At 33.1% G+C, this 137,238-nt stretch overlaps 1 protein-coding gene across 4 annotated transcripts; it reads right to left on the bottom strand.

Moving 5' to 3' along the window:
• Window positions 1-26,372: 26,372 nt before the first annotated feature.
• Orc1 (origin recognition complex subunit 1) lies at window positions 26,373-114,300 on the bottom strand. Of its 4 annotated transcripts, none has more exons than XM_076469968.1 (14): window positions 113,860-114,290; window positions 99,179-99,306; window positions 90,846-91,024; window positions 82,840-83,110; window positions 81,343-81,808; window positions 68,995-69,235; window positions 66,657-66,733; window positions 65,299-65,400; window positions 48,879-49,050; window positions 41,107-41,364; window positions 39,982-40,101; window positions 31,106-31,290; window positions 30,574-30,698; window positions 26,373-29,665 (listed from the first exon to the last, which is right to left on the bottom strand). In XM_076469968.1, the coding sequence occupies exons 1-14, from the start codon at window positions 113,952-113,954 to the stop codon at window positions 29,511-29,513; spliced, it is 2,574 nt and encodes an 857-aa protein (XP_076326083.1). In that variant the 5' UTR covers window positions 113,955-114,290; the 3' UTR covers window positions 26,373-29,510. The 4 variants fall into 4 exon arrangements, with proteins under 4 accessions (XP_076326083.1, XP_076326084.1, XP_076326086.1 ...); XM_076469969.1 differs by having other exon boundaries at window positions 81,343-81,601; window positions 113,860-114,266; XM_076469971.1 differs by having other exon boundaries at window positions 81,343-81,598; window positions 113,860-114,266.
• Between the last annotated feature and the right edge of the window lie 22,938 nt (window positions 114,301-137,238).

The raw sequence follows: 137,238 nt of genomic DNA, 5'->3' as shown, positions 1-137,238 counted from the left end.
ATTCCTCAATTAAATAAATAACAGCATAACTAGCAGTTTTACTCAAAACTCTAACGGCTAAGCCGAACCTACTGGCCTCCCTCCATTACATTGTGGCACAGTCTTTGGGGATTTTTGAACTAACTAAAACAGGTTGGTTAGAAAGAAAGTTAAGTTATAAAAGTTAGCCTAAGATATAAAAAGTAGAAAATAAGATTAAATAAGTAAATATGGCTACTGCTAGCATATTACTACTACACCTAGAAGGACTTATAATAATGATGAAGCTGCGGCAACCCAACCAGCATATAATTAGGTTCACGATGTGCTATGCACCTAACAGATGCAATACTGATGTTTCAAGGTGGACTCGACTAGGATATTGAGAGTTTTATAGATGCTCTAAATGAAGCCACTGGAACATTTGGTTGGACTGTTACTTAAAAAATTGGATATTTTGATACTAAGAACCACAGGATAAGCAAAACCTTATTAGGGCATACGATGTACTGCGTGAAACCATAGAGTATCAGTTTTCAACACACAGGTTAAAAGAAGAATATGGCAAGTGAGAAGTGCAAAGTACAATTGTAACACAATTACAAAACTTAACTCAGCAGCAGGGATTATCAGTCTCAGTGTTTGGACATAAGCTGCAAGAGCTGGGAAACATATTATGTAGACTGCTGTAGAGCTTTCAAGCACCCAGATGAACTAATGATACAAGACACATTAAAATCTGATTATGAGCAAGGTTTAGTCGGTAGTGCAACTCTGTTTTGTAAATGAAGCAGGTACTCCAGAAGCAACACTGTTAGATTTAATCAAGGTGGTTACTCGAGAAGAGCTAAGAGAAAAACAGATTACCAAGCATCAACACTCTGTAGTTTATATAGTGAGTAAGGGTAGAACTGAAAAAAACAAGCTGATGAGGCAGACAAAATAGGTGTGAGAGCTTACAGTATTTAAAGTGGCAAGGTTGACCACTTAGCAAAAAACTGCTCTAAAATTGTTTTAATTGTGGTATCAAGGATCACATAGCTTGAAATTACAAATGCCTAAAGCAGGCTGAAACAGAAAGGCCTCAAAGGGTGGTAATTTTAGAAGAAAGCTCACTAAAAATGTTAATACCTTGGCAGTAAAGACAAAAAACGTAATTCCTTCCGGGGTTACAGAGTGAAATTAGAAGTAGTTTTGATAGTATGGAATAAAAGGTTGAGTGTCTGTAATATTAATGAAGTGTCATCAGTAGTTGTACTCAAAATAAGGTATAGAATGTTGGTTATAGTTTGACACAGGCACTTGATCTTCCTTGCTAAATCCACAGTTTGTGCATAAAAACTTAACATTGTTGAGTAATGCTTGGAAGGAAAGTTCTAAGAGTATTTTAACTTCCATAACAGGACATCCTGTTAAGATACTAAGTAAATATGGTGTTTAAATGGGAATAAGAGACTTAGGGCTACCATACTCATTTTACCTCTGTAAGCAGATAGATAAGGAAACAGATGGTATTATAGAACAGGATTTCGGAAGGGCTTATGACACTAAAGTATCCCTCACCTGATGTAAGTGATGCATAGAAATGGAAATCTTAAGTTTTGAAAGATTAGAACCTCCAAAATTATGTGAAAACATTGAATCAAATTGTATCTTCCCACTGACTAAAGCTGATAGTCAGACACCTAACACTAGTATTAGCAAGGCTAAGGATCAACTGTCAAAATACAAAAGTACTGATTTCCCGAAGTGTAATAATACACAACACAGTCAGGAAAGTAAGAATAGGAGGTGTTCAAATAAAAATCCAGTGAATAAGAATGTCTGGAGAAGTTCTAAGCCTAGAAGTGATAGTATGTAATTGTAATGAAAAGGTAAGAAATGATAGAGTAAGTGATAACAGAGTAAGGCAGAATAAGATGAAATATAGAACTTTAAAACAGGAAAATAATAGTTCAAACCTTCAGCTGGCTCTACACTTATAACTAACATAAGCAATAGAGCATCCCAACAGGAGTCTTTGAAATAAAGAGTACCTGTGAGACTAGTTAAATTAACTGAATAACTGCAAGAAGTCAATTCATTGTTGAAGCTAAGGTAAATTACTTCAAATGGAATGAAGAAGTGTTGGTTGAGTTGGAAGAAGCAGGAGTTTATACAGTCGTTTGTATTAGTAAATTGTGTGAGAGAGAGACAGTACCTACAAAAGTGTTGAATGTGAATGAAGAAAAAGTAATACTTCCTAATTATATAGTAGTAGGCAAGACTACTAGTAGAGAAACATTAGCTGCAGTAGAACAGCTTCATGTCAGAAGAACTAAGAGACAGGCACAATAAAGTAAGATAGATTGGGACTCCATCTTAGGAAGTGTGAGAAAAGAGTACAAACGAGGTGTGATAATGTTAGAAGAGTATAGGGATATATCTGTTGGAGAAGGTGACCCATATGGGATGTGCAAACAAAATTAAACACAGAATAGTGTTGAATGACAGTAAACCTATAGCACAGAGACCTTATAGAGTACCAGAGAAGCACAAGGATAAACTAAAGCAATGTGTAAAAGAAATGCTCAAACAAGGAGTAATAGGAGAAAGTAGTAGTAGTCTGTATACATCCACAGTTGTATTAGTTTCTAAGAAGGACAGAAAATTAAGGTTCTATGTGGATTTGTGAAAAGTGAATGGAGTAACAGTAAAAGACATTTATCTGTTACCTAATATCCAAGAGACATTAGACAGGTTAAGTAATAGTAAATACTTTTCACTTATGGATTTACAAAGTGAGTATTGGTAGGTAGAAATAGAAGATGAAGATAAGGCTAAAATTGCTTCTATATTACCTCCAGGTAAACATCAGTTTAACAGAATGTCCCTTATGTAATACTCCTTCAACATTTCAGAGACTAATGGATGTTGTGTTATTAGATTTACAAAATTCTGAATGTTTTTGCTACTTAGATGATGTTATAACGTTTGCTGCGATTTTTGAAGAACACTTAGAAAGATAAAGGCATGTATTTAATAGATTACAAAAAGCAAATTTAAAGCTTAAGCCAAGTAAATGTCAGTTCTTGAAAAAGATGTAAAATATCCAGGTCATTTGGTAATTGCAGATGGTGTAAAACCTGACCCTAAAAAGTTAGAGGTTTGTATGAATTATCCAGTGCCAAAAACAATAAAAAATATTCGTGCATTTCTAGGATTTTATAGAAGGTTTGTACCACATTTTGCAAAACTCTTAACTAAGATAACAAAGAAAGAAACAAATTTCAACAGATAAAAGAGAGGAAGCATTAGTTCCAGTATTATCACAATTAGATGAAAGCGGGAAAGAACATCCTACAGGGTATCAGAGTAGACAGTTAGGAAAAGTCGAAATAAATTACTCAGTCACAGAGCCAGGAACATTTAGACATAGTGCATGGAATTAAAACATGCTACTATTATCAGTATGGTAAGAAATTTACTATCATTACAAATCATGCACCATTAAGATGGTTAATGACATTAAAAGATCCTTCTTCTAGGTTAGCCAAATGGTCATTATTACTCCAGTTCCCCGCTGGAACAGCAATAAGTCTATGGATTTACAATGCTAAAATCAGGGTGGCCTTGCTAAAAGAAAAACACACATTAATACTCCAAGACTATGGTTTTGAAATAATACATAGACCAGGCATAAAACACTCTAGGGTAAATGCTCTAAGCAGAAGTAGAGTAGGAAGCACTGAAACCAAAGAAATCCAAGAAAAACAGCCTATTAACCAAATAAGAGAAGTTAAGTCATAAAATGAAGACGAAACAGAAGTATTTTGTGATTTAGATCATGTGATCAGTGAACAAAAAAATGAGTTAATAAATACCTACAAAATAAAGTGTTACAGGAAGAAGATACAGAATACACATTAGAATCAGATATCTTATGTAAAAGAACTGATAATGACAGATCATTACAGGTAGTTGTACTATAGTGTTTAAAAATTAAGGTTATGAAAACATATCATGATATGCCTTTTGCAGCACATTTAGCTTTTGTAAAAACATATAGCAGAATAAATAGACTAAATATGCGCAAGGATATTAAAGACTTGTGATTCATGCATAGAATGTCAAATGCAAAAGACAAGTCCACATTTTAAAAATGCTCACTTACAACGAATGTCAAGTTTAACCACATCATTTCAATTACTAGCTATGGATATTTTAGATCCATTACCTATTTCATACACAGTAAGAAAATATGTGTTAGTAGTTGCAGACTGAAACTTTGCAGAATGGACGGCAACTGCCTGTTGTAGAGACACAAGTGTAGAAGATGACATTTTGAAAGTGTTCAGCCTTTCGTCTTCAGGGCTGTGTGTGTATGTCAACAACAACAAAACCGTGGCAGGGGGTTTTAGTTTAGATAAAGAGAGAAGTCTGACGCATTCTTTCCCCCAACAGGGGTGTTCAGGAACGTTGTAGTTCCTTTTCATCCCCCTCCTGGAGCCCCCCGCCAGTACAGCGGTATGTCTCCGGATTTACAACGCTAAAATCATGGGTTCGATTCCCCACGGTGGGCTGAGGAGATAGCCTTTGTGGCTTTGCTAAAAAAAAACACACACACAAAAAACACCTGTTATATTTCTTTAGATTAAGTCACAGCTGGAGGTTTAGAACGTCGTCAGCCTGAGTGTCATTGTCTTTGGTCTGGTGGTGTGTATTCGGATGTTGCTGGCAGTGAAGGTTAGCGGCATCGATGCAGAGTTGCATGAATAAGTTTACGTGCTTTTCCTGGCTAGTTGTTGGTTAAGCGGTAAATCAGTGGCTGGCTGTGGGAAGTCTTCAGTTTATTGTCTATGTTGTGGTTGTCCGGTGGGTATCCATGGCTTGGTGGAGCAGCGCCGAGGGCATTCGGCATTAAAGTAAAATATATGATAGTAGCATCTGTTACGTAAAATGTAGTCGGCACTGAGCTTGGAGGTTATAACTATCTTGATGAATTTAGTGGCTTGATTAGTATGTTTGGAGAAAATCTGGTGGACGGCGTATATCTCGGACTTGGTTTAGCATTCTATGTCATGTTTGATTTCTGATGGGTGAATGGATATGTCGACGCCTCTCAAAACACAGAGAATAGATTGATAGAGCTCTTCGTCGGCGACTAGCTGACGTTTGATCTTGTGCCATACCCATCTATTATAAATATTATAACTTCGCAATTAATTAGACATTGTAAAATTTGTAATAAATTACAATATTTTATTAATAATGTTGATATACTGATACAAAAATTAATAGTTAATGGATTTCATAAAGATATTTTAGATTACATTATTTTGTGATAAATACAAAAATGTGTTAAATAAATACAAAGAAAGTAAAAATGAGAGAAATTATACTAAAATTATTTTAGTTAAAAAAAAAGTCATTTAAGAACTTGACCCTACTTTATGCGGGTATGCCTTGAGCCGCATATACAAGCACGACAGTCACAGTAAACTATCACTTTACTGATGTCGCGTTAATTATCGTCTCTACCATACTGGGGACAGGAATGCTAACTTCAAGAGGTATGTTTTATCTTACTTACCCCGAAATCGTAGTATCTTATTTTCCTTATTATCTATTATTTTTAGTTTAATTTTAATTTCATTTTTTTATTTTATTTTATTTATTTATTATTATCTTTTTTCTTATTCTTATTTTAACTTGGGAGAGCAGTCACCTTCCCACATATGTCTGCAGGCAGTAAAGGGTGATACAGATGTGAAACGTCGTGGGCTTGAGCACCCACATCTCGTTCTCCTAATTTCTAAATCTCTAATCTTCTTATGTGAGACTAGCGAATTGGAGGTTAAGACTGATAGATGGTGTATCCCCATCTCAGTGTGGGTCTTACTTCTTCAGTCACCTCCAAAACCTAGGATATATTTAATAATCTCACGTTGTAGCTTGTACCCTAGGATCTTTTTTTAAAATATGCAGCAATTTTGTTTCATTTTAATATGTTTTGTTTATGGCTTAAAAATTTATGCTTATAAGAAATGTACATTTTTTTTTTCATATACAGCTGAGAGTTTACAGGTTTTATGTGCATATATATGTATTATAATGTAAGAGAGTCAATGGAGTCTTACAGAATAGATCTATCAGAAGAAACAACATGACTGTAACAGACACCTGCAAGCAGCAAGTACAGGTTTTTCACCCTATCAGTTGCTGTATGAAAGAGAAGTATGAGGTCCAATGCAGATGTTGAAAGAGCTGTGGACAGGAGGAAAAGAGTCAGAAGTAAAGAACACATACCACTATGTGCTGGATTTCAGAAACTGACTGAAGAAGACCTGTCAACTCATTCAAAAGAATGTGCAGCTGAAGGCAATCAGAAGCACTTCTATTATAAGAGAGTCAAGGACTGACATTTCAAAAGTTGGACAGAAGATCTTGGTTCTGCTACTTACATACAGCAACAATATCACACTGGTGCAAAAAGGAAGACCTAGCATGTGTAGCTATTGAGGTATAAATAGACGTTGCAGATGTGGTGGTTACAGATACAGAACCAGAAGGTAGTGACTTTGTCATAAAGATAAAGACCTGTTAGACTTAAGACCACTGAATGGAGATGTGACATACAAAGGCATCGACATAACATAAGTGAAGATTTGAAAGGCAAGCAGAAAAAAGACCTACAAGAGCTACTGTCCCTGTATGCAATTGCATATAAAGACAGACCAGGTAAGACAAATCTTAAGCAACACAAGATCAAGACTGTGATCTGGAATCCATTCAAAGTGAAACCTTATCAGCTTCCCTATATGATGAGTAGACTTCATGTGAGAACTGAGAACATTCTTTGTATATAGTATAAAAACTATTGTAAATATTTTTACTAAAGAGGGGCTTATTGTTGGATAAACAAGATTGTTGAATTTATGAGATATTATTTAGTGATTTGATATTGAATGATTATTTAGTTTTCCATAACAAGAATGTTAAAAGTTAATTATTTTAAAAGCAGTAGTTATGACAGGTTTTGTCATGTGACTTGTATAATTTACAAACTGTGTATGTAGTTCAATTGTTCTACTGGGCTTTTATGATATTGTTGACATCACCTTACTTGAAGCTTCTATGTTTTTCTCATTATGTGTAACATTATTGAAACTTTGTAGAATGGACAGAAACTGCCTGTTGTGGAGACACAAGTATAGAGGACAATGTTTCAAAAGTCGTCCACCTTACATCTTCAGGTCAGTGTGTGTGTAAGGTGTTGTTGGTCTTTTATAGTGTCCTGGTGGATTATGGAGAGCGTGCTATGAGTAAGTTGGATTATCACTGTTTCTGATTGGAAGAGAGATTTCCTGTGGATTTAACCAATGGTAGCCACAAGTTACTCACCGCTAATATGGAATCTCTGTTCAGTGAAGATTTAATAGTGTTAATATAAAATCATTCTTTGATTTTTCTTATCTTCCAAGATTTGCAATGACAGTTCAAAAGAGAGGTTGATTGATTATTTTGTATTACTGAATTTTACTAAAAGGTAACCCCTTAGTTCTTATAGGACCAGTAAAACCATGCCCAGTAGATTAAAGAACAAGGTAGCAACGTGGTCAATGGAAGAAGCCTTGTCCAATGAAGATATCACTGAAATGTTAAACAAGGCAATTGAAGGAATAGCCGCAGACATCTCAAGCTCCTCAACAGACTACTCAGACAGCAAAAACACAGACTCAGCACTGAACCAAACAACTAGCCAGTCAATTGAAGATGGAGAGCCCACCCTCGTAAAATGGAGACAAAGGAGGAAAAAGACCAAGGTAAGTGATGTTTTAAATAATTCTAATAGCTCTAAGGATTACGAAACCAAAAATACAACCACTAACACAGACAAGGCTAAAACCAATAACACCCCCAACATTTCAAACACACATGGATCCTCAATACAGAATCCCTACTCTATCTATTGAAGGCATTCAGAACACAGTACGTATTTCTCAGATTGTTAACGAACTGAGATCATACTTTAAGGATATCATAAGCCTTCCCAATGGAAGAGTTCTCATTAAATGCACACAACCACACGACTTTGCCCACAAGCCCAAGGATGCCTTTGGAGTCAATGCCATTTCCAGACACCTAAAAACAACACCACACAACCAACTGTAGTCATCAAAGATGTCGATTTTGACATCAAAGATAATGAAATCACAGAAAATTTAAAAATGTAAGGCTATAACATGATAAAAACTGAATGAATAATCTCATTTAAAATAAAACAAAAACTCCACTAGTTAAGGCAACCATAAAGATGGAAGATAGAACAAAAACTACTAAAAGATGGTTGCTTCTTTTTTTTTAAAGAACACACGACCGAACCAGAGAAACCACATCTAAAACCAGTTGTACAATGTTACAAGTGCCAGAGGTTCAGACACACTAAAATCAATTGTGTGGCCAACAAAGACAGATGTGTGAGATGTAGTGGTCCTCGTGAAATCGCTCAGTGCCCCAATGAGTGCAACCAAGTCACTTGCGCAAATTGTCAGGGCCCTCATGCAGCCAGGTACAAAAGTTGTCCTAAATACACACAGGTCAGAATCAGAAACAGAACACTATTTAAAACCATGGCCCCTCAACACTCACTCAACAACTCACATCACAAAACAACAACTACTAGAAACTCCAACAGTCTTACAGACCACAAACATAGCCACGTAATCTTAAACAATGCGCACATACGCCGAAGCTACACACACATGCACAAAGACAACCCACACCTTCAACCGCACCGAATTCACTACAAATTTATCAGCTGTGCTAATTGAAATGAGTGAATTCCTTACGTTTGAATCAAGACACGAGCCCCTCAAGGCTCTCTGTAACCTGGCTAAACACCACTTCCACCTTCCCAACCTCAAACCACACCATTTATCACTTAAAATTTACGCGAGGGAAGAAGCACAACACAATGATCAAACACAATAAAATTCTACATACCAACTGACAAGGAAACCTCAAAGACAAAAAAATAGAAATATACAACGTAAACAAACATATAAACGCCAGCACAGTCATAGTTTATGAAACACTTTGCACAGAAAAACAAAACATTACAATCCCCGGATTCATGACATATGCCATGCTCAGAAAACAGCAAAGATAATTGTTCACTTCCTTTTTGCTGCCTTTGTATCGCTCAGCGTTTTCACTAGACATTTTTATACTGCTCCACCTCACTTCATTGCCTCAAATAAGCCAAATTAAAATATAGAAAAACCCACACGCACAGGTAGATAAATAATCTTCCATGGGAGGGATCGAAGAAGAACTACAACGTTCTTGAACACCCCTGTTGAGGAGAGAATTCCTCATACTTTTCTCTCTCTAAACTAAATCCCTGTCAAGGTTTTGTTGTTGTTGACACACAAACTGAGCTGAAGACGAAAGGCGCAAAGCTTTCGAAACGTCATTCCCTACACTTGTGTCTCCACAACAGGCAGTTGTCGTCCATTCTGAAAAGTTTCATATGTTAAAACTATTTCCAAACCTCACTTTGTCCTATGATACGCTATCTGGTTGACTGTGCACCTTGACAGTATAGTTTCCGTAGTAAAATGTTCCATCATAAACAGTCGGGTAAATAATGCACCACTACTTGTTTGCTTTCCTTATTTAATGTAGTGTTGAAAGACTATGATTTTCCAGCACTGTTTCAGCAGTCTGATTCCATATAAATTCATGGATGACTTAATTGGTATATCTTTGTATGAAAAAGCAGGAATGCTCATTTCTTTATCCAGATACTTGAGACTTGTGGTGGTCGAACAGTTATTTGGAAGCAATATGTGGACACGTGACTTTTGTCGTTTTTCCAGATGGAATAATGTTTGGTTCATAACGCACTCAACCCTTTGTATACTCTATTGTTTGGTTTATAACGTAGCCAAACGTGGTTTATATTCCAGTGTTTGATTTATGACTTACCCAACAGTCTTTATACAAGATAAATGTCTAGTTTATAAAGTACCCAATCTTCTGTATACTGTAGTGTGTAGTTTATAATGTACCCAATCTGCTGTATACTGTGGTGTGGGGTTTATAATGTACTTCTGTATACACTAACGTTTAGTTTGTAACGTATACAATCTTCATTGCTCTAATGTTTATTTTATACGTACCCAACCTTCTGTAAATTCTGATGTCTGGTTTATAGCTTGTTCAACTTTCTGTATACTCTAATGTTTGATTTATAACTCCCAATCCTGTATATACACTAATGTTTCTTTTATAATGTGTCACACCTCTCTATAGCATTGCAGATTATTTTCATTTTTTGTAGTATTTTCTACCCGTATATTAAGCAGCGCAATTAACACCAAGCTTCATTGTAACTTGTACAAAAATCATTTACATTACAATGGAAGAAATAGTGTTGTTGCAGATATGTAAAGAGTAACGCTCATGAATTACGAAAACAAATTGTTTTGTTTCAAGATATCTATATTCTTGAATATAGATAGTAGTCTTGTTGTTTTCGAAGAAAATTTATTTCATAGACTTCTCTGGGGATATCACATTCCATGTTATTTATTGCATAAACAGAGAACCATTGTTCGTTACACCATTACCAGATGTAAATTTCCTTAGTAAGTACTTTTCTTGTATTGCTGGATTCAAGTTGTATAAATATATTACCTCTGTGCTTCTGGATTAAATATATCTAACAATTTTGCTTCTATACTATTGAATCTAAGTTATTTAACATTTTATTTTGTATACTACTGGTTAAAAACTGTTTTACAACTTTGCCTATATATTGCTGGATTTCAGTATTTAAACAGTGTTTCTTATATTCTCGTGGATACAGATCGTCTAATAATGCTACTTTTGTATAGCTCAATCCATATTATATAACAATGTTACTTGTATACTGCTGGATTCCAGATATCTAATAATTTTTCTTGTATACTACTGGATCAATTGTGTTAATAATTCTTATTCAATCAGTTTTGTAATTATTTTTGTAACACTTTCTTGTTCTCAACCTCTCCTATATTTCTGTTCATTTTTTAAAGTAATTAATTTGCAATCGCACTCTCTGTATATGGATATAAACATACATATGAACTGAATTGCTTACTTTATGCTTTAGAAATGTACACTAACACGTTAACTGATCCCTGGTGATTAGGTGGTAACTTTGAAAGCTGTTAATAATAGAAATTTTGGTTTGATCCAAATGATAGACACAATACGGTTATTTCAACTGCAGGCTTGTTTTAATACAAAAACAAAAAAGGTTATACAATATTTACTTTGCAGTTCACACGATCTGTTTTGGTTTTTTTTCTTATTCTAACGTGTCATGCCTCAAGCTACAGTTATTATAGTCAAAACACTGGATGTCAATAATGGGTGGACAGGTGACATCTATAGATTCACAGCAGGGAGAGGGGCTTGCTATCTTCAATTTTAATGCCATTCTTTAATAGCTGTAACTGGAAAGAGCCCATCTCATCATGGTTCGATTACAGTGCACAGTATCACAGAACAACAGTAATGCCTTCAGAAAATTTTTTAAGTTAGCATAAATACCATGCATTCCATTATCTAGCCACTGCCCTTTTCATTTGGGATATTTCATTTATTCAAAGACTCAACAGGCATCAATAGAGCAAGGAGCTGCCTAAAGATCCTTAGGAGACAGTCAGTGTAGGACAGATGCTCTACAGCCTCTATTGAGACATTTCATTACTGCCAGATCTTGGATATCCTCATGAAGAACAAACATCTGACGCCATTTTTATCTATGAAATTCTACATAGGAGAATGGGTTTGTTTTGTTTGTTTGTTTTTTGGAATTTCGCACAAAGCTACTCGAGGGCTATCTGTGCTAGCCGTCCCTAATTTAGCAGTGTAAGACTAGAGGGAAGGCAGCTAGTCATCACCACCCACCGCCAACTCTTGGGCTACTCTTTTACCAACGAATAGTGGGATTGACCGTCACATTATAGGCCCCCACGGCTGGGAGGGCGGGCATGTTTAGCGCGACGCGGGCGCGAACCCGCCACCCTCGGATTACGAGTCGCACGCCTTACGCGCTTGGCCATGCCAGGCCTTAGGAGAATGGGCAAAGACTGAATTAGAAAATGCATGTATGCACCACTTGAAAGATCACAGTGGACAAAGACCTGTTATTATAGCTACAGATGGTTGCTTCATCAAAGACAGCAAGAGAATTACGTTGAGCATTTATAAATTTGTGTAACAAAGTTCTGTTTAAGAGTAGTAGAGTATCCAAACTTTCCACAAGCACCACAAAGATGAATCCGAAATCCATAAAGCAAACGTTTTTCTGGATTTCTGAGGGCAGTGAATTACATATAGATACAGCACCATCAACATAATATTTACGATTGAGTCATTGAAATTCAGAACGGTTATTCCTCTTTAATGGATATCAGAAAGAAAAACAATTGGACTGTAGGATCATTACCTGAATGTCTGATCCAGGCTATGTAAGATTAAAATAAACTAGACAAGGAAGTTCTCCAAGAGAATCTCTCTAACAAATCTAGCTGAATTTCCTATTGGTCTTTTACATACAGGTAAGGCAAATATTATAACTACTGGAAACTATTCTGCATTCAAGGATAGTAAATCTACTTTAAGACAAAGTACTATACAGTATAGCTAGGAAATTTTACGGAATCGATGGAAGAGTATATAGCTATATCTGAGGATTGTGAGCAGAGGTTATTAGCCATCATAAACGATGTATCCTACTTACATGTTGGTCTTATTTCTGTAGATACCTCACTTCATGGTGTACATTATACCTTTTCTATTTAGTAATTCATACAAAGCTTTTGCTTCTCTGTATTCTATGTGCAATGTGTTCTAGTTTGAAAATATTTTAAAATGTTAGCCAAGGTATAGAAATAAGGAAATAATCTTGTGTTACTTCATTTTTATTGAGATTTTAGAACTAAAATAACTGATATTGTTATAAGCTATATTTTTGATACTGTAATTTAGATGTTGGCTATAGAGTCCATCACATTAGCCCTACATTAATCAGGAATCATACTTGTTCGTTTGCATGTTGTTTGTCTCCTAACTCTTCTTAGGCCTTTGCATTTGGACATATCATATATAATTTAGTGAACTAAAAATAATTCAGAATATGTCAAGAAGTTATTTTTATTTTAAAATTCATAGATTTCACAGCTTCAGTGACAGCTAAATATAAATCAGTCAGTGGGGGTACTGAGAGGATTTTTCCAGCTCCCTCTTTTATTGCATAGAACATACATATAGGCTATGTACTTTCAATCATTATTGGCACTAGTTAGGGTACCTGTACCATAGACGGAAGTTATGTACATTCATTATTAATGAAAGGTTATCTCAGGACATAAAGTTGTTTCCTTTATATATAATTAAACAAACAAACAAAAACAAAAAACACGTGAAATCATAAATTTGCACGTATCTGCTCGACAAACCTTCATGTCAAATATGGTGAATATCCACATTTTTGACATGGACAATGGTTGTCCTATTGACAAGGTTTTGATGAGTGGCAATGATGGACAAGAAGGATCTGTACTATCTTAGTTAAAATATGTCTAAAGCCAATTTTTATTTCTCGAAGAAAGGAGGTGTAACAGATTTACTATTGTACATTTAGTTTAGTGCTTATGTTTGATTCAATGTGATTTTCTTTTTGCCTATGATGCGTATTGCATGAGTCCTGCTTGTTCTCGAAGATTTGTGGAAGATTCTTGAGAGTAAGAATCAACAATATTTGTTTACTAAAACGCTAACATGATAGGTATATAAAACCAAAATTCCAAGAGGCAATTATTATTATTAGTTAGCTACAGTCAGTATGATATAGGCCTCAGAGGTGGTAATTGTGAATAATGCCTATATTAATTTGAAAACTACGAAATTTAACCAGGAACGTTTGTTAATTTTGAACTTTACAAACTGTTCAGTTTCAGTGAATTACGTTGAACGTTAGACATCATTATCAGTAAAAGTTGGCAGTGTGAGGCCAACTAAGCTAGCTAGCTTAAATGAAGTGCGACAGTATCAATCCAGAATTAATTTACCTGTGGTGACCTGGATCGTCAATAAAATATTCATTTCTAGACGAGATACAAGCCACAGTATTGTTTTTAAGTTTGTAAAACTGTTGTTTATAAATCATCATTTGTAATAACAATTAGTAATAACCATTAATATAAATTGTATTGTTATTTGTAAATTAAAATATATTTGTGTTAAAATAGAAAATTATATGTATCAGTTAATACATTATTAATATTTAATTAACTTTTAAATTCAGATTCAAATTTTAATCATTTTAAATAGTAATATGTAATAAAATAAATCAGACTCGTCCGAAGGAAATTATAATACGTTTGTTTTGTTTTTTTGAATTTCGCACAAAGCTACTCGAGGGCTATGTGTGCTAGCCGTCCCTAATTTAGCGGTGTAAGACTAGAGGGAAGGCAGTTACTCATCACCACCCATCGCCAGCTCTTGGGCTACTCTTTTACCAATGAGTAGTAGGATTGACCATCACATTATAACGTCCCCACGGCTGAAAGGGCGAGCATGTTTGGTGCGACCGGGATTTGAACCTGCGACCCTTAGATTACGAATCAAACGCCTTAACCCACCTGGTCATGCCGGGCCATTTATAATATGTAACAACTGTGATGTTCATTGAATAATTAGTAAAATCTAAAAAAACTAAGACTAGAAGCTAGACTCAGTTTACCATTTTAAGTTTAACTAACACTACTTTTTGTGAAAACTGAAATCAGGGTTTTTCAAATCAGTAGGTTTTTACTTAATTGTTACTGTATATGTATGGAAGGAAGAATTTTATATGTCTGTTTATCAAAGACTTGCAATAAAATAATTGATTAGTTCATAAAAAGATATTAAAAAATAACTTCATAAAAACCATTCAACAATTTATTTTAGATTTGTTAATTCAACATACTTTTTACTTATTTTCACCTCATACTGATTACATAGTTTTGTGTACAGGAAGAAAAATAAATAATAGTATGGGTAACTGCAGTCAAATTAGAACATAAGAATATCATAAATCACTGAGATTGCCTCAGGGAGAACAAATATATCACAGCTGTATCATTTTCTCAGGCTTACACATTACATTAGGTTGGTTCAGTATCTTGATGAGAACTTGCACTTGCATCTTAAAAAAATAATGTAAAACAAGGTTAATCATATGAAACATAATATTTTAATTTATTAGCAGAATGTACAAAATGAACTGATGAATAACAATGTTATTCAAGTGTTATGAAACTGCAGTGGTAATACCTCTTGAAGTTTTGTTTTCACAGAAGGCTGCTTGTTAGATCTAGTTGTTTTAATTCTTTATTCAGATATATGCATACAATTTTTTAAAGAGAAACAATAGATACAGTTTGACATATTAATATGGTTTTAAGAGAAATGGGGATAGACTGTAACAATTTTGGCAAAATAGTGAACAACAATTAAAACTATTATTGTAGAACTTTGAGTCAGAAAAACACAAGTTCAAGAAGTCTTGATACAAAATGATTCTAATCCTGATTTCCAGTTTGTTCCTGGAGAAGAAAGGTCCATTTTTTGAAAGTGCTAAGGTTATTTGCTTTTAATCACTTTATAGAGTTCATTATTTAAATTACTGTTCCATATATTGAGAATCATCAGTTAAGAGTGCCACAGTTCTAAACCCTTATCATAAAATCCTTGTGACCCATTCCACAACCACAATTATTCTTTCACAATAGTTTATAAAATATTTAAAAAATAACTATTTCTATGAATATGACATGTATATTGAACATTGGATCAGTCTGTATAATTACAGCCTTCACCTTGTGTGTGTGTACATTGCATAAGTATATTTAAAAGGAAAAAGTAATGAATTCTAAAAACAAAATTATGTTTTGTAAAGTATTTATATTTGTAAGTAACAGTACTTCAACTGAGCTTTACATTCATACATACTATTGAAGATTTTTGTATTACATATGTTTGAAAATATTCTTGTAGTTAATAATTTGTTGTATTTAGAAATAATTTTTTAAAAATACATTAAACATGCCTCAGATTGACATTGCCATAAACACCAAAAACCTTATATTTGTTAGATATACTGTAGTTAATTAATTAATTTAAATGTTAATATTAAAACAAATTCCCAAATATTGGTTTTTTTGTGTCATGTGGTATACTGAATGGTATTTTTGGCTTACAGATATTTTTAGACCTAAATACAGATTAATTAGTAAAGGATTATTGCACTTTGTAAAGACCAATTTTATACTATTTTTATATCAGCTGTGGTTGCACTAATATGTGTGTTAAAATTGTTGTAATGTAAACTATTCAAACCTCTGTATTATTATACTTTGGAAGTTTAAATTAGTTGAATATCTGCAAGTATATTCGATTAAAATATAATACTAGATTTGTCACATTAACCTACTCATTTCAGTTTCTGTGATTCAAAAATAAAGTTGGATTAGCAAAGTTTATTTACCCCATAATATTATATTAAAACTTGTTTGACTGTATTTGTGTCATCAATGTCTTAGATTGCAAGACATACTCAAATTGAGGGGTTAGTATCAGCTGATAATTTGTCTCTAGATTGTACATTGGAACTTGTTGGTTAAAATAATTAGAAAGCTTTCATTGTGACTTAACACTGTGTTGTATAAATATTTTTGTCCTCCCTTTCATCTTGTATAAAAATACTTTCTCCTGTTCCAGCAACATAGAAACATAGAAATAAGACTGATAATGAATAGTAGAGCCATGGCAACAGTTGTAAACATCTTTGATGAATATTTTAGAATTCCACATATTATATATTCAATAAGTCTTTAAAATTAATGAATTAAACAATTTTTAGTATGATACTAATATAAATATACTATGAATGGTGTGATGAAGTAAAAAAGTTCAATTTACAAAGAAAAAGTATTAGGGGGAATCAGTTTGAAATTCTATTGAGGCTCGAACTTTAATTCAGTTTGTGATCATTACATCCATAAATTATAATTGAAAAATCATTTAAGGAAATAGGATGTGATGATGATGTTTCATTGTGAGAATATATAGGAGTGTTTGGGGGAGTTTAAATTTTAACTTCAGTTCTAATGAATTTTCCATGTGTTCCAAAATATATAAGTGATAAGAGGTCTTGTCTATATAGGGAGTTTTACAGCTGCCATATTTGTTTTTAGTGGTAGGGCAAATATGATTTTAGGTTGAGTATCATAATGACATTGGATGCTAATAGTAAATCTAATATAGCTTCCTTTCTTGTTAGTTCTGTCACCAACTGTTGTTTAAAAGTATCCTGAAGAAGTTCCAAAACCCCATCTCCCTGATTGTCAGATTCAATATTTTTCCAGTCAATACCCTGAAATTAAAATATCCAACAATAACAACATCTTTTTTTAGCTACCTATCTGATTTCATTATACAGATTCCCATTAACTTCAAAATTCTGAGCTGGTTAAACTGACTCAGCCTTATTGCTATATTCTTTAACATGCTGTATCTCAAAAATATGCAATTCACTACTTACATATAAAGCTATTTCTCCCTCTCTTTTTTTTTCAATACTCTATCTCTTTCAAATAACTTGTAGCCTGGTATTTCCAAAATATTTTCTTATAAAAATTCTTAATTCCAACTGAGTCTCAGTGATACCCATACTATCAAAATTCTCAGTTTTGAGAACTGCTTTTAACTCATCAATATTATTTCTAATACTTCTAGCATTACAATAGGAACAATTATTCATATATTTGAAAATGTATTCATGTTTTATGCCTGTTGTACATGTTTTCCAATCAACAATATTTCCTATTTTGCTAACATGGTAGCCCTCACCTCTGTCTACTTCTAGTATAAATCTACCACTACATCTAAGTTAATAGCCCTTGCTAACATGCTGGCCCCTGTCTTGTTTAAGTGTATGCCATCAATTTCAAAAAAAATAATTTTTTCCATTAAATTTATTTCACAAATCCAATCAAGCTATTTGCTTATCCTAAGCCTGGCATTCAATCTTAATGGTGTACTTTGTATCTCATCCTAACAATTTATTCTTGATAATATCCCTGACAAAATACTTTCCTTAAATATGTCCTTTTAGATGTTCAATACCTGTTGTTACACTTTTTAGATCCACGTTTCTTTAGATCATTAGCCCCAATACTTACCACAAAATGTACACTGCTACTAGCACCCTTAGCTATTTCTTTGGTTCTATTGGTTGCATTTTGTACTCCCTGCTCCTGGATAACATAAGGATGTTTTTTTACTACTGTTTACTAAAACTGTGCAAATCACTACAAGCTTTCTTTCTGTAAACATAGGTGCTAAATACTTTGTTTTGTTTTAAACCTAAATGTCAAGGTAAGAAAGTTTGTTTAGATTTTTAGTTTCACAGGAGAACTTTTTATAAGAACACTGAGAGATTTAAGTGCTTGAGGAATTTGTCAATATGTTCATGGTTACAGAGGAGTAAAAATATATATTTCTACTGTAGGGCTAGGGTGTAATGAAGCACTTTTCAGTCACATGTGCTCATGATAGCAAATGACAAATTTTAGCTATGGAGGGTTATAGTAGTAAACCCATCACAACACCATCTATCTCATCATACAACTGACTGTTAAAGACAAAGTGGTTTTATTTTAAAGCTAAGTTTAGTATTCAAGCAAGTTGTTGCTTGTTTGATTTGGCTGTCAGGCTATTATTACTGAAATACAGTTTAAGGTAGATTTGTATCATTTTTTCAAATGGAATGTTAATAAAAAGAGATTCAGTGTGAAAACTTTGTTTGATATATTGTTTGTTGTCTAATAATTAAGAAATTTCATGAACAAAAGAAATGGAATATTTGACATGTGCATTAGTCATTAGAGGTTTTATATTAGGAACTTGGAATTTAGCAAGTTTCTTGATATTGGAAAGGATTGGTCTGAGTAGAGAATTGAGCTTATGAAGGCCTGAAGGATAATGTTCATTGAAAGTTTTATCAGAAATATATTTTTTTCCTGTTTAAATTTCTTTGTTTTGTTTGTTTTGGAATTTCGCACAAAGCTACTCGAGGGCTATCTGTGCTAGCCATCCCTAATTTAGCAGTGTAAGACTAGAGGGAAGGCAGCTAGTCATCACCACCCACCGCCAACTCGTGGGCTACTCTTTTACCAACGAAAAGTGGGATTGACCGTCACTTTATAACGCACCCACGGCTGGGAGGGCGAGCATGTTTGGCGCGAGTCGGGCGCGAACCCGTGACCCTCAGATTACGAAGCGCACGCCTTAACGCGCTAAGCCATGCCAGGCCTGTTTAAATTTCTAAGTACACATTTCAATTTTCCTTCTCTTTGAATGGTTAAGTGTATTTGTATTTAAAGGCTTAAAACTTATTCATGTCTTGTATAATTTGTCTCATTTATCAATGTAATCCTTTTTGTTTATTATCCAGCACTCTTATCAGGCCAGGTAACAATGGTATCTTTATTTCTTGCTAGTTCTTTTAGAGCTAAGAATTCTTGATAATTCTTCTCTTGAAAAAAGAGAGGAAATCCTGTGATAGTTAAACTTGTAGACAGATGATAAAGTAATGTTGTTGTTCTTTTTGTATCTCAGAATGGTTAGTATGGGTAATTAACACTTTTATTGATAAGCAGAGAACAACGTTTTGATAAATAGAGTTTGTAACTGACTGTTGCTGGACACGTCATAGGGACGAGAGTATAAACGGGTACGGGATTGTAGGGAGCGATAAATCAAAAGGTTTCTAGCAAAGATTTTGCTTTTGAATTTCGTGCAAAGCTACTCGAGGGCTATCTGCGCTGGCCGTGCCTAATTTAGCAGTGTAAGACTAGAGGGAAGGCAGCTAGTCATCACCACCCACTGCTAACTCTTGGAGTACTCTTTTATCAATGAATAGTGGGATTGACCGTGACATTATAACGCCCCTGCAGCTGAAAGGGCAAGCATGTTTGGTGGGACAAGTATTGGAACCCGCAACCCTCATATTACGAGTCGAGTGCCATACGGGGCCCCAAAGAATATGAAAACAGGAGCATGTCTTGAGACAGTTCGTTTATTGCAGTGATAATTATTTTGTTCTGACCGAAGACAGATCACTACTTTCAGTGGTAAGGCAACTAATTTGTTCAGTAGGAGCAAAGGTGGATACAGATTACAATATGTGGTGGTAACTAAAATAATTTGTTCAGTAACTGCAGTGATAAGTCAAGTTGTCTGTTCAGTAAAGAAGACGCATAATTCAACTTTTATAGGCAAGAAACACGTATAACATGGTGAAACAATCAGTAACTGAAATAAAAATGTAAAAACATTGAGAGTCCATATCACGCAGAAAACACGTAAATCAATATTTAGACGAAGAATACATAAATAACACGCTAAAAAATGAGTAATCGATAGAAATAACTTACGCTATACGAACAATACAAAATCAGTAAGAAACGTGAAGCTAGATACTGAGTAAAAAGCCCAAATAAAACAGTAAATGAATGTTAAAGACAGAGAAAAAATGCTAACTCACACAGAAAAAAAAAATAACGTTTTTTCGTTTTGTATTTATCTCTTTCATCTATAGTTTTAGATTTTTTTCTCTATTTGGCCACTTAGTATCGATTTGAACATTTTCTCCGTGATTTGGCAACTTTCCAAAAGTTTCTCTGTTACTTATTCTTTTATTGTATAATTTGAGTTTTCTTTCTGTTGTTATGAATTTAAGCGTTTTCTACGTGATTTTGCATAATTTTTTCTGTCATTCATTGTTTTACTGATATTATTTACCTTTCTTATTTCTTAGTATCGAGTTAAGTAGTTAAGGCGTAATCTTAGGGTCCTGGGTTCGAATCCCACTATTCGTTAATAAAGGAGTAGCCCAAGGGTTGGTGGTAGGTGGTGATGACTAGCTGCCTTCATTCTAGTCTTACACTGCTAAATTAGGGTCGGCTAGCGCAGATAGCCCTCGAGTAGCTTTGCGCGAAATTTAAAACAAACTAAACCAATTCTACGAAGTTTGAAATCTTTCCTGAAGTTCAAGTATGTTCTCTCTCATATCGATTATTTTAAATGGTTATTTGCGCTTTCTTGACATACACAATATATACGTGATTTTACGTGTACCCTATAGACTTAGACGTTTACCTGAGTTACTTTTTCTTTTACCGCGTTATTTGCGTTTTGTTTCTTTACAAATCGATTTATATGTTTTCAATAATTTGAAATCTTCCGTATAGTGTTCGGTTTTTGTATCCGTCATTTAATGTTTTACCGTGTTATCTGAGGTTTTTTTGTTCCATTTTGAATTTTCATACATTTTATGTTTTATTTGGCCTGGCATGGCCGAGCGCGATAAGGCATGCGCTCGGAATCTGAGGGTCGCGGGTTCGCATCCGAGTCGCGCTAAACATGCTCGCTCTCCCAGCCGTGGGGGCGTTATAATGTGACGGTCAATCCCACTTTTCGTTGGTAAAAGAGTAGCCCAAGAGTTGGCGGTGGGTGGTGATGACTAGCTGCCTTCCCTTTAGTCTTACACTACTAAATTAGGGACGGCTAGCACAGATAGCCCTCGAGTAGCTTTGTGCGAATTTCAAAACAAACAAACAATGTTTTATTTCTGTTAGGTGGTAACAACCATGGTGTTAATGTAATATTTCAGGGTAACATATGGTTAGATATTGTTATCTCGTTGCTAACTTACGAAACAGGAATTTATACTGGTTATATTTAAAAAAGTGTTTTTGTTACAAATATGAAACATTTCGCATCAGACTGTAAGTTTTTCAACAGGAATAGTAGATATTTTTTAAACAACTGAATTAATAACATACGTTGGATTTAATTCTGTTCTTTCTTTTATTGGTAGAAATACCATTAATGTTCACAAAACTCTGATAGACTTCTGTTGTGCACATCTGATAAGTTTCTAAAGCACAGTCTCAATTATACTTTTCTTTTTATAAAGCTTGGTTTAATATACAGTTAACCATTCTTACTTTGTTTATCAAAGACTTTTACTTCTTGCAACTTTCTGAAACTGCATGAACCAGACGCAAATGACTTAATTTATGTAAATTAGGAATCAATGCTAGACTCAACCACAAATATACAAAACTTATTCTAACTTACCTAATAAGACTACACGAGGCCAAATAAAAATGTTTCTTACAACCTACTTTACGCTGCAAGAACAAGATATACGTTTTTTCTAGTTATTTATCACTCCCCTTATGGCTTGGCAGTATGTCTGAAGCTTATAAAGGCTAAAACCCAGGTTTCAATACCTTTTGTGGGCAAAACACGGATATCCTAGGCTTAACAAAAAACTAACTTATATTAAGGTCTTGGGTGAAGAGGATGCTACCGATCTACAAAAGGATTTGGAATTTTAGATCATTCTGTCAACTGGGCAAATAAATGGGTTTTGATAATAATAAATACAATATAATGTTTGAATTACAAGTAAAATTTGAATGTAAATAACACTGTCATAGAAAGAAAGGGATTTTGGTTTAGCAGTTATCAGCCTTTAAACCCATCCAAGCAGTGTGCTTTTGCTAGTGGTAGGGCAAATAGGATTTTAGATTGTATCTACAGAAATATTTAATACAAGTCTAACAAGGTTATAATTTAATTGCACAGGTCACTTTTGAAATATTGTGTTCATTCTTGGGCTCCTTACTTTAAAAAAGACATTGAACTGTTGGAAAGGATTCAGAGAAGGGTTACCAGAATGGTGCCTTGGAGGTCTTCCATATGAGGAAAGGCTGAAATCTCTCAAATTACTTTCTCTTGAAATAAAAAGAAGACCTAGGGGGGAATCTGATTGAGGCATTTAAGATTGTAAAAGGAACTAACAATATTGATTCATCACCTTTTATCACATTTAGCAGTGATAATAGTGAGACTAGAGGACACAAATATAAATTTTAGCAGGGTAGGATTCATATTCAGCTAAGACAATTTTGTTTCTCTAACAGAGGGGTTGGCTTTAATTTTGTGGGTTGCCTTCGGATGTTGTGGAAGCAGTAGATTTAAGAAAAAGCTTGATAAATATATGGCTGATAAGGGCTGGCTTTAAAATTTATATATTACTATTTTTAGCTTAGTTTAGAGGATGGAACAACCAAAATTGACCACTGGGACTCATAGTATTCTAAAACATTATGTTATGTTGAGTCTGTATGCAATAGGTACTTTTTTTTCTTGTATATTGTCTAAGATGGTAAGAACTAAATAGATTAATTTATATTCATGCAACTTATAACAATATTTATGAAATACCCATATGCTTAGGATATTGATATCTTTTTAAAACAAGTTTCCGTTATTCACTTACTTAATATACAAAAGATATAAGAGAAAATGTAAGAAAATATAGTCTATTAAAGGAACTTTTTTATTTCTCTAGAAGACTCATTTTTAAGGTTTCATGTAATTTACTTACCAATAAATCCCAGTCATGAGTAGTTTGTGTATTATATCATATTCCTAATATTTTAACAGAACTATGGGTCGAAGTGAGTTCAAATATAATTTATCTTTTTATTTTTATTAATTCAGAAAGCTTTGGTTTTGATTTTGAGCAGAGCTTCGAGAGATGAAAATAAGTAAAGGGAAAATAAAAAACTGCTTTAGCATTTAACAGGGAAAATGTGAACATTATGAAATTAGCCTAAATACTAGTTGGTCAAAAGTTTAAAACCATACTGAAACGAAGCGTTAATTGGTAAACACGTAATGAAATTTAGTCATTTTTGTTGAAGCATTAGCGTTGTCAACATCTCCCGTGTTACATGGAGTAAAAACATGGCAAATGCTAAAAATTTGACAGAGTTTGAATGTGGCAGAATTGTTGAGCTACAAAAGTAAGGTCTTTCTCAACGTGCCATCGCTGGCAAGATTGGACATAGTAAAACTGCTGTTGCAAATTTCTTAAAAGACCTTGAGGGATACAGAATGAGAATTTCAAGTGGTCGGCCCATGGAGCAGGAGGATTCGATGGGTTGTTCGGTGAGACACCATAATCACTATCTCATGAACGAGACTGTTTAAACAGAGCATGCTCTAATTCTTACTTGTGATTCATGATTTTATACCAGTTTTACTACTGATACCTTTTAGAAAAATCTATTCGTTTTCTGGTAACCACTTTTAGACGTTATTTCATTACTTACGTAAGAGTAAATTGTTTTCAAACTCCTGTCCTTTGGGAAGACATCCTTCTGTCGATAGTTCTAGGGTTTTATCATTTGTTTTAAAAATTAAATTTATTTCTTTTAGTGTTTTTATTAACTGGTGTTATCTCTCAAGTGTAGAAGTGAAGTTTAATTGATTTTTCTGTATAAGAGTTAGTTTGAATATTTTAAAAATACACTATTTGATTACCATGTTAGCGAGTATCTGAATTCATTGTCATTACTACTTAGGCAATATTATTTTGAAATAACATTACAAAAATCTAAGGTTCAATGTATTTTTAAAGGTAAATAGAGTTTATTATATATATATTTATTATGTTGTGTTTTTTTGTATCTAGTAATTCATTGGCTTAAAACAAATGTTATATATATATATATATATATATATATATATATATATATGTCAGTCTGGACCAGGAAGTAGCAGCGTTTAGATAATAGAGAATTGTAACGTTTTTTTCTGTCACAAGATTTAACTTCTGTATATTCATGCAGAAGCAATTTTAACAAACCCTCTTCTCCACAATTACCACTGTTGATCAGTATGCTTAATTCCAAGGGTGAATGATTCCAGCATTTTACTAGGAGCATCGGACTAGAGACAGTGCAATGGGTGTCCACAATTTTCTATTTTACTTATGAAATCCATTAACACTGCCATTAACACAACTGTTTGGGAAATTATTAGTACAAAGGGGGAGAAGGGCATGTTGACATGGATGAAGTTTTCTTTGTGTTATTCATTCTTACTGCGACACTTCAAACATTTATAATAAATGAAAGAAAGTTATTAGGTGAGTATCATTGTAAAAATTAGTGGATAAAAATCAGAGGTGTAAGGAAAGAAAAGTCCAAAACAAATGATTATTGAGAAATTTTTAAAATATTGAAGAATTTTTATACAAGTTTATAAAATCTTGTTTAATTTTGCTATTACTACAAGTCTTCCAAAAGTAATTAAAAGTTGTACTTTGTATATTACTGAATTAAAATAATACAATAAGTTTACTTTTTCTTAAACATCATGTCCTGCACATACAATCTATACAAATACAATGTCATTTATAACTCATTAACAAATAGTGAATGATCTCACCACTCTGTTAATTCAGGATGTATGTAGCATAATTTTAGGTTTCCAGAGTGAGAAAATCAATTTTTAAGTTTTGTAGCAGTTGTGTATGTAATATGAAAGACACAATTTTAGAAAAACTGATCAGTTCTATCAACACAAATGAAACCAAATATAATTATTGAAGGTTTTCAGTATGCGAGATAATACAAGGTGTACATTAACAAGAAAATTACTACAGATAGCAATTCCAGTGTATTAAAAATTATACTTAAAAGACGTTCCCATGGTGGACAAATAAAAAAAATATATATGCAAAAACGGCTCATTTGGGTTGAGAAAATATTTTACATAGAAGAGCAAAGAATGTTTCGACCTTCTTCGGTCATCGTCAGGTTCACAAAGAAAGAAAGAGGTAACTGACCGGAAGCTGACCACATGTTTGGAAGGGGTTGTGTAACTGAGTGTCGGAATGTAGAGGGCAGTGTTAGATGTTTGAATATAAAATTTTATCTTATTATATTTAATATAGATATAAAGGCATTCCTTTATATTGGTTTATTTTGGGTTTAAGTTGTTGTATAAGTAAGACTTCTTTAATAAGGCTTTAGTAAAATTTCTTTAAAAAAATGTATGCTAACCATTCTGTGAAATTTTTACATTGTCAAAGGAACCAACAAATCATCATATTCTGAGAAAACCAAGAATATAAAGATTAAAAGGTTGCACTTATAGAAGAGTTAATAGGTTTTTAAACCTTTACAATCACCAATAACGTATCAAAATAATTTAGGTATTTGAATAATCTTAGGAGCTTGCGACTAAATCATTATTTCACATGAAATATTAGATCAAGTATTTAATGATTATGTATATTTCTTACCGATTTCTTTTCAATTTTGCTTTTGGAGAATCTGAAAAGAAATCTGTAATGTGCATGTAATCATAAACTACAGGATCCTAATCTGGTAATTCTGTTGAACAATTGCATACAGAATTGAAAAGTCGGCCACACCATGTTTAGAAACAATTTGAAATGTCACCCATTTTATTGTTTGTATTCTGGCTCTGCAGATAACTGTTATAGAGAAGTTACCAAGATAACTCCTTGCATAGGTAATTGATGCTGTTGAATATTTGAAAAAAAACATGTTTCTGATGCCTAAAATTTACAGATGGGAAACAAATTCACCAATCTTAATTTGAATAATTTTAATATGGGTGTTGGCGAACAGGATTTCTTTTCATTTTAGTCTAAAATGAAACTGTAGTACATGGAAGAGTAAAGAAAAAAACAACTACTAAGAGTTCTTCACACATTTTGAAGTGTTACATTGGTTGACAAGAGAAAAGGCTTCTGGTTTGTAGGAAACAATTACTAAAAGACAAGCACGATAAAACCAAAAACAGTAAAACAGGACTGGTTGTATAAACACAGTTCAACAATCAGACATGACAGAAAATCAATGTCAATGTTTCTGTGACCAGTTTCATCAGAACTTATGAGTTACTACTGCGGAATGTGACAAGAAACAAAATTAAATCAGATAGTACAACTGTGATATTTGGGAAGAAGAAAAACACAAAATGGCTGCTTTACTCTGAGGAAGTGGAAACTAGTGTTACCACTTTTGGACATAATTACAGAATTTTGTTTTGAAACAAAACAAAATGAAATAAAACAACACATTATTTGTGGACTTACATTATGGATTTTTGGCTGTATCACCTTATTACAATCAGAGAAAATGTTTTATTAGACATCAAATGTTTCAAAAGCACTGAAAATCTTATTCTTTTGAAATCTCAAATAATTCTACAGCATGCATCTATGCAAGATATACATCTGAAACAGAACTGTAATCACCAGATGCAAAGCCAGTTTCACCTCACATCGCATAATGATCTTTTATTTTGTATTGTGAAAACTGAACTATATAGATGTATGATGAGTTCTGGAATACTGTCATTAAGTATTCTACATAAAGGTTAGTTGATAACCTCAAAAATAAGAAATAGTCATTCTGCAGAGAATTACACATAGTTGACCTGCTTCTGTGCCATTCTTTTAAGGTGAAGATTATATTCAAGTTAGTATAAACTAGAAGGGAAATATTAACTGGATGTGTATAATGTAGGCACTCTTCAATTATGATATGAACAGGGAGGAAGTGCCATAATTCATGTCTTTCTTTAGAGCAGACAAAACAAATCCTCACTTCAACAGAAGTCTGTATAGTGATAATAGAATACTGAAATAAGCCATTAAAATTTAAAGAACAAGCAAACTTCAGTGTTTGAATAAAGATTTTGTTTTATAAACGCTTTTGCTTCTTTTCATTTGCTTTCCAAGGTTTGTATAGCTTTTAGAGCCTCCAAAATGCAAAGCTACAGTTTTTTTTTATATCCCTGTATATCATATTTAGTATTTACTTTTCTTTACCACTGTAATCTTTGTAAATCAGTAACATAAGCTAAAGCTGCTAATTGATAACTCTGATGTCAAAAACATATCACATTGCAGTCCTGGTTTACAGATTTTAACCTCTGTTCTTTCACAAATGATTAATGTGTCTAGCATTGCTGCTTATTGAATGTAAATCAACTATTGAAAATCCCTGTTAAGTGGTATTATGCATTTTAAAGAAAGACTGACTGATCATTATACTTCTTGAATTCTAAATGAGCAATTAGTCTACTAATTACTGCTGAGGTATCCTGTGTGTTTTACACAGTAATTGAGTGACTTTACCTAAACTTCTGGTCAGTTCTTTATACTAAGTGTCCTAATAAAAAAAAGCATAAAATTACTAAATATATGGACTCCATTAATAGTAAACATTATGAAAATAAGTCTGTAGTTTAAGGGTTATAGTTACAATAAATTTCAAGATAAAAATATCACTGAATTAAAATTAATTTAAAGCTTCTTTGATGTCATATTTGGACGCGAAAACTTTTAGTTCTGGCAGTATATGAAAATTGTTTATTTTGTGATCAAGTTTCACTGAACACAAAATTTTGTTCCCAATTAAGCATATAAAGTCAAAGTACCCCAAGCATTCATAGCTATTATATATTTCTTTTCTGGAGTTTTAAGTATCATAAACTTTGAGGATTACAGGTTTGTATACACACAAAACAAACCTAGACCCAGGTGGAGTTGTTATACTTAAAAGCCTTGGATTCTTGATACAATAAAAGTTAATTTACATATAACTTAGACAATTAGCACTACAGCTTTTAGCAAAAATTAACTTTACACATGGGAAAATTATCACAGAAAAAGGCTTTTTCTCAGTATTTGTTATATAGTCATTAAATCATTTTCACCATGAAAATTATAGCTTTCTTCTTAGAAGCACAATCCTTTAACAAGATATGCAAGTTTTATCACCCCTCTAGGACTTGACAGTCCCTTGTTTTCTAAGAAATGTAAAACAAATAATCTTACAAGTACTTCATGAATAATGAATTTGTTTCTTATATTTTACAAAATTCAATTATTAAAAACTGATAATACCTATTCAAAGTTTTTGAGAAAGAAACAAATACAACCTTGATTTTATGCATTCATCTAGTGAATGTTGTCCATTACATGTAAAATTTGAGTAATGTTACTTCTTCATTTATGTTGGAACTAATAAAAACTAAATTTTTGGAGGAATCAATATAAAAACTAAGAAGCATCTGCAATTGAAATTTGAAAATAACATCTTATTTTTTTCACTAATTATTGAATATAATAAAAGTTACTCGCATATACAAAAATGTAATTTCAATGTTCAAAATATTTCCAGTATTACTGTTTTTTTTTATGAAGTGTATTAAATCCAACTTTAAAACACTTGTGGGTATTTAATGAAGTTTAAACCTTAAATATGCAAAACTTAACTACAGATGAAGGATAAATACATCAAGCCATATTTATTTTCCCCAAGCTAGAGATTATAACACCCAAGCAGTTAAGATAAAAAGTTGCTCTAGGCAATACTTATGATACTAATCCTTGATAGCGTAGAAGCTCATTTTGTCTGACTCAAGACTAAGTGAACAGATTGATAAAACACACAAAAAAATTTAAAGCACTCAAAATGTTTTTCTCTTTTAAAAACTTTCTCGAAATAAAATGTTTCACTTATAAAAAAATATTCTTTTCAATTTTTTAAGGCATAATTGACATCATCTACACTCATATTTAACCTAACACACTGTAAAATATCTTTCTGGCCATCCTCAACAAGTAGAAGACGGCAACTACCAAGATAAGAACATACAGCTGCAGATTCAGAAGGAGTAGGGGGCTGTATACCTAAGGCAATGGAATAAGAAAAAAGTCAATCAGCCAAAAATACAAATGATTAATGAAAATTAATAAAACTTAGCAAACAATTTTTATGGAATAGGCTACATTAAGAAACATATTTAAGGAAACAAATTGACCTTTGAACCATTGCTGGCTAAAATAGAAGTTACACATGCACTTATGTTACTATATCCAAGAATACAGAACTGACTTTTAGTTTTTACAAAGTGACATATCTTGTGTGTGTGTGTGTGTGTATGTGTGTGTTTTCTTATAGCAAAGCCACATTGGACTATCTGTGGAGTCCACGAAGGGATGTCTTGGTTGTGTTTTAGTGGACTATAGTATTTTGTAAAATAAAATCACATTTCAGTTATAATACATTATACATGTCTATACATTATTACTATTTACAAACAAGATTTTAAACTTATTTTTCTTAAAAAAATAATAAATAAAGAAGTAAAGCAAACAATTACTTCTTGTAATTACGAACTTTGCACTAAGTTGCTGCTTGTTGAGAATGTGAAATGAATTTTTTTTTTTTTTAGGTTTCATACATACATTTTAATAATCAAAGAAATAATAAATTACTATATTGATACCATAGAGACCCATTATAATTTACAAACTTTAGTAATGGACCTATGTGCACGTGCGTGCGTGTTTGTTTGGGGAGGGGGGCATTTCTAAAAATCAAAGGGTGTCACCGTGTCTGATTCAGTACATTAGTCATATCTCATCATACAAAAAAGATAGGAAATTCTAGCTTTTAAATATTGGAAATTTGATTTCCTAATTCCCACAAAACTATAGACTTTGAATAACAGTCAACAAACATGACATGACCTTTGACCCATGACCTGTCATCATAGGGTTAAACCCTTTGAATTGTGCATGTACATAAATAGTACCTTCAAGCCTACATAATGCCACATGTTGCTTAAAAATTTGAGAAAATATTGCTTCTTCTAGTCCAGAATGCTGATATTCTGCAACAACAGCTTTCAGGAAAAGCTTCTCTTGAAGAGAAGATGACCTGAAAAAGATAAATGCCAGGAAAATATTGATTTACAATATTCTCACTACACTGTGAACATGAGTAAATGTTCAGGTGAAAATGTCTAACTTTTTATCTAGTGTTATTTTAAATGTCAAAAACACTTGAACATGAAGTATCTGATTTTCTATTATAAAGTTACTGATGCTCAAGTATTAAAATTTACACACTTAAGTATTGTTTTCAAATAGAATTAGTAATGAACACAGGTAAAGCTAAAAATAGTAGCACTGTGACAGTATCAGATTAAATTTCATAAAAATGTTTTTAGAAAAGTGCTTACACACACTACTGATTAGAGTTTTATTGGTTCATTAGCAAAATAGGTTAAACTTATTTTTCATAATGATGATTCACAGTACAGGTTCAATATTATCTGAACACACCTCACTGCAGCTATCTTGGGTGATGTAAACATTTCTTGCAGAGCTTGCTCTATTTGTCCCATGCCTACTAAGTGACCTGAGCCCTTTTGTGGACTTGCTTTATTTTCAGACTCTAGTTTAGTTATCTCAGTTGCTCTACGACAAATGTCCAAAGCTCTTCTTGCATCACCTGATATTGCAGCAACCTAATTGAGGAAACAGAAAGAACATAAAAGATAAATAACCTATGATACTGAATTCTAGTTCTACACTCATGTATTACCCTTATTATCATTAGCTGTCTTGTTTTATAAATAACAAAATTTTACACAAAATCTTTTTATATTTTTTCAGGTTCATAGGCTTGTTTATAAAGTCTCAGCTAGTGCATAAAAAAGTGTACTAGTCCAATTTATTGTCCATTGTATAAGTAAAAAAAAGTGCTTCTATTTAATTTGTAAAGTAAAATATACTTCAAACAAATATTCATTGTTCCTTCACATCTGCAATACAGATATCCATACATATTATTGTGAAAATTCTTCCAGTGATGAAAGTTAGTAGCAGTTTGGTTTAATTTATGTACACTACTTGTGTATGTGTTAGTGCAAAAATTCAATCAAGTCTCAACTCAGTCCATAAAAAGTGTGACATGATGAGAAGATGGTTTCAGATTAAAAGTGTCAAACACTTACAACACAATACCAGCAGAAAAATCCAATCAAGTCCAAAAAGTATGACATGATATGAATATGATTCCAGGTTTGAAATGTCAGACAATACCACAAAGCATAAAATTCCAATCAAGTCTCAACTCAGTTCATCAAAAGTGTGACATAATGTGAAGATTGTTCCAGGTGTGAAGTGTCAGAGACTCATAAACCAAAACAAGCACAAAAGATGGAACTCAGTATGTGTACACAACCAAAAAAAAAAACACACCACTGTAAAGAATCTTGAAAAGTTAAGGTATAGGGATAAAAATACCAATCCTGTGAAATGGCATACAATATTTCAGCTAGATCATCTGGGACTAAAATATAATTTTAATGTGGAGAAAGTGTGCAAAGCTTTTACCAATGCATGCTATCAGCTACAACTGGTTAAGAGAATGCCAGAAATGTAAATCAAAAATATAAACAGGCCAATTAATGAACAGTCAATGAGAGATGGTCTTAGAAGACCTCAGAAATAAAAGGTTGCTTATGTCAACTTAACCTCCCAATAAAAATAATTTGTGGATAGGAGGCATACAAAGAAAATAAACTACTGTAGCTATCTGGTTAACAATATAACAAAGATTTGAAAAAGGAACTAGACTAAAGTACCTTATCTGAGAATACAGAAAAAAATTACAAAGATAATAAAAATAAATCCTACACACTTTAAAAATAGAATCAAATTCTGAAAGCTTTCTTAATGAGTTCATCAGATTCAGCTTAAGAGATGTCTTCAAACACAAAACTGTAACTATACTAATCATAAAAGCCTGATGAAAAATAACAAAAACTTCAAGGTTCTTTTGTCTTTATACAGGCTTTGAAAGGATGTTCCATACGTGCTTTCAAGATTGGTAAATAAATGTTCTAAAATGTTGGAAAAACCAAAGTATTAAATATGTAGATACAAGTATAAATTATGAGAGTTATACAAAGTTTTTTTTAAAATGAATTTTAAAGTTATTTTCTAAACATGAAGTTCAGTTACTACGTAAAAATCATGTGGGAAAGTGTCTTTTACACACACACATATATATATATATATATATATATATATTATTATATAGATAGTTATTATACATCATATCTAAGCAAATAATTTTTTTCAATTTTGATTTTACAACTATATATTTTTTATGTAAACATGTAATTTTGTTGTAATATTAAGAAATAAAAAAACAAATATTTGTTATAGATACATAATCCCATTTACAATTAATACAAGGTAGTTTAAGTATAGTACAGGTGTTAAATTTAGTAATTTTTAGAAGTAATAGTTTATTACATGTTCGTTTACATAACTGTTTATGAAAACTATATTTCATTGTTTAGTTATTGCAAACTGGTCATTTTGTATCATTGTACAGTGTTATCAGGACTTTCTACATTTTTTTTTTTTTAATTGAGTATTATTGCAGCATAATATCTTGCAGTGTGAGGAACATTCTGGGCTTCAGTCAGGTTATAAATATGCATCTAAAATGTTCGTTTACATAACTGTTTATGAAAACTATATTTCATTGTTTAGTTATTGCAAACTGGTCATTTTGTATCATTGTACAGTGTTATCAGGACTTTCTACATTTTTTTTTTTTTAATTGAGTATTATTGCAGCATAATATCTTGCAGTGTGAGGAACATTCTGGGCTTCAGTCAGGTTATAAATATGCATCTAAAATATTGTTTGAATTTGTTATATATGTATAAGACCTATAAGACATGACCGATTTAAAACACTGGATACAACTGTGATAACCATCAGTGTAAGAAACATTTGTATATGTTTAACTTGTTTTAATACACTATTTTAAAGGAAGTGGACTGTGTACTGTTTGTTTAGTTGAAATTTATCACCAACAAGTCACAAATGCCTATTTTAAAGAATCTGAACCATTCGTAAGTATACTCAACTTCACAAGGTTATCTACTTCAATTATGTTTACAATTTGCTTTCAAAATGATATATCACTTTAATAACATTATGTAACAAAAGTTTTACCTTTTCATGTTTTACCAGGGCAGAAAATATTATTTCCCAACTGCTTATGCCTAAAGTAAATGGAAAAGACCTATTTTTCTCTTCAAACTTTCCTTTTGTGATTTGTGTAATGAAATTTTCAAATTTACCCATTTTCCAGAACATTCCAGGTAGATTCAATGCTGAGTAGCTAGCTGATAGAGTTTTCTCAAACTTACAAGAATTTTCTAGAACTTTCCATAGTAATATATATATACACACACACACACACACAGGGACCCACCATTAACCACTTCAGTTTAGTTCTAGCTGCCTAAGTGAACACATATACCTATCTGTAAGCATTTTCTGGATGCGTTCTACTATGTATGTGGCCAATTTATCAAGACAAGAGCAAAAAAGTACTCCGTGACAGCATCCACTAAAATGTGTGAAGCCTACAAGTCATATTTCGGCATGCCTGTCGGCAATCAAGACAACCCCTGGGCACCTCATTTTACCTGTGAGCACTGCAAAAAAACTCCAGAAGGTAAAATGGACAATTTTTGCTTGCTTGAAAAGTAAGATTTTATATTATACAAATTTTAGACCTTTTAAAATTTAAATATTTTTATTTTTTTAATTTCCAATAATGTATTTAAAAAATCACAAAATATTTTGCATGAACCCCTTACACATTAGTTGTGGATGAAATAAATTTATTTTTCATAATAACAATTTTATTTTGCTCTTTTGCAGGATGGTACAGAGGGGAAAAGAGAGCCATGAAGTTCGCTATTCCAAGAATTTCATGTGAACCCACTGACTACTCGAGCAATTGCGACTTCTGCATGGTGGACCCTTCCAAACGTCGGGCTGGCAAGATTGCATCTGCTATCATGTATCCGGAACTTCCATCATCCATCCCCCCAGTGTCACACTGCCCTGAATGACTTGATCAAAGACTTGGTCTAACAAAGTTGAATGCTGAAACTATATTTGGGGGCTGATACTATGAAAGTGATTTACATTACACTTGCAAATCTTGAAAAACTACTCACTTCTAAACATTTCTGTATAACTTTAGTGTAAATACATGTAAATCTTGATTCATATGTTGCTTTATTCAGATCTTATGTAAATGAAAATGTGCAAATTTGCCCATTTTTACATAAAAAAATAGGTTAATTTCTAAATTTCATTATCCAGGTAACAAAAGCAAAGTTTGAAGGGAATAATGGCCATTTTCTGTACTTTTACAACATAAGCAAATAAGAAATAGCACATACAATCCAGGAAAAAAATTTGTGTTACATAGTGTAATATATTGTTTTAAGGAGAAACGAAGTAAGCAAATGCCCATAAAAAATGAACTAAGGAATAGTTCACACAAAATTTTACAGAAAGCAATCAGCTCAAAATTTTCAAATTGTCATGAATGGCAAAGATGGAGTATGAATGTTTTTTGGTTTTTTTCACTTATAAAGAGCTTTGCACTTCTACCAAATATCATTACACAAATAAATAACATATTAGTTTGTTTTGATACAATTTTATATACATTCATTTATCACATGTTTAGATGAATATGGAATGATACTGTCTATTAGTTTATTCTTTAATGTCTTGAAAGAAAGAAGTTATTCTTGCAACCATTGTCTGGTGTAATCATAAGGAGTCATTATATATATATATATATATATATATGTTTATGCAAATGACCATACAAGGGTACATACTGCTAAAGGTTAGTAAAGTATGAGATTAAACATCAGCTGAAAATATAAAATTAGGTTTCTAATTACATTTTAGTTTACTTTTGTTGATATGTACAAAAATCAAGTAGTTAAAAGGATAAGCTTAGTTGTACTATTGTAATGCTATGAGCATAAGAGAGAAAGTAGATGACTTTAGAACACTGGTAGGAATGATGTATTTTGATAAAATAGGAATAACTGAAACATTTAATCATAAAACCTGAATGACCAAACAATGACATAATTAAGATTTTCCTTAACAGTTTTATTATATATAACTTTACAGACTTTCATTTATCCACAAACTTAAAACAATTCTATAAATTATGCACAGATTTTACAAATCTACCTAACTGCACATTAGTAAATACCTATGGAATAAAAGATATCACACACTGTAGCATACAAAGTCTAAGAAATGCTAATTCTTTCACTGTTTTAAGCCTTCATGAAAATTTTCAGAGTGAGTGATAGTTAAATCTGTTTGTGAAAAGTGACTCAGAATATGGAAATAGGGTTGCTTTTCTTTTGACCAGGTGTTTTATTTTCCTTTTCACTTTTATTATTCATTTTTATACATTCAGTTTTCTGCTGTCTGCTTGCTCAGATTAACCTGCCAACTATATTTGTTGTTATTGTACTACTCTGTGTTTCCTATTTTCTGACCACTGGCTACTCACCTACACTATGGTTGCTTGTTCTAAAGAAGGCTATTTATGTGAAGATTAGGCCCACTACCCTTTCTTTTGAAACACTACATGCATATTGTGATTTTGCTTCAATAAAGTACAGTAACTGTCATTTGGAGATAGTTTGTTCATATTTATCTCTTCATATATTTTTACTGTACTGATTGTGAAGGTCATCTTTGTAACATTCAGTGTTGGCTTGGTGTTTGGACAATGCTTGGAAAATAGTAACCAAGGCAACACAATGGCCACTTGTCTCCAACAAACAAAAAAGTTATTTCATTATGACAGTTGTACTTGACACATGCTGGAAACAAGGATAAAACTAAAGGAAAATTTCCCAAATAAAGATGAAATACTTATGGGTGTAATTTTTAAAAATATACAAAAAACAAATGTATACAAGTCTCAAAACCTTTTTCAGAGCATCACAGAGGAAAATATTCTGTCAGATTTTTATTTATAGAGAGACCTGAAATTTTACTAGTAGCTGACTTCTGTTCTTGTATGTTTACATTATGTTGGTATGTATGAATTAAATTTACTTATTAAAGTTTTGTTTATTACCAAGATGCAAGATAACCTCAACAAGTGTTTGTGTGTGTATTTCTTATTACTTTTCAGTTTGAGTGATACAAAACAACTACCACTGTGATAGAAAGATAATCTTCAATGATCCTGGCCTAGAGAAATTCACGAGAAGACAAACTATTGACATTGTGAGGTTATCATATCACTCATTCAATTACCCAAAAAGCAGTGCTTTTTTACTTCATCATAAACTTTGTCAAGAACTGAAAAGTATCTTAGTATTTAAATGTACATATGATAAGAATATAATAATTCAAATAAACAATGCACCTCAAGAAGGACATCACAGTGTCATTGTTGCTGCTGTTTGTGGTTTCACTGCCAAAGATGCTGGATATTCAATGTTAGATATCAGCTACATGGAAATCTAAAAATTTTAATTTTTATTATATTTTTTTTTGTGATTTCTTCAAAAACTTAACCAGTGCATTTCTATTATTTTCACCATTTGTATTATACATTTTTTATTTTTCCACTTATATTTTTATTCATGTCAATAAAAGAAGAAATATAGTTTAAGTGCAATTAATATTAATGATTTATGTTGAAAATGGTAGTTAATAAGTTACAATATGAAGAAAATGCATATCTGGTCCAAGTTATGTATGTTATCTATCAAATATCTGTGTGTCTGTTTTGATAAAGTTAGTAATCATTTCATTAGTTTAATGCGGGCAGTAATATTTTCTACTCTAATTTCATATTTATTATGAGTTTAATACAAAAATTTGGTAAAACTCTGCAACTTCTTGTTTTTCATCTTTTGTCAGACTGTGCATTTTACACAAATAAATAAAAAGTATTAAACCACTAGAGAGGATTCAGCAAGTTATATTAAAATGATTATGAATATGCAAATCAACATGACTACCACAGCCATTAAAATGTTGTGATGGAACAAAATGTACAACTACTAGATCTTGATATTGTTTAAAATTTTGTGTATAGTATGATACCACAAAATAAAAATAATAACTGACAGATTTTAGGAATTAAAAAATTATCATTTGTGGGAAGAGTAGGCAACAACTATTTCCAAATCAACACATTTTCACACTGAGATCATAGAGCTGAGTTCAGATTAGAAATTTTAAAATTATCAAGAGAGGGGTATTCCTTGTACTTAATAGCTTAATTAATTCCTTAATAAAGGAATATGAATAAATCTGGGGTACCAAGACTATCTGGAAAGAGTGCAACATGTGTTCAGATTATTTCTATTTAAGGTTTTGACTGGTATTAATACAATAATTTCAATCACTTGAAATGGAGTAGAATTTCAAACACACATTTTTTGCTATCTTTTGTTAACATGAGAATTTTAAAAACTTTTCTTTCTTATAGTATGATTCTATGTAGTTTTGGCACAATCATCTGGATCCATGAAACAGATGAACTGTTTTGTTATATACTCTTCAAAAAAAGAAATGCAAAAGGCAAAATTTGAGACAAATTGTTAACAAGTTTATTGTGGGTAGTTCTGTATGACGTGTGAAACTTTGCACATTCACTGCTGAACATCCAAAGTCTGCAAAGGCGAAGTCCACGCTCACTAGTTGAAGTTTAACGTCACTCAACGTCAATAACGAGTATGCCCCCTGTGAGCATCAATAACTGCTTGGCATCTCCTGCCCATGGAAGCGATGAGATGACGAATCACATCCTGTGGAATGGCTGTCCACTCAGCCTGCAAAGCTGCTGCAAGCTGAGGTAGAGTCTGTGGTTGAGGTTGTCGCAGACATCGGTCCAACTCGTCCCAAAGATGTTTGATGGGGTTTAAATCTGGTGATCTGGAGGGCCAGGGAAGAACGTTGATGTTGTGGTGTCTCAATAAGACAGTGGTGAGTCGGGCCGTGTGAGGACGGGCGTTGTCATGTTGAAAAACGTGGTTGACGTTCACCATGATGGGTTGCACATGGGGCCTAAGAATCTCGTCGATGGTTGAGTACGGTCTGATCGGAAATCCTATGCAGCCCTGGTTTGGTTGAGGCAGTAGACGTCGCAGTGGTGGTCCTATCCTGAAGGTGATGTAACCAGATGTTGCGATCTTGTGCGGGGGTGGTCACACGAGGTCTGCCAGATCATGGACGGTCACGAGTTGATCCACGTTGTTGATGACGATTCCATAGCCTTATGATGGTGCTTGGGTGGACATTCACAGCTCTGGCAACATCTGATCGAGATTCATCTGCTTCCAAGTGATCAATGGCGTTGTTACGTTGTGCTTCTGTCAATCTTGGCGTAACTGTATTGCGTGTCTGTGGCTTAACACTGAGCTATGGAAACCGAGAACCCGTTACTTTTATAGGGATTTTGCATATGTTGCACTTGCAGAACATGCAGATCTCTCAAACAAATTTATTGGACACGAATGCGTTTTGGCAAAAAATCCATAGTTTTCCTCCGTTTTCAAAGTGCACAACTTTTATTGTCATTTTGGTCTGACAATCAGTGCCTTAACACGTGTAACATCACATACTCTGAGCTTGTAACGTTACTACATATATTTCTCTTTAAAATAAACAAAATATCCCTTTTGTGTTTCTTTTTTTGAAGAGTATAGTTACTTTTGTTTCTTTGTTGTTCTGTAGCAGACAGTTTCTACTTTGCCCATGGAAGTGTTGCTGAAACTCTGTACAATGTATAAGATAACATTAATAACAGTGTCCTGTATTGGCCGAGTAAAAGATATCTAGAGATTACAGTCTATGTATGTTGTAAAAGAATAATCAGTTGTGATGATGACAACAAATATGACTTTCAGATAAAATCAAGATTTCCTGTTTGATATGAATAGTCAATGTTTGTCAAAACAGAGTTCTACTTGGTTCAAGAAGCGAGTTGACTTATGGAAGGTCATCTTGTAACAACATAACTGTTAATTAAATTATTGATGTAGTAGAAAGGTCATTGTTTAGTTCAACACAAGTACACACACCGTATTTTTGCTTAGCAGTTTAATTAAAGATTGTTTATACTTTGTAACACATGCTAAGTATATTCTTTTTCTTAGCCTAAACATAGCTGTTTGGTTAAATTATGATTCAATTTGCAAATACGTTGCACACATTTTCCTGCAGTAATTAGTTTAACCCAAGAACACTGTAATATTACAGATTAAAAAATAACAACAATAAACTTAAAAACAGAAATAAGTTCAGATATAAATTTCAAATATACATACTTTTCTGGCAACCAACTGAACAGCATCAGGGTCAAAAGCATTCAATCCTTGTACTCTGGACATTACTATTTCCTGCAACTGTTTGTGAGTGTAGGGTTGGAAACTTATCCTTGTCAGTCCCTGCAAAATAAGAGGGAAGTTAAAATGCCTAGCAGGTATACAGGTAAACATGTTATATCATTTTCATTAAATATTTTAAGATGCACACAAGCTCATCACACAAAATTAATTTAAAAATAGTACAGCCTACATTCAATTTCATGCTTTCTTTAAAGAGCATATTATAATAATCACAAAACAGCAGTCATTACACTATCCAAACCACACTATGTTAGCTTTTATATAAACATTAGGGATGTGACGATTACGGACTTTTGTAACCGGTTAATCTTTGCCTCGTAACAGAACTGTAACCGGTTAATCGTCACAGCCCTAGGGATTTGCGCGTGACGGCCGCACCAAACGTTAACAAAAACTCTAAAGGCTTTCAACAACGAAAATTCAACCAAACAAAAAGGCAAGCAGTTCGTAAAATCGCGATAGGCAAACATACCAATGTCGAAGTCAAATAATGGAATATTTACCTGCAAATGTCGATAATCTTATTGTTTTCCCTCGTTTATTTTTCTCGATTTGTTTGTTTTGGAATTTTGCACAAAGCTACTCGAGGGCTATCTATGCTAGCCGTTCCTAATTTAGCAGTGTAAGACTAGAGGGAAGGCAACTAGTCATCACCACCCACCGCCAACTCTTGGGCTACTCTTTTACCAACAAATAGTGGGATTGACTGTCACTTTATAACGCCCCTACAGCTGGGAGGGGCGAGCATGATTGGCGCAACACGGATGCGAATCTGCGACCCTCAGATTACGAGTCGCACAACTTAATGTGCTTGGCCATGCTGGGCCCATTTTGCTCGGTAAAAAAAAATCTTCGATTAACCGGTTAGGAAATCTGTAACCGGTTAATTGTGTAATCGTCACAGCCCTAATAAACATATCTTACTTATGCATTAAAATGTTTTTCATGGTAGGTTAATTACGTTGTTATTAATATATTTCACCAATAAATTATAAATTCTAATATTTTTATATGCACAAAAAACTCAAGCTATAAATATCTTACCAATCGACTAGATATTCTATTCAACATAATTTTTTCTGGCAGGTCCATTGTGTTAGCTATAGCTATGACAATTAGTTTAGAATGGGGATAAGTAGGCCAATCAAAAATGTGATACATGACATCTTGTTTACGAGTCCACAGGAGGTCAAGTTCATCAACTAAAAGGACCACATGATTTCTTTTAAGCCCTGGCTTTGTAAACCTTTGTTCCAGAAGTTCTGCAGCATGAGAAGTTGTTGCTTTTTCATGGGTCAGTTCCTTCATGTACAAACAAAATCACTCAGTCATATAACCTTTATATGTATAACTTTAATTTCCTGCCATACTCATTATAGTTTTTAAACAAAGAACTAAATAGTAAAATTAAAAAATACTCAGAACAGTATGTTGACACAATACTTGTTCATCAAAGAAAAGTTATGTTTTACAAAGTTTTATCCATACTTATAGAAAATACTGTCAAAAATGGGCAAAATACGACCATTTTTTTGTGAACACTATGGCCAATTCTGAGGTATTAAATAATACTGATTACCTTTTGTTACTTGTACTGATAGAAAATTGTTATTAGAACACATCAGAAACATGTCTACTAAAGGCAAAAGACAAGCAAGAACCAGGATGATAACATACTTTAAGGTTATTTAACAATGTGATATTCTGAAATTATAGACTTATGTTGTTGATCATTCCCATTAGGATTAAACACCAAACTCAATCTAACTTAAACAAGGTTAGGTATCATCTCTTGAAATAAATGTTACTTCAAAAGAGTGTGAATCAGAAATACATTCAGCAGTAAAAAAGAAAAACCTCTGTCTAGGTTAAGTATTAGCACAAGTTTATGTCCTTCACCAATTTACAAGGATTTCAACTAAAAATATGCAGAAAAATATGAAGCATCTGCCAGAAAATATGTGAAAACAAATATTTTCTTTATTATACATGGAAGAATGAAACTAGCAACTATCTAACATTTCCTATTCCTCTTATCTTGGAGTCTTCCTAGATCCAAACTTTAAAACATTAAAAAGTCAAAGTGAAATAATTTTAAAGCTCTCAAATGGGTGCATCCTGGCCATACTAAAAAACCTCAGAGTTAAAATTTACTCAATAAAAGCTTATTTAATTTTAGAGATACGATTTTAGGCTGATTTCAGGGTGCTACAAACACTGAATACATCTCTTGTAGCTTCAAAATAAGTGTAATTTTATCAATTTGAACCAATCACCATTTCTCAAATTTAACTGTCTTTATATTATATAACTGCCAGTATCTCAGTGGTCACAGGTTAGTAATCTAAACATATGCTTCCAGTTTAGCAGTGATAAAATCTTAGCTTAGTTTGATGGCATGTTTCTAGAAAAAAAAAGTATTCATTGATAACTTGCATCACAATTACAGTCCTGGTTTTTTAAAGCTTGCTTTATCATCTTATACTTCATTTTAATTATGACACTACAATAGAATAGGAAATGTTTCTCATTAGACAATTTTGCATTTGACTATATCATATTCTGTGTCACCAACAATGCTGACGTGATAGGATGTATATAATAGCCTAAGAAACTGCTTGAATGGGTAAAGATCACTTGAAAACAAATGTAAATATGGGTATTTAACAGCTATAAAACTTACTGCATATATTGAACAAAACTTTGATGAACAGCTTAAAACGTTCACTTGTTTATAGCTTTGGAATGATAGTTATTTTTACTATACACCAGTAAGTGTAAACAGAGTGAAACTGCATAATGTTTTTTTTTTTAAATCAAATCAAATACAAACTTTATAAATGCTTTATCTATAAGCTTTACAAGTATATAGGAAGACAAAAGTCAAAAACTAAGTATCTAACCACATAGGCTTCAACAGAAGAATAAAACAAAAATTAAACACATTTAAAACTAATTAAAGCAATTGAGATTAAATCTAAATAAATAAATGCACAGACTGATATTTATACAACAGAAAGTTAAGGTTTAAACAATATCTTAAAGAAAAAATCAAATTAGATAGAGATTTTTGTTTGATGTTTTAGAACAATGCAACATTGGACTGTTTTATTTTAAATCACAGAAACTAGTGTTGTAAGTCTATAAACTGACCATTGTCATCAGGGGACATGAATAGGTTGATAGGGAATTAATACAGATCAAACAGAGTTGAATATAAAATCACAGTGTAAGAATAATGCTGGTCAATTACACCAGATAGGAAGATAAAATTGAACTAATGAAAAAACTACAGTATAATCTAGTTCATAACAAAAAATGTTTTTACCAAACTAATGATAAATATATATTTAATGCAACCAATCAAAAATATATTTAGTTTTACTTATTATATGTTTCTTACTTCAATATCAACCCCAATGATACCATGAAAATAAAACGTAATAAACCAAAAATTACCTTTCCAATCTTACATTCCATCACACCTCATGTGAAGTATAAAACAGAATCCCAATGTTGTAGAAGTAAAAAAAATCCATCACTGACACAATTCTATCAAAGTTGTATATTTAGCTAACTCTGCTTCATAAAACTTCAGCTACAACCCAGCTAGACAGATTGAACAGCCATCGTAAAACTATTATTATTAGAGAGCTCATAAAGGGTTGAAGCATTCTTCCAACTGTTGACCTTTCATTCAGTCAACTATACACCGAGTTATCACTCAACATCCTGAAAAATATTTTACTGTGACATCATGAAAATATCCATATACATATTTACCCACCTGAAGTGCCCATTGAGCCTTGATGTTCCTTCCTGTTTTCTAATGATCACATATGAAAGTAATCTAAAATTCTCAGAAAGGTTGAATTATACCATTCTTGAACATCAGTTCAATTTCAGCTCTGGCAATATCTCTGGTGTCTCAAGAAATCCCAAGGAAGAGTTATTTTATCAGACATGATCACAAATACTAGTGTGATACCATTTTACTCAATGGATCATCTGGTTCCACAAAAACACCTCAGAAAACTCCTTAAACAATTCACTGATTTGATATGTCTGAGTTGAGTTGAAATTGTGGAAAACCCTAAGCATAAAGTGCTCACTTGTCCTTAGACAATATAATAACTCAAATACTAGTTTGATTGTGTTATTTCTACCTGTTTTATGAAATATTCTATCAGCAAGTTGAATAACTGAATGTCTAAAGTTAAACTCAAACAGTCAGCTTTTCAAATAAATGCAGCCTACATTCTTGACACAAAATATTGTTTGATTCATTGGTTATATAACACTGGCAGTGCACTATATTAAATCCATAGTTCACCACAGAATGCAAAATGCATATTCAGTAGCATCATTACACTATTAATATACACACATGCAGTTTTGTTTTCAAGCTTAATACGGTAAACAACTTTTTTTTCAATTATTATTTATACAAGGCTTAGTTCAGATGTTTGCCCAAGTAAAACCAGCTGACAATTTCTGCAGTATAATTCATCTTGGGATTCCAAGACCTGAACCTAAACTGAACACAGTTACTTCTGTTTAGCAATCAAGATGGTTAAACTATAAAATATCTTTTACATTAAGAACCAGGATAGTATCTGACTACAATGAGAAACAAGAGGGGTAGAAGTGAAGGGTCTTTTTGCAACGCATATTTACTAATTAATAATCATGGTTAGTAAATTAGAATGATATTGATGTAAGAAGAAAAATCAATCAATTTGAGAAAACAAACAATATCTTTTGTCATAGCATTTGTTTTACTTTAGCTTCAATTGTTTTTAACAAATATATTCACCTCTCTATGAAATCTTATTTCAGTCTTTAGAAAATTTTTTTTTCTCCATATTGAAATTTGTTGACATTTAAACTGGACTATGCAAAAATCAAATTACACCCATTATTTGATTACATGAAAAGCAGTATTCTGTAATAATTGGGTTTTCACACAATTAAAATTAAAATAAATGCTGAACAGTTTAATTATGTTCACTACAAAAGAAAGATACCCAATTTCATATTTATTCATACACAGAGCAATTAGTTCGATTCTTGCTCCTTAGGAGAGTTAAAATGAATGTAATATTTGCTTTTGACAAAATTCTTTGGAATATACATGTGCACCCTGTGACGTAGTTTAGTTAAAAAGACACCTTTGTGTTATTGAGTAAAGTTGATATATATTATTTTTCATTTTTCAAAAATCAATATTTATAAACAATTCACACACAATAGAGAAACTTCACCTAATGTTGCAAAACCAGCAATATTATTCTGTATCATACCATATTCTACTGTTTGTTTCTGAATTTCATGCAAAGCTACACAAGGGCTATCTGCACTAACTGTCCCTAATTTAGTAATGAAAGACTACAGAAAAGGCAGCTAGTCATTCATCACCACCCACCATCAACTTGTGGGGTACTCTTTGATCAACAAATATTGGGATGGACTGTTACATTATAATGCCACCACAGCTGAAAGGATGATCACGTTTGGTGTGACGGAGATTCCAATTCATGACCCTCCATTTAAGGGCCGAGCACCCTAACCACCTGGCCATGCTGGGCCCAGTACTATAGTACTACTTTTTAAAACAGGGTTGAAACACAAACTTTACTGTTTAAATGAATATTTATATTGTGTCCTACCTTATCATGTGTATATGAGAATGCTCTATGAGTTAAATGGAGACTTTTAACAATTCTTGTAATCAAGCACAGAAAGAGGGAAGGGTGAACTGTCAATGTAGTTTTGTTATTTTCAAACAGATTCTTCTCTATCTAGAAAGAGTCAAGACTTGCCTTTGATATCTTATTCTCATTTAACTTGATATTTTTTAAACATATGTGCTTGACACAGGGGACAAAATAGTTTGGGGGATTTGATTAACAGGAACTACTAATTAATATTGAATATGATTAACAATTAGCAAATATTGCTTGACAACTTTTTAGCATTTATCATTTTAACACATTTTGGCAACTAAATCCAGCACTAAAAGCCTCAACTCTGTGCAGAGATATTCACTAATGAAAAAGAAATAAATGAAATTTCTTATTCTAATACTTTTATTTAGCTTGAATCCCTAAATTTTAATGGTACCATATGTAATATTTCATGAACAAAACAGTTTCTGGTATATAAAGCAAAACTTTAAAATTGCAAGAAATACCAAACATCTCATCTCTCACAAACTAATACAACAATTAAATAAGTACCTAGAAAAAGAAGCGACTTGAAGGTATTGCAAGTTACCAAAGTTGTCACAAATTGATTTGCAAATTAATCTATTTTCCTGTTTTTTTGGTGAGATCACATCATTCTGTTTGCAATGGGGTCTCCATCTTGTGACTTTTCACCAGTAATTTTCCTTATTGCTATGGTTTTTAGTGACTTACATTCAAAATTTAATTAAACTGCTATTTCTTTGTTAATGTTATATCAACTAGTGCAGCATAAAACCATAGATAAAATTTATATACTATTAAATTATGGATTATTAAGTTATTTTAAAAAGCAGTATTAAAAAAAGATCCTGAATTTATCATAGTGTGAGAAATGCGACTTCTTCTACAGGTATTCTCTCTTCTCTAATTTATTTACCATCCCTCGAAGAAGTATAAAATTTGACACAAAATTACTTATTACAAAACTGTTATCTCTCAGGTAAAACACAGTTTTCACAACCTTCAATTTTGTTTGATTACAGTGCTATCAAATAGCAGATCAGACCCATCTTGTCACATCCTCTTTTTCTGGATTTGTCAGTAGTTCTCTTTCATGTTTAATACCATATTTTTAACCAACAGAAAGGTCAAGGTTTTCATCTATCAAATGACACTCTGTTACATTGTTTTCCATATGGTAAAATGTTAACTTATCTTTCAGTACAAGTTTTGTTCTCATGGTAAATGCATCAGATAGCTTGGATGAGTTTTGTAATGGCTCTTGTTGCAGTCAGAATGCTAGAAAAATTGTGACAGTTTAGAGACATTATTTGCTTTATTGCATGTTAATATTGTTTGTTTTAGGGTGCATTATTCAATTAAATAATAGTACCATTAATTTAAAAAAGTAGGATTAAGAGTTCAGTCCACAGCAAAGAAAAGTCCAGGTAAGTATTTTATTTCTTGTTTTTCATGTATATTCTTTGCTATTATAACAGTAACTAAAATGTAAAAATAAACTCTTTTGGTTAGTTAAGGATAGATTAGGTAAAATAAGTAATAAGACAGTATAAATTTGTGATGAGACATGCATGCAAGCAGCTAGGAGTAGCTCGTGAGTAATGTAATTAAGAGCACGATGTGAGCTTTGCATTTTCCATGTGATTTAGAACTTATAAGACTCCAAACAGTACCAGTTATTAGACGTGGTTCAAAAGACAATAAAACAATGAAATTCAAGTCTAAACAGATGGGTACTGCTATGTGTTTAAAGCTACTTAAAATAAATAAATATAGTTTCATCTTACAACCTGAGGTAATTCTAGAAAGAAAAAAGGATAATTCTGATTTATTTTACTTTTTTTGGTGGTTAAGAAGTCAGTCAAATTGACCAACCTTGTACAGAATTAGCACGGAACAAATAACATAAAATATAAAGTTTTACTGAAAAAAAAAGTTAGAAATTACATCTGATATTTTTGAGATGAAGAAAATAACTAATTTTAACATGAAAATCACATTGCATTCTGACTGTTCATAAAAAGACCATGTTCAAAGACAAATCTTTAGTGAAAATAATTCATTAAAAACAGGTTTCTATATATTTGTATATACAAATAATTTTTAATGTTAACTAGAAGTCTTGCAGAATTTTGTGAAGATATACATACTGTGTTAAATATCATAGTATTAAAACTGTATATGACAAAATTGAACATGTGGTTGGTCCTTGGGGACAGAGCCCACATTGTTAGAATTCAAAACTGGCTCAACACTAAATGCGAGATGCATGTACTACATATACATAGACTAATCTGGTTGGCTTGGTTGTGGGTAAAGACAGGATGCATTCCAAACACCATAAACAGACCACTACAAAATGTGTATGCAATATGTACATAACTGTTTGTGAAAATTTTCTATCTGCCAGCTGATGGAAATTTCCAAAAAACAAATATCAGCTTTTCTATATAAAACTGAAATATTACAGCACTTTCATCAGTGTGTTGTTGGAGGTCTCTAAAACAACATATATGAGAAAGGAATGATTCACATGTTATGCTAAGCAAAGAGCAAGGTGAGGCACAACTGGAGTTGTTTTGATTCATAATTTATGATGTGAATCCAAATATTTTGTCGTCTGTAATAACTTGCAGTTTATATTAATTCATTTTGTAATTTTTATAAAATTCAATCTTTTGAATAATCAAATATAAACATGCTTATTCTTTTTCTGAAAATAAAATATATATATCTGTTAACCTTTTCATCATGTCTTAGCTCTCTTCTTCCATATATAAAAATTAGTTTTTCTACATGTTAGATTCTTGAACTTCCAGTTAATAAAAAGATCAGATAATAATATGCATGATTTCTCCAAGGAATACCACGAAGTTATGTTGATCTTATAACATTAATGAATAGTTTTAATAAAGAGCTCAATCAGTATACTAAAGTTATTTATATTTATTATCTGTAAGTTATTTTCTTTTCCAGTCCTAACCATTAAAAATTATTCATACATTTAACCTAGCTTATTTCAAATCAACACAAAAAATTGTGTATTTTCACTGAAAATATTTATAGAAGAAATTATCTTATGGAATGACATGGATTTTCTCAACCAACCTGTAAGAACTGAGAATAAAATTGATGAGGATCTGTTAATCTCAATCCATTTATTTCTATGAATTGAAATGAAGGCATTTCTCCACTGTCTCTTGCTTCAGTTAAATGTTTTATTACTTCTCGCACTGTAGCAGTCTTCCCTGTTCCTGGTACTCCAGAAATGTACATGCAACTAAATACAACAAAAAAGGCATTAGGTGACACATAAAATACACACTGAATGTAATTTTGTATTTCCAGAACAAATCACCTGCATGTATAAATGTGTACATATCATCATATGCTTCAGTGTTGACAATTTGAAAGTAGTAGTAGAAAATTGCAGTGTTTGGAAAATCTGTGTGGAGTAAGATAAGGCATGAAAAAAAATGAAAAGAAAGAAACTCAACAAGCAGAAGGAAAAAGAACCATCAGAAAGAATTTCTTCTTGCCTAATAACCACCTTTGCCTGCTTTAACTATAAGTGTACTTGCCCCATACAATAAAATGCCTAAAGAATTAAGACTTTTTTCCTTTCTTTAGTTTTTAGCACCTAGTCTTTCAAGACTAACAGATCCCTACTATTACAGTAGTATATGAAGCTCTGCAAATCAACAATTTAATCACTTGCACAAAGATTCACTGAACAATAAAAAAATAACACTATTATCATTTTTATATTCTGACCCTGTTTGCAATGTTTTGATAAAGTCAGATCCATCTATGTCTAGTAATGCTGAAACAACTTGCAAAACTACATATATATTATTAACATGTTTATATTTAAAACACAACCACCAATAGTATATATGAATGCAAATACTGTTCAATTAATAACACCACCAGCTTATTGTCTCGCCAAACATTCATTTACAGAAGCACATACACATTATATTTACGTTTATGAATAGTATTTCATTCAGGATGTACCTTGTGAACCAACATACTTTCTTTCATATTTAAACAATTAACAGGAGTTCCAATGGCAGCTAATTGTTTTATTTGTATTGCAAACTTATATCCATTTTTATGAGAATAGGTTTATTGAAAATTATCTAAATCCAGACATTTTTGCTTTAACTTACAGATATAGATAATTTAATTACTACAAATAATTCTGAGATAAATAGTTATTAAAGCTATTTGTCCAATAAATTAAAATTTGAAAATCCTTAAATTTCTAAGGCATAGGCATATTATTTAGATTTAGAAATTAAAATAATTGTTTATGACATCAATTTAAACATTTTTCATAAAAGAAGACGTTTTTCTTTTCCAATGTATGGTTTAACCTCATATAATGTTGTTGTTTGGCATTTTATGCTGCAAGGCAACTAGGCTATCTGCACCAAAGAAACCAGTAAAAAGTCTGAATAACAGTAAAAGTATTATAAAGTGTAAAGAGAAATTAAGTTAAAACAAAAACAATGGTTCAACATCAGATAAAAAGTTAAAAAGGCCAATGGTCCTTAAAATATTAAAAACATTTGTAAGAGGACAGTGTCATTGGTAATGGTGATACTGTCCAACAGCAGGGGTAAACCCATGGTAAAAACATGTCCAAAATGGTGATGTTGCTTACAGTCGTAATGATGATATGATAGTAAAATGAAGACAATTGTGACTTGAGTGTCACACAGGCCACACAATGGTCCACCAGTCCCAGATAAAATAAAATAATGAGATTATAAACTGTGACCAATGTGTAGCCTATTTATGACAACTACCTCCTTCCAATCCTTATGGAAACAAGATGGTTACAGTCTAATAGAAGTTTTTCTGGAAAGCTTGCTATCACATTGCTCGCTCCAAGTCGAGTGCCGACTGGTGTTCAGCCGAGCCTTGAACACAGGGCCGTAGTCCATGTTTGGAATAGGAACAGCAGTGATACCACCAGAACAGATAGACTTAGCTGCAGTGTCAGTGAGCTCATCCCTGCAAATACTAACATGGCCTTGTATCTGGATAAACTGGATAAAAGCAGATAATAAAGAGAAATGGGACAGTCGGTTTTGAATGCCGATGAGAACCCTACAACCTGTACTACACAGCTTTTACGTGATCCAGGGCAAGAGAAATGGCATACAATTTGGCTGTGAACACAGAAACTACAGAGGGGATCCTGTGTGCAACCATTGAACCGCAACATACTATGGCAGAGCCGACAAAGTCACCTATTTTGAACCACCCGTACATATGGGAATGGAAGGGTGGTATAAAAGATGTTTTGCTAATAGAAAATGGTACTTCCAATCAAGAGTATCTGCCCCTTTTTCAGATGACTCAAAGAAAGGTCACATATGGGGATGGTAATAACCCATGGCAGGATGGGCTGACCTGTGGACACAGCAATATTATCTAAATACAGACCCAATTCAGCCAGCTGCACCTGGATACAAAGGCCAAAAGGAACAATAGTAGATCATCCATTCTGAAAAAAACATAGCCAACTGAGGAAAGAAAACACAATCCCAGATGGGATGCTGTGGTAAGGACTGAAGTTTTGAAGCATACAGTAAAGAAAGTGGCAAACAGCAGAGGTGTATAAGAGGTTCATGACACTCAGTGCACAAACTCTGAACTAAAGAAATGTGGAAATCCCCTGCACTGAGCCAAAGCCCCAGAAGATGAATGGGGTCTGGCACCTTCAAGGCTGAGGTTCTGGCAAAGCCATAGACCAGAGACTCATAGTCCAGTTTCGATTAGGGCTTGCACCTGGTTAAAAATAACCGATTAATAATCGGTTAAGACTTTTTACTGCTTAACTGTTAATCATCATGATAATCGTAAATAATCAGCTAAGCTATTGGAAGAGCGATAATGGCAGATCGAGTCACTCGATGGTAAAAAAAAAATTTATTGCCCTGCGTTACGTACATAATTATATATTTCTTTTTCGAAGTATTTTCAGGCATTTTATGTGGCATTTTAGTTTACATTGGGAGCATTTGGTGTGCAGTATACCAATTATATCATAAAATATTATTGATAGGGAAAAACTTCGAAAACTATGCTGTTGCTACGTCGTGATTAATTATTCTATTATTTACGTCATAATTACTTCTTTCATAATTATTTCTTTTATAATATTATGGCATTATATTATTAAGTATACTCAAGAATGTTCTAAATTGATAAAAATGGTTGTCACCTTCTGAAAGCATTGTAAAAATGACTTTGAAGTGGGGTTCCAAAGGGGATTATTTTCACTAAAAGTCGTAAAAATGTGTGAATCAGATGACGTAGATATATTCTTGCGCAAGTAATTCGGCTCAGGTTTAATCGATAGCTTCTATGATATTGCGCATTGTCACCAAATTTTGAACAGACAGAACTAAATAAATAGCGTTTACCACTGAACTATATTTTTTTACCACAAAAATGGGGAAAGGTTCTAAAAAAAGGAAATTTAATGTTTGGGAACACTTCGATAAAAATACTGCTGGTGCTAAATGTAAAATATGTACTATAGAGTTGAAATGTATTGGTGGGACAACTTCTTTGTTTTACCATCTACGTGTGATGCATGGTATTGACCCTATCACTGAGGGCACTGTTCAACGACCATTGGATGCTTTCATCAAGAAACCTGACATTGATGAAGAGATTGCGAGGTTAGCTAGTCTGGATGGGCTGAGCTTTAAACAGATTGCATCTAGTCACTTTATACAAGAAAGCCTCAAGAAAAAGAAATATGATAAACCTGTACCAACCAGTGTTTCAGGCGTGAAAAAAATAGTAGTAAATTATACTTTACAGAAAAAGCAAGAATTATGCAGTTATTTTCAAGCCCAGGTTGAGTCTGGTGCTAGATATTCCTTGACTCTTGATGAATATACGTCAATTCAAAACAGACGCTACATCAATATCAATGTTCATAGTGATGAAAAGCACTGGTCTCTAGGATTAACAAAAATCTGTGAATCTTTAACAAGTGCTAGAACAATAGAAATTGTGTCCAGAAAACTTGAAGATTTTGGTCTCAGCCTCAACCATCATATTGCCGGATGTACAACAGATGGGGCTTCAGTCATGGTCAAATGTGGAAATGATATTAGCCCCTTTCACCAGCAATGTGTTGCACACACTATACACTTGGCAGCTTGTGATGTATTATATGCAAAAAGAAAGGAGGTCAAGGAACATGAGGGTGAGAAAGAAGATGAGAATTTAGAAGCTGCAAGTGACAATGAAACAGAGAGTGATAATGAAGATGGTGAAAGCTGTTTTACTTTTGAACAAATAAAGGATATTGATGATTCAGATGGTAAGATTCATGAAAATTTTCAACAAGTGATTAACAAAGTCAGAAAAATGTGCAAACTCTTTAGAAAGTCACCATTAAAAAACGAAAAATTGCAGGACTTCATTAAAGGTGAATTTGGAAAAGAACTGAAATTGTCTCTTGATTGTAAAACAAGATGAGACAGTATGTTGATAATGATAGAAAGATTTGGGAAGGTTAAAGCTTGCATACCCAAAGCTCTGAGAATTATTGGGTCAGTTAAAACTATCACTGATGATGAGTGGAAAATATTAGACAACCTTGTTGATGCTCTGAAACCTGTCCAAATCATGCTGAAAAATCTTTGCTCTGAAGCAAACAACTTGCTAAAAGCTGAAAATTCAGTTCATTTTTTATTGTCTAAACTCAAAAGCCAAGAAAATCTCGTCGCTGAACAATTGTATAAGCATCTTTTAGACAGATACACTGCCAGGTGACAAAGGGATGCTGTTTCACTTCTTTGTTACCTTCACAACCCTGGGTTAATAAGTCAATCAGGATATGACTTCGTTTATTGCACAAAAGGAAATATAAAAAAAACTGGAGAGCATACATTTGAAAGATTGCATAACATGCAGGAGAAAAAGGCAGAGGATAAAGACCAGTCAGTTGAGCCTGAAAATGAAGCTAAAAATGAAGAGGACTCAGCTGTCTCACTTTATAAGGAGTATATGGAGGCTATGAACACTTTCCACAAGGGACTGGAGGGAGTTGATTCAAAAAAGATAACTATGAAAGATGAGCTGAAATCATATAAAGCAACTGGGACAAAAAGTGAGAATGTCCTTAAGTTATACCATGACATGAAAAGTATACAAGCCACAAGCGTTCAGGCAGAAAGAAGTTTTTCTGCAGCAGGTCTTTTTATTACGAAGATAAGATCAAGTCTCTCCGATGAAACTGTCAATGCTTTGTGTTTCCTAAAGGAACACAATGTTGACACTTGAGAAAGCTTACCTCTTACCTGATTGACGTTTCAAGTTCAATCAGGTGGTCCGCAGTGGAGCACTGTTGTAGAACTCTACAATGAATGGGCGAGAAGAGGTTGTTTGATTCAAGAAACAAAACAAGACAAGGTAGTAACCATCCTCTTTAATATCTTACAGACAGCTCATCAAAGCAACTGGATGGTAGTTTGAAGGAATCTTGGAATTCCTCCCAGGCTTGGAAAATGGGAAGACAATAACATGGTGCTAAGCATCAGAAACAGCATTCTCCTACCAGATCTGGTTTAAAACAACCAGAAGAATAGCAACAGAGGAAGGAGAGACATGGCACAACATTTCATAGTGAATATTATCATGTCCAACTGATGTGCTGCCAGAACAATGAAGAACAAGCTTGAGTTCACCAGTGTAAAGGAGCAATTATAGTTGTATAGACAATCAGCCCAAAAGGAAATAGACAATCACTTTGCCTGACTCTTGACAGCCAAAAAGATAGGGAATAAAGTAGTGCCAGATGCATGAGAAAAGCTTTCACCAAAAGTATTGGCAATACTCTAGGCATCAACAACTTCCTGGCCATTGCAGAGCAAGATCAAAAGGGGGTGGAAGAATATTGCCAACTGACCTTTCGAATCTTGTCTCACATGCTTTGGAACTGGTAGCAGAAGAGATGCTAATTGTGAAGTTAGTCCAAGATTTATTCTGGCTTTGAAGTCTTATCTGCTAAAGATGTGCATGGGCCCACTGAAAAGCAATGCAGTTTGAAAGTGTGGGATATCTACAAAAGGTATCCGAGGCCCAGTTTTGAACCATGCATACCATGTGGCAGGCAGGATTCCATCATGAATGAGAATACCGTGGATAATACAGTCAGTCACTGCTGTCACGCAGTTGTCTGTCAATGGCTTCAGACGACAGCTGGATCATGTTCCAAAAGAACAGGGGAAGAGGGCCAGTTGGCCTGGCCCAGCTTCCATCAAGGCACAAGGGTTAAGTGACATTGTCCATGGCCAGTGTCTCTCAAAATGATAGGAAAATTATCACTGCTCTGTGGGTCTCTGTGAACCTACCCCCAAGAGAAATGGGAGAGAAAAATGAAGAGGTGCAGATAGAGAGATCAATAACAGTAAAAAAATGAATAGGAGCATGAAAATAAGAACCAATACTGAATATAGAAAGATTGTTAGTCCCTTCCATCAATATCAGCACCATCCCAGAGGGTATTAAGTCCATTAAAATCCCCCATGGTTGAAAAGGTAGATGGTAACTAGTGTTCAATGAAGGCATCAAAGTCTGATTGACCTTAGGTCTCTTCTTTGAACAGGTAGAGAGAACAAATAGTGATGGTATGACCCAGGGAAACACAGAGGGCAATGGCCTCCAAGGGAGCATCAAGTGGCAAACACAGGATGGGCATATGCTGATCAACCAGCAGTATCACTCCTCCATGCACTTGTCTATCACACAACCAGTCATTTCTGTACAAAGAAAACTACCAAAAGGTGACTGCATCAGTAGGTTTCAGAAACATTTCCTGTAAAGACAGACACACAGGATAATAAGAATCAATCAAATTCTTTATGTCATCTACATTCGAATGAAAACCCTGACAGTTCCACTGTATTGTATTGGTCACTTTTATTTATGTGAAGGAGAATGGGGCAGGGAGCATTTCTCTTTTTGACCACATTTTTTTCTTTATTGGACAGATTATCAACCTCCATGGATCCTGCCTTCGATGGAGTGGGCAGGTTTCTGTCTGTGGATGAAGATTCCAGTGACTGAGGGTGTGAACAAATGATTGTTTTGCATCTCAAGGTTGCATAAGAAGATAGACCTGAGGAAATTCCTGAACCTGGAGCCAAAGGAAGGGGATCTGGGCAGCCACATGGGAGTATATATAGACTTGTCAGCTCTTTTAACCATGGAGGGTAAAAGGCTCTTCATATTTTTGCAAACAACACTGTTGGAGGCATGATGAGATCTGTCTGCACTCCCACTGTAGCAATGGAAAGGAGTGCATTAGCATATGTCCGAGGTGGAGTGGAGGACAATAACTTCCGAACCTCTGGGTAGGAGATATTGTTCAGTCTTCAAGTGTTGCACCCCTTTCTCCTCCACCCATTTGGGGCAAGTAATTGCGTAACAGTGGTGAGAACCATTACAGCTAACACAGTATGGTTCCAGTTTGCACTCATAAGTGTTGTGGTCTTTGCCACTACAATGAGCACACATTAAAGAACTATGACATGATGAATTCGAGTGACCAAATTGCTGACACTGGAAATGTCTGGACATGTCTTATAGTTCAGATAACTTGCCTTGACTGTAGCAGGTGGACGTGGTAATGTAAATGTAAAAATCAGAACATTAGTAGGCACAATAATTCTGTCTCTGTGAGTGGAGATTCTGCACACAACAGAAAAGCCTTGGCTGGAAAAAACAGTAAGGATCTCTGACTTGAGAATGTTCTTCTAGTCCCTCTCAACAATAACTCCTCTTGAGTAATTTATGGTAGCATTGGGAGTAAGTAACCTTGATGGGTGTATCCCCAATGCTCTTCAAATTCAGAAGTTTAATGTGTTGTAGGTATGATGTTTCCACCAAAATATCTCCATAGTAACTTTCTTACTGACTTGGGGAAGACAGCAAGGCCCTCTAATCCCTTTTGAACAAAAAAGGGAGACATTTGCCCTAAGGGTTTCTCAGATAATGAGTGTAAAATCAGAAATCTAAATACAGAAACTGACTGTGATTGTTGAGCATTTATTGCCTCTTACCAGGTATTGTTTTTTGCTCAATTTTATTTATTTATTTTTCTTCATGAATAGCGATATCCATAATAAGTTAGAACATTTCAGTACCCACTGCCTCCACCTGCAACAGAGCCTTTCAAGGGTATGCACTGCAATGCCAAACAAGGACGCTGCAGCAACACCAGGGTTTTGTGAACACTATATCCAAACACCAGTATAAGATAAAATGTCCACAATACTTGTTGAGAATGTTCAACATTGGTGCTGTCTGACCTTAACTCAAGTGGACCACCAAACTGACCCTGGTGGCCACCTCAAGCTGCACATCTACAGGAATTCAAGGCAAAAGAGGTGTGTTAGGATTGGATCCCTTAACCACCAGGATCCTCTCCCCTCTTTATGAGTCACCATATATGGAAAACACACGAGTGGCTGTTCAGATCCCTGAGGAGGTAAACTGAAAGTACAGAACTTCCTCTGGGAGGTTCCCTTACCACGTACAGGAATCCACCTTGAGAGGCCTCTTTTAATACTAGTGTACCACACTCTTCTGCAATAAGTAATTTAACTTCACATTTATTCATATTTTGAAGACGATTTTAGAAATTGCAATATTTTATAACTTAATATTGAAATATTGATACAAAAAACATTTAACAGATTTAATTAAAAAGAAACTAAATAAAATTATTAATATATTCTGTGTTAATATAAGAATGTGTTAAATAAGTATAAAGAAGTAAAAATTAAGGAAATGTTATTGAAATTTCTGGCAACTATTTTCAGTTGTTAATAAGGTCATTTAAACAACTTGTTAATACGTCATGTAGATGAACATTTAACTGCATGTAAAGACTTTAGTCTAAAAATTTATAGTTATAGTGGACTTAATGGGCAGTGGTTGGGAGTAAACTGCTTAGATAACTGGTTGAAACTCTTTATACTTATATATTTTGTCTGCTGGGCTACTAATTAGAGCCTTACCACTGTCACAAGGGCTGGAACTTTAACTTCAGGAGATTAAATTTATCTTACCTACCCCTAAGTGGTATTACCTTTCCACAACTATCTGCAGGCAGTGAAAGGTGATATAGATGTGGGACATTGTGGGTTTGAGCACCCACATTTTACTCCCTTAATTTCTAGTTCTTTTGGTTGTTTCATTTTTATTATTTATGAATTTCTTCAAGTAAATGTGAAGAATAAAGGTTACAAGTGATAGATGGCATATACCCACCACAATGTGGGTCCTACTCTACAATGACCTCCCAAACTTATGGTACAACTTATGTCCCAAATTAATAGCTTGTACCCTGGGGATCCTTTTTATTTTATTTTGGGCTTGTTTTTGTTTATTAGAAAATAGCATTAGTCAGAACTTTGAATTTACTCTTTTCAATGCAGTTTCTCCTTTCAATTTTATTTTACTTGACTGTTGAATATTACTAATCCTTCCAAGCCATTAAGGAATATAAATTTCAACACTATGGTAATGTTTCACTAATCCTTGTTGACAACTGAATGAGCCAAGTTGAGAATACTTATCAATCTTTAGAATTTCAATATTCTTATGACATGTCCTTAAAACTTAGTGTGAAATAACTCTCATGGTACCCCATGCAGTGTCTTAACTATACAGAATGAAGCTAGCATACAATACCAATATATTACAATAAATCAGTTTAATAGCACTCCACAAATAAATCTTTATAAAAACAGTGTCCAGCACTACAGATTACTATTGTTGTCACACCACAGGCATAAAAAGTGCTACTGGTTGAACTTTCCAAATTGCTGTAGACTTGAAATGCTCCTCAAACACTGTCAAGTAAACTCTAGATTGCAAGACTGAAACAGATAAATTTGTAAATAGGGAAAAGCAAAACACCTAAACTCAGTGATACTGATGTTAAGTATCATAATTTATGCAACTTTTGGGATAGAAGGAATTGCCAATGATCTCAAGCATGAGCTAAACAACCATGTACTAAATGACAGAAAAGTGTCCAGATCTACAGTATTAAAAAGACTCGATTAGAATGAAATCTTTGGTCATGTAGCACTTAAAATAGCTTTACTTCAATTTCCAAATATTTTAAAGAGGCTAAAATTTGCTAAAAAATATATAAAAACTGGACTGTCAATAATTGGAAAAAAAGGTGTTGTGGATGGACGAGTCCAAGTTTGAAACAACTGGTTCAATGTGTGGGTTGTACATCCAGTGGATGAAAGGTGAAAGATACCTCAAGGCATAGCACCTACCTAAAGCAAGGAGGAATCAGTGTGATGGTTTGAGGTAGTGGTGTTTCTACTGAGGTGACAGGAGATAATTGCAAAATAGATGGAACAATGGACCAGCACAAGTACCATCAGATACTGATTCATCATGGTATACTCAATGGTTTGAGTATCATTGATACTGTCCTTATCCTCGATTTCTTTTCATTTCTGTTTCATCAGCAGTTAGCCTTATAGGTGATGAGATGTTATGTTCAGAGCAATTGGGGGCTAGGTTGCTACAGTTTTTAACCTTTTGGCAACTTTTCACAACAGATCGATGAATTCTGTTAGGGGGCCTTTGCCTTCATTTCTGGTCACCTTCCCCTTTCTCATTTTTATTCCCTTCTCCTTGATATTGTACCATGTTCAGTCTAGTTGAGTATATTTTAGATCTCTACAAAGTAGCTATCAAATAGATGTTGCCCACTGAACTGGGATTTTATTCTTGTCTGTTTGTTGTCCTCCAAAAGATGAGATTGGAGACCCTTAACAGATATGTTCTGGCTAAATACTTATCTGGACACACCTTGCTTCTCCATGGAGTTTTATCTCTCATTTTGATAGTTTTTTCCTCAGAATATTGAGTAACCAAGTTAGATGTGACAGATCCTTATTTTCATGTTCCAGTTGATACATCTTGTCATTTTCTTTTGTTCATCCACATAGGTTCTGTCTTCCACTTCTGGGTACTGTCTAAAGGTCTTTTATCAGTTGTACATGGGTTTTGTCAAGTGGTACACTCTTTTGCATGCCATCTTCACTCACTGGGTTTTCAGACTCCCCATTACATGGATGACTGGCTAATGCTAACCCCTTCCCTTGTGCAGTAAATTACTTTCACGTGCTTCTTCAAGAAGCTGCTTGGGTAGGGTTTCTCGTCAAGTAGGAGAAGTCTGTTGTTACTCTCATGCAGTATCTTATTTGTTGGGGGCTCTCTTCAATTCCTATTTCAGTTGGGCTCACCCTTCTGCACTATGACTCTAGAATATGGAGAAAGCAGTCACTATGGGCCTACCTTCTCTTTCTTTCTCTGCATGAGAGGTTCTATCTCTTTTGGGGATGTGGCTTCCTTGGATCAAGCACTTACATGTTCCCTTCATTGGACAGTTCTTAAGAAGTAAAACTTTCTCTATCCATCCCATCACTTCTCACCCTTGCTTGATGGCTCTACAATAAGGATTCCCATTCCTCCAACTTGTCACATTTTTCATCTGTTCATAGAAGCTTCTTTGGGGAAGGAAGTTTTCCTCAATTCCCAAGAGCTTTGGGGGCCAGTTGCCAGTCCATGCTACTCTCCATATCAACATCCTAAAACTTTTGGTTATCATGGTTCATTCTAACAACTCCACTATTGTAAGCTGTATCATGAAGTCCAGATCTCTGTTTTTAAGTCTGGATCTACTTTATTGGGCCAATACCACGACATAACAGTGTCTGGTATACTACTGTGTAAAAAATGTTATTGCAAATTCAAGAATTAGATTTCAGGCTTCTTTCAGAGACAATGGATGCTAAATTATATGTGAAACAGCAAAATCCTTATTACTTTTCATATTTAGTACAACAGACACTCAGCAGAAAGGTTGAGTTCAGAAAGTTAATATTTTGTGTCCCCCTTTTGCTTTAATAACTGCAGACAGTCTTTCAGACATTGTTGCAACACATTCAATCAATGTCTTTTGAGATTTTACCTCAAATGTCTCTAACATACACCCATAAAGTTTCTATGAAAGTAGTAGGTATTGATTTGTCAAGTCTTTGATCAATCAAATCCCACATCTACTCAATTGGGTTGAGATCAGGGCTGTGGGGGCCATTGTATCATTTGACTGACTCAAGGAGCTTCTTTTTTAGCTAAGTAATTTTTTCATAGGTTGGATGTGTTCCTCAGAAAAGTGATTGGGTGGCTGGTAAAAGGCTTGAAACAATAACTGCAGAGAGGAAATGGTACATAAAAGGAAGATTGGGGCAAGAGGAATCCTAGAAAACTGGGACTGATTAAAATGAATCAAAGCCCTTGGATTTGAGCCCCACAGGGTGAAGAGAGGATCCAAATACTGGAAATCCAAAAATGGGTCTAAGACCTGCTGGCAAGCTAATAAATACTGGTCCATCAACTAAGGAGGGTGGGTTATACCCACACCAAGCAGCAATTGTTCATAAACTGTTAAGCATGAACCCTTTTGTCAGATAAGAAAGGAAGAAAAAAATAGTCTGAATGAGGTTTGTCATTTAATAATGAGGGGCAGTAATCAAGGGCTAAAGGTAAAACATGTAAAACTTGACATACCTGCTCAGTAAGGTGAGGCTCATAAATTCTGTTAACATTATGTGGCTGACCAAAAAAAGGCTGGAGCCAGAAAAATATACAGCCCAAACTGTCTTCACCCTGATAAAATACTTCCTCAAAAATATGTACAAGGGGAAATGGCAAAGCCATTGATGGCCGAACATAAGCTTCTTATTCCCTGCAAATTAAAGCTTCAACATCCTCAGCAAATGTCGTCAACCTACTGTGCTAAGGAATAGTGTCTATACTTGCAAAAATATTATTGCCTACCACATTAAAACTTGAATTCATATTACAAAGTAGAATTCAAGAAATAATAAACTTATGAAAATAAAATAGAATTAAATCACTTAAAGCAAAGGTGAAAGTCGAAAATTGAAGGATGAAACTGAGAAATCACAAACTAAATTACAATAGTCACATGTAGAGCAAATTATACACAAGTGAAGACACATTAATGCCAATTGAGAAAGTGAAGATTAGTGTAGTAGATGAAGATAGCTGTGCTAGTATCGAGGGTGCAGTATAATTGGTGAAGGGTAGTCACATGATCAGCATGATCTGAAATGATGTAAAACTGATGGGGCATTAAAGACTGGTGTGCTATTAACAAAACATTTTAGCAATCTATAGAATGCAGTCCAAGATCAAGATAGCTATTGCTGAATGGAGGTAGGACCATTTCAAAAAAAATATGTTACTGATCATATTATCAGAAACTTGGCTAAAGATAGTATAAGGTTTATGCTGATGCTTACTTGGTAGGGGGTGGGGGAGAAGAAGTAGCAACAAAAAAGTGTGTGAAAACAGTCTTCAACACATTGTATTCTTTCGAAGAGACATTGTAATAATAATAGTGATTTAGTATTTATTAAACTTCTGTATTTAGCAAAATTTACTGATATTCATTTAAATACCATAAAATACCAATAAGTTAAAACATTGCATATATATATATAAAATAAGCATTTACATTGTCAATATGTGACTTTCTTAATTATAAGAAAACTTAAATGTGAAACATGGCCCTTAATTCGGCAGGTAAATTCTATCATTTGAACAAAATATTAGTGCTAACAATCTAACAGTATAACCCTACTGACATGGGTCTTCCTATTGTCACAGGTCAAAGGCCATGTCATTGCAGTTGTAGAACGACATTCAAAATTTAATCGAACTACTATTTTATGAATGTATGTTGATTGGTTTGCTATCAAGTTGTGGATTATAATCCAAGTTTAAATAGTATTCATTAATTAATTTCTTAATTTAAAAGTAAATATTAAAATCCTAAATATTGATTTTTGTGAGTCATGTTGTATACTGAATGCAGCATTGGTTCAAATTAGATATTTTTGATGTCCAAATACAAAGTCTATAGTTTCTTGTAAATTAAATACTTTAATTATATTGAATAGCTAGAATATACGATAAGAACATTCTGTGTTTTCTACTTTGAGATATTAATATATTTATTGAATCAAGCAAGCAGACCCCACCTATCTCTTACATTTTCGAAAATAGTTGCTTACATATATATATTTCATCCACTGAGGTATGTATAGTCAATCAAAGGCTGAGAATATCTCCTTAGTGGTTTTCTCAGCCTCTACAAAGTACTTGTGTAGAAAACTCTTTCTTTTCATGCTAGATTCCAAATGGAAATGTAGGAAATTAGTAGGCTCAATGAATCATATTTTTTTAGATCCAATTACAGTTTAGTTACAGGTATGGGTATAATAATTTATGATTTTTGGTTATTTTAAAATGTATATATTAAAAAAAAAAGGCGTTTTACATCATCCACATACAAAAGTTGATAACTGCTTAGCAACTTATGGCAAGCTGCAAATAAGTACAACATTCATAACTGGGAGAGATAATTGTTTGTTATACTTCTTTATTTACTATTTAGTAAATAGTAATAATGTATTTTAAACAATGTGATGTATTTTACAAAATACTGACCCACCAGAACACAGCCAAGATAGGTCACTTTATAAATGCCAGTTTTATATTCTTGGATAAGTGCATGTGAATCACATTATTCCAGCTTCCATAATGTTATTCAACTACAGCTGAAATGTTAGTGGCATAAAAGTTACAACTTTCCTATACTGAAAATGCATTTCCAAAAGGTACTTAACTCCCCTTACAAAAATAACTGTTCTCATTCAGTGCTACCCTTTATATGCACATTTTTATATACAGAAGCCCTTCATCTCATCTCCAATGGAACTGATTCCAATGCATCTCTCACACAAATCATGCATCAACCCTCTACCAATATGAGTGGGAACATGAGTAGAAATATATCAATCAAACAAAAGTTTTTGATGTAAAATATGCAAGTGCGTGAAAAAACACACCAAAAAACTGAAGTTATAGTAAAAGATTTCTTCAATGTAAAGAAGAAAAAATAATGAAGAAATAGTATACAAGTTTTAAGATCTTAGTTCTACAAGACAATATTAAAAAAAATCTTGAATTTTGAAGTGTGACACATGACATTTTCTCTAGACATCTTGGCTCCTATATTTTTTCCACCATCCATCGTAAAAGTATCAAATGTAAATTATTCACCATAAAATTGTCATTGCTTTAACAAACCATGTTTTTTAATATTCTTCAATTTGGTTGGTTACAAAGTCACTGATTGGAAAATCAGATCTATCCTACCACACCCACCTATCTCTTCCCATTTTTCAGTATTTGTTAATAGCTTATCTCTTATCTTTAATTATACATTACCTATAGCCAATAGAAAGTCAAGGTTTTCATCTATCAAATCTTTTATTGCATAATGTTATATGTTGAACAGTTAAATGTAAATTTCACTCAGAGGACCAACATTGTTCCTGTGAAAAAATTAACAACTAGCTTGGATAAATTTGTGACATCTCTTATTGCAGAATTATAAAGCCACAACAATTTTAAGAGTTAAGTGAACTTGTCAACTTTTTGCATGTTATTTTAGTCTATACTGTTTGGCATATTATTTAATTACATAAAAATTAAGTGCATTACCATCAGCAATATATAATAAAGTTAATTCTCTTTGACAACTGAAATCAAGAAAAGGAAGATTGGTTAAGTATGTTATTTCTTGTTTATTTTTTACATAGGATTATAAAAGCAACTAAAATGTAAAAATATGGATTCTCTTAGGTTAGTTAAAATTAAATTAAGTAAAATAAATAATAACAAAATTATAATAAAAATGTTCCATGAGGCACACATGCAAGCAGCCTGTAGTAGCTCACGAATAACGTAATTCGTTAGAGTAATGTGAGCTGCATGTTTTCCGAGTAATTTACAACTTACAATGGCATGGATAGCAGTTGGACATAGTTCAGAGGGCAATAGAATAGTAAAATTCAATTATATTATTGTATAATGTTACAAACTTAATGCTATTTGGAATAAACAAATGTAGTTTTATATCACAAATTGAAGTATTTCTAGAAAGATAAAAGGGTTTAGATTTAATTAGATTTTTTTTTTTGGTGGTTACTAGGTTGGTCAAATTTACTAATTCCACTTTAAGATAGGGTAGAGAAAATAACAGATAAACTATAAAGTTTTACTGAAAAAAAGTTTGAAATGTATCTAGGAGGTTTTAGGGATTACACAGAGGATATTTTCGAAATAAAGAAAAATATTTTCAATTTTAACATGAAAATTACTCATCACACAGACTTGAAAACAAATACTAAATATATTCTTTGAAAAATCTTTATTTTCTTTTATTAAAAACTACTTACCTAAAATATTTTTTGAATGTGAAAGACTAAGACTGCCAACGATACTGAATATTAGAAGTATTAAATCTATAAAGCCTATAAATGAGCACAAAAAGGTTAAAACTGATGTTTTGACTTACCCTCCTGATTCATCAAAAAGCTTTCCTTCAATAAATGAATAGATATCGGAAAATTCATACTCTCTGCATGGTAGATACTCTGGTACTGCTGACACATGTAATCTATGGTGAACAAAACTTACATAAATTCTTCAGAATGTGGAATGAGAACAATTCACCATTTGGAATAGCTTTTGAATTAAACATCAATTATGAGTTCCTTTCAGAAACTCAGACAAGATTTCTGTATTAATAAAAATTTTGTTTGACTTAGCAGTTTGGTTACATCTATTTCTTAATAACATTGAATTTGCATTTATATTCTCACCTTATAGAATTAAAAATAAGAAAACAGTTTCTTAGATGAAAAAAATACACAAATACTATAACGTGGTACAAAATATAGAAAAAAAATTATTTTCAATAGTTTATGATCAAATTATTCCACATTTTTCTTTTCTTGCAATGCCCATTGTGTTGATTTATTATCTTTCAACAGTGTTAATAAAACTCAAATTACATGTTCTGTCTATACTACTGAAAAATATGAATAGCTCAATGGACACATACTACTGACAAATAAAAAGAGTTCAACAATGGAACCAAAATAATTTGTAAAAATTCCCACATGGAAGATGTCATCAACACAGAAAATTATGAAAAGCCAACATAGTCTTTCTGAATGAATAGATTAAGTATGAAATAATGTGCATGTGCATCTTAACTGTGACATCTCTTTATCAGAATAACCCATACAAAACAAAGAAACATGTAAGAAACCACAAGGATCTGTATTATATACTTATCACTAATTGTACAAATGAAAATAGTTACAAGTTTAATTATAAGTAAACCAACTAGATAGGCAGATACAGTCAATATACATAGAAAATGAAAACATTTTCTAAGATAGCAGTTCTAGTAAGGGAAATGTGATGTCAACTTGAAAATAAATGGATTATTTTGAAGCAGAGAGAAGTTAATAAACTGTATACTATCACAAAGAATGATTTTATACAGTGACAAATTACACACAAGTCACAAAGTTTCGCTGGTATTAGATTTGTATCAATAAGTTAGTTCAACATTTTTCACTATTAATTCCTAATTAAGAAAGATGGAATGAAAAATGTGTAGAGGATATAGAGGCTCACGAACCTTGCTGTGGTAATACTGGTTGGTTCGTGAGCCTCTTGATTCCAGTGTTATTGATGAACACCACACATTTGTAACCATATATACATTACTGCCCTTATATGACAAAAAAATACTCCCCAAAGCAGCTAAAATAAATATTATTTTGAGTTACATAATGGTTTCTTTATCTTGTAAAAATGTGACACAAGTTAAAGATAACTAATATTTGTTAACAAACATACTTTACTCTGGCCAGTTCTAATGGATTGTCAGAGAGAGAACAAGGTGTCTGACGAGATGGAATAAATGGATGTTGTCTCTGAAAATAAAAATAGCATTTGTATTAATTTAGTGATCTCCTATGAGTTTTATTGCTTATAAATATAGAAGATTTTGATATTTGAGAAACCTATAACCCTTCCATTGACATTCATTTGCTATCTTAAACATGTATAGGGAAGGAAGGAGCGTGTGTGATTTATTATAGCAAAGCCACATTGGGCTATCTGCTGAGCCCACAGAGGGGAATCAAACTCCCGATTTTAGTGTTGTAAATCCGTAGACTTACTGCTGTACTAGTGGAGTGCAAGGTAGGAAGGAAGGAATTTTACATTAGGATTTAATTGCAACAAACATAAATAATTCCTTTTCTTACACCCTCTCATCACTCAGATTGCTTATGATTAAGTAATGTGATTCATGTGATAAGAGTAATTTACATTTCTTTTCTGTTAGCTTTGGGACTAACAGGATGATGCATATAAGTTAATATAGGGGAAGTCGCACGTCAGTGATCAAAGCTATACTATGCAACAGACAAAAATGAAAATCAAGTCTTATTCCTAGAGCATCAGGTAAGATTCAAAAGATAGTCTAATTCTTTTATTTCACCATCATACAGTGTTCTAAATCCCTCTTAACACTATAAATATAAATTAGTGCATTGAAAGTAACATGCAAGTGATCCAAGCTGTACTATTTAAAATCTTACAAAACCCAACATGTTCTAAATAATACAAAGTTCAACATGAAATTTAGATAAATAAATCAGACATGCTGCAAAAATTATTAAAGAACTTTAATGCAAAACTATGCTCAAAATTTAAAAGTAAAGGTAACAAGATCTACTTATAATTATGCTAACATTGTATTTTTTAATACATACTATATATTATTTCTTAGTGTGATTTCAACCTCTTACGAGCAAAGCTGATATCTCCACTACCTGTATATTTCTTACAACTGTTGTTGAATACAACAGTTTCCTTTTTCAAGGTGATACATATAACATATTTTAAGAATTAAAGATGATACTGTAATATATGAGAATAAACTGAAAAACTGTTTGCATCTTGCATGTTTATTCAGTAAAATATTCCCACTTAGGATCTGAAAAGGAAGTTTCAGCTCAGATTCACTAGTAAATAAAACCAATTCTTAACCAACATTATATCAATTTTGATATAATGACTAACAGGCACACAATTAATACATTCATGCTAGACAAGCATAATTATACAGTATGCCTCCAAATGAGGATTTCTGTTTGTTTGTAGTTAGCACAAAGCTAAAAAACCCAATTTCTAGCATTTTAAGTCTGCAAACATGCTGCTATGCCAGTGAGGAAGAAACATTAAAAAATACTTAAAATTATTTTACTACCATGAAAAGTTAATAATACAAATAGTTAAAAGAAATCAGTGTTTGATTACTTAAGAACAATATTTAATTCAGTGCAACTATGAATTAAAACTATAACACAGACAGCAGAAATATTACTCAAAATATAAAGTAACTGGAACTTTAAATTACAGAGTTTGTTAAAGTTTATTACTGCACTATACTTTTAAAAATGGATCGTGTAAAAGTGTTTTAAAGATGTGAAAACTGCTTTCAGACATTTACTTTAACCTAATAAGCTGCTGCACCTCCAATCTCATGTTTCACATCACTGGTTTTATGTAATGTTTATAACAAAACTCTTCACACCTTTGTTAAATACTGTAGCTTTTAATTCACTGAATACATTACTACATTTAGTAAGATGTGCTGAGATGAAGTTCAAATATAAAAATGTCCAATGGAAGTTTGTAATTTTTCTTAAAATGAAGATTGAGATGAAGTGAGGGTTTGAAGTAGAGCTGGGTGAATAGTGGTATTTACTAACTGATACCTCATTAATTGATGATATTTAATTAATGAAAAGTACAGTGTATCTCAAAGAATAAAGTTTTTGATAGGTGCACTGCCACTCAGTTGCCTTCCCCCTAGTCAGCAGTTCAACAACAACAAAATGGCAACAAGTGCTGGTACCTAGGTGGCTTTTCATATTATCAGCAATTCATAAAATAACAACATTGTTAATATTGTGTGCCTAATTTTGGCATCTAGTGTCTTCACTCTAGTCAGCAGTTTTGATTAATTGATTAGTTTGCATGACAATAATTAATGTAGTCATTGCTCTTAAATAATCAATTATATTGTCTAGCTCTAGTTTGGACCCAATATATGTTTATTAGGCAAGCTCTTTAACCAAAAACCTAAATGTCTGCTCCTGCTTTTGGAAAAAGTAATAATAACCTTTATTTTTCTTCCTGGAGTTTGAAAATTCCCTTTGTTTTTTGATTTTTGATTGGTATACTTTTTTCTTTTACTGGTTTTTTGAACTACAGAAGAAATTTCAAAATCTTCATCACTGTCTGTATCTTCTTCCACATTCTCACAGTCATCTTCAGAAGACAATTCATCCATTTGACGTTTTTTGACACTTACACTGAACCTCTGTATTTTTGACTTAGGAGGATTCCCCACTTCTGAAAAACTGCATATAATAACTTTCATTTATTAATCTAAAAAAAATCTTCTGAAACTTAATGAAAATTCTCCAAAAATAGTATTATGATGGTTAATGTGGGTCTCTCAATAATTGTTATACAAGTGATACTTTTAAATGCCAAAATATTTGACAATTTAACAAACTTAATTTGAATAAGTTGGAAATACTAAATGATTATTTCTTCTAACAAATGTTCAAAGTTTAAAATTAGTTCTATATGTGTCATTTGATAGCTTAATTCAAGCAAGAAGTTAAATAGCCTCCAAAGTTGTAAAGTAAAATCAGGGTTATGAAGTTAACATAATTGCTTCATAGTGCTATGTAAGAAAGATACAGAATAGTTTTAAACTGAATGTGCTTGAGGTCAGTCCCCAGGACTTATTCAATATTTGAAATGGAATGGTGACAAAATTCTAAACATACTAAATGTGTCTACATGAAATGTGGCAAGCTTTTAGTAAAAAGGAGAAATTTATTGCACACAAAAGATCATATGTCTGTAAACTGACTTTGTCAATCTGACTGATATCTGAGTACAAAGTGATGTTAATGAGAAGAATAAAAATACCTTTGCCTATGATAAAGATGTACATTGCATCTGCATAACTTATGACCTCTAAAATGCACATTTGATTTTTTCAGTCAGGTATTTACTCTTCTCTACCACAAACTGTCACTAACTCAGCAATGTAGGATAAAATTAATAATTGATAACTCTGACATCAAACACAATAGTAAATTCAATAGCACTCCATTAATGGCCATTGCATGCAAACTTTGACTCATGCCTGTGAACATAGGGTTACCTCATGACAGAGGATAGCACCAATATTTAAATCAATTTAAAGGGCTATTTATCAAACAAAAATATTGTTTTCACACATGCTTTCGGTCAAACTATTTTTACAACCTAAAGTGGGAATGTAATGAACAATGTAATGGAGAAATAGGCTCAAGAGTACAAAAATGGTATCATAACTGTGTTAAGAACATATTAACCATTGCCTACAAAATGCAAAAGAAAAAACACAAGAAGTGGATTGTGGAATGCATGTTATGATTTGTTGGTTTATCCTTACTTTTGATTGGTGGCAAAACTTCCTGAATATTCTGCAAATTATTTGGTGCCCACACATATCACCTTTTGGTTCAATATCAAAAAGCAATGGATACCAACTGTCTTTATACCTGACAGATGCTCTATTTGAAAGGACTTCTTCAATGAAGTCGATTCTCCATGATTCTCCTTAAATGTAAGGGTCAGAAATGGTGTTATTGTGGTGTCTGGATGAGATTCTGAAATTAAAGGCATTCAGTCATAATCCCACGATTGGTAGCTTTGCACCACTGGTCGCTTGATGAAGCACATGCACAAAGTGCCTGAACCTGCAGTTCCTCTCACACTTAGTAGGATTACTATCACAATGACTAGTCATCAGTTGGGTAAAAATTAACCTGTCTCACAACAGTCTAAATCTAGCTCATGTTCCCTATTAGTGGGTGAACAATCCAATGCTTGGCAAATTTTACTTCTCAATGAAGGAAGAGCCAATACTGAACAATCAAATGCAACATCACTATTAACACTTGGCCATCACCAATGGCAATGGTGAATGCAATTACTCATCTTTAATCAAGAATCTCTGTTTAGTAAAGGCTTTATTGTGTTGATGTAAAAAGATTATTTAATTCTTCATGTCTTTCAAAATTTGTCTGTGCTCATGATTTTCAGGTTTCTTAGCACCCAGATTCCATAAACGGACAGCACACAATCCATTTGTTTTAAAACATATATTAAAAAGAGGTAAAGCATATTAACAAAACTTTGTTATCATAGTGGTAGTCACAGTTGTATCCAGAACATTAAATAACTGTTGTTTTTTTTTGTCAGAGTCAACACATGTTAAATTATTCTCCACTACTCTATTTCATTCACCATCATGACTGGTTAAAAATAATCAGTACATAAAAATCATGTTATAAAAGAAACTAGGAAGTTCAGTATAGTAGTAGAATCTGAAACAAAGCTCAGTCTTGAGAATAAAGGGTATATCGTATCTCAAGGTCGTTTTTTAAACTTTGGGTTCAGCAAAGAAAAGTGGACAAAACAAGAAAAAATAACCCTGTAAAGCACTTACCAGTGATGATGATGCAACTACTAGCATAACAGTGAGCTCTGCCACCTAAAGATAAAAAATATGATGGAAATAAAAGAAACAAAAAGCATTTCAATTTCACTGGAAGAACACATGGCCATGGTTAATTCTTAAGGGCAGCCAGTCTCAAGGAGAACAAGAATAAAAAAAATGTATTGTTAGGTTTGCATGAAATATCCCATAAGAGCAGATAAACATTCTGCATCAGGGAGAACTACTTTCTGAAATGGGTGTGACAATAAATGGTTCTTTATTGAGTCAGAGCACATAAAAACCCAGTAAAGCTCATATGACATATGCATCACAGTACAATCAGGAGAACACATAATCAAATAAGAGTTTGCTAAGGAGGTGATGAGTTCTCCCAGTTCTACATCTCATTTTATTCTGGGGGAAGGGGCTCCTTATTGGGCAGGTAGTGCATAAACCAAAGAAGGTGGAAAAGAATAAATTAACATTGTTTTACAATTTATATTTACCTATTAAACAAAGTAAACCTCCACCAAACATGGAATTCTTGTGCAGGACAATGGAGAAGACTGGTGAAGAGGGTGGAGACAATTACATCAAAGGCAGAATAGCCTCTGAATTCTTCAGATGTGAGACAGAATTCTTTAGATATGATACTAAAGAAACAATTTAGGAATCAAGTTTCATCTATATATTAGCTGATGGGAATATGAATAATGTCATCACTGAACAGGAAAATGGGTTGATAAAAATTGTAAATAGAGGAAAGCCTTATAGTTGTTAGCAGATCTTGTTCCACTGAAACATGCATATGTATTGCTTAAGAAATTAAGAAGTTGCATTTGAAGTTCACAGATTTAAAGTCCAACATTAATATCAGTTAATTCTGATGGTGCAGCTATTTTGAACAGTTCCAAATGTAATGGTGCTGCCCTGTTAAAAAATAAGAAATTCTATTTCTACTCTCATCTTGATACAGTGAAATCTTTACCATACATTGCTCAGTTTGAAGAAACCTTGAAATGAAATTTTAAATTTTACTGGAATAGCCTAAATAGAAAAGATACAAAAGAAATTACAAGGGCCATAGATGAAAATGTTGCCCACTTCATTGAGGTGTGATTGTTCTCAAGCAAAGCAAGAGTTCTAAATTTCATGAAGCAAAACCGATAGGTTGTGGTTTTATATTTAGGTCAAGTTAGCAGTAACAGTGATAAGCCAGAGCTAAGACTAAGAGATATCTTAAAACCATTATAATTTCTTTCAGAATTATTTCAGCCCAATGATCTGTGTTGATACATGTCTGGCCTGTTGTGAAACTGTGTCTTAAAATTAGTAGATCTGAACAATGACTCAGATGTATCCATGCATCATTTTATTAAGATGTTAGACCCAGAAGATTAAAAGTTTGGGGATGATTCAACTGGGGCAGAGCTGTCTTGTAATTTTTCCTCATCAGTCTTTTTATCAAGTAATGTTAAACTAATTGACAGATGGCTGTATATTTATGAAAGGATTTCTAGCTTGAGCTGTTTCTCAGTTCAGGTATTCTGTGTTTTTCAGAACACATTTTGGTCAGAAAGTAGGAAAGTTGGTTGGTTAGTTGATTTGGTGTTTTATGGCACAAAGTGGCTGGACTATCTATACCAAACATTAAGTAAAAAGTTAGTATTAAAGCAAATTTAGTAAAATTCATAAAAGGAAATTAAGGTGAAACAAAACAAAGTTTAAAAAAACAACATAAATAGCATAAAACCAATGTTCACATCTAGTCTACAGTGGTAAGAGAAAAACTATAGTAATACAAGTTGTAAAGAACTTTCTGTAGCATAATTGTAATATTCATAAATCACCAGGAAGACTAACAAGTAAGTATAAAAACCACCACCAGTCACCTGAAGTTGGCCTTTCCAGACCTGGTTCCAAGTTATTTGATGTTATGGCCATTTTCAAAAAAGTAAAGTAATAAAAGTTTTAAAAAAACTTATAGCAAAATTTTAATAGCTTCCCAGGATGACAAATGGGTAGTTCAAACATCAGCATCAGTCACCTGAAGTTGGCCTTTCCAGTCCTGGTTTCAAGTTATTTGATGTTACGGTCATTTTCTAATTTCAAATCAAACTAAATGGACTGTGATTCTTAAAAGGAAATCACATTAAAAAAGGTCAAATGTATAAATTAAAAAACTTAAATGGTATTAAAAAGATTAATGGCCTTTAAAAAACTAAAAACATTTCCAAGGTGGACAGTGTCACCATCACCAATAACAGTGTCTAACGTTATGGATAAACCTTGGGACAAAACATGTTTAAAATGGCTCCGTCGTTGAGAGTTATACTGGTGGCATAACAGTAAAATGTGACTTATTGTGACCCGAATGTTACACAGACTATACATTGGTGCATCAGTTCCAGAAAAATGAAAATGATGAGTTAAAAAACTGTGACCAATGCATAGTCAAGTTAGAATAACTTCCTCTTTCCAATACTTATGCAAGCAAGATGGCCAAAGTCCAATTTAGGGTTTTATTTGGAAAAGCTGGTTTTCACATTTCTCACTCCAAGTCAACTGCCAGCTGGCATGGAGACAAGCCTTGAATACAGGACCATAGTCCATGTATGGAAAAGGCACAGCAGTGATAGCACCAGAGCAGAAAGATTTAGCTGTGGTGTCAGCAAACTCGTTCCTGCGAATACCAATGTGTCCCAGTATCCAGAAAAATGGGATAGAAGTAGATGTTATAGAGAAATGGGCCAGTCAGTTTTGAATATTGGGGAGAACAGGGTGTGAACTAACATGAAGTGATTCCAGGCCCAGTAGAGAACTATGCGAGTCAGTATAAATAGTGCAGTTTGAGTACTGTTAGCTTCTCCAGGGCAAGAGAATTGGCATATAGTTCAGCAGTGAAGAGAGAAGTTTTAGAGGGTATTCTATGTGCAACCACTGAACCACAACAAACCACGGCAGAGCCCACACAAAGGATGTTCAGTGCTCTTGTACATTTGATCCGTAGCTGCATGATGTGTGGCATAAAGATGAGCTTATGGTCAAAGATAAGCCCCGAGAACTTTGTCTCAGGGACCACAGGCAGCACAACTTTACTGTTACGTAGTTCAGGATCAGGGTGAATATGCCCATTGGTGGAAAAGTGCATGCAAAAGGTTTTAGAGAGAGAGAAGTCAAAGCCATTTGCTGTGGTCCACTTCAGTAAACAATTGAGGGCAGTCTGTTGCTGCCACCCAACATACCTCATGTTCAACGACTCATATGAGATGTGAAAGTCATTGAGATAGAGCCTGTTTGCAACAATGAAAGGGAGTTTTGTTCAATGATGGCATTAATCTTTATACCTTAAAGCATGACACTCAAAACACAGCCTTGAGGGACTCCAAGTTCCTGCAGAAGAGAAGGGAAAGTGTCAAACCCACACGAACTTGGAATCTCCTATCCATTAAAAAATTAATAAAAATGGGCAAAGGGCTATATAACCCATATATATATATATATATATATATGTGGAGTTCTCGAAAATGCCATACCTCCATGTTGTATCATAAGCCTTCTCAATGTCAAAGACTATTGATACAAAATGTAGTCATTTGAAAAAGGCTTCTCTGATTGAAATTTCAAGACGAATCAGGTGGTCCATGGTGGAGCGCTGTTGTTGGAACCCACACTGGGTGGGGGAGATGAGGTTGTTTGATTTAAGAAACCAAAGAAGATGAGCATTAACCATCCTCTCTAAGGTCGTACAGAGACAGCTCGTCAAAGCAATTGGACGGTAATTTGAAGGAATCTTGGGATCCTTCCCAGGCTTAGAGAAAGGCAGGACAACAGCCTGGCACCAGGCATCAGGAAAAAAACATTCTCCTGCCAGATCCAGTTAAAAACAATCAGAAGACTAGCAAGAGAAGCAGGAGATAGATGCCACAGCATTTCATAGTATACATCATCAGGTCTAACTGATGTACTGCTAGACCGATGAAGGGCCAGTTTGAGTTCCACCAGTGTAAAGGGACGATTATAGGCACAGAGAAATCAGCTTGAAAGGAAAGAGGCGATCGCTCTGCCCGAGTCTTGATGGCTAAGAAGGTGGAAGAAGAAGCAAAAGTTCCAGATACCCGCCAAAAGCTTTCACCTAGAGTATCGGCAATGCTCTGAGTATCAGCTACTTTCTGGCCATTAGAGAGCAAGATCGAGAGGGGGAAAGAATTATATTGCCCACTGACCTTTGAAATCTTGTCCCATATGACTTTGGAACTGGTGGTAAAAGATATGCTGGTTGTGAACTTAATCCAAGATTTCTTCTGGCTTTGACATCTTACCCACTGAGCATGTGCATAGGTCTGTTGGAAAGCGATGCGATTTGAGAGTGTGGGATATCTATGGAAAGTATCTAAGGCCGATTTTTTAGCCTTCCGTGCCATGTGGCAGGCTGGATTCTACCACGGACGAGAATATAATGGAACACATGTTGAGGTTTTCGGAATACATTGAGCAGCTGCTTGTATAATACAGTGAGTTACTGCTGTCACACAGTTATCAATTGATGGCTTACAGAATATAGCAGAATCATGTTCTGCAAGAGCAGTAAAATAGAGCAAGTTTGCATGATACAGTTTCCACCAGGGCACGCTCGTCGAGTGGTATCGACCACCACGGCCAGTCTCTCTCAAAATTGTAGAAAAGTGATCACTGCCTCATGGGTTATTGTCAATCCTCCAAGAAAAATGGAAGAATAGTGAAGGGGAGGAAATCAAGGGATCAATAACACTAAAGGACTGACTAGGTGAATGAAAATAAGTAGAAGAACCAGTATTGAAAAGAGAAGGGTTGTGATTGGAGAACACACACTCTCCAGAGCAACCCCTCCTATCAATATCAGCACTTCCCCAGAGGAGATGATGTCCATTAAAGCCCCCAGGATTAAAAAGGGAGACGACAACCGCTCAACTAGAGCATCAAGGTCTGATTGATCATATGTCTCTACAAGTAACAGGTAGAGAGAGCAAACGGTGATGATATGACCCAAGGAAACATGGATGGCTATGGCCTCCAAGGGTGTGTCGAGTGTCAAAGACAAGGTGGGCACATACTGATCAACCAACAGTGCCACCCCTCCATGCACTCATCCATCACACAGTCTGTCATTTCTGTACAAAGAAAACTGCTAAAAGGTGACTGTATAGGCAGGTTTCAGAAATGTTTCCTGTAAGGAAAGACATACAAGGTGGTAGGAAGCAATGTGTTTTAATATCATCCAGATTAGAATGTAAACCTCGATAGTTCCATTGTATCCAGGTGGCCATTTTTACTTATATTTGGCAAATTGGGTGGAGAACCCCTTCTGTTTAAGACCACATCTTTTTTTCTGTACTGTCTTTATTCGAGGAAGGTCTATCAACCTCCATGGATCCTGCCTTGTAGACTGGGCAGGTCTTTGCTGTTGGAAGAGGATTCCAGCGACTGAGGATGTGAACGAATGATCGTTTCGCATCTTGGGGTGGGAGAAAAAGATGTATCTGAATAATTTGGTGCCCAATGAACTCACCCACAATGGAGCCTTACGAGGAGATGCACTAAAATGTCAAACAAGGACACTACAGCAATGCCAGGGTTTCATGAGCACTATACCCAAACACCAGCATCAAATACAATGTCCACAACACCTGTTGAAAACATCCAATACTGGTACTTGGTTGACCCTAGCCCAAGTGGACCAGCTGAGTGACCTAAGGGGGGCCACCCAAAGTCTGCCCATCTACAGGAATTCAAGGCCAAAGTGGTGTGTTAAGGTTAGACCCCTCAACCAGCAGGATCCTATCCTACCCTTCATGGGTCACTATACATAGGAAACACATAGATGGACGTTTAGATCCCAGAGGAGGTAAACTGAAAGAACAGCCCCTTCCCCCTGGGAGGTCCCCTCACCCATACAGGAATCCACACTGAAGGGAAGTGGGAAATAATTCAGATCATTTCGAAATTTAAAACTGAAGTCCTAGCCCACTGTGATGTTCCTTTCATTGATGAAAAGGAGACAGGAATTGGGGAGGAGTTTAGTTATCTAAAAGCACAGAAATATACAAGTTCTGTCTGCATACTCAAACATGCTGTCAATAAAACCTTCTGCTCTGAGTAATATTTTGAAACTGGTGGAGATGTTTACATTCATGTGTTAATAGCAAAGGCACACCATGTATTTTCATCAAGAACCCATTAGAAACTTGGCTTTATAGGGATATCTTGATGCTTCTTGAGCATAATTGAAACAGAGAGAGAAGGAGAGAAAACAAAAATGCCATAGAGTGGGTAGGCATTCTTAATCTTGATTTGGGTGCCAATACCTTGTGATTTTGAGAAGAAATAAAACAGGGAAAAAACAGAAACCATATTCCAGTTTCTAGGTTTCAATAATAACCTCTTTGCCAAAGAGAGAGCCAAAATCTGAATTTCAGAGATGAACTTGCCAACACTAGAAACAATCCACTAACCTTCCACGTCATCACCAAAAAATGGAAAAAAACAGTTATAAAAAAAGTTCCTAAACTCTTATAACAGAAAAAAAGTTTGATGCTAAGAGCTGGACTTCAGTCCATCCAAAAGAAGAACATGCACAAATTTATTATGTGCAAAGCTATATCCAAGTTCTAACTACAAGTAAAGATGAAATTGTTCTCTCCATAGCTACTCTTTCTCAAGAGTTTCACATATAATAGAACTAAGAGGAAGGATCTAACCTGAAACAAAACTGTTGAAAATAAATCACAAATCACCTGCCAGTCTTCAAAATTAAAAAAAAAAAATTCACTGATTAGTTATGCAAAGTTAAGTAGAATTTTCCAGCATATTTAAAGAAATATCAACTTGAGTATATTTGATGTGCAAATAATTGATGAAAAAGAAAAACCAGAAAAAGAAAAGAAGATCTAGGCCCAACACATAAACAAAGCAGGCAAAATAATGATGCAAGGAAAAAAATAAAAAAATTCAGTGATGGAACAGACTTTCTTAAACCAAACTACCTTAATCCTTTTGTGTCAAGTACATCAAAGTGTGCATATTACAACTTTTCACAGCATTACATTCACAATTTAATCAAATGACTTTCTTATCAAAATAAAATAACAAACTTCACATGAAATTTTAATAATGTAAAAGTTTAAAGTTCTTTACTTTGTAGAGAAATGTTAAATAAAATCCTCACTCTTTCCTAGTATTAAAACTGTAGCATTTGCTTCTTAGGTCTTCCTTCAGCTTATTTATCACCCTTCTGAGAAGTACAGAACTTAACTTAAATTACTTGTTATAATATAAATATTGCTGAGGCAAAGCATAATTTTTATCACCTTCCATGTCATTTGTTTACAGAATTATAAACTAATAAATCAGACTTACTTGCTATGCCCACCTACAATATACTGTCTTTCACAAATTGCCAGGGAATAGTTGTAATCTATCAAAAGATATTTTGTATTACAATGTTTTTTGTACAGAACATTAGGGTCATTCCATGTCAAATCATCCAGATTTTAGAAAATTTTCCAGGTGATCCCTCAAAATGCCTTGAAAAGATTCACATGTGCTCATCTACCCATATAATGAAACATTGCCAAAGATTAAATCAATATCTCTAATAGTTTCTGATTTACAGCCCTGTAAAATTTAATTATTATTTTTTTTATTTTTGGCAAATTCATTTTGGGTCAACTTTGGCTGCTAAAAGCTGCAAGAGTGGTAGAAGGATGAATTTTACTACACTTACTGAATTAATCTCACAGTATTCAAAAATGGTCTAAAACCAAGTTTATCTCTCTTAGGATTTTCATAGTGAGGCTATAAAATCACCTGAAAACCCAAAATCGTAAAAAAAACATTGGTTTATTTAATGAGCCATAGCTCTAAGACTTAATATAATACAAAGCTGAATTTTGTTTTTAAATTTCCTATAATATATCAGTTGTTAAATTAGCAATTGTTGTAATTAAAAGACTATTAGATCTCCTGTAAAAAAATTTAGCTGCATGCAACTTTCTATGATTTAGCTAAAAATAGCCCTACTTCAGGCCACAGTTTGACCATGTCACCATATATTCAGCCTTTTCAGATTTTCACCATATATTCGTATATCTCTGAATATGATCTACAAAAAAAAATCAGGATGGTGTTCAACCTACTTTTTGAGTTGTAATTTTGTTAAGTATCCTCTGACCATACATTTTTTATTTCAAAAATAATTTAAAAATAAATTTTTAAAAATTTAAAAATAAAACACATAGTCTTAGGGCTATGGCTTATTAAATAAACCAATATATTTTACAATTTTGGGTTTTCAGGTGATTTTACCAGCTCACTATTCAAATCCTAAGAGAAATAAACTTGGTTTGAGACCATTTTTGAATTCTGTGAGATTAATTCAGTCAGTGTAGAAAATTTCAGCTTTCTACCACCATTACTCTTGCAGCTTTAAGCTGCAAAAGTTGCTCAAAAATGAATTCGCCAAAAACAACAACAAAAAAACAAAATTTTACAGGGCTGTAAATCAGAAACTATTAGAGATATTGATCTAATATTTGGCAATGTTTCATTATATGGGTAGATGAGCAAGTGAATTTTTTCAAGGCATTCTGTGGGTTTCACCTGCAGCCCCCTGGATGATTTGACATGGAATGACCCACTTATAAAATATAGTTTTTCTTAAAAACAAATGTCTGATATTCATTTAGAAGATTTTGAACATTACACAAATAGAATTTGAAAATTTCAGACAAGGAAAATAATTTTTAATCTTAACATAAAAACCAAAGTGTTTAATTAAATATTTTTACAGAAGATTTGTCTACAAACAAAAGGATTCAGTGTTGACTGGTCTGAGTGCAAAGCAATTTCTTTGTCTACAGAAAACTTGTATTCATTGAAAGCTTGCCAAATTTCATGAAGCTGTATTAAAGTATTTTCGGTCATAGTGTGTATATCTATATGGATACATGGTGGATACAAGTTATTATTGTGTAAGTGTTACACAGTATGTCAAACTAAATAGGAGAAACAGAAGTATATTTTTTAACAGATGATAAAACAGTAGAAAGTTGGCACAGGAATAAAACATCTAATCTCCAAGACAAAAATAAACTAAATCATTTTGTAGATATTGTATTTGAATTGTACTTTTGCTTTGCTTTATTAAAATTACTTGAAAGATTTGTCATTATTGGAATTTGTGAAACTCTTACAGGTATTTATTTTAACAAGTAGGCATACTAATCTGATAAAATCAGCTTACTGAATAAATTATAGTGATTCAGTAATACAAATTAAACTAGTTTTTGTTTATTAGTTAAAACAGATATTCATATAACTTCAACAAGTACACAAATATATTGGTTTTCTTTAAAAACTGACATTTCTATATTTAAGATCCTTTGCATTAAATAACAATCTAAGTTAGTATTAAATATATAAATGAAAATAATTACAATATTTACTTGCCATATCCAAATATTAGTTCTCTTTCAGTAGCTATATTATTTTTTTTTACAAAAGTTGTGTCAATTCTATAGCCATCACCAAGATAACTGCTTCTTAACATCAAAGATCTTCAAATATAACTTCAAAACATAAATCTTCTAAATAAATCAATAGGTCAACAATATCAATTTACAACAAAAAACAAACAAGTTTATGCTCTTTAATGAAAGTAATAAAGATGGTTTGAAATTAGTTTCAACCAATGTATTAAATAAATGCTGTTTTAAATATAACTATTACAGTATTCATAATCCTCAGATCCATGTATTAAAGTGTGTTAAGGTAATATTTTCTTTTATTTAATGTTTTTACATTTATAAATTATAGATTGATGTCAATTTATTTAAATAATGCATTTACTGATTAAATCAAACAAAATATTAGAAATCAACAACAGTGAACATTCAGTAAAACCCATAGTTAATGTAACCACAATACCTTCTTATAAACTTGTCTTCAGGTTCTTCAGTCACCAGTGGACAAACCTTGTTTCCAGAATTAGTCACATGATAGTCTTTGTTTTTTCTTGACAGGCTTTTCCTCTCAATATTATCTTTCAACTCATTTTCTATTTGAGGAGGGCTTTTGATGTCAAATCTGCTGAACTGAGATTTCCCTAAGGCTCTTTCATTTTGTTTAATGCCTGAAGCATTAATTCTCAGTCTTAGATGTTTAAGAACCACTTTAGATGTTTCTACTGAGGGAGAGAAATGGTTGTCATTCCGTCTCTTTGGAGAAATATTTGTTTCTTTCTCTTTACAACTTAATTTCTGTATATTTAGGAAGTTTCCATTTTTAATTCTAGATCGCTGTCTAGTAAACGTCTCTACTTCTTTAAATGATGTCGACTCTTCCTCATATTTAGCATGTGACTTCTGAGCTCTTTCCAATTTAGGTATTGGAGCTACAAATAAGTGATAAGTGACTATTGCATTCATTAATCCAACTTCAAATTAAAAACAAATCTTTTAAATACAAGTTGACATTGTTCTTAAACTAATGTCTTAAAACAATGTATGCTTTGTCTGTAACAGCACAAGTTATTTTTTGTAGATATTCTACGTGTAAAAAAACTGAGGGTGCTGTGACAGGATGAAAGAGATGACTGCTGATAAGATGAACTGGTCTACAGTTCCAAATTCAAGGACACATGAAAACAAAGTTTATAAAAATAATGCCATGCATATTTTTAAAGAAAGTGTAAGTATTAAGTAAAAAGAAAAAGTCCTTAACAGTATTCTCTTTAAACCTATGTTATAAAATTAATATCTCAAAGGGATTCATCTGAAGCAAGTTATCTGTGGTATTTAGTGTTGTGATATCCAAAACATAAGTTCCAAAGAATCCACAAAATGCAGATTCTGGAGAGTTACTGCACAGAGTAAATCAAATGAAAGAAAAAAAAAACAGCCTGATTGCTAAGGCTGAAGATGGAACATTCTTTTAAAATATCCACCCAGACTTCTACTTTGTCACTGAAATTCAAAAACAATGTTAAAAGTGAAGTACACCAGAATCCAGCATTGAATGTCGCTGATTATTCTACATAATATTTATATGGAAGAAAACTCCTAGTTCTTTACAATTAATACAAATATATGAAACATCAATTGACATGGTTTGCTCTATCCCAAGGAGTTCAAGCACAAAGTGATGCAAATATTTAGCCACCTGCATATGCAACTCTACCTTAACAAAATGACCAGCAAATGTTTATGACCTCTGAACATTCACTTTTTAGAAAATGCAATGTATAACACCTGCACAGAAACTTAGAAAAAATATATAATCTAAACAAATTACGGAAATTAACTTGTTTACTATTTCAGTCACTAAACCTCCTAAAAAAACTAACTAAAAATAACCATTTTATGAATTAACACTAATATTTTTTCCTACATTGTCAACCTCAAAAATGTGAAAACAACTTCTTACCTTGCAGTTCTATTTCAGGAGAGGAATCTCGACTGTTGTCCAAAATTTCTTTCTCCATTAATGATGCATGTTTATTGTTATATTGGTCCAAATGTTCATTAGTAGACTTGCTTTTAACAATACGAGAGTTAATGTGGGCCCTTGTTTCAGTCACTTCAAACTTCTTTACTGGTTCAAAATGAAATCCATTAAATTTCCACCGACAATAAAATCTTGGTAAATTTTCTGTTTCTTCTGCATCAATGTTATCGTAAGGTTGTAAAAAAATAACCTGAATGTAAAAACAAATACATTTACTAATAAAGTACCCGCTTTTTGAAAAATATTTATGTATATGGTTTTATCTAATTATTTACAAAATACATTATGTATTTAATATCATTCACAAATTTTATGTGGTAATGAAGAGGTCTCAGTTGTAATCTTTTTTTTTTGCTTCACATTTATTTTTAAACATTTTCTGTACCTCACAACAAGAAAAAAGAATATTTGTTTATAAGTTTCAATGTAAACAAGATAATAAAACATTAATTATAATAAATTTTTTACAACACTTGATGCAATATCAAAATTTATAATTAATGAAGTGCATTTATTCTGGTTACTACTTGAAACATTCAGGCCAAATTCAAATGAATTAACTAACCTAACAAGCACTAAAAGATTTCTAATATGAGAAATACCTAATCCTAATATTGAAACCAGAATAGAAAACACTTTAAAAACCCAAAAGTTAAATAAGCAAATATTTTAGACAATACAGGTAGAAAATGTTTATTGAATAGAATAATCAAAGAATTACATGCTTTATCAACAACTGCACTATAAAAACATACATACATACAATATTTCAAAAGGAATTTATCTCAACCAAAGTTTACCATTTTCCAAAACTGAAAATGTATTTTTGATAGATACTTACCTCTTCTCACTGAAAGCTTTCTCAACTTACACTGTCCTCTATCTGCATGAATATTTGCTAGCCACTAGTTTTGATACTCCCACGAACATGTAAATGATAATGTAGCAACTCTACACCAATAAGAGTGTGATATTATCCCTATTATAAATAGTGCCCTCTCTATTCTTGCAGTTGTTTACCACTTTGATATTGTCAGATCACACCAAACCACCACAAGTGGGAATGATGGATTGGAAATGAGTGAAGACGAAAATATCTACCAAAATAAAATTTTTGGTTTAAAAAGTATTTATCTTAACTCCTTTCACAAAAAGCTAAAATTCCACATTGAGCAAGTGGATAGCTTGTAAGAAAATGAACTCCCTTTAAGAAGCACCCATAGATAAACCATGAAAGGTAAGAAATTAAAACAATGCACCAGTTAAGAGACCACACCACTTTTGAGACAAGTATCATCTTCATTCTTCATAAATGTGTCACCAAAACAAAAAGGACAGAAACATGGAAGGACTCCAAGAAATATTCAACAACAAATTAAACCTCATGTGTTGAGTGGATAGAAGGCAACAGACCATTAATTGGAGTTCAACCTCAACCAATATCTTGTCGCATCTGGAATTGTACATCAGGTCTGTGGTTCTACCACAGGCTACTACCTTTCACCTCAAAAGTGGATACTGGCAGAAAAGGTAACTTCCATAACAAGAACCTGTCTCCACATGCATGCACCTCCAACTAAACCAACACCCAATCCACCAGGAACTGGCAATTGGCACATGGTAGAAAGGTGGCAAACCCAGGTGAATGTTTCCATCTGGTCCAAAACATGTTGGCATTGGGAATTTTTCATCCAGTCTGCTGTAGAAAAAGAATATCCAAGCTTACAAGTGGGAATTCACATGTATTGTCCAGATACAACCAAAACATGATCCACCAGAAATTAACATCCAGCAGATGGTATGAAGAGAGACCACTTTTTCAGGTTGCATCTCCAGTCCAAAACTTATAGGTACTGGAAATTTATCATCCAGTCTATGGTAACAGAAATGTATCATCCAAACATGTAAGGACTTATATGACTGGTCCAGTTTGTCTACAAGAACTGACATCCAGCAGAAGGTAGGAAAGAAGGGTGCCTCAGCTAGAGGAGCAAATTGCAATATATAGTGGGGTACTACAACTAACACCTGGCAGCATCTGGAATTATACATCACATCCATGGTAGGAAAAGCATCATACCATCTACATCAGCAGAATGCTACTGCCCCATTCTAAACAGTGGTATTGTTCACATTCAGGAGAACAGGCCACTTCAGTGGCAAGGACTCTCATACTCCACTAAAAGGAGGATATATAATGCATCAAAGAATCCAGAGTGACCTCAATACCCTTTTTGAAAATTAGATGGATTGCATCATCAAAGTCAATCAACCAAAATCTGGCAGTGTTTGAAATTGTACATCTTGTCCATGGTAGGAAGAGAATCAATACGACAGATCAGAGCTGGTCAATAATCCCTGGTTGCTGTACACATTAGTTCATGAGTGTAAAGTCTGGGACAAATATATTTATGATGCAACAGATGGTGAGAGATACCTAAAATGGCCCTGCAGAACACTCATCTCAACAATAGGTGTAACATTACCTTATGAAGTGTTGGGATATTGTATTTCAATGCATAGAGGACAAACTGATTGAGTTAATTAACCAACACCTGACAGAATATGGAATTGCATGTCAGGTCCATGGTAGGAAGAGTCACAGTCAACTAGAGTGGTATATATGATCACTGGCCATACAATGCATATTTAAGAATAAGTGTACCTTGGCAAGCAACACTCACCACAGTGCAGGATCAAATTACACAATATAGGTTCCTGTAAAGGAAAATATAATGAACAGAGTAATATCAACTACAGAAAACAGTTCAGCACTGGATATCTCTCAAGGGAAGACAGAAATGTGCAGCAAGGGATATGGTAAAGTCACACATCTAATTGGAAGAAAACACAAAAAAAGTAAGAATCATCATGAGAAAGGGGGAAAAAATGCTTAGTGAAATACTGTAAAATTCAACTCCGAAGAGTAATGGGAAAGGTCATGGTAGATGTGATATAGGATTTCACAGAAGAAACATACAGGCTTCAGGACCATGGAAGATAGCAGTATGACATGTCATATACCATTAAAGAGCCTTGGCCAGGCAAAGAAGGCAGACAGGATCAGAATGGGCATAAACGTAGGAAAAGATGAGAAGGAAAAAAGATATCAAGGAAGAAGTACTCTTTCAAGTAGCTGAAGTCTTAGGTGTACAGAAATGATCAGGAAAAATACAAACTAAAAAAACATGGTGAACATAAAATATGAACACATTAGAAAACACAAGCAAAGCTAGTAAACTGAAAAATGACAGATAACACTACCTTAAAGCATGGTGTATTGAGAAGGGTGGCAACAGTATTTAAGTCTGGGACATCACACAGAACCCAAAAACTGAATAGATCTAAAGACACATTGCAGGTAGAATATTGTCTAAATGGGATAACCAATCCAAGACCAGATTTAGTGTAGACGGATTATCATATGCCAACAAAGCGATTAGATGGCACTGGGCCCAAAATAGGTTGACTGACACTATCATAAACAAATTGCAGTGAATCATTACCAACCAGTTTGTAGGAGTCAGCAAGAAGTGAAAGAAAGTCAAATGAACAGCAATAAATTCCAAGACTGATATGGAAAGAGGACTCAGAATGAGTTCATCATCCTGAATCTCCTGAGTATTAAGAAACACATCTCAGCTGGATAAAAGAAGCATCTGTAAAAGGTGACATTATGAGAAGGAGAAAGAGGACACCCAAAACAGTACTCTTCCAATCCAGCTGCCAGTAAGATGTCAGTCTGTATAGCAGGGAAATGTAAGATCCCAAACAAAGCTCCATTGGCCTATCAAATCTACCAATGATGACACAGGTAATGCAATAAAGAGAAATGAGAGCTTCAAGAGAAGCCCAACTCCCTAAAAAAGAGAGAACTTCTTGTGTCTTGTGCAGTAGCAGAAGAAGATGAGATGCTGCATATGAGACAATATCCACAGCTCAAAACTGAAGTGGAACAGGTTGGGCCTGATATAATAAAATTACCCTGAGACGAACCAAAAACTGTGTGGGTGTGATGTAAAATTGCTCCATTTTGACAAGTCAACCACCATGACAGTGGTGAAAAGAAGAAATTGATAATGTAGGTTGTTTTTTAAGGAGATAAGAAGCAGTCACATGCCTATAAAACAGTTGAAACTAAGGCCCCTGCAAAGAATTAGGTGGGCAAAAAAAAAGGAGATTCAGAAAAAGAGGGTAAAAAACAGGATTGTGAGATAAGAGGGCAGATGAATGGAAGTAACAACCAGACATACTAAAATTACTTTCATAATCCATGGATTGACCACCAAGGTCTTCCAAATGAGGGCAAACTGAAGGAGTATGATCCTCACCAGCCCTAACTCAAGAGAGGTCATCAGAGTAAGACATACAGGAAAAAGTAACCAAATTATCAAGATCTGATTCCTACTAAGGGGGAAAGTGCACCAAGGCCATGAGTTTGCATAAGGGAAGTTAAAAATTATGATTATCAAAAGCATCGTCAACCACAGAATATAGGAATCAAGGTATACCTACCCCTAGATATAAACACTCAACAAAATGACTCACATTAATCCTAATATGCAAGGAGAAAACACTAAAAGAATGACCCATAGGCTCATCCTCAAGAAAATAATAGGTTGAAAATAAAAACAAGAAGTAAGAACAGAACATAAAATACCTGAATAGTCAAATCCAGTAAAGGGGAAAGAAGACACATGACTGAGAGGTATATTCAGAACGAGTAAAAAGGGCCGTCTAAATTTAAAACGTCCCAATCATTGAAACCATGATAAGACAATCATTAGTTTTTCTTGTCTGTTTCATGAATGCATAAGCAACAAAAGAAAATGAAAACAGTAAAGAACAATATAATTAAAGTAGAAAATTGAAAAAGTAAAAACTTGAAAGTTTATCAAGCCACAAATGAAAAACACCTATACAATAAGATTGTCAAATTACTGCAAAATTACAAGAAACAATGGCATACAGCAGAAATATTTCCCATGGCTACTTAATGAAACTGAGCCCTCTATTATGCTGGATGCTTCTACTGTCTCAAAACACAAATACGTTTTCAAACACTGCATTGCAATTAATCTTCTCTGCTTAAAAATAAATGCAATGCAATTTTTATTATTAAAATAACACATGGAAAAACAAAATATAGCTGTAAACGGCCCAATAGGTAATTGCATTGTTTGCAGGCTGTGATCCAAAGACTGCATATTTTTTATTTATTCATCAGTTTTGTTTGTTTTTTAGAAAATATACTGCTGAAATGTTTCAATGAGCATCTGCTAGTATGAAGTACTCTTGAAAAAAGTTAATAGATTGGAAAGTTACAGTCAAAATTGCTTATATCTTAAATTAAAACAGCATTTCTAATTCATAAAAATAATGTTCATAATCAGTACACATTGTGAACAACATTAGATAATTGTGTATTTTTAATTAACAATTTTTAAACACGCAGTATTTACAGACGATATAATCAAAAAGAGAAAAAATATGTGGCTATACTGTCACGTGAGTTTGTACATTATGAACCTGGCTTTAGTTTTTGGCAAAAGGCAGTTACAACTAACAGCTTTGTTTATATAACTTACTAGTTCTAAAATGAAAACAAGAAGAAATATTGTAAGCTTAAAAATGGCTGATGAACTGATATTCACTAAGGAGAAGTATCTTTTAGATGCAGAAATGGTAATTTTTTAAATGGATACTTTATTATACATGCAACTCCAGAGATAAAATTATATTTTTAATGTTTTAATGTTTCTTCCATGGTTATATTAACCCTTTTGCCTTGTATATCCTTTACTATGCATAACAGAAAGTGGTAGTGTCTTACATTCAAAACTTTATTAAACTCTTTTTGTTTATGTGATACCAATTAATGTGGCATAAATGCTTACAAAATAATCCATATTGTAATAATACAAGTTTTAAGTTATTAATTCTATAAGGAAATATTTTTCAAAATCCTAAACTTCTCTTAGTATCATAACATTAGATATATATATAATTTTTCATTATACTAAACTTCCAGTTGTGCCAAGCTAACGTTACATAACTTGCATTGACAAAAAGCATGTGCACTCATGTTATTGTATTCAGTTGTATAAAACCAACCTTTCATCTTCCCTGTTTTGGCTGTGTTTTAGCAGACTAGTATTTTATAATATTTAGTTACATTTTAATCATCACACATTATATATGTACATAGATTATTACTGTTTAGATACGTTATGACACTTATTTTTCTTAAAACACAGAACAATAAATAAAAATGTAAAGCAAATAATTATCTCTTCTAGCTGCAACCTTTAAACTTGGTTGCTGCTGGACATAGGTTGCTAAGCCTTTTAAAATTTTGCATGTCCAGGATATCAATTTTTTCTTCTTCAGGTTTTACATATACAGTTTAATCACAAAAAAATTATAAATAACTATATGTACTAATAACATAGAATTCCACAATAATTTTATTAAGCTTAGAAAGTAAGCTGTATTTAAGTTTAGGAAAAAAGAAACATCAAGTAGACCAAAGACATAACCCACCTTCTTGAAATATTGGTTCGACTGAATGAGATAGCCTTTTCACACATTAAAATGGCTGAGAGAACCATTAGGTGGACATTCTAAGTTGTTGATTGGTTATTCACATGTCATATATTGAAGCAAGTGAATACAAGGGATCATTTCCAAAATTGAAAAGAGGTTAACCGTGACCAGATGCAAAAGGGTTAATTAATTAAAACTTTAGTATAGTTGTGCAAAAAAACATGTTAGGGTTAGATATAGTTAAATTAAACATGATAATGAAAAATAAAAATTCTTCATGAGGTATGCTTCCAAGTTGCTTGTCTATTATACAATATGATTCAGTAATCTGAACTGCATCTTAGTCAAATGATTCATGACTAGATTAGTAAATTATTAGTTAAACACAGCTAAAAAGTCAATATGACAATAAAATTAAGTATAAATAGGTGTATACTTTTATGACTTAAGTTTTTTCAGACAAACAATTGTGTTTTGCATTACTTTATGCAGTTATTCTAAAAAAAAGAAAAGTAATTTAGATTTATTCCCTTGGTTTTTTTATGGTGGTTACAAGATTGGTCAAATTGATTGATCTCCTAGAAGACTAGAATACAGATAAAATGTAAACTTTTACAAAAAGGTTTGATAGTCATTCACACAATTTTCAGATGATGAAAAGTATTTTCAATCTTAATATAAAAATCACTCAGAGCCATCAATACCGTGTGTGTGTGTGACTCCATATATTCAAAGAAATTTTCAGAAAAATACTTAATTAAAAAATTAATTCTGTTCAAAAGACTTGTAAAATTTATTGATAGTTTTCAAAATTCTGTGAAGATATGCATATATTATCAAAAGTTGCAGTGTGACTAATCTCATGGTCACTTCAGTTACTATGAGTTAGGTGCAATGCACCTCTTCCATATGGAAAAAGTTAATTGATTGCTTTATGAAAAAATATTTGATGTAATTTATTATAATGATTATCTAATCAGATGATCCATTTCAATCAGTTCAAAAGCTTTATCTTGTGTGTGTGTGTGTAAATATATCAAAAATAATATGAAAATTTGTGACAACAACCATCTTTCAACATCAAAACAGATAACAGAATCCAATAATTTATGTAGCAAATGACAGGTTCATACTTTAAGTATAACTAATTGAGGTTTTCCAAAAAATTGTATAAAGTACCTGCTATGTTTTAAATTACACCGGTAAAGTGGAAGTCTTTCATGCTCATTATTTCACTTGTGTTAATAGCACATCTTAAAAAAAAAAAGTAATTTATTATCATTAACAATGTGTACTCAAATAATACAAGTTGGTTTACAATGAAATCCAGTAAGATTTGAGATTGTTTATCATTACTAAAATATTCAAAACTTTCTTACCAAACATTTACCAAAAATTGTTTCAATGTCAATATTAGTATCAAAATTGGTACGAGTGTCTTGAAGTACCTCCCTTTTGCAATTTGCAACCTTCAATTGCTTCTGATGACGATGAGGAATCTCAGAAATTCTTGAATACCACTGAAGAACAGCTCTATGACTTTCATCATTTCCTTCACCTAAAATTTTGTAATACTTATTAATTCGTGGTAAAAAACTGAAAGTACACACAGTGAGAATTAAATGCACCTTGTAAGAATTTGTTGCATGTATATAAAAATGCAGTAGGATATCATCATACCTGCATACAACTACTATATACTTTGTTCAAACAATGTCACCACAGAAAACTGTATGGTTGTAGAATACTTCACATCCAATAAATAGTGCAGTAGCAAACATGTGGACAGTGCAGTAATCAACAACTTGAGAATTAATTACCTGTAACATAATAAATAGCATCAGCAAAGAAAGATCAGCACACACACAAAGATATAGAAACTACCAAAACAATATCCCTCCCCACAAGACTGATGCTACTATTATCAACATCACAAACTGGTTATTCAGAAGCTATTCTTCCTAACAAGTGATTACTCACTAGATTTGGACATTCTAATAAACTGTACACTTGGTAATTCACAGATCTCACCCTTGTAAAAAGGTATAAAATCACACACATAAACGTGCTCCCCAAAGACTTTGACCAGAGAAAGATAAACTGTAGAAAATGAAAAGAAAAATAACTTGCAAATATTGATTGAACTTTATGAAACACTGAAAAAAAAAGGCATAAGGGTGCTTGAAAGTGTGTGCGTGTGTTTCTCTTAGCAAAGCCACATCAGGCTATCTACTGTGTCCACTGAAGGGAATTGAGCCCCTGATTTTAGCATTGTAAATTCATAGACTTACTGCTGTACCAGCAGGGGACATAAGACTGTCATAATGCTACTTGCAAATTCAATGAAGATATTGATATATAACTATTATGCAATGTCTTGATAAGGTATATCCAATTAAGTTAAGTAGTCTGCCAGTAAATGTTTTATGTAGCTATTATGATACTGTATCAATAGTCTTCTTAACAGGTAATATAAAAACAATTTTATTTAAAAAAAAATTGAATGCAACAAATCAGTAAAACAGGATAAAACTGTATGCTGCATTTTCATTTCTGACAAATCACAACTGCCTTGTTTGAAGCACATCACATAACGAGGCAATATAAAATACTTGTCTCTAATTGACAAAGAAATTAGAAATTTAAAATCTAGTTATGGTTAGGGCAATCGTGCAATAATCCAAAGTCAACACATGCAGCAAATCACCATTTTGGTTAAATCTGACATTAATATAGATGATATGAAGCTAAAAGTATCGGGTAATTCTATGCCAATTCATCTAGATTTTGGAAAAATTTCCAGGTGACCCACTCAGAATACCTTGACAAAATTCACATGTGCTCATCTACACATATAATAAAAAACTGCCAAAGATTAGTTCAATATCTCTAATAATTTATGATTTACAGCCATGTAAAATTTAATTTTTTTTTGGTAAATTCATTTTCAGGCAGCTTTGAGCAGCCAAAGTTGAATTATATGAGATTAATTCAGTCAATGGTCTCAAACCAAGTGTATTTCTCTTAGGATTTGCATAGTGAGGCAATAAAATCATCTGAAAACCCAAAATTGTAAAAAACATTGGTTTATTTAATAAGCCATAGCTCTAAGACTTAATATGATACAAAGCTGAATTTTGTTTTTAAATTTCCTATAACATAGTTGTTAAATCAGCAATTGTTGTAATTAAAAGTCTATTAGATCTCCTGTAAAAAAAATTTAGTTGCATGCAACTTTTTATGATTTACCTAAAAATAACCCTACTTCAGGCCACAGTTTGATCATGTCACCAGTTATTCAGCTTTTTCAGATATTTACCATACATTCATACATCTCTGAATAATATCTACAAAAAAATCAGGATGATGTTCAACCTACTTTTTGAGTTATAATTTTGTAAAGTATCCTCTGACCATATGTTTTTTATTTAAAAAAAAATTCAGTTCAGGTGTGTTACTGTGTGCAGATATATACAAACAATTGTGAAATAATTGATGAAACCCATTGAAATATTCTAATCAGCCTTTACCATATATTCTTACATCTCTGAACATGATCTTCAAATAATTATCGAATTTTAAGTGTCTCTGATATGTACCATTGGGCAAAGGACCACATTCAGTTCTTTCTTGTCAATCATGAATCGGTCCTGCAGAATTGTGTAATGTTTGATCTACTTGAGTGCTATGAAAGATGCAAAACTGTGGCAGGTATTATGTCACATCATAGCTTTATTCCCCACTACCAACAAATTGTATATGAGAATGTGTACACAGTTGTAACTGTTGGTAGTAGCAGTGAAAGTGATGCTGCAGCAGCTCAAATAGGGTCTAATGATATCAATGACAATTATCAGCCAGGAAAATATGTGGCATGCATATACGATCATGGTATGTGGGAAACATAAAAGACAGATCAGATGAACATTCCGATGTGTTGGTGAAGAAATCAAGAAACGAACTGTTCTCATGGCCTGCAAGGTCACGTAAAGATGAAAGCTGGGTTCCTTTCCAACATATTCTTTGTCTGACAAGTGCACCTATCGTGCAAGGCAGTAGCGCTCACCACTATATTCTAAGTCAAAGTTATCTCAACATAATCAAACTTGAATTTCAGAAATTTATTTAAGCTGTCTGAACAAAGCAATGTTTATTTGATATTGTTAAGGCTAATTTATCACCAAAGCAGTTTTTGAAACATTTCATTGTCACGATTATTGCAGTTTGGTGTGACTAATCTTTCTCAGTTATCCCCTGTTGTAGCACTGTGCTTTTTGTGTAATTTACCTTTGTATTTATTATATTATGAATCTTAAACTCAACCATATCTGCATAACTGTAATGCATACACAATATATTTGCATTGCCATGTGATCTAACTAGTTATGCCAATAAACTTGTTCAGAAATGAAGTAATTCTTTCTTGTTTCTTACAACTTCATTAATTTAACAGTGTGAAAAGCTGGTTAGAATATTTCAGTGGGATTCATAAAATTCTGACAAGTATTTTTCAAAATTGTACGGATATATTTGCACACAGTAACACATCTGAACTGAATTTTTTTTTTTAAATGTATGGTCAGAGGGTACTTTACAAAATTATAACTCAAAAAGTAGGTTGGACATCATCCTGATTTCTTTGTAGATCATATTCAGATATGTATGAATATATGGTAAAAACCTGAAGAGGCTGAATAACTGGTGACATGATCAAACTGTGGCCTGAAATAGGGCTATTTTTAGCTTAATCACAAAAAGAGTTGCATGCAACTAAATTTTTTTTACAGGAGATCTAACAGACTTTTAATTACAACAATTGCTGATTTAACAACTGATAAATTTGAAAAACAGGAAATTTGAAAAAAAAAATCAGCTTTGTATCATATTAAGTCTTAGAGCTATGGCTTATTAAATAAACCAATGTTTTTTTATGATTTTGGGTTTTCAAGTGATTGTACAGCCTCACTATGAAAATCCTAAGAAAGATACACTTGGTTTGAGACCATTTTTGAATTCTGTGAGATTAATTCAGTAAGTGTAGTAAAATTCAGCCTTCTACCACTCTTGCAGCTTTGAGCAGCCAAAGTTGCCCAAAAATGAATTTGCCAAAATTAAAAAAAAATTAACTAAAGTTTACAGGGCTGTAAATCAGAAACTATTAGAGATATTAATATATGTGTAAAAATGGCTCGTTTTGGTTGAGAAAATATTTTACGTGGAGGAGCAAACAACGTTTTGACCTTCTTCAGTCATCGTCAGGTTCACAAAGAAAAAAAAGGTTACTAACCAGAAGCTGACCACATGTTTGAAAGTGGTTGTGTAACTGAGTGTTGGAATGTAGAGGGTATGATTAGATGCTTGAATATAGAATTTCATATTTATTTTATTATTATTTATTATATTATTTTTAACATAGGTATAAAGGTGTTCCTTTGTATTGGTTTATTTTAGGCTTGAGTTGTTGTATAAGTAAGGTTTCTTTAATTTTGCATTTGTGTTTGTTTCTTTATTTAGGATTTTGGTGTATTCTATGGTTATATTGCGTTCATTTGACTTGCAGTGTTCAAAAACATGTGAAGGTGACTTTTTGTGTTCTTTGAATCTGGTTTCCATTTTTCTACTTGTTTCTCCATATAGAAGTCGTGGCAGTTATCACATTGTATTTTATAAATGATGTTGGTGTGGTGTTTGTCAGTGTAGTTTTTACATAGTATAGACCTCAGTTTTGTGCCTGGTTTTTGAATAAATTTGGTATTAACTGGAATGTCATATTTTGTTGTCAGTTTTTGCCAAATGTTAGTTATTTTTCTGCTGATGTCGGGAATATATGGTATGCAGCAGTATATGGTTTCATGATTTTTGATTTGTGAGATATATTTACTTCTGTTGGTTGATTTTGCTTTCTGTCTGGGTGTGTGTGTATAATGTTTTCTATGATTTATGGAGGAAACTTATTGATGTTGATGAAGTATTGTTTTATTTTGTCTAATTCATCATTAATTTTATCTGGTGAGCATAGTTTTATGGCTGTGTTTGATTTCTTAGTATGTTGAGTTTTTGTTTTGTTCCATGTGCTGAGTCCCAAGGAATGTATAGTCCAATATGCGTGATTTTTCGGTGGATTTCTGTTTTAAATTGTATATCAGTTCTTGTAATTTTGAGGTTAAGAAATATTTTATTGTTTTCTTCTTGTTCACATGTGAAGTTGATGTTGATATATATAGCGTTAATGTGATTGAAAAAATTAAGTGTGTGTTCTGTAGATGTGAATCCTGCAACCGTGTCATCTACATACCTGTACCAGTATAGTGGTGGATGTAATGCTGTGTTAATTGCTTGTGTTTCAACTTATGTCATAAAAATATCGGCTAGAACTGGTGATATTGGGTTGCCCATGCTTAGTCCATTTGTTTGTATATAGTTGTGGTTGTTGAACATGAAGTTCGTCTTCATCGGGGTCAAGTCTATGAGGATTGCTAATTGGTTGCTGGGAATGTCTACAGATGGGTTAGGGTCTCGGATATAGAGTTCTAAGGCTGTCTTGCAGGCTTCAGCAGTTGGAACTTCTGCAAAGGGATATAACATCAAAACTGGCCATTAAGGCTTTATGATTAAGTTGATTCAGATTAGACTTGAAATTAAAAGTCTTTAATGAATGAGCTGGCTGATGTTACATATTTGGAGAATGCCCATGCTATGTATTTACCAAGATTGTGATAAAATGGAATGATCCCATCATAAGTTTGGTTTGAATTTTGCAGAAAGCTACACAAGGGCTATTTGCACTACTTAATTTAGCAGTTAAAGATTGCAGGAAAGAAAGCTAGTTATTATCACCCACCACTAACTCTTAGGCTACTCTTCTGCCAAAGAATAATGGGATTGACCATCACATTATAATGTTCCCAATGCTGAAAGAATAAGAATGTTTGGTGGAAAAGTATCATCAGAAATTGGATTACAATAGCAGTCTTCTGCAGCTATTATTGATCTTCGTATGTCACACAATCAAGCCATAAACCTGGATAAAAGCTAATATGCTTTTGAAAACTGTTAAATCAAATTTGTTATAGTTGGCTATTACACAGTAAACGAAGAAGCTGAAGTCAAGTGAGATAAAATATTCTAATCAAGAATTTATATGGATCTGAACAAGCCTTATTTAGCACATCATCTGATCCAAATGAATTTGCAAAACTTCACACAGACTATGAAACAGATTCATGAACATCTTCAACAAATAACATCTTAACCTTCCAGTACCTAGACATTTTAAATCAAGTGATCAGTAAATTTACCAGTACTGCTTTTCAAATATCACCATTTAGCAGAAATAAAACAGAAACAGTCAAATATAAAGATTTTTTAAATTGTGTACTAAACCTCTTGATATGAAAAAATGCTTTTCTTCACATGATTTTATTATCAGTTTGAATGTTCTGTTTATTATTTTTAATTTATCTATTTTTGTTATTACACTGTTTTAATTGCACTTTCCCCTATTTTTAAATGTATGTTGTTTGTATTAAACCATATATTTCCACAAGAACACAAGTTATTACTCATAAAATTGTCATTAATTTTTCATATTTAGCTTGACAAACAGAAGGTGCTCAAAACCTTATATGAAACATTGTGTTTTTACAGTGATTTTATGCTCCATTTCCCAATGTTATGTAGATTTCAGTTTATTATTAGAAGCTCGGTATACATTTAAATGTTAGATGGTGCATTGTAAGATCAAGTTAGTTCTGAATATTTGAAAATATTAGTGAAGAAAAGGTTTTATAAACTATCTGAAAAAGGTTTAGATTATAAGTGTGAAGGAACCAATAGGTTGATTCAGTAAACCTATAATGATGCATCAAGAAGATACAGAGTTGTGTTCTAGCCAGTAAAGTAAATCAGCATATTTATGTTTTTGAATCTGTTTGCTAGTGTACATATGGAATTACTCGATACAAGTATGTTGATTTTTAAAATAGTGTAGTGCATTTAACATATCTACAGTAATAGAAATAATAAAATTATATTCCCTCAATGGAAAGCTATCAGAGATTACATTTCCTCATGAATTGTTTTTTTCTTTTAATTCATGCAAAATGCTCACTTTCATTGGTCATAACTACAAGAGTACAGATGGACCATGCATTCCAAAATGGGAAAGCAAACTGAAAAAGATGAAATTCCTCAAGCAGCAAAGCTAATTTCCTTTAGCATGTGGCCCCCCAGTGGCTCAGCAGTATGTCTGCGGACTTATAATGCTAAAATCCGGGTTTTGATACCTGTGGTGGGCAGAGCACAGATAGCCCATTGTGTAGCTTTGTGCTTAATTGCAAACAACAACAAACCTTTAGAATGTGGGAATGTACCATTTCAATTCCTGGTCTGTAAACTTAATGCTACAAGTTTAAAAACATACAAGCCTGTAAAGATTATTAGGGACAAAATAATCTAATCTGTTATTGTTACACAGACAGTACTTGAGCTTACTTTCATCAAATAATTTTAAAATAAAGAATAAGTTAAAAACTTTTTAGCTTGAGACCTATCCAGATCAATTCCTGTTCAATTACTTATAATCTTGTGGGACAGTTTGCTTGATGACAGTATTTTGGTGAACAGATTTTAATATTTTTTCCTCAGATATGTGTAAAAAGCAACAACAATTATTGATTTTACTGTTTAGGGTAGTGTATTGTTGTTGGCTATATCTTCAATATTTTAGTTCATCTCCATTTGCTCATTATTTTATATTTTGATATTGTTGGCATGCTTTCTTATTTTAATCTGTTATCATCTTTGGTAGCCAGTGCTAGTCAGAAAATAAATGTTTTTCAAAACAGTAATGTTCAAAATTGTCTGAACACATCATGCTACATTTGATTCACTATAAAATGTAAGAAACTAATCACTGAACCATTTCTTTGCTTCTGTTGTACCAAACAATACATCATTTTCCTAATAGAGTTTTGAACTTATTACTCCATCTTATGTTAAAGTTAATGGCTGTTGTAACAGTTGGCTTATGTATTTGATTTCTGTGACATTGCTTACTGAAGATTTTGTTGAGCTTCCCAAAAACTTGCACATTTGAAACACAACAAAACATTTTTCACAATTTTCTGGACTTTTGGTTATTTTTCAAAAAGTGACAGCATATTACAATAAACAAAACATTTCTGTAAATAAAAAAATATTGATTCATAAATCATTATTAAAGAAATTTTGAAAGTCTAGATATACATTAATGACCATTTTATAACGTTCTTATTTAAGAAATTTTGCCAAATAATGAAATGCAAGTTATTGAAAAAATTAATTAAATTATAAGCAAAATTTTAAAACCAAGTCTCATAATGTCCAGTGTCTGTAAAGCCTTCCCTCTTCAATGTTCAAGTAGAATGAAAAATAATTTTAACCATAAAAATATAAAATTAAAAAATTATTAAAATATCCATATATTTGTATTTTAAGGCTTTCAAATCTGTGAGACAAAAAGAGTTATATAATTACTTCAAAACATCTCTATTAAGAAACTTTTATGGAAACAGGTTTAATTGTAAAAATGTATTGTTTTTTAAGAAATAATTAAAATATTTTCTATTATGTCATCTAAAAAAAGAAAAATAGAATATTATATACTGAAATCATATATTTAATACTTGAGGATATGAAATAATGTCAATTTTTTTTCATGTACCTTCCTTACCTGTATCAAAAAGGTCTTGTACTTGTCCCACAAAACAGTTCTGTAGATTTTCAGAGTCCATACAGTCATCATTACGCACTAACACAAAGTCTTTAACAGCTATTTTACAATTTAACAATATACATTCACTACAAGAAAAAAGAAAAGTTAACATGTGTTAATAATATATAGAGGCATAATTCTCATTTTACTGATATCATCCTACAATTTCCTGGAAAATGGTGTAATATTTTAATCACTACTGGAAAGAAAAAGTCATACAAACTATATAGATTAATTATTTTTAATACGTGAGCAACTAACAATCCATTTGATTCTTCAGGTTGTCCTTGAACACCTTAAGAAATAAAAAGCTACATCTTTCTTCACCGGAAGGGCATATATTTTTCATTACAGGTCACAGATCAAAATAATGTCAATTAGAAATTATATAGAGATTATATTTCCCACTGCAAACAATACTAATACATTAATTATCAAAATATAATTTTAGACACATTGGACACAGAAGCATAGTGACATCTACAAGTCATGCTAGTCTACTTAAGATACTTGCATTCCACCAGTCTTGTTGAAACTGAAACCTAAACATCACATAAAACATGTGGATTTGCAGTACAGCATGAAGTATGATGCAGCAAAAGCCTTCACCAATAAGAGTGCAACACACCTTCTTGCATAAACACTTCTTCAACATTCACACACAAAATTCTCTTTCTTTAACTAGGCACAACATAAAGGTGTATTAGGAAAGTGGGAATATATCTGGATGTATCTTTTGGAAATACATTTTAAATTAAAAAAATTGTTTACTTCCAATATGATCATTCCCCTAAATACACAGAAATCTAGAAAACCACACTGGGATGGTGGAAATAATGGTGCAAAATTTACTTAGTTGAGCTCACTTCAGCAAATGTCCATAGAAAGCCCATGGTTCATGATATCCAATGGTTGACGCTCCTTGGAGGCACACCATGGGAAGCCGCATCTCACCTTGTTCTGGGTATACTGTCCATCTGTGCTTAGAAATAATAGAAGTGAGAGGCCTGAATTGAATTGCAAGGATAGGCAGAATAGAGTTCTTGGGCAGCCCAACAATAAGTTGTACCTTGTGTGCACAAATCCTCAACTAATCTTTATGGGTCAAAACCAGATGTGGAAGAACACTTGAATAAATATCTATGCACAACTCTATCATGAGACATAATGGGCCTATGTCAGTCATAAGAGGGCACTGTACTGGACATAATTAGTATGACTAGTTATATGATACTACCAATACTCAAATGTGTGCTTGTGTGTCTGTTTCTTATAAATTTCCACATTTCTAGATTAATCAGCACCAAACTTGACATAGTGATACAGGATGATGTAATAAAGGTGGTGGGGTTTAGGCCCCCCATCTGATTTCATATTGATAGAAAAAAACAACACAGTACGTCTTTCTTTTCAGTATTGATATCTGTATGCATTATTATCATTGCACTTTCTATATTTATTATATAAAAAAAAAAGTAGAAACAATTTCTAATCACTTGTTACAAACATGTCACACATGCACACATTCAAAGGACAGGTACTTCATCTAATGCCAAATAAGAGTGTGAGAGCAAAAAGTACGGTCAAAAGAACCTACTACATTGCACTCAAGTGTAGCATGGACGGGCAAAATGTAAGATTGCTCAACCAGCTGTTAAATCTCATGTAGTTGAAAGAGCATGGCCATTCAGTGTGCCTATGGCAATACGTCAGGCCATACAAATGTAAGAAATACATGAAACAATATGTACTAGAACAAGCAGGTGCAGGATAAAATATCTTTGACCTGCATCCTGAGACAAACAAAAGGCCCATCTTAACCACAGCAAGTAGCAAAGAATGGTTATGAAAGAGTAAAATGGCCATTTACAAAGCCTCTCTGTAACCATTAGTAACAAGTATGGGGTGGGGGAAGCCCCTTAATAAAGTAACCTGAGTAGTGAGAACATGTGCCAGAAGAGTGGATGCTAGTTAATGTTAAATCAATTTTAAGAGAGATTACAAGCATTAAATTACAGACCAATTAGTTTTGCTTCTGTAATGATAAAAGTTTTGAAAAGACTGAATAAAAAATGTCCTGCAAACCTGCCTGTAACCTCAAATTTTATTGGGCAGCAAGCATAATTTTAAAAGGGAAAAATCTTATCTCACAAATCTTTTGACTTTCTTTGAAGATTTCACTGCTTATGCTGATAAGGGTAGAGTTAACATATTCCTTACCTGAAAATGTATTTCCAATAAATATTCACTTCCTCTCACAGAAGAACTTCATTGCTACATTTATTTTCTAATGATATTTGCATGTCACTAGTCTTTAGCTATCTCCCACCCAAAGACATTTATTGATGTAAACTACACTAATGCATAATGTCATCATTGTGCAACACTAGTTCTCCACATTAGGAAGGCAAAACAACCACCTGGTCCAGTGGCTCCCCCTAAGCACTTGTGCTTGATTTACCTTTATTCTTAGACGAGACAAGAAGAATGTGCACAGAGTATCTATCAAAAATATATTTTCAGGTAAGAAAAATGTTAGCTTCCAGGACAATACCTCATCTCTGCACACAAAATAGCTAGAATCTCACACTGAAATGGTACGAAGGTTGATGCAAACACTGAATCTAGATGAGCTTGTTCCTAAAGGCACCAGAAGTGAAAGCCAATGAAATATGGCACTCAGTGATAGGGGATCCATAAGGGTGAACACTCATGGGAGACTGCATGTTCTCTTGTCCAGGATATATTCTTCATGTGGAAGGAAAGGCAAAAACAAAAAAAAACGGGGGAGAATATGAACTGGGGAGATCTCAAAAAGTGCTTGAATTCCCATGGAAAACCTGTTGAAAAGGTTCTTCACTGTAAACAATAGCTCACCAAGAATTCATATGTTTAAAAGATAATGAGTAGAAGTTAACCCTTTCCTGATGGGCTCAGTATAATATACCCAAGTTCATCTACACATTTGCACACATTAAGTATTTGCACAGTAACTTTTGATACATCAAATATATCTTCACAAAATTTGGTACACTTTTAGTAAAGATTACAAGTATTTTGAATTTTAAAAATCAGACTTTTTTAAGGAAATTATTTATATTTTATATTATTTTCTACATCCTAATTGTGTGGGGTCTGTCACTTGACCAACCTTGTAACCATCATAAAAAAAATATGAGGAAATAAGTATAAATTATGCTTTTTCTCATGCTAGTATGATGACATAACATGAACATTCAAATGTTTAGTCTAATTAGCTCAAGTCTCATAATGTTATATATATAATTTTACTATATTGACCTTCCAGTGTGACTAGCTAACAGTACACAACTTGCATTGACACAGTGCACTCATGTTACAGTATTCAATAGTATAAAACTGACCTTTTGTCTTCTCTGTGTTTCAGTGGACTAGTATTTTGTAATATACAGTCACATTTCAATTATTACACATTATATATGTATATAGATTATTACAAATTAGGAATAAGTTATGAAACTTATTTTTCTTAAAATATAGAACAATAATTCAAGAAGTAAAGCAAGCAATTCTCTTCTTGTTATGACCTTTAAACTCAGTTGCTACTAGACATAGATTGCTAAGCCTTTTAAAATTTTGCACACAGAGGATAGCAAACACTTTTAAATTTAAATATATAAATATACACAATTGAATAACCTAAGCTTCATAAATAACTATATTGATGCCACAGAATTCAACTGTAATTTTTAAGCTTAGTAACTAAAATGTATTTAGATTTTTAAAAATACAAAACTTTGAGCAGACTAAAGACACAAACTACCTTCTTTAAATCTTCATTTAAAAGAACATTGTAGCTAGCATTTTCACAGATTAAAATAGCTGAGAAAACCACTAGGTGGACATTCTAAGCTGTCGATTGGTTATTCGTATGTCATATATTAAAGTATATATAAGGGGCTGCTTCTAAAAATGAAGAGGTGACGGGGGCCACTCATATCTCAGCAAAATGAAAAGAAATGAGGTTCTTATTTTATATTCTTGCTTATTAATAGTAGTTACTTGAGTTCCTAAGTTGTAGGAAACTACAGAATTAGTATTTTGACATCACAAACAACTAATTTTAAACAATGTTACATTCAACATAATGTAACTCGCTAAAAGCTATATTGAGGTGTGTTCTTTTGATACTTCATTTTAAATTAAGAAACTAACTCATATAATATTAAAGTTTGAATTATAACCTACAATTTGATTCTAAACTTATTGACATAAATTCTTAAAATAGTAGCTCAATGAAATTTTGAATGCAAGTCAACAAACACAATGACATAGCTGTTGACAAGTGACCCATTGCAAAAGAGTTAAAGTAGCAGCATTCATTTCCCTTGTGCTAACTTTTTCCATAATGGTCTATGGAAGGTGTAGCCTAGAATAGGCAACTGTATAATTTGAATATCTCCAATGGTTTTGTGGAATATTCTACCTTGGCAATGGTTATAAGGGTGGATGGGTTGACACTTTCCATTATTCTTGGCTCAATGTAGATTTTGAGAAATAAACATACTTTAGGAGGCACCAACAGTCACCTGGTGAGAACCTATGAAAGGTAAGAGTTACATAATGGTAATGAAAAAGTACTTACCATTACACAAAAAAGGGACAGACTGAAAAACAGCAATCAGAGAGAACCAAAATTCCCCAGAAGACAAAAATGAAGATAATGGGAGACAAAAGCATGCAGAGTCATCCATGCCCACATGAAGGATCTAGTTCTAGGGTCAGCAAAAAAAATAATGCACAAGAGAAAGAGTTAGGAGGGAACAATACAATAACCATAGCAATTGGCGAATGCATCCTGTAAGGGTAGAAGGTGGAGAGATCCAAGGACAAAGAGTGGTTTTAAAGTCGAAACAAAGATGAGAATCCCAAAAGGAGACATACATGCCAAGTAACCCCAACTATACAAACAACTCACAGATGATGATCCACATTCAAACAAGTATGGAGATGAAAGGAGTAGAGAAAGAACAATCACCTTCTTAAACAACCAAAAACTCTGGAAGGAAGGCTCAGTCAGAATAGAGGCAAAGTGCAGGAAACATTGACGGCATATACATTCGAACAACAGCAACCACAGGAAAGAAGGAGAAAATATGTCAAAGAAAGATGATATAAAGACCTTGAAGCCAATTGCTTAAACAAATTGCATGTAAGAGCATATAAAACCAAATTAAGGTCCCAGTCAGGCATGGGAGTAAAATGAAGGAGAAATATATCAGCTAGGAGTGCATCTTGTCCCAACAGCAGAGAAGCTATATAAAGATATAAAGCATATGTAGCAGTATGGGCCAATGTAGTGAAAAGAAGAGAATAAATCTTACCAAAAAACTCAAGGGTAATGAAGTGTCTCAGATGAAGTAACAAGAGATAATGCAGGAGGGTGATAAGAAAGATACAAGAGTATGACAACTGGGAAGTAGAAGGGAATATGTCTCTTAAGTAGGTAAAAAGAGATTCCAAAGACTGGAAATCAAGAAAAATAAATGAAAAATGACTGTATGCCAGGACAAAAGAGTTGAGTAGACAAGTAGAATGTGGCATGTTAGTATGAATGTACAGTTGTTTGAAGAACTACATGGACCTAACTGTCAGGCAAAGAAACAAAGTAATAATGAGTATATATTTCATGTATTGAAGCAAGAGATAATTTAAAAGACATGTGGGAAAGCAAAACAACATATCTTCAAAATTATGTTAAAGAAGAGATTAAAATAGAGAGGACTTTTCCTCTATTGATAAAGCTGAGTCTGGAGCAAGAATACAGGAAAACAAAAAGTCACAGGTTTATTTTAAAAAGGCAGGAAATTCTGTGAAAACATGGTTATAATTAATTTTGTACTTTTTTTTTTGTAAACCTAGAATTTATAAATTAGATCTACAATGACTGCTAACTAATGATGTATTAAAAACAAGAACATATGATATTGTTGAAGTTATAGTGATAAAATAAGTTCAATATTATTCAAACAAACCATTATTTATTTCAAAAAATATGTTTTTTAAAATGTTCCATTTTTTTTGTACATTAGTATATGTGTGATGCTATCATACATAACTTGTGTTGTCAATGTATAAAAGTCAGCTATTGTCAGTTAATAACTGATTTAAAACATTTGTTTTATTACTTTATTTATGGTAATTAAATAAAATAAGACTTTCTTTTCCTATGACTATTTCCTTTCACCAGGGAAAACAGCCAGTCAAAATTACCATTATATTAGTCAAACTCAAGCTGGGGAGAAGAAACATCAGCCAAACAGATGGGAAGAAGCCCATTGTGCATGACAAGATCTACAACATACTAATAATGCCTGTCACATCCTTAACAAAGAACAAGCTTCCATTAACTGCAACAGAACAGGTCCTGTATTAGGTCATCACTCTCATGGGATAAATTCATAATTGTAGGAAATCACAATTTTTTTTGTATTTTTTCCTGAGTGAAATTTTACACAAATACTAAACTTAAGTACACTGTCACAAATCTCAAGTAAGTGACTGGCAATTTTGAAGCATGCCTATTTCAGATAATGTTGAGGAAAACAGTGAAATTATTCAAGCACATGTGCTTAAGGGAGGGCTACTGAATAAGGAGGCTGTGTTGAGCTCCTATTGGTTGAAAGCTTCACTGTAGAGGAAGTCGGACATTGTATCAGAAGACGTGGATTTAACATATCTGGATTTTTGACAAAATGCCACAAAGTATCTCTGTAGATATAAAGAATAAGTTAGCTCAATGGGTTAAGGGATAATCGAGGAGAAGCGTGCAGTATATGGAATTCAATCAAACAGGGCTGGAGTTGCAAGTGAGTTACTCTTGGTTCTGGCTGGGACCCTTACTTTTTTAACATACATTAACAACATAGGCAAGAGAGTAATTAAATACTGGCCAAGTTAACTAATGATAAAAGTTTTAGGTATAATTGACTGTGAGAAAAATGGTGTTATTTTACAAAATAATTTGTATCATTTGGTGAATTGATCTCATAAAAGACAGATGGTATTCAATTATGCTAAGCACAAGGAACTGCATTTGGGCAACCTTAATATAAATAATAATTACCACTAAAATGAAAATCAATGTTCAGTGTCATTAAAGAAAAGGATCTTGGTGTTTTGACTGAGCAGTCTGTTAGTTTCCAGGGAGGGTGCTGGTGATAGACAGAAAGAAGCTAGGATTTTGGATTATGCCTAATGGAATACTGAATACAAGTCAAAGATCATCCTTTTTTGTACAACTTTCTGTTTAGACCTCACTTGGAATATTGTGCTCAGCCTTGGGTTTCTAGCTTTAAGGATGCTTTGTCATTGGAAAAGGTTCAAAGGATGACTATTAGGATGATTCCTTGGATGGAGAGGATGCCACATGAGAACAGGTTAAAATTCTGAAAATTATTTTTTCAAAAAAAGGGTCAGAAGAACTGATTAAATGCATAAAGTCAAAAAAAGGAATAAACAGGATCAATGCATCATTTTTGTGTTTAATCGCACAAAATGTAGAATGAAGGGACATATTTAAAATTTGTCAGTAAAGAATTCATCTGCAATTTAGACATCTTTATTTTTCAGTCACTTTACAACACTTTGCTTTCAGATGCAACAGGTTTAATAGATTTCAAGAAAAACTGATCAGAACTTTGGGTGCCAGAGCTTGATGTTCTCAGATGAATGTTCAATGAAATTAATGGATCAACTACAATGGCCAAGGGGCTCTTTGTTGTTTTTCAAATGCTATTTAATATAACATGTAATAGTAATATGCTTCTTATAAGCAAAAATGAAGTAGTACTTTTAATATGGAGGGTCATTCCATGCCAAATCATCCAGATTTTGGAAAAATTTCCAGGTGATCCCCTCAGAATGCCTTAAAAAAATTCACATGTGCTCATCTACCCATATAATGAAACATTGCCAAAGATTAGATCAATACTAGTTTCTGATTTTCAGCCCTCTAAAATTTAATTAATTTTTTTTTTGGCAAATTCATTTTCAGGCAACTTTGGCTGCTTAAAGCTACAAGAGTAATGTTGGCAGAAGGCTGAAATTTGCTGCACTGACTGAATTAATCTCACAGAATTCAAAAATGGTCTCAAACCAAGTTTCTCTCTCTTAGGATTTTCATAATCAGGCTGTAAAGTCACCTGAAAACCCAAAATCATAAAAAACATTAGTTTATTTAATAAGCCATAGCTCTAAGACTTAATATGATACAAAGCTGAATTTTGTTTTCAAATTTCCTATAACATATCAGTTGATAAATCAGCAATTGTTGTAATTAAAAGACTATTAGATCTCCTGTAAAACAATTTAATTGCATGCAACTCTTTTTGTGATTTAGCTAAAAATAGTCCTACTTCAGACCACAGATTGACCATGTCACCAGTTATTCAGCCTCTTCAGGTTTTTACCATATATTCATACATATCTGAATATGATCTACAAAAAAATCCAGATGGTGTTCAACCTACCTTTTGAGTTGTAATTTTTTAAAGTACCCTCTGACCATACATTTTTTATTTTTAAAAACAATCAGTTCAGATGTGTTACTGTGTGCAAATATATCCACACAATTTTGAAAAATACCTGTCAGAAGTTTATGAATCCCACTGAAATATTCTAACCAGCCCTTCACAATGTTAAATAATAAAGTTGTAAAAAACAAGAAAGAATTACTTCATTTCTGAACAAGTTTATTGGCATAACTAGTTAGATCACATGGCAATGCAAGTATATTGTGTATGCATTACAGTTATGCAGATATGGCTGAGTTTAAGATCGTCACACCAAACTGCAATAATTGTGACAATGAAATGTTTCAAAAACTGCTTTGGCGATAAATTAGCCTTAACAACATCAAGTAAATATTGCTTTGTTCAGATAGCTTCAATAAATTTCTGAAATTTGAGTTTGATTATGTTGAGATCACTTTTTCTTAGAACATAGTGGTGAGCACTACTGCCTTGCACGGTAAGTGCACTTATCAAAGACTATGTTGGAAAGGAATCCAGCCTTCATTATTATGTGACCTTGCAGGTCATGAGAACAATTCATTTCTTGGTTTCTTCATAAATGACGCCAACACATCGGAGTGTTCATCTGATCTATCTTTTATGTTTCCCACATACCATTCATGATCGTATATGCATGCCACATATTTCCCTGGTTGATAATTGTCATTGCTATCATTAGACCTTATTTAAGCTGCTGCAGCATCACTTTCACTGTTACTACCAACAGTTACAACTGTGTACACATTCTCATATACAATTTGTTGATAAAGAGGGGAATAAAGCTATGATGTGACCTAATACCTGCCACAGTTTTGCATTTTTCAAAGTGCTCAAGTAAATCAAACTTTACACAATTCTGCACGACTGATTCCTGATTGACAAGAAAGAACTGCATGCCCTGAATGTGATCCTTTGCCCAATGGTACGTATCAGACACCTACAATTTGATTTTTATAGGCAATTGAAGACTTGTACGAGCCACTAGATCAAATAGACTTTTAACTACAACAATTGCTGATTTATCAACTGCTATGTTATAGAAAATTTGAAAACAAAATTCAGCTTTGCATTATATTAAGTCTTAGAGCTATGGCTTATTAAATAAATCAATGTTTTTTTTATGATTTTGGGTTTTCAGGTGATTTTACAGCCTCACTATGAAAATCCTTAGAGAGATAAACTTGGTTTGAGACCATTTTTGAATTCTGTGAGATTAATTCAGTCAGTGTAGCAAATTTCAGCTTTCTACCACCATTACTCTTGCAGCTTTAAGCAGCCAAAGTTGCCCGAAAATGAATTTCCCAAATTAAAAAAATAATAATTAAATTTTACAGGGCTGTAAATCAAACTATTAGAGATACTGATCTAATCTTTGGCAATTTTTCATTATATGGGTGGATGAGCACATGTGAATTTTTTCAAGGCATTCTGTGGGGGTCACCTGCAGCCCCCTGGATGATTTGACATGGAATGACCCTGGATTGTATTGTAGTCTGTTGAGAATGAAGACAAGGTCATCTTTAATATATGCAAGACCTCACATAATAGTATAAATGTAAAAAACAAAAATATGAAAAGTCCTCAAATTGTCAAAGCAATGCTCTTTTGCTAGTGCTGAGACTAATAGAAGTTTGGAGTGCATTTATAAACAATTCATTACAAGTTGTTACATATTTTCAAGTGAAAAAGAGGTAATTATTTATTTATACAAATCATTAGTTTAGACTTATCTGGAATTAAAGAGGTGGACAATTAACTTATTACCTATTTGTAATGATTACATCAAGTAATATAACATAAAATAACTGATTAATATAAATTATTATTATACTGATTAATGGCATGAAAATAATTAATCCAATACTGACCAATAATATTTTTTCATTATTTTCAATTAATTTAAGGTTATTCAATTTTACCAATTAGAGTTACAAATCACAAAAATAAATCACTAATCAGAATTTGTGTTTCTGATTATTACTGTTTTTGATTATTCCACTTATCCATCTATTCAAAATATCGGCCATTTGAACTTCCATTTTTGTTGCTGTGTAGGACTGAATGCATTTGTTTTGCTTGTATTGGGTTGAGGAATAATTCGTGAGCGTTTTTTCAAGTTAAAAAAATATATTCATAAATGAAACGCTTTCGCAAAATATTTCATGTCATTTGGTAGATAATTGTTTGCTCTAATAGATGGTGTGTTTGATTTTCATATGTCTTTAATTTTTGCTTTCATTTTCAGCTCATCAAATGGAATGTCAAGTGGACAAAATTGAGCATTTTCGACACCATCTGCTTTTCGCATTTAATTTCTTGCAATTTCGTTTAAAACAATGCATACTATATACCTAGGTGTTACATGAAATAAAGTATCATAATAAATGTTTTGGATGTAATGTGTTCATGCATTGAAGTATTGTATAGTCTTGCATGTAATGCTTGAATGAAATTATTTAAAAGCGCTCACGAATTATTCCTCAACCTAATACATAATTAAAAATTGTGAGGGTTAGACCTTTTGATCATTGGTTACATAACCAGTCATTCTAATACCTGTTGTTCATGTTTATCTTGAATGTCTAAATAATAGTATAGCTAATTTAATAAATACAATCTCTCAAAGGTCTGTACTCAAAAGCAGGGTTTATTATCAGCCTATATTTTAATAAATATTGTTCAAATTGCATGCAATCAATTTCCATACACATTTTCTTATGATATGTATAGTCATCCATTATATATATATATTTTATCTGAAATATAATAAATAATTAAATAAAAATCATGGAATGGCCATGAGCACAGACTTTTGACATACCCTGAATATTACTTATTTATTACAAGCTACATAACTGATGTTACTCACAAAATGTTACAGCAAGCTACTATCCATTGTTCTTGTTGGAATCAAATAATTTTTGATTGATGAATAACTTGATCATTTAACTGTACTTGTCACATATTACTAGACATAGACTTCTATTAGTCTTAACAGTTTAAAATAACTTTCAGTTAGTCTGCTTAATTTAATGAGACATCTGAGAGAAAGCACTAAAACAAAAGTAATGCTACTGTCCCATGTTGCTTCAAGTTCAACATTTTCCAATACAGTATAGATAGCTTTTAAGTTGATTTAATGGTTTCTTAGTATGGAAATATGTTCTTACATTTTCTTACGTTTATATTTTAAAAGATACATAATTTTAATGTTCTTTTTTGTAACTTCCCTCTGTAGCAACAGCTTCTCAAATAAGAAGCATATATTTTTATACCTATAAAAGTTTTAGTTATTTAAAACATTTTCATACTGATAATGGAATTAGAAAAAAATTCTATAATGATCGTAATTAAATATTTTTTATATTTCACAAAATACTTCTGTTTCCACCTTAGGATCTTCTAGCATGGTCACAAGATTTCTTGCCAAATAAGAAATATTGTACAGTCCATTGTTTCTAGGATTACAGTAAATTTGTTTTCAATGGATTATATATTATCACACACTGACAAGGTATTTTATAGTATTATCATATATATGTAAAAATGGCTGGCTTGTATTGAAAAAATGTTTTATGCAGAGGAGCAAACAACATTTAGACCTTCTTCAGTCATCGTCAGGTTCACAAAGAAAGATAGAGGTAATTGAACAATAGCTGACCATGTGTTTGAAGGGGGTTGTGTAACTGAGTGTAGGAATGTAGAGGGCGTGCTTCGATGTTTGATTATATTTAGTAATATAAGTATAAAGGTGTTCTTTTGTATTGGCTTATTTTGGGCTTGAGTTCTTATATAAGGCTTCTTTAATTTTGCATTTGTTTATGTTTATTTAGTATTTGGGTGTTTTCTATGGTTATATTATGTTTATTTGATTAGAAGTGTTCAAAAATGCGAAAAAGTGTTTTTTTTTCTTTGAATCTGGTTTCCATTTTTCTTCTTGTTTCTCCAATAAAGAAGTGACAGTTATCACATTGCATTTTATAAATAATGTTGGTGTGGTGTTTGTCAGTATAGTTTTTACATAGTATAGACCTTAGTTTTGTGCCTGGTTTTTGAATAAATGTGGTATTAACTGGAATGTCATATTTTGTTACTAGTTTTCGCCAAATGTTGGTTATTTTTCTGCTGATGTCAGGAATATATGGTATGCAGTAGAATATGGTAATTGATTAATGAAACCAGTGAATAATCAATTAACAAATTCCACAAACACTGCACCTAGTTTTGGTATCCTTATCTAAAAGATGATAGACTTAGTTACAAAAAAAAGTTTGGAATGATTTTTGACATAAAGTGTTATTTGATAGGAATAATGTCTTTTATCAATGGAAAGCAAAATACCATCTTATTAAAGTTTATGAGTTTATACAGAGGATCAACAGGATAAAGCCCTCTAATATCTTTTTAGTCTATAAGTGGAAACTGGAGGCACTAAGACAAGAGGTTAAAAGTTTAATATTTAGAAGACACGCTAGGTTCAGGTTAAGCCAATTTATCTTACAGAGTAAGATACTGTTGTCAAGTCTGAAATAAGCTCTCAAAAAACCCAAAAGCTAAAATACAGGAGTTTCACCAATATCTAGGTCAATATTTGAGTTATACAAACAGTACTTGCATGTTTAGCATTTCAAATTAGTAAACAAACACCCTACAGTAATAGCACTAAATATTTACTGATTTAGAACATATATCTCTTGAATGGACATTATACATTAATAATAACATAAAATCAAGGATTATGATTATCTCTACAAGATGCCAACATACATTAAACAAGAAACTAAACACCTACCTAATTTGCAAAAGCTTAAGTAACTAAGATAAGCTTTATAAGAAATTCAGCTGAATGTCATACGCTTTTATTACTAGCTGCAGGTTTGAGCTCTCTTTATAGAGAATAACTTGAAATTTGTCTATCCTTAAAAGGACCAGACTATGAATTATGAACAACAATCTTAGCCATTGACAACTAGCAAAGTTTTCACCAATTCTTTGGGAGGCCCAAACTTTTGACAAAATATTAAGTTACAATTTTGTAAGAACTGTTCACTAACAGAACCCCTGCTCTGGGTGATGATCCATTACTCAGTTGATCCAGTGGTCCAAAGATGTTATTTTTTTAAATTATAATGTTAAACTGAATTTTCGGTTAAATTTGTGAAATTTTACAACAAAAACATTCCAGGATACAGCCTAAAAGGTTGCAATTTTTCATAAATGGATGGATAATTATCATAGTATGTTCAAAGTTCTTTTCTAGTATTCATGTAAAATGTTAGCTGCAGAGTCCACATACATACATTGAAGGAATGGATTTGGGAAATTAGCTTTTCTGAGATGATGGATATTCAAGATTCTTATTCTATAGAAATACCTGTAGCTGTATAACCTTCAGACCAATGTGCCTTTTGAATACTTGAAGGCACTAGCTGCAAGCAACAGTTGAGGTCAGTACCTTAGAAGGATTTAACCCTTAAAGAGTGGGAATGTTGTTGGTAGCAGCATAAATTGATGATTGCTGATGTTTAAGGGTTAAGAGATAAACTGAAAATTTCCTGGTATAAGAAAGGGCAGGCTTAATTTAGATTTTTCCTTTTTCATTCCATAATAAACAGACTAAACCTACTGAGTCACTGAAAGCTGTCTTTGTAATTGTACTCTACCTTTGAGTGTTCACACAAAAAAAACCTTTAAAGATGAAATGTCTTACTACCTACAAACAGTTAAAATGTTTAGATTTTGTTTGGTAGGCACATGTGCATATATGGATCAAATTAAGTGGGGCCATAAAAGCTTAAACAACTTTGTCATCTTGCTTTTCCTTGTGCTCTTGTAAGTTATATCTCACTTGTTAAAAATTGAAACTAACAGTAAAATGTTAAAATTAATAACTTTGTCAATTTTTATTTAAAACTATACTATATTTGTAATTATGTCATATATGTATATTTATGTCTATGTTAGCTAAATATAAAAGCTGAAATATCTCTATGTAGCATAATCTTAACTGCTTGGCAAGCACTCATGTTTAAAATATAACTTAACGACACAGAGCATTAATAGTATGAAGTTTAAACTTTAATTTACCTATAATGCAGTTCATCCTTTTTTCTTCTATTTATCTGTTTGCCTTCACCAATCCAAGAAAATTTTATTTGTTCTACATATAAAGAAGACTGCATTTTATAATAACTATCGGTTTATAACAGATGTTTCACGTAAAGAACTATAGTGTCCGCGTGATAAATCAGAATGATTAATCCTGTATGATCTTGCTTAGAACTACAGTATCCCGAACTTTCACAACTCTACTCCAATAGACAAAGTAACACTCGCACTACTACTGCTTTTAAATATTTCCACATTTCTCAAATAATTGTAAAGTGAAAATACGAATTATACAATTAAGCTTTATTTAAAAGAAAAATTTGAAAAATTAAGAAAGTGACTTCCTAAAATATAACAAAATATTTTTTGAACAAGCACGTCTACGCCGCGAAACTTTAACAACCTAAATAACATGCTCTTATTTTTCGCGGAATATTTTAATCTCCTCCTAGTAATAAAAATTTCACAAGTATTACTCGTAAATCGCCATGGTTTAGAATTGTAAAATTATCATTTTATAATTTATATACATAGAAGAAAACAAAAATAATAATAGCAATACCAACTAAAAATATCAAGTAATTTTGACATTATCTAAATTATGTGACAGCTTTAATTTTTAAAAATTCAAATAAATAAATGTTTAATGACAATTATTCTGTAATCTACAATATTAAATTATACATATACCGGCTAAGTTAGTAAGCTTTGTTTGTTTGTTTGTTTGTTTGTTTGTTTGTTTGAATTTCGCACAAAGCTACTCGAGGGCTATCTGTGCTAGCCGTCCCTAATTTAGCAGTGTAAGACTAGAGAGAAGGCAGCTAGTCATCACCACCCACCGCCAACTCTTGGGCTACTCTTTTACTAACAAAAAGTGGGATTGACCGTGACATTATAACGCTCCCACAGCTGGGAGGGCGAGCATGTTTTGGCGCAACTCGGGCGCGAACCCGCGACCCTCAGATTACGAAGTGCACGCCTTAACGCGCTAGGCCATGCCAGGCCCAAGTTAGTAAGAGATTTAGAATTACTCTTTATTCAATATTCTGAGTCAATTTTCTGTCTACTAAGCCTATCCAATACAGCTCTATAGTTAATTCAGTTTCACCTATACACACCACAGAGTGGATAGGCAAGGACAACTTTTTGGTGTTGTCAAAGAATGTCATTATTGTGAACTTTGTTATATCTCTTGGAGAGTGTAATACCCCGACTTTACTTGTGTCCTTAAGTTTAAAGACATTTTGTTTGAAAGAAATAGAATTTTTTGTAACTTAAAGGACTTTTGATCGAGAAAGATAGTCAATTGCTAAAGGATAGAGTTATCAGGTCTAGAAAAAGTACTGTCCTTGACATAGGATTTTCATTGATCCTGAGACGACTTGTGACTTTCTTTTTATTATTGTCACGGACTCAGTAAAGAGAATTGCCAGAACCTGGTACATCCAGTGTGGCTGATCAAGTTCTCCCCAAAGAAATACTGACTGAAAATCGATGTAGTAGCTGGTGAGTCTGAGATCAGGTGAAACAACCTATATGGGACACCCAGCCTTTTATTAGTTAAAGTAATTCGAATCCAGTTTTGGTGAAAGTCATCCATGAATATCAGAGATAGATTGCAAGTGACACCCACAAACCAAAGTTATCTACCATCACATCAGGTGATATGGCAGACACTGGGCTGTAAGATGAATGTTTTATAGGGCAGTGGTGAGTCTTCCCACATCAAGAGATAAACTGTCAATGCTAACATGATTCATCGAGGAGCTAGGAAGAGCATACAGAGCCAATGAACAAATTTTCTGGAACACCTCAATATTCTGTTACTCTGGATCAAAAGTATAACCTTAGTCAGACTGTCAAGGTACCCGAGAGACACTACCACAATGTGTCAATGATGATGGGGGTATCACAGTCAGGCGATATCTGGACATGGTCACAGTTATTGGAATGAGCAGATCAAAGCAGTTTATCTTATCTACATTTAAGAGCAAAGAAAAGGGATATTTGGACCGTTTCTTGATGCATTCAAATAAACTAACTGCCTGGATGGCTGGACTATAGAGTTTAGATAATTTGGTCCTTTCATGCATTGAACACTTGAACAAGAACAACTTTGTGGCTCTATTTTGTACGAAAATCAAGCATCATTAGCTCTGGAAGTTTGATACCTGAGGCAGGAGGTGAAGTCCTGACACTGTTCTACAATTATGGGCAATTAATTATCCAGTCACAGCTGGGATGATCACTGGCACAGTTATTGAATTGGGAGTAACAAGTGATAGATTGCATCCATTGCACCATGTCTGAATTAAATTAATGAATACATTTCAGATAACTAGTTGAGAATTGTCAAACAATCTAAAATAAATGCAGCAGGAGAAACTCGATGACTTGTTGGTAGAATATGTCAATATATTTATAAAATTAGATCAAATAACATCACATAGGTATAGGTGACACGAACCCAACTGATTACCTACTTGGTAGATTATCATGGGTCTTTAGAGATGTAGTCAGTACTGAAGGGCAGCAGATGGTAAAAAAAAATAATCATACAGCCTTCAGACAGTACTTGTTCGTATCCCGTAGTGAATATTAGGAAGAAAGGAGTTGTGCCCAAGTACTGTACTGACTTTATACAGGTGAAAATAGCAACTCAAATTAACAGCCTTTTATTATGTTAAGCAAATGCATATCTGAATGCATTTGAAAGATCTCATTGATGCAGTACATGAAACTGGCTACTCTAGACGCTTTTAGAAGGAGAAACGACTTGTACAAGTTTTCTGTCACGCTGTTCAGTCTCTGTGATACACCTGTCATTTTTGAGAGGTTTATGGAGCTTACTCTCATGAGGCTGCAATAAAAGTGTCTAACCCATGCTAAAAATGTATTGGCTTTGGTTACATGTTCGATTTTGTGAATGAGAACCTCAAATTGTATTTTTGTAGATTAAAAAATATGTTTAAAAGCGAAACTTTGGAAATGCATGCTAGTGTGTACAGGAGTGGTATTACTTGGTCATATCGTAGATAAACAAGGGATCTTCATTGATCCTACTAAAATAACAGAAGTGTGAGATTATTCTCACTCTGTGACCAAACGAAAATTTTATAGTTTTCTTGAGATTGCATCATATTACCAACTATTTTTGGCCAGATTTTCTCCCCATTATCGGTTGTCTCTGAAGAGAGCTTCAGTAGAATCACCAATATTTGTATAGTCACTACATGATTGTGAATTCGTGTTAGACAGCAATGCTAGTGATAATTGGATCAGGGTAAAGTTATCACAGTTGCAAAAATGAGATGTGTAATATTAGCATACTGTGCTGTGTAAAATATGAATCGAATTTGACTAAGGCATATGCTATTTGAATGCGAATGAGTTTGATAACCAGTTAATAGGTTGTGATAGCATGATTTATTATTGAGTTAGAGTTTGCTATTCATTTATTCTTTATTTGAGAGCAGTTAGTCGCTACTTAAATTTCGTACAGTTTAAGATTGTATTATTTAAAAGTGGTGTGTTGTCATGTGCTTTGAAATTAAACCTGTCAAAGTAGCAACTAACTTGTAAAATTTTAAGAAATAAGACTTATTTATTATCTATAAGAAGACGCATTTTGTAGTATTTTGTTTTTATCAAATAACTCAAAACAACTCAACCTACAGACATGAACAAAGGCAGAAAAATAGGAAAAGAATATTGGAAAAATAAAAAAGAGAGATACAGAAAGTTAATAGAAGAATTATAAGATAGATACGTGAGATACAAATAAATCTCAATTTGAACCAAGCCAGGATCGTAGAAGTCATAGAAAATGTAGATATGAATTACAATAAAAAATTGATTGTTTGTTTTGGAATTTCGCACAAAGCTACTCGAGGGCTATCTGTGCCAGCCGTCCCTAATTTAGCAGTGTAAGACTAGAGGGAAGGCAGCTAGTCATCACCACCCACCGCCAACTCTTGGGCTACTCTTTTACCAACGAATAGTGGGATTGGCCGTAACATTATAACGCCCCCACGGCTGAAAAGGCGAGCATGTTTGGCGCGACGCGGATGCGAACCCGCGACCCTCAGATTACGAGTCGCACGCCTTAACGCGCTTGGCCATGCCGGGCCTGAAAAACTGAAGAAGCAGAAAAATACATCAAGAAGATAAATAGAAGAGTATCAAATCAGATCATAGAAATTAAAAAGGAAGCACAAAACAGCATCAATAAAGTGTAAAATGATATAAATGAAGTGCAGAAGTAATATAACAGCAAACTCAACAATATCCAAAAAGGCATCAATAGCACTTAAAAGACCATCATTATCATCTGGAAGCTTCGCTGGAATACTCAACGACCAAATCATCCACCCTTCTCTTTAAATATGCCAAAGAATTCCAACTTCAAACATAATTAACTATTCCATGATTTATGGAATTAATCTGTTTTACTTGTGTTACTGTGTCACTACTCCAGCTGCACCACAACCCTATCAAGTACAGAATTTAATAGGTTATTTTTACAGCAGCATCCAATCGAGAAGGCAACAAACTAAGAAGGCAAAATACCATGAATACACAGTACTACAAGTCTGAGGATGACGTGATTGAGCCATCGATAATAAATCAAGAAGATAAAATCTTGAAGATAATAATACTCCACCCGCCTCAGATGAGATAAACGTGGATTATTTAGAGCAGTTCTTGAGTCAACGGATTAATTAATTAATGTTAAGGAACTTATTAAAACATTTAAAGATACTTCTAAGCTAAGTTTTCCATAAAATAAATTAATCAACCTTTTAAATTAACATTAAATTAAAATAAACATATAAACAGTCTTAAATATAAAAAATATTATAAATATATATTATAAATTAGGGACGGCTAGGTGCAGGGGGCTAACAACCTACTCACTTAAAAACCTGTTAAAGAATCCGCAAGTGATTGCGGCCCTACGTTCCTTGAAGGAATCGAGTGGCAGATGATGATGATGATACACATACATAAATACATAATTATACAAAATATAACAGTATACAATTTATTATAATTTATATTTTCTGTTAAAAATGTAGCGAATAGCGCTTTGCATAAACGAAAAATGGAGCTACCTACAATCGCAATAACTTTCCAATTTATTGTCGTTCTACTAATCATTCCTAGAAACATAGCGGCACTATGCGCAGCTCTGGTTACATTGTTTAATTAATAATAATAATATATATATATGTGTGTGTGTGTACAGAAAAAAAGAGATGCTTTTCTGTCAAGGGATCCTCAAACTGTTGCTGCAGATGTCTGAATATTGCATGGCTGTCATCAGTGCTAATGAAATGACTTTTGAGGCTAACAAACTTCTGTAATGCTCTGAAAATGGCGTTTTTTAGACTCAGTCATTAAATAGATATGTATTTAATCATACCTTTTTATTCATTTATCAAACAAGTAGTAGATGTCTACATAGATATTTCAACATCAAAGCATATTAGTTTAGTGTATGCATTCCCAACTTTGGAAGCAATGTTATACAAAATAATACAAATACAGCCATTGAAAAACAGCTGTAATCTTCTCAGTTACCCTTGTCATGACTGAGTTTCTCTTTCCCAGATTTACAGAAGTATTGCCCACACCAGCACTGACACATTTTATCAACGAAATGTTATGCTGTTCTTGGATCTTATCCATTTTCTTCAGTTGTAGAGCCCTTGTCATGCATATATTAATTAGCTAAGTTGGCACTTCATCAAAAGACTAAATTCATGCGGTTAGTGGATTCATCTTCAGCAGCCCTGTGTCCTTGAATCTGTCAACTGTTACATATTATGCCCTTGCTTCAGTGGCGGCGCCAGGATATTTTCGTTGGCAGGGGGGCTGAGGTAAACTGTGAAGCGGCTTCCCAAAATGCCATCAATAATAATGTAAATACCAAGGTACATTTCAGAAAGGTATGCTATTCTGAACTGCGTTTTCAATACAGTTTTCATTGGAAACTCATATTCTGATTAATAATTCATCATTACAAATTAGAAATATTCTGTTTATGAAAATATGCGTATATGTAAGAGAGGAAGATCACCTAAATTCCACCCAAAGTAATACATAATAATAAAGAAAATCAAGATTAGCTTAGATTGAGCATTTAATATACCATTAAGAGTAAAGCTACAAATCAAAAGAAATATAACATAAAGACATAGTTTACATAGCAGAAACTAATTGTTCCATTTGAAGTTAATACACTCTGAGGAAAAGTAAGGTCACTATCAGGCTAACTATCTTTTATCATATTGTGTTTATAGTCAATATTACTTCAAAACAATGCGCCTGTTCTGGTGATTGGCAGCAAATGTGTCTATAACAGTATCAATGTCGAGTTGTTTTGCTCTCTTGGAGTTTACTGATATGATAGCAAGGTTGCTGGTGCGTTTATTACCACTGCTGTTGCGCAAGTTTGTCTTGAGAAGCTTCAGACATGAGAAACTTCTCTCACAGGCAGCTGAAGTGACAGGCAGGGTCACAGCGATGCAGAAATGTTTGTAGAGATCCATGAAGGAATCCTTGTATGGCTCCAGCATGGTTGCAAGCTCCAATGGTGTGGATACTTCCTGCCCCTTGTCTTTCTTCCTGGCAATTAGCCAGTTCAACTGGTGGACCTTCACTGCGAGGTCATCCTCTTCCACACCATAGTTTGCTGCCATTCCTAAGAGTGCTTGCGTGTCCAGAAATGTGGAGTGTTTGGGGCTCAATGCAGTTGCACCCATCAGAACACTGTAGGCATCTGAGAAGAATCTTCTATTATGAATATATGTAGGTAACAATATTGGGGAGCTGAGGGAGAGATTGGCTCATTTTGGGGGCTCAAGCCCCCAATCCCCCCCTTGGCATTGCCACTGCCTTGCTTTCATTTCTTCTTCTATCTTTTATTTGAAATTTTGTTTAAGTGACCCCTTAACATTGCATGTAGTTGTCATTTTATTTTATGTTTTTCCTGCCTTTGTAATCTTGCCAGCATTGGGAAATGTGGATTGAAACACAAATGTTAGTATTGTCAGAGAAGCTTTTGCCAACTTGGTATGCAACTGTAATTTAACGTGGCTGCGTGTCAGCAACTTCTTGGTGGCCAGTACTCAAATGTCTTCCCACAAACATTACACTTCACACTGTATGGGTCTGTTGATATAGCAGCAATAAATGGCCATGTCTTTATCTATTCTTTCTTCAATTATTTCTATTTAAAAGCGCCATATATTTTGTCCTCCCATCAAAAGTTTTCTGTCGCTTTGGAAAACCATGTTTATTTGCATCACTGTCTGAGAACTATGCCTGAGAACTGAGAAATATGTCGCCGTGTTTTGCAAAAAATACCCAAAATACTCTTCATCTTCATCTAACAACAAAAAAAATATAATAGAAGGAGTAAGTATTACAAATGCCAGTGACACACCTTTTCACTTGTTCTTTACCATTTTTACACCTATTTTGTGTTACAGAAGTAACCTAATATATTAACCTTGGAATAAAGTCTTCTCGCCCTTCACCTCCGACTCACCAAATAAAACTAAAATATCAACTCCGTCTCTTCACCTTATCAGCCTATAAACTTTGCATATAGGCAATGACGTATTAGCTATTGCCAGTAAGGGTTCTAGAGATCTTCTGCATCCATCACTATCGTCCTGGATAAAAATATCTTTATTGCATCCCGTCAGAGCCTCGTGTGTAACCTATTCAGTCAAAATCAAGTACTCGGATGTAACTCTTAAAAAATTTATTAAGGATTTGGCATTCCCACAACTTTCTTAGGAGCGACAACAGATATTATAGATTAGTAACATTAAACCAAACAATTATTTCATTTTCAATAATAAAAAATATAATAATGAAATAAGGATAAGAATAAAGAAACCGTGACTGAAGAGTAACACGTCGGATTGAACGGGCATAAGTACTTGTCAATGAGATTAACCCTTATGCCCATTTTTTTATAGGAAGCTGTTGTCTAAAATCAAACACAAAGCTACACGATGGGCTATCTGTGCTCTACCCATCACCAGTATTGAAACTTGGTTTGTAGCGTTGTAAGTTCGCATGTCGATGTGCCACTGACGGGAATTCTGAAAAAAAGGGTTACCTGGAAGTTGACATAAAATTCTTTTTCCTGACTACAAGGTCACATAAATTTCAGAAATGGGATTTAATACATTTAAAAATACCACTCTAATGTCAAATAACGTTTTTCAAATGTTAACAACAGTCGCTAATTTTCATTGCAGCCCATTCTTCAGCGGTATCAATGATACCAACTGGCTTTATACGAAAACTGATTGCATTCCATAAAGACTGCATAACTGGAAGTGCATGGTGATAATTAGTTATAGACTGGTAATTCAGAGAACTTTCACGTGAGAGACAGTATATGCTATAAATTTTTAATATAAATTTACTTTTCGAAAATCGAAAATAAAGAATAACACCATTGTCAAGCCAAAAATAGATGTTTGATGTTAATGAGATGTGCTTTTTCGCCCAAAATATTAAAATTACTATTCCTGAATGAATCATGTAAATTTCGGAAGAAGAACTTTATACAGGCAAGCCCAGCTTTACAAGATTAATTTGTCCCAATTTTTACTCGCGTAAGATGGATTCGCGTTAAGCATTTAACGGAATCAATGGGAATAATTACAATGAATCTCCGTCCTTACAGATTGTCCATTAGGACTTATCAAATATGTTTTAAAAACAACATTTAGCTGCATATGATGCCAAAGTTAATAAAAATAATTATGATATTTTTCATTTATTTCATAATTACATCATAACTAAACTATTTCTTAAAAAAACATTTGTCCAAAGTTGACTGCACAGGTTTTGATTTTTTTCTCATTATACAATTTCCTATAGCTAGCGATCGTTTTTTCCAAATTTCTGAGGACTTCCATGTTTCTTTCCATGTTAGGATCAACATTTAGATAAAAATTCTTGGCGACTTCAACAAGTTTAAATCCTTCTTCAATTTATTTTATAGTGATTTCTTTTGCCGTATTTTAAGCTGTTTCATCCTCTTTGTCTTCAACTTCTTCAAATGCACGTTGCTCATCGAGTTGAACAAGATCATTTTCACTTAATTCTTCTACATGAGAATCAAACAATTTTCGCACATTTTCTGCATCCACGTCTCAATCTGTGTTACTTCCAGTAACAGTTATCTCTTCGATTATTTTGTTCGTGGGATTGAAGCCAAGAAAATCATTTGCACAATGGGACAAAAGATATTTCCAAACTGCTCGCATATTGCTTAAAGCAACCTCTTGCCACGAAAGTTTAATGTTTTCAATGGCCTGCTTTACATAGTATTTCTTCCAAAACTTTGTACACGAAATTTTATTTTCTCCTTATGTTGCTTGAAGTGGTTATGCAAAAGTCCTTCGAAGGTAATACGCTTGGAATGATGCAAGAGTTCCTTGGTTCACCGATTGCAATAATGATGTTGTATTTGTTGGTAGAAACACAACTTTTACATTTTCATTCAATTAATAACTGGCACGAATGATTAGTTTCTTTTGGCAAAGCAGTATGTCCGTAGAATTACAACGTTAGAAACCGGGTTGTGATACTTATGGTGGGCAGAGTATAAATAGTTCACTGTGAGCTTTGTGCTTAATTTCAAACCAACATTGATTAAAGTGCCACAAACAACATTTTTATTATTTTTAATTGTATTTAGTTACTATAATTATTGCACAGCATACTTAAAAAAAAAAAGATTGGCTACATCGGGAAAGCTTATTCTTAATACTGTTTATGTCTTCGTATTCAAGTCCGTTTAGTCGGCCTGACTCAAAATCATAACAGTCTATACTGATCGCACGCAGAGCTTCGAAATCCACGCAGTGATGCACATGTAAAATCTGGGGAACCTAAACTCGACAAGTGGGTAGGTGTAAATCTAAATTATCTGAAAATACTTCCATCCAAATAAGAAGAGCTCGTAGCACACAAAAAAGACATTTAGTTTGTAAAATATTTATGTTAAGTGAATAAATTGTAAGTCTTTATAAAAATAAATTGAGGCTTGGGAACTTCATATAACCCGACATAAAAATTAATATAACTATCAGCTCAACCGTCAGAGATAGACTAATACCAGTATACAGAGGAGAAAGAACTTTGACGTTGGCTACAAAATATTCTATCCGCACAATTCGGGCAGCTTCCTATTAAATACATTAAAACTACTTTTAAAACTTTTAAGTTTTTATAAAGGTTGAATTGTGTACTGAGGAAATCATTTAACACGACAAGTAAACCAATACAACCATTTATCGTCAGTTTTAGACTACTACTGGTAGTATACTTAGGAGAATGGAATTAGGAAGATGGCTGGAACATATTCATAGTAATGGACAATTTTAGAACTCTAAGAAGCTTTATAAAGATTCAATAGTGTTTTTAGAAGTTCATCTAACATTAAAAATGAATTAATATATCGTCACCTTATACTAGTAGTAAACATAGGGGGTGGAATGTTGATGATGAAAGCTTTTAATTAAAACATTTGCCCGGCATGGCCAAGCGTGTTAAGGCGTGCGACTCGTAATCTGAGGGTCGCGGGTTCGCATCCCCGTCGCGCCAAACATGCTCGCCATTTCAGCCGTGGGGGCGTTATAATGATACGGTCAATCCCATTATTCGTTGGTAAAAGAGTAGCCCAAGAGTTGGCGGTGGGTGGTGATGACTACCTGCCTTACCTCTAGTCTTATACTGCTAAGTTAGGGACGGATAGCACAGATAGCCCTCGAGTAGCTATGTGCGAAATTCAAAAACAAAAACACAATTAAAACATTTAATGCTACTGAGCTAGATTTCATCAATATGCAGTTGGTTGGATATACTCAGGTGTAATCTTAAACTATTTTCCACATATTGTTGTAATACCATGTATGTTGTATAAGTTTAAATTGAACGTAATTTTTGAAATATTCAACATTTTTAACAATGAACTGTTCCAAATTTATCAAGTTTAAAACCAAAATGGCTGAAGTAGCAAACTGTCTTTTTAAAGATATGTACTCTCTAGAATTGTCAACAGCTGACCAAAAACGTAGTTTAAGAATGACATAAAAGAAAGTTTTGTTGAAGGGCGAGTAAAACACTTTTTTTTTTAACCTTGCACACCCTGTTGTTACTGTAAGAGTAACGTTTTGAATTTCAAATACGTGTTGAGTGTATTACAAAGTAGTCTTGGGATCTTTAGTGAATTACTAAGAGGCGGCTTTTTTTTCTTTTCGTAAATGCTCTAAAGGCTGAGTGAGTTATATATATATAATGGTGGAGAGTTATATAAATAATTTTGCAACTTAATTGTGATTTGTAATGTTTTTCCAGCTAAACTTCATCTGAAAGCTGTAACTATAGAAGCTTGTGAATCATGAAGAAAGAAATATCTTGGAGATGCCATTCATCAACTCATCTAGGATAAAATAAGACGGTAGTAAAGATTACAGAGAGGTTCCGTTGGATAGTAATTGTTTAATATGTGAAACAACTGGTAGGTTACTTGACCTAATTAAATTATATTTAGACTGGAAAATTTTCCAAAATAGCTTTCAGTTACCCTTACATATGTTTGAACATTTAATATTTTGTTTAGGAAAAATTAAAAAGTATTATTGTTCATACAAAATACTGTTTTTTAAACTAGATGAAAGACAAAATTGCACAGTCATATAATTCTCACGTATGACTTTTATAATCTGTTTCAACAGGTGATAGCAATAAATTTCATCTGCTTGATTCATCAATGTATCACATTAAAGACTGTACAAAAAAAAACCATTTAGATTAAACACTCTGATGAGTACAAAAGGTTTGAAATATTGAAGATTGCTGTACCAGTCCATCATTCAATCAAAGTAATTGGACCATGGGATTTGCTTGGTGGTGATGTAATAGAACCATTACCAATTACTAGAAAAGGTCATTGCTACATCATCTTAAAATGTGCAGATTACATCACCAAATGGGTTGTTGGTGTCCAATTATTTGTAATTGGCAGCCATCTGGTGGACATATTCTAAAAGCGAGTCAGTTTGTGTCTTACTCAAAATATAACACAATGTGCATTTATAGTAAAAGATGTAGAAGAAATTAAAAATATAAAATCCTAATAATCCTAAAGTTTCAGAATAAATTATCCTTTTACTTTTGTTTGACAGTTATGGAAATCCTGATGGGGTGTTGACAGACCAAGGGTAAGAGTTCGTGAATGAGGAATAATAACTTGTAAATTTGTTTAATGAGGTTAAGGTCACTCAGAATTATGTTTTATAAGATGAGTGTTTGATTTAGTTTAGTTAGAAATGTTTTTGATTTTTTATTAAAGGACAAAAAGGATTAAAGTGGTGAAAAGTTTTATAGAAACAAACCATAAAAAATAGTTTTGTTAGTGTGTGTGTGTGTGGTTTTTTTTCAGACTAACTAATACATGTTTCAAAGTGTTTGGAGTCAGTAAGCATGTAATAACTTCTTTGTATCCTCAGACAAATGAGCTTGATAAAAGGACAAATTGAATTATTAAAAGACCATTCAGCAAACTGTTTGATGGACAATAGAACAACCAGGACAAACTCTTGACAAATGTGGTGAATGAATTAAAAATATCAGTAAACATGAATCAACCAAATTTACCCCCTTCTTTTTAACATTTCATTAAAACTGGTCATATAAAAGCAGCTAGAAGACAATTCAGTGCTTGAAATTGATATTGCTATTTATGTAAAAGATTTGGTGAAGAAAAAACTGTTTAATGAAGAAGTATGTAACAAGCCCTTACTGAACATTTACTATAGCCCTAAGTTACCTCTGAGATATTATCTTATATATTTATGTCTTTTATTATATGCTTTAATCTTTATTAAAATTCACTTTGAACACTTTTTTTTAGGTGTTCCAATTTCAACCTCATGACTTAATGCTTACAAGAAATATGCTGAAACTGACCATGAAAGGCCATAAACTAGAAAGTTCATGGAAAGGCCCATGTAAAAGTGTTGTGATCACCAAGAAAGGAACAATGAAATTGAAACATTTGACAAGTGGAATGCAACTGAAGTTATTCAACAGTCAAGCAGTTAAAAACCATACATGGATGGTTGCTTTTTTCCCACAACAGCCATATGGTTAATTCTTAGTTAACTGTAAAATAAACTTTTTACTTTGTTACAATTCATAAAAGTGCTACACTTTATTTGGGTAGATACATAGTACCTACTTTCGGGACTTGTAGCGTTTGAACTACCAGAATTAAGTTTAATGGGCATTAATGGATGGTTATTGATACACAAAAAATAAAATGTAAAATCCATTAACAGAAAATTGAAAGGAGAAAACAACTGAGGAAAGGGAATACTACCATTAAAAATTGAAGCCAAAGTAAGTGCCCTGACTGAAGATACCCAAGAAATGGGCAATAATGACAAAGATGAAACAATGGAAGTGGTTGAATTACTCACAGATATTAATACTATAGATGCTGATATGGTAAGATTGGTGCACTTGCAAAAATGTTGTAAACACCCAAATATATCTTGTGTATCAATAATACACTTATTGTAAACAGAAAAATTAAAGAGTTACATAAAAACAAGTTTATAAGGAACATGAAGTTAAAGAGATGTTTTTTTTTATAATCAAATGAAAAAAAATATAATAAAAGTGTCATACTGATGTTTTATGAGTGTTATATTTAAATTATATTTGTAGACATAAGAAAAAAACCCATCAGAAAAATGTCTTGATGGGAAACCCTGACTTGGTACATGTAACAAGTGTAGAAAAGGTAAGAAGGAATAATAAAGTGATACAGTTGTCAGGTAAGGTAGAAGACTGTGTTGTCAGTAAAATATCTTATTTAGAATCTAGTAGTACTACGTAAGGAGGTTCGTCTATGTACCAACTTTTATCAGATAAGTGTTTTGCACTCTACAACAGTATGGTTAAATGATGATATTAATCATTGTCAATAACTACTGAATGTTCTGTTACCACATCTTGTTAGTTTTCAGGGTGTTTGCATCTCCATATAAAAAATAACTATTCAGCAGTTTGGACACCAGCGAGTGAACTTATCCAAATTTTTAATATTAATAATGATTACTAGATAACTTTGCCCTATACAAATTGTGTGAAAGAAACAACTTATATGAACAACAATCTAGGAAATCAGCAGCAACAGAAGCAGTAAGCCTCACTTCCTAATGCTCAAGGAAAATTAGTTGTCATTGAACACATAAGTGTTCATAAACAGGTAGGTTTTGACAACTGTGATATTTTTTCTCCTGCTTTAGCTACTTCCCTATGTTACAGAACTCTACTATACAGCTATATTTGGGACCAGTTAAAAATGTGGCAACACATGAAAATATGTTTTGTAAAGGATGTTGCAATTTCCACTAATTAAGGTAACAAGAGGTAAGACGTCAACATATAAATTGCAAAGTATGTCAATGTACTATGTATATAGACAACTGTATTTTGCAGGTACAGGTAGGGTTCATGGTGAAAAGAGTGATACCATTCAACAAGTCAGATGTGAAAAAGGATTTGTCTTTCAGTTGTTTTAAGTATGAAATTATGAAAATCTATTTATATTTTTGTTTAGTATTATTTTCTGCATGCCAGTATTCTTTTAAATATGTTTATGTTTCAGTGTTTTTATACAAGTTTGTGTTCTCTTATACACATTTCTTTATTCTGTAGAGATGTGTTACTTTATACATGTAGCTTGTATTCTAGTTATATATTTCTTTTATTTTATATTACAGTGCTTTCTTTTATTGAATTCTTCAGTAGAAGTAACTGGTAATAAGGTGTATTCAATCCTACAGTTAGTGTTCTTTGGTTGAAGGAACTAGTCTTAAAATTCATTCAAACAGACAGTTAATGTTCATTGACTTTTGCAAATGGTCATAATGTTTTCAAGCATACAGCTTTTACTTTGACAATATAACAGTATTAATATTGTAAAGGTCGCAAATGTTGCAATTTGTTTTTTTGTGTATAAAATAAAATATCACACTATCACTCATACCTTTCTATTTTAAAACAGTCATGCAGTAATTCGAGTGAGATAAGTAAATAAATTGCATTCCATTTGTAAACGTTGAATTATTAACTTATGTACATATGAAACTAATTTTTTCATAAACACACAGATATAGAAACAGCAAATATTATTATGATATTTTTTACAAACAAGTAGTGTAGAGAAAATCAACATTTCACCTTTAATTGTTAAGATGTAAATTTTTGATGTTTGGTCTTGTCTCATGCAAACATTTCAGTGTAAGTTTGATATTATATTAAAACCTTAAACTTTTTATTCATAATGTTCCCCATAATATTGAGTATATTACTAAGAGAGAATATTTATATGATATAATATTAAATCTTTGAGACTTGTGGAGGATGGGATTGTTCCTGATGATGCATTTACTGACCAAATCTGGTCATTGTGAAGTATTTGTGAAATATACGTGTTTTTTTCTCAATTCTGTAATTATGGAAATTCATTACATCGTAAACTTATTTAATTTTTAAAATAAGAATTTAAAATACCCATTTATAGTACTACATACATGAAAAAAATCTTAAAGTAACTACAGGAAATGATGAAAATGAGTAACTACTTTGAAGTGAATATACATTATATTAATGTACTACAGGGTACCAACATCCACATGGGGAGCACGATGAAGGCTTCCAATCTAAGAGTTGAACTGCAATTTGATGTCTCAAACCTTAGTGATTGTGTAATGCATAGTGGAGAACGTCATGCCATCTGCAACTGGAAAACACCACCATCTTACTCTTCACTGAATGGTTACAGCCATCTTTTTGTGGAACCCATTTAGGAGGGAGCTTCCATGGTCGACCATTCCTGCAGCTTGGAACTGGAAAGCGATAAAGACTCCCATAATCCATCGGAAGAAAGAGGTGAGAATGCATTTGAGAGTCTGGAAGGGTGTTTACTAAGATTACTGACTGGACATAAAGTTCATCTGGAATGGGATGAGGGTAGAGCCCATGGATGAAGTAAATGAGACCAAAAGTGGAGTAATTTGTGATTGATGGCTGTGGTAAATGCATGTACATGTGAAAAATGAGTACTATGGAAAGAAGCCAAGTGGGTACAGACTGGACATAGAAGTCTATCTGGATTGGGATGAAGGTAGAGAAGAGAAATAAGGAAATAGTCCTTAAAGAGTGCAAAGTGGAATGCTGTCTGATAAATTTTGTAGAGGCAGGGAAGACAATCCAGTATGAGATTGGAAGCACCCAAAACATAACACACATTGTAATCAGTGATGACGAGTATATGACACACATTGAGATGAACGTGTTGAAGTGATTATAAATCTATTCAGTTCAGAGTAAGGCACTGGACTTCTGCTGGTTAGAGGATATGATACCTTCCATTATGAAAAATAAAAACAATTGGTAGTGAGGTGTTAAAATTGCAGTTCACCCTTCACTTGGAATTCCTCATCCTAGCTTTATGTGGATGTTTGTTCCCAGTAGCCAGATTTTGAATTTAAAGTAGAATCAATCAGCAGAAGTTCTTGCACACATATTACAAATGCCTATATTCTTTCATGTTGTGTTCCTTTTTCTTCAGCTATCATTTAAGTTTCTTATTCCAAGGATTTTAATGCACTTCGAGTGGTTCCAGTGAATTTTACTTTTAAGAGAGATGGTTTACATTACATCGTCATCTTTTCAATATCAAATGTCAGGTTCCCAGATTGATCTATCAGTTTATCACATTAATATGTGTCCTTTTCATGAGGGGAGAGAATAGTATATTGCCTCTAATCTGACAAACTTAAGGTGAATATGGTATGATCCTTGTTTCTATCTCTACCATGTGGCTGGATTTTGGATTGTAGTTGAATTGCCACCAATGTGATCCTCTTCCCTACACCCTTATAGACATGGGTACCTGACAGCTGGGTTTTGGATTTTATTTGACCTACTAATGGTATGATCTTCATCTTATCCCCGTGTGATTGTTGGTTCCCAGTTTCATGGGTTTTGGATGTAGTTGAGCTACCATATACAGTGTGTTGCATTTTAGCCACTTTACATCTATTGCAAATCCTTTTCGTTTTACCCACTTTTATAATTTCTGAGATTGAGTTTCATGGTTTGGATCATTTTTTGGCCATACTTCTCTCCCATCTTGAAGTGCTTCTCTGTTTTCCACCCACATATGCAATATTTTTCTACAATGGGAAAAGAGCATGTTTCAGAAATGGTGCAGTTCCCCTACATCAGATCTTTGAATCTTACCATTTTATCTCTGGGAGTGTCCTTTGAATGATTTCAAACAATGCTTCTTTCTTTCTCTCACACTAGTCCCTCCACCTGTTTAATGTGTGATTCTAGCTATTTATGTGAGTTGAGGTAATATACTATATTGGCAGTTATAACTTCCCTACAATGAAAGTGTATTTTTGATAGGTACTTACTTCCTTCCACACTTCCCTCCCACTCAATACTGGTGTTCTCATTTTCTGCTGAAGTTTGAAGTGATAGTTCAGTAAAACTGAACAGAGGGAGTCAAGTTTGTTATAAGAGCATAGTGCACTTTAATTGGTGGATAACTGACATATGATAATTTCCAAGAGACACATTGGAATCAGTCAATTCCAATGGAGGGAGATAGAAGGCTTGTAGCATACATACATTTTTTTTGCATACATAGGGCAGCAGTGAACTAGAATAGCTATTTATGTGAAAGGAGGTAAGCACCTCTCAGAAATACGTTTTCAGTGTAGAAAAATGTTAACGTTCATTGGTGTTTTATGAATTTTAAGCAATTTGTGAAGTTTTATTATTGGTGCTTTGTAACCAACTCCTTACTTCAGGAGTTATGCAGCATTCTTTTTTTTGTTAGTGTTTTTATAAGTTCTTTCGTTTTTCATATAGACTGTTTAGGTTTTTATCCATTTTTGACTGTGTTTTATCCTTTACATAAATGGCTCTTGTCCTGGTATTTTTTTTATTACAAAGAGATGACACATCTCTTCAAACAAAGCATATTCAAAGTTCCATCCTTGATCTGAGTGAAGTTATACGGGCACATGAATCTTGAAATTCTTTGCTAGAAATTGAGCTTCTTGATTAGGAACAATGTGTGTTTCTGGACATTAAATGGAATAGTCCATCACCACAATACTTGTTTTTACTGTTATGCTGTGGCAAATGATGAAGTATGTATTAAAAAAAAATCAGTACAATACTACTGTAGTTGCACTGTTGCATGCCTTTGCTTACTACACAGTTCATACGATTTACATCAATCCTTTAAGATTTTGGATATTCAACCCAACAGAAGCATTATTTTATACTTTCTAGTGTCTTCTTAACATCTAAATGTCCAAATGTGAGAAGGTTACAAACTTCTAATCGTATTGTGACTGTAAAAGTACCAAATTAAATTGTAGTCTCTATCCCCCTTTTTTTTTGTAAGCATAATAAATCTCACTGTTCCAGTACGTTACTGCTTACTCATATTTCTTTCTTGGCAATCTTTCAGTTGGTTATTCACATACAATAGTACTTTATCATCTTTGGTATCTTTAATTCTGCTTTGATGTACAGTAGATTTTTTGTTTTTTTGTCTCTCTTTCACAGTGTTTATATCCTTCTGTAAAACAATGCATCCAGGATAATACATAAGCATTTCCATGGTTCTCTCCAGGGCAGTGCACAATCTTGAAATTGAATTTCTTAAGTTTGAGAAGCCATATTGCTGTTTGGCTTTCTGAAATATGAAAGTTCATGAGCTACTTTTAATGCTTTAAGATCAGTCTTCAGTTGGTTCCAGCACAGTCTGGACACATGATGGAGTAGTCCAACGTATTCTTGGTACTCCATGAGATGCATTATAAATATTTCTATTTCCTTCTTTCATGGCAAGGCAATAATAACCAGAACAGAAATACTATATCTTCTCAATAATTGCTGGTCTACTGTAACAGCTTAGTTACCAATAGTCACCTTTCCAAACAGCTTACTGCGTGTTTAGCATGCACACATACATTAGTAACTCTTTTCATGCGATAACACAGTTAGTTGATGATGGGTGCTTCTATATCAGAGGTTCCCAACCGGTGGGTCACGAAGCCTTGTTAGAAGTAGCTTAGGATAACATTAATTTTATTTCATCAATTACATTTTCATGTCGCTAGTATCAAAAGGTTGGGAACCCCTGTTCTATATCAATCATATTCACTTGCCTTTCTTCAACAAACTAAAAGTGTGCTTGGCTTAACACTAATGTAGACAATGCCAAAGAATACAGCCTCTTATTTGAAATACTTCAGTAATCAACAGATAGCCATATTTTCATCTTCTGCAGGATCTTCTCTTTTTCCTTCAGAGAGACAATTTTTTTCCATGACCAAAATACAGCTAAAGAAAAAATATAAGCTTGTAGAATTCACTTTGTTTTAAACCAGATCCAGGCATGAGACCTCATTGGGTGTAATACCATATTATTCCAGGACTCAAAATTTAGATGACAGAATAACAAGGGTTGAGGACATAATCTATACAAATATCTATCTGTTGTCTTTGTAAATTATGTAAACCATCTAATGAACACTGCTGTGTTTTGGACATTAAAGTCTTAAGAAGAAGCTTTTTTGCAATGTAAGCTGTTTTGCAGGGCTATTGTCAACATGTACAATCATGAGATAGAACATGACTAGATGTTGGACTATAATGACATGCAGATTTCAAAATATTTTTAATATAGTCTGTTCAAAACTACACACACACACACATATGACTTAAAATATTATCCAGCTTTAATCATACGGTCTTTCTGGAAACACACTAGGACCAGTCATTGTTTACAGCACAACTTGGTACTCTTAGCTTGTATTCATTCTTAATCAAGTCTTTTTTTTTTCTTTATACCTATAAACACAATAAATTCAGCTCTAAAAATTTATACCTACCTTTGCAGACTGTTCTATAACTCTCTGGCATATTTGCCTTAACCAAGGTACAATGTGATATTTTATAATCACTGACTTGGGTTACTCATGATCGTAGGATATCATTGTATATGAATAAACGTTGTACAAGTTAATTTGCTACTCTTTATGAAAATATGATTATATAAGTCAATGTTAAAACGTTAAATCATTGAGAAGCTGGCCCATTCCAATACTCAGTTATTGCCTTCATTTTCTATGTCAAACTTTACAAATGTATCTTGATTGATATGTATATCCCTGGTTTATGTATTTTATAGTCTATTGGTTTCAACTTTATATTTCCTGTAAAGCATTTCTCTTTTAATCACTCCTTTATCTGCAAAATGTGTAGCTGTGTGTTGGATGTTAAGTATTCAACACAATAATTATTCATATTTCACCTACTTCTAAGCTTTTGTCTAGATTTTATTTTCAGTCAGTAATGATCTTAAATATAAGTTGGTTAAAGATATAATTTTCTGGAGCTTAAGTTATTATACTTGATTTAAATTTGTCAGTGCAATGAATATTTGAATATTTACATTTCTTTCATATATTTAAACCTGAAAATTATTATAGCCCATTAAGCGTTTTTAAATTAACTCTGGCTCTTCACTTTTTAGTGCAGTTTTAATATAATTTAATTTCCAAGTTCGATTTATTTGAATGGGTATTAAATTGTTTTATGTAGATTATAGGAATGAAAAAGTGTTACAAGGCTTTACATTTATTTAACCTGCATGTAAACTCATTTTTTGTATGACATTCTAATGAACATCATTAATAGACTAAGTATTCCTTCATTGATTTTATTAATACATACAACTTACCCTTATAACTGATTGAAATTATTCAAACACAATCAATGACTGGTAAATTTATTGGTACTTACTACAAAATGTTTTTACTCAGACTTTTTTGTTAGCAAATTATGAACAATATTTTTCTTCTAGCCCTGTTGAAAACTATTAAAAAAGAAAAACCTTTTGCAAAAGGAGCTAAGCTGCCATAATCAGGAAAGAAAATTAAAGGTATAACAATGAATATTACTATAACCCACACCGGCTCATGAATCAAGAATCCTCACCTGCATTCCAGAGTTTTTCAGTGGTATCAGATTGCTGGTGAAACATACCACTGTAAATGGGACTAACAATCCATTAGGTCTGTTAAAGAGGGGATTTTCTTACCTGGGTGAGAAATAGTTAAATGTCACTGGTATTCTAGAAATTGTCTCTTGGAGACAAGATATCTAGAGAAGAACAAGTGAAGTGAGCCTGCATAATATCACACCTTTTCAAAGGGATTGTCAAAATTTGAGGTCTTACATAAAAAAAGGAAGTCCTTTGAAAAGTAATTGTGTAACAGCAAAAAGACTGAACAGAGCTCAAGACAAATTTATAGAGGTTATTCCTAAATTTACTCTGGGGTTACATGTTTTTCTGGACAAAGATCAAGTGAATTAGATCTTTGACAGGTAGAACTCAAATCAGTAAATACCATTTACTAAAGGGTTCACATAAGTACCACACAGTACTCTCAGTTAATCATTACAAATGCCTTCATTTCACAGTGTACCTATAAAAAGATGAAGTAAATATTTCATAGAAAACATGAATCATCCTGGGAAAGTTGAACTATTATTGGTTCCTAGATCTGTGCTCTGCCATGTGCCAACCTGAGTAAACAATATTGGGTGTTCTGTTTAATCTTCAACTTTCAAGAACCAAGTTCAATGGAGCAGGCCTAAGCATGATATGCCACTATTCTCAAACTTAAAATAATTCATGATAACTGCCACTTTGCAATGATACTTAAGTATGTCATATATCAAGTAGATTTAATGTAATGCCTTTCTTTGGCAACATAAGCTATTCTGATCCAAATTTTCATTGGAAAACCTTCTAAGTGAAGTTTTATGGCACCAAATGTATGGAATTCAAATCACAGAGTTTCTATAGCTACAAGACATAGGGTAGAAACAAATGGAATATGCACTGTATTTCAAATAACTTCTTGCTTTGTTATCTTTCATTTCCACATTTCTCTATTAATAAGGTAAAACAAATTTACTGTATATTTAAAGAAACAAATTATTAACACAGGATCCAGTTCAATGTCTCATTATTTACTTTGGTCCAGGTAGTGGGGGTTGTTTCCAAGTTGTCTATGCCTTTTACAGAGCAAATATTTCTTATATAGTGCTTCTGACACTTGATTCTTTCATACCTTTTTGCTATTGCAAAGGGTGCAGATCAAACAAACAGGATGTTTGGTCTGGTGTGTTTTAAACATTGATAGTGGAAATAACAGAAGGTTATGAATATAAGGACAATTAAGGTAGATTTATCACTAGTTTCAGCACAAGCAAAGAATGGTATGAAATAATCATTATGCTATTTATTCTGTGTAATGCAACTACCATTTTAAAGGTTGATGGAATTAGAATTTCAATTATCATAAGGGGATAAATCTTTATCTGCCTATTGAGGATTTTGCTACCAATCCAACTTCTATATAGAAACAAGAACTCCAAGAACTGCTTCAAAATTTTTTCAGTTACGTTGGTGGTACAAGATGACCACCTGGTGAGGAAGTAACACATCACACAGACATGGGTGATGCATATTTAATAAAACAACTGTCACACAGTTCCATTAAAACATCAGTGCTAAAATCCAGCAACTGACAAGGATTGGAATAATATGATTTCTGGAGATTGCATAGTTATCATGAAAAGGAGATACCCAAGACAATTTCCAAGAACATAAACTACATTAAGGACTGAAACTTTAAAGTGTTAAAGGCAAAAACCTGGAAAAAACAACAACAGTTTTAAGCTTTGAAACCAAAATTAATAAGATTTTCTCACTTATATATGAATGGTTTAACATAAAATGTATTATGATTTTATGAAATTGCTAATCACAGATAAACTTTAATGCCTAAAATGTCAAAGAAATTAAAGTTTAAATACCTACATTTTATATGCTTTTAGTGTAAAACTGTACATTATGTTCTCAAACCATATAAAAATTACCATTTAAAAATCAGATGCATAAAGTGGGTCTCTTGTTGGCTCAGTGGTAAACTTAAAAGCTTATAACACTAAAACATGGGGTTTGATCCATGTGTGGAGAAAGCACATATAGCCACAAAAACTAAGCTAACTGTATAAAGTAATATACACTAAGAGATAGGTTTCTTTGAAGAAGTGTAAAATCTGAAGATCTAAAAGGTCTATTCCTGAACTGTAACAGCATATGAAATCCCAAAGTGTAAACTTTGTAGCTGAAAATTT

This window comes from Tachypleus tridentatus, chromosome 12 (genome assembly GCF_004210375.1).
Source record: "Tachypleus tridentatus isolate NWPU-2018 chromosome 12, ASM421037v1, whole genome shotgun sequence".
NCBI classification, from domain to species: domain Eukaryota; kingdom Metazoa; phylum Arthropoda; class Merostomata; order Xiphosura; family Limulidae; genus Tachypleus; species Tachypleus tridentatus.
Note: the sequence above shows the minus strand (reverse complement) of the source record. Positions and strands in the feature narration are given on the sequence as shown.

What these genes read in the sequence shown, in the direction of transcription:
- Orc1 (XM_076469968.1), bottom strand. Translation starts at nt 113,954, where the DNA reads ATGCAGTCTTCTTTATATGTAGAACAAATAAAATTTTCTTGGATTGGT. An exon ending in ACAAGACCTTTTTGATACAG is followed by an intron (nt 91,025 to 99,178) that starts GTAAGGAAGGTA and finishes ACAAAATTTTAG; the next exon opens with GTGAAGGAAATGATGAAAGT. An exon ending in GGCATTATGTAGGCTTGAAG is followed by an intron (nt 29,666 to 30,573) that starts GTACTATTTATG and finishes CCATTGCCTTAG; the next exon opens with GTATACAGCCCCCTACTCCT.